At 47.8% G+C, this 104,590-nt stretch overlaps 2 protein-coding genes, 1 non-coding gene and 2 pseudogenes across 10 annotated transcripts; 3 read left to right on the top strand and 2 right to left on the bottom strand.

Moving 5' to 3' along the window:
- Window positions 1–5,054: 5,054 nt before the first annotated feature.
- On the top strand, window positions 5,055–5,131 carry LOC139020277 (U4 spliceosomal RNA; annotated as a pseudogene).
- Window positions 5,132–8,807: 3,676 nt separating this feature from the next.
- On the top strand, window positions 8,808–34,421 carry LMAN2L (lectin, mannose binding 2 like). 8 transcript variants are annotated; one of them, XM_070429918.1, is made up of 9 exons: window positions 8,841–9,036; window positions 10,253–10,371; window positions 13,908–14,025; window positions 14,824–14,906; window positions 27,719–27,751; window positions 28,755–28,916; window positions 29,009–29,123; window positions 32,864–32,983; window positions 33,310–34,421. In XM_070429918.1, the coding sequence occupies exons 1-9, from the start codon at window positions 8,841–8,843 to the stop codon at window positions 33,450–33,452; spliced, it is 1,089 nt and encodes a 362-aa protein (XP_070286019.1). In that variant the 3' UTR covers window positions 33,453–34,421. The 8 variants fall into 8 exon arrangements, with proteins under 8 accessions (XP_070286026.1, XP_070286019.1, XP_070286024.1 ...); XM_070429919.1 differs by lacking the exon at window positions 8,841–9,036 and adding an exon at window positions 9,048–10,104; XM_070429925.1 differs by lacking the exon at window positions 27,719–27,751 and having other exon boundaries at window positions 8,808–9,036.
- On the bottom strand, window positions 30,789–32,493 carry LOC139019592 (THAP domain-containing protein 2 pseudogene; annotated as a pseudogene).
- A 1,362-nt stretch (window positions 34,422–35,783) lies between the features above and the next one.
- FER1L5 (fer-1 like family member 5) lies at window positions 35,784–94,337 on the bottom strand. The gene is made up of 52 exons (XM_070428361.1): window positions 94,253–94,337; window positions 88,217–88,269; window positions 87,568–87,659; window positions 86,707–86,815; window positions 85,534–85,588; window positions 84,980–85,089; window positions 82,528–82,656; window positions 81,818–81,880; window positions 80,841–80,891; window positions 75,780–75,810; window positions 74,836–74,951; window positions 74,529–74,652; window positions 73,811–73,863; window positions 72,609–72,677; window positions 68,290–68,333; window positions 68,114–68,196; window positions 67,949–68,043; window positions 66,304–66,432; window positions 64,757–64,934; window positions 52,772–52,896; window positions 51,840–51,940; window positions 50,990–51,167; window positions 50,763–50,918; window positions 49,715–49,846; window positions 48,736–48,899; window positions 48,340–48,454; window positions 47,502–47,604; window positions 46,786–46,949; window positions 46,153–46,672; window positions 45,950–46,027; window positions 44,925–45,106; window positions 44,559–44,750; window positions 44,151–44,237; window positions 43,121–43,267; window positions 42,883–43,045; window positions 42,757–42,779; window positions 42,100–42,150; window positions 41,893–41,994; window positions 41,464–41,583; window positions 40,808–40,969; window positions 40,484–40,575; window positions 39,899–40,069; window positions 39,586–39,734; window positions 39,231–39,370; window positions 38,017–38,105; window positions 37,694–37,789; window positions 37,357–37,498; window positions 37,062–37,161; window positions 36,793–36,986; window positions 36,525–36,634; window positions 36,121–36,268; window positions 35,784–36,011 (listed from the first exon to the last, which is right to left on the bottom strand). The coding sequence occupies exons 1-52, from the start codon at window positions 94,335–94,337 to the stop codon at window positions 35,784–35,786; spliced, it is 6,393 nt and encodes a 2,130-aa protein (XP_070284462.1).
- On the top strand, window positions 60,929–61,037 carry LOC139020233 (small nucleolar RNA SNORA15). Its single transcript, XR_011473245.1, has one exon. It is a non-coding gene; the product is annotated as a small nucleolar RNA SNORA15 (small nucleolar RNA).
- Window positions 94,338–104,590: the final 10,253 nt, after the last annotated feature.

Below are 104,590 nucleotides of genomic sequence, written 5' to 3' on the forward strand. Positions count from 1 at the left end.
CTAGTCTACTTCCATCACATTATTATCTGACCCTCCTTCCTTCGTCATCCTTCCCCCACCCCTGTTCTCCTCTGGTAACTACCATTCTGTTTGTATCTATGAGTTTGTTTATTTTGCCTGTTTTTTGTTGTTGTTGCTTTTTGTTTTACATTAGCATTTAGTTTTAATCTAATTAAAGAGGAACAGAAGGTTCTTAATTAAAAATAAGATGACAGATATTTCTATCTCTCTCTCCCTCTCCCTATGATGGAAACTAAAAATTTGGAAGGTTAATTGTTGGCAGTATGTTGGGTAGATGGGATGGGGGACAGTCTAGTTAAGAAGCTGCCATTGCGCCGAAACCGGTTTGGCTCAGTGGACAGAGCGTCGGCCTGCGGTCTGAAGGGTCCCACGTTCGATTCCGGTCAAGGGCATATACCTTGGTTGCAGGCACATCCCCAGTGGAAGGTGTGCAGGAGGCAGCTGATCAATGTTTCTCTCTCATCGATGTTTCTAACTCTCTATCTCTCTCCCTTCCTCTCTGTGAAAAATCAATAAAATATATTAAAAAAAAAAAAGAAGCTGCCATTGTAATCCAGAAGTGAAGGCCCAAGTAACAATAAAAATAGCTACAATTTTCCCAGCAGTGTGGCTCAGTGGTTGAGAGTCAACCCATAAACCAAGAGGTCACTGGTACAACTTCTACTCAGGCCACATGCCTGGGTTGCCGCCTCGATCGCCAGTAGGGGGCTTGCAGGAGGCAGCCCATCAATGATGCTCCTCTCTCATCAATGTTTCTATCTCTCTATCCCTCTCCCTTCCGCTCTCTCTAAAATAAGTAAAAACATACTTTAAAAAAATAACTACAGCCCTGACCAGTTTGGCTCAGTGGATAGAGCGTCGGCCTGCGGACTGAAGGGTCCCAGGTTTGATTCCAGTCAAGGGCATGTACCTGGGTTGCGGGCACATCCCCAGTGGAAGGTGTGCAGGAGGCAGCTGATCAATGTTTCTCTCTCATGGCTGTTTCTAATTCTCTATCCCTCTCCCTTCCTCTCTGTAAAAATTCAATAAAATATATTAAAAAAAAAAATAACTCCAATTTATTGAGTGCTATGTACCAGGCACTATGCCTTCCACATCTTTCTTCCTTTAAATATTCATAGCATTCTGTGAGGTAGGTGTTATTATAACTCTCCTTTTTACAGGTAGAAAAACTGGATCCCAAAGAGGTTAAATAACTTTTTCAAGGTCATGCAACTAGGCAAGTTCAACAAAGCCAAGAATTGAAACCCAAACCTGTCTCTGTGCAGTGAATTCCAAGTTGTTATTTTTCACTGAGAAATGTTGAAACCAAGAGACATTGTACAAGTTTTCATGATAGAAAATAGAAATCTTCCCCTGGCCAGTGTGGGTCAGTGGTTAGAGTGTTGGCACGCTCAATGAAGGGTCATGGGTTCCAGTCCCTGTCAAGGGCACGTACCTGAATTGCCAGTTTGCTCCCTGCCCCAGGTTGGGTCGGAGAGCATGCTGGAGGCAACAGTTTATGTGAGATCTCACATTGATGTTTCTCTCTCTTTCCCTCCCTCCCTTCCTTCCTCTCTCTCTGAAAAGCAATGGAAACACATACCCTTGGTGAGGATAAATAAAATAAAATAAAAATAAATAAATAAAATAAAATAGAAATCTTTACTACAAAGCAGCTATGCATGAGTCAGTTGTTTAAAGAAATACCATATGGAATTCAATTTAAAGAAATACAACCACCTTTTTTGCAATTAGGCTCCTTACACATTAATCTCCAGTTTTTACCAATTAATGCTTAGTCTAACCTTGACCTCCTGGCTTGCCTCCAGAGCCAACAACCCTCAATCTGCGATTTGGAAGTAGCCGCCATCAGGTTGGCTCAGGACTTTGGGCCAGGTAGACATGAGAGCCCCCAGGTGTCCTCCCTACGACCCCAAGGCTTCCACTCATCCTAAAGGGCTTGCCATTCCTCGAGGTGATGGGCTCTTCCTGCTGCCAGAATGGAAATTTCCAACCTCATGCACACTGTCCCTTGGCTTCTGCCATAGCTGCAGGTCAGCTCACCCATGCACTCCCCCACCCACCCAGCTCCTGGAGAGCTCAGGGCTTCTCCACCGGCTCATCTTCCACAGGCAGAAGGCGAATGAGGAAGATTATTCCCACCAAAGCCGTCTCTTTGCTGTTTGATCTTCAAAGCAATAGCGTATCATATTTCTTTTTAATCCTTACCCAAAGATATTTTTAAAAAATTAATTTTAGAGAGAGAGGGAAGGAAAGAGAGAAACGTAAGCACCCCAACTGGGGATCGAACTCCTGACCTAGGTATATGCCCTGACCAGGAATCAAACCCGAAAACTTTTGGTGTACGAGACGACACTCCAACCAACTGAGCCACCTGGCCAGGGCTATCATATTTCTAATTATAAACCCCAGTGACAGGATTTGCACACTACACATGTCTACTCTGTACCCCAGATCCCCAAGTGATATCCTCAAGTGAGCCAGTGATTTCCACTTTATTTAATGAACCTCTTCTCACATGTGTACTTTCTTCCAAAGGGACCGAACCCACTTTCCCAAACACATTGCAGAACACAAGCAGGCAAGCCTTCACAAAGCTGTACAAACAGTAGTAATTTGGATACGGATAGAACTCTCTAGAGTCCACAGTGTGCCTGTGCATTGCGTATACAATCTTACACGGAATGGCTCGCAACAATCCAGTGTGGTAGGTGTCATCACTTCCAATTTGCAGAGAGGAGATTTGAGGCTCAGAGAGATTACATAATGTGCCTAAGGTCATACAAAAGAGCCAGGTCTCAAAAGGTCAGATGTTTGCATTCCAACTCAAATGTGCCGGAATTCCTCTCCCTCCTCCCCACCCACTCTGCAATGCTTGGTGAACCTTATGCTCCAGCTCTGTGACAAGCCGGCACCTGGATGCCTGGAGGCAGTCCCTAATTGGTGGGACTTCTGCCACTTCATCAGTCACCGCAGATCTGAGATCTGGGCCTCAGGAATTGATTTTTATCAATTCACTGAAGGGCAAACAGATTGGGGAGGGTAACTCACACTGACTAAACAAGTAACTGAGTGATAAACCCAAATGCAAATTTCTTAATTAATATACTAATGTGGACGAAAGGGGCCACAGGCTGACCTGATAAGCTCAGGGAAGGCCTGCGTGGCAGCCTAGCAGACTCAGAGACCTAAAATAACCACAAAGGATGGTCTGAAATTAAACTTTAACTAAAAGCAGTTATGGTGGGCAGTTATGTCCTAGGCCATTATCTTCACTGACAAGATCAACTTTGATCCTTACTGAGCCCATTTGCCTTTTTGCCTCTAAGATAACATACCCTTGAAATGTCTGGGTAACTTGTAACTTCCCTTTTTCTGGAGCCCCTGGGGCACAACCAAATGTTCTAGGCGCCAGGACAGATACTACAAATTCCTTCATTATCATGTTAATTGATCCTGCACCCACCTAAGTATGTGTCCATCATTTTACTTTTTATCCTATCACAGAGGTCCCCCCGACCCCCTTCGCTTAATCCCACCTCCTTAAATCTGTCACCAATGAATTCCATGTATAAATACGGATGTAACCCTGCCATTCTCCGGAGCACTATCTCAATTCGTTGAGGTTCTGCTTCCCGGCATATGTCGACAGTTTGGCTCAAATAAACTCACAAAAATTCTTTACAGGTTTCAATGGTTTTTTTAGGTTAACACTAATATCAGCAATAAAATAATATACTGATACTAATTCCTTGATATATTGGGAAATTAAACTGCTAAGAGAGCTAGGATGTTAAGTGGGAAGTCTTTACTAATGCGTTGGGCAGTAGGCTTGATTTGAAGAACCAGCCCAGGACACTTAGAAATACTCTGTCCCCTGCACAGAAATGACATGCTCTGGCATATTCTCATCCCCTGCCTGTTCCTCTAGATTGCAGACTCTTTCTTTTTAGTTATGAAAACACTGTATTGAATGGGCCACAATGAACTTTACTAGATTATAGTTAATTACAGTTTTCATTCCTTGGAGAAAACTTAGAAAACAACATAAATGCATACCCAGCGTATTTCCTAATCATCTCCAAGGGAGATTTTTAAAAGCTTTTTATTACAGAGCTGGAGGGACTCCGCACATACCCATAATCCTGCTTCAACATCCATCAACATCCTGCTTTTTTCATCTATCCCACCCTCCCCCCAACACGCACACAATTTCCCCCAGACTATTTTATTTTATTTTTATTTTTTTCTTTTAATATTTTATTGATTTTTTACAAAGAGGAAGGGAGAGGGATAGAGAGTTAGAAACATCGATCAGCTGCCTCCTGCACACTCCCCACTGGGGATGTGCCCGCAACCAAGGTACATGCCCTTGACTGGAATCGAACCCGGGACCCTTGAGTCCGCAGGCCGACGCTCCATCCACTGAGCCAAACCGGTTAGGGCCCCCCAGACTATTTTAAAGCAAATCTCTAAATGTTATCTCTCAATTCAGATGCTGTATCCTGTTTGAAATTCACTCTCTGAACTGAGTACAAATGCCCACCACACCAAGACATCGTGACGTCGCAATGAGATCCTAGATGTGAGAGGGCCCTGGTTCTGGAAATTGGCCGCGTATCAAACTCTCTGGGGAGATATTTTCAAAACCAAACCCCTGGGTCCTACCCCAGACCGATGAATTAGGTGTCTGGGAGTGGGAACCAGGAATCTGGGGATGCCAAAAGCACTCCTGGCTATTTAATTGAGGCTTGTTAGGAGGCCAGATTTGTAAGTCACCATTGGAAAGTAACTAGTCAGTGTCCCATTCTATGCTCCAGGGTCTGCTCAGAGAACTGAAGGGAGGGGGCAGGCCAACCTCGACCTGGGCTGAACATGGGCCCAACCTCAGAGCCCAAACTGGGTCCCTGAGGAGGGAGGAATGATGGACCTGGCGGTGGGAGGGCTACTGGCAGGCTCTGCTTTGGGTCCGAGGTTTGGGGTAAAGGTAGGTTTAAATGGAACGACATGGTTTAAAAGTGAAGGGTGCTAGCTTTGCGCAGTGGCAGTATCGTAGCCAATGAGGTTTATCCGAGGCATGATTATTGCTAATTGAAAAAAATAAGAAGTGAAAAGTGGGAGGGAGAGGGAAGGATGGGGCCACGAGGCTGCCGTGGAGTCTCTGTCGTGGAGGGTAGCGTGGGCATCAGGCTTCAAGGTGCTCCTAAGTAAAGGTACCTGTTTGGCTTTGAAGACAGGAAAGTAGGGGAATCACCCAGAAATGGTGGAGCCCACAAATCGCATTGTGTATGAATGCCCCACGCCCTGAAGGTGTGCAACCCTAGGGCATGGGAGATGATTCCACCGAGACAGAGAGGAATATTAAGCAGCTGGAAGGATGGTAGGTCAAGACCTCACTGGGCTTTCAGAAGGTTCTAGGCACGTGTAGAGCAGTGTTGGAGGAGCATGGCTCCTTTTTCTCTTTCCCTTCACTGCCCCTCAACACCTTGACAATGTAGAGCTTTATCTGAACCCCATACTTCAGGAGAGCAGCTACAGTCAAGAAATCCCCCCCCCCACCCTCTGTGACTCCCCAACACCCCATTTTGAATTCTGAGAAATGGCTGACTTTAAAAAAATTTTCCAAGGTAAGATCCACGTACACCTTGTTTCGATGACTCAGATAAGACCTTGTTGGTCACCTCCTTACCAGGCCACCTTCCTTTTCTTTTTTTTTTATTTTTAATATATATATATATTGATTCTTTACAGAGAGGAAGGGAGAGGGATAGAGAGTTAGAAACATCAATGAGAGAGAAACATCGATCAGCTGCCTCCTGCACACTCCCCACTGGGTATGTACATGCCCTTGACCGGAATCGAACCTGGGACCCCTGAGTCCGCAGGCCGACGCTCTATCCACTGAGCCAAACCGGTTAGGGCCCACCTTCCTTTTCTTTAATACGTTCCTCATTAGTGATCACTCTCCCTATTGCAAGAATCTGAACAAAATCATTGAATTTATTGTCCTGCGCATTTTGTCTTTCACCCGCTCTCCTTTATTCCCCTTTTCTTCATCATAATGAATTTTACAATGAGAGATCTGCTGAGATAATCTATCAAAAATCCAGCTGGCAGTATAAATGCACTAAAGCCTCTGAAATGTATATTTAAAAATGGTTAAATGGGCCCTGGCTGGGTGGCTCAGTTGGGTGGAATGTTGTCCCATACACCAAATGCAGGTTGATTCCTGATCAGGGCACATACCTAAGTTTTGGGTGTGGCAACTGATCTATGTCTCTCTCTGTCTCTGCCTTCTCTCTCTAGAAAGCAGTGAAAATGTATCCACGGGTGAAGATTCGGGGTGGGGGGGGGGGGGGAGAGTTAAAATGGAAATTTCAAATAATGTATATTTTACCACAATAAAAATTCCAGCTGACATAGAAATACAATGGAAATAATTTTATCCAAAACAATTAGAACCCCTTCCATGTGTTGGGTAATGGGTTAGGCAGTGTTTCTCAACCTTCTGGCCCTTTAAATACAGTTCCTCATGTTGTGACCCCCAACCATAAAATTATTTTCGTTGCTACTTCATAACTGTAATGTTGCTACTGTTATGAATCGTAATATAAATATCTGATATGCAAGATGGTCTTAGGTGACCCCTGTGAAAGGGTCGTTCGACCGCCAAAGGGGTCACGACCCACAGGTTGAGAACCGCTGGGTTAGAGCGAGGGGGAAGTGGGCAGGGCCTGGAATGAGTAAGATCATTCTGTAGTCCAGAAGCTCCCCGCCTTGCCTGGAGACAAACATAATCTGCTAATTGAGCTACATTATTCAGGGTGACACATTGTAATAGACACGTGTACAACCTGATTTGAGCCAGGTTGTGAAGGGCCTTGAATTCTACACTAAGGAGTTTAGATTTTATTCTCTGGTAATTGGGAGCCCATGAATGGTTTTAAAGTGAAGGTGTGACATGGAATAGATTCTTTGCAATTCCTCATGTTTTATCACTAGACATCTGCTCTGTGTGGAGTGTGTAAAAGATCAAGGGCTGTGACAGCTTTAATTTTTAAAAGTTGACCCCCTGTAAAACAGGCTTGCATTCAAAGTTTCTCTTATTAAATATATTTATGCTTAGGGGAAAATAAAGAGTTAACTTTGGTTAAGTCTATTGTAAAGATAGAAACATAGATTGGCAAAGTGCTTGGGCACACTCACTGCTCAGAATGGAGCACCTGCTCCTACTGGAGGGAGTCAAGGAAGGCCTCCAGGAGGAATAGGCTGCGGAAATGGAGAGGGAAGAGGGGAAGCTGGAGCATATAGATGAAGGGAGGGAGCTGAGGGCAATAAGGCCAGAGGAGGGCCAGAGCCAATGGCAGAGGGCTTTGTGTGCCAAGTTAAGGGGCCTGAATCTTTTCCCTACAGTGATGGTTACCCAAAAAGGGCTCTGTTAATAATGATGATGATAATGATATAGTGCTTACTACGCACCAGGCACTACTCTAAGAGCTTTACCAGTTTCGACTTATTTAACATTGACACTGAGGAAATGGCATGGTGGATTGCTTAGATCAGTTGGGTGGCTACGTGGATGATGGTGGCTAGAACAATACTAGAAAAACATTTTGTGGTTCCAGATAAATTGGAGGATGGACAGGATGTGATGGCTTTGCAGAATAGGAATAAAGTCATCAAGGCTTAATTAATTATTGGTTGCATGGTGGAATTAGTGAGTAAAGTAGAAACTGGGATGACTGTCACTTTTTTGGATTTGGGAACTGAGTGTATTATTGTACTTACCCAGGTAAAGGGTTGGTTACTCTGTCCCATTTCTTAGAGTATTTGCTTAAGTCCTCTAGTACCTCCTATTTCCTCCTGGGTTATATAAAAACTAGAGGCCCAATGCACAAAATTCATGCAAGAGTAGGCCTTCCTTTCCCTGGCTGCCAGCACCAGCTTCCCTCTGGCACCCAGGACCTGGGCTTCCCTCACAGCCCTGGCTTCATCTGGAAGGTCGTCAGGAAGGATGTCCAGTCTAACTAGCATATTATGCTTTTATTATTATAGAATTATAGATTAGTTGTTCAATTTCCAAATATTTAGGGATTTCTCCGAAATATTCTGTTATTGATTTCTAGTCAGATTCTGTCATGTGCTTTATGTGATTTCAATTCTTTAAAATTTGTGAAGGTTTTTGTGGAGTTTTGTTGTTTTGACCCACAACATCTTAGCAAATGTTTCTTTTGCACTTTAAAAGTATGTATCTTTTGCTGTTGTTGGGTGTAGTTTCTATTAATGTCATCAGGTCAAGTTGTTCTATAGTGCTGTTCAAGTCTTTTATAAATTTTCTAATTTTCCTGACAATTTTCCAGCTACTTCAGTTGTGTATTTGTCTATTTCTCCTTTCAGTTCCATATCATCCTGATTGATGGATAGTTCTGCACAGAGGAGAGGGTACTTTGGCACAGAAGAATGTTTGCGTGCAACAGAAAGAAACATCTTATATCTTTAAATTTACTATAGATCACAAAAGAAACATTTTATCTTTTTAAATTTTCTTTGGCTTGCAGAGAAAAATGGAAATCCCTACGTATCCCAGCAGGCCTAGCGGAACTCAGGACAAATGCTAATAAGGGAGTCCAGGCACTTGACCACGCCCCCTTCCTGGGTTGGCAAGGCAACTTATACCAAGCCAGCCAATCAGTGAGATGCTCACCTGCGAGGGCGGAGAATCGATGAGAGCCAATGGGACGCGGGGCAGGTAGTTCTAAGGGCCAATGGCTTGTGAGGTGGGGCGGGCTTTTGGGGAAGGGACAGTGGTGAGAAAGATGGCGGCGACTCTGGGCCCCTCTGGGTGGTGGTGGCGGCGGTGGCGGTGGCGGCGCCGTCTGTCTGCTTGGGATGGGTCCAGGATGTTGCTCCTTCTCCTTTTGTTGGGGTCTGGGCAGGGGCCCCGAAAAGTCGGGGCGGGTCAGACGTTCGAGTACTTGAAGCGGGAACACTCGCTGTCGAAGCCCTACCAGGGTGAGGCGCCCGGGACGAGGTGATCGTGCATGGGGCGGGCTTCGCGACCTGAGATCCTCGGTAGAGGCGGGCGGCGACGGGCTTCGTGGCCCGGCCACTGCCGGCGATGGGTAGGGGCTCGCGGGGACTCCCGCGAAGTTTGGGAGCTACGGGTCCGAAGGGCAGAGGTCCGCCTCCCTCCCACTCCCGGCGCCGCACCAGCGCTGGAGGCTCCCAGCAGGTCGTCGCTGGGCCCTCGGATGCCGCCAGGGCTGGGTCTGAACGCGGGGGAGCTCGGCGGCGGACCGGAGAGCGTGGGAAGGAGAGAGAGCTGCGAAGCGGGGCGAGTGATGGAGGGCCACTAGCAACGAGCCGGTCTCCGGCTGGAGTTACAGAGGGGCCAGAAATAAAGCAGGAGGCGGGGCTGGGGCCGCGCTTGGCCCGACGGAGAAAGAAGACAAAATCCTGTTGCGCGTTAAAACACCTGTTCTTCTCCAGTTCCGGAGTCCTGTTGGTGACGGGGCTGGCAGCTTTGCTCTGTTAGGGGACATAGACTTCTAGGCACAGCCTGTCAACTAGAACATGTACGGAGGCGTCAACGGGGACCAAAGCAGTGCAGCTGGCTTAACTCACACAAGCCTGTTTCCCGCTGGAGTGTAGGCAGGGGGACAGCAAACAGGCAAACAGACCCCAGCGGAAGAGCCCATTCCCTACGGCCGCGGGTGATGGTGGGTTCACTTAGCAGGTGCACGGGCTGTCGCCATGGTGTGGGTCCCTGCCAATGCAGTGGGTTGTAGACACAGCTCTCGCTCTCAGTTACAGTCTGGCCTATCTGCTAAAGTCATGCTGGGATTGTTTAAAGAATGTGATTCAGCCCCAGAAGCCTAAGGATCAAGCTCTTTTTGGTTTAACCGGGGATTTTTTTTTTTTCCTTTCGTGGAGCTACAATTTACTCACATATAAAAAGGGAAGAATAGATCTGAGCTATGGTTACTCTGGCAGAGATAAAGGGTTGGATAAAGTGATAGCTCTGATGTGCTGTGGGGTCTTCGCCTAAGAAGGGCTTTGTGAAAAGAAGCCGAAAAGATGGTAAGGATTTAAGATTGATGCGTGATAGGTGGGAAATTGACATGAAAGGGGAAAGAAGAGATGACTGCAGCTTTTGGAGGGCCTTGTGGTGGCTTTCTGAATGGGTTGGTGTTGGAAGAGTACGAACAGATCTACTTCCTCCCTGTAGGTGTGGGCACTAGCAGTTCCGCATTGTGGAACCTGATGGGCAACGCCATGGTGATGACGCAATATATCCGCCTTACTCCAGATATGCAAAGTAAACAGGGTGCCCTCTGGAACCGGGTGGTAAGAATCTTCCTCCCTCCTGTGTTGGTGACCCAAAAAGTTCGCCAGAGGCATATTGGCTTAGTTTTGCTGTCTATTCTCAGTAATTTGTCTTCTGTGGTTATTAAAGGTTTTCATTTCAGAGGTTATGCCCTTCATCATGAAATCAGATATTTAGAGAAATGCTCTCTATTGCCCTAATTATAGCAAACAGTTCATTTTTATTCTGTTTTCTGAAATGTATTTAATTCAGACTTGGTAGTATGACTTCTTGGAGGTTAATAACTCGTGTTCAGTTACTGTGCTTTGTAAAGTAGAAGACTGGTCTTTTAAATTTAGCCCAGACTTCATCCTAGTTTCTCCCCCTCCCATGTTAATTCACTTTAAGGAGTCTAATTTTAAGTTTTATTGTCATATGAAAGCCACTTTGAGCCCTTGGTCATTTTATCTGTCCTTCTCTGGACCTTTTCTAGCTACATTGTCTTCCTTGAGGTATGGCGGCAAGAAGTGAATGCAGTATTCCTGGTGTGGCTGCACTCTGATTTTGTACAAGTGTAAGATGATGCTTTCTTTTTGGTTTCCAGGGCTTTTTCAAAACCTTTTATGACCGCTTTACTTTTGGGAATGGCCTTGGCATCCTTGAATACTTTTGGGTTCACATAAGCTAAGACCTCGCTTTTTCATGTTTTTTTTAAATCATTAGTTTTAGATAAGTGAACCCCAGAAAAGAGCACTATTTCTTCTCCCTGCTCATTTTATGTGCAGAGAATTCTAAAGGAGCAGAGGGAGAAGAGAAATTTCTCCATGAGCCATTTGCACAAGCTGGCCCCTTACCCCAGGTTGTAGCGCTGAGCGTGTTCTTGGACAGCGTATGGTAATGTGTTCTGGTAGAAGAGGTGAAGGGCTGCCAGTTGAAAGACTCGGGTTCCAGATGTAGCTGTATCACACACCCACTGTGAGCCCTAGGCGGTTAGTTTACTTCTCCGTTTTTAGTTTTTCCATCTGTCAGATGCACTTCATAATACCTATTCTACACGCCCACCAGAATTGTTGTGAGGGTAGACATGAAAAGCTTTGGAAAGTTAAAGTAGTTACAGAAATGTACGTTGTTATACCTTACATCTGTTATAAGGTGCATTGATGGAGGTCTCTGGGTTACTAAATTATTCTAACCAGCGTTTGAAACTTCGCTGCTGTCTTGCTAGCTGTCTCTACATAACTCTTAGCAGCAATTCTACTCTCTGGTTTTCCTGCCCTTTTTCAGATTCTCTGTTACCTGTATTTTTAAAAAAATATTTTTATTGATTTCAGAGAAGAAGAGAAAGGGAGAGAGAGAGATTGAAACATCAATGATGAGAATCATTAATTGGCTGCTTCCTGCATGCCCCCTACTGGGGATCAAGCCCGCAAGCTGGGCATGTGCCCTGATGGAATCTTGGTTCATAGGTCTACACTCAACCTCTGAGCCACATGGGCCGGGCTACCTGTATTTTTTTATAACTGGCTATCAGAAAGAGCCTTGGAGTTGTTTCTGAGTTACGTATTTGGATAGGAAGCATTGGTTTGAGCAATGGGTTCTCAAGTTTGGCTGTCCATTGGAGCCAGTGCCTGGATTCCACCCCCAGAGATTCTGGTTTAATTGGAATTGGATATGCCTGGGCATTGGGATTTTCCCTTAAAGCCCTCTAGGTGAATCTAATGTGCAGCAAAGTTTCAGAACATAGTCCTGATCAAAACTGTATAAGCATTGTGCTACAGCAGGCCAAAGATAAGTGGCAGACACCTCTTGGCTCAGTATGAACCTCTGGGGCCTTGCCCTCTTCTCAGGGACATAATTCCCACCCACTGGCTATGGGGCAGCTTCCTGCTACTGAATTTCACTCTTGCCCTGAAATCTAAATGTAACAGCAGAAAGATGATAACCCAGAGATTGGGTTCATCAGAGTAGGGTTAGCTGTTGGAGAATTCAGAAGGATCTGCACCCCTTTCATTTGGAATATCTACTAATACTAACACTTTTGGAAGATTTCCCAGAAATTAAACTGAAAATGATCTAGCAATATGTTGTTTGAGAGCTAGAACAGTCTATTTAGAGAGCCTTTGGCTGAACCTCATTGGTCTATCTGCTCCTCTTTCTCTTCTTTCTTTTTTTTTTTTTTAAATATATTTTATTGATTTTTTACAGAGAGGAAGGGAGAGGGATAGAGAGTTAGAAACATCGATGAGAGAGAAACATCGACCAGCTGCCTTGTGCACATCTCCTACTGGGGATGTGCCCGCAACCAATGTACATGCCCTTGACCGGAATTGAACCCGGGACCTTTCATTCCGCAGGCTGACGCTCTATCCACTGAGCCAAACCGGTTTTGGCTCTCTTCTTTCTTCATGGTGAACTTTAACCAGGAGCCTCTCTAAGTCAAATACCCACTCTGGTTTCTACTTGAAAGTGTTCAACTATTTTTTTAAAAATATGTTTTTTATTGACTTTAGAGAGAGAGGAAGGGAGAGGGTGAGAGAGGCAGAAACATTAATGAGAGAAACATCAACATCAGTCGGCTACCTTATACATGCCCCCTACCGGGGATCCAGCCTGAAACCCTGGCATGTGTCCCTACTGGGAATCGAACTGGCAACCTCCTGGTGCATGGGTCGATGCTCAACCTCTGAGCTACACTGGCCGGGCATGTTCAACTATTTAGAGCACTTACCTCCTCCATTTTCCCAAGGTTTGCTACACAATTCAGAAAAAGCAATAGTCTGATTCATACCTACCTCCTTAAAATTTTCCCACCAGAGGCTTTCCCTGTGGTGAGGTTGGGAGTGGTCTCCTTTGGTGCATTTATGCTTCCTGGCCATGGGCATGAGGTTTGGGGGGATTGTAACTTACCCCTTCTCAAGGGAACTACAGCTTATTCCTTCCTCAGCTTGGCATAGGGCCAAGTCTAATTAGCGTTGTGTATAGCATCTGCTAATTATTCCTGGAAACCTTTTCCTAATGGCTTCATTTTTCTTACTCTTTCACAATGAACGAGGCTTTGACCTTCCTTTAAAATCTAAGCTATTTATTTATTTTTTTAATTCTTTATTGTTGAAAGTATTACATATGTCTCCTTTCCCCCATTGTAAAGCTAAGCTTTTTAGAGTCTTTCTATCAGAGGGGTGATCTTAAGCTGTAGGTGAGTTAATTCAGCCACCTGTACTCTACAGGTTGAGACGCTTTGCTGGATGGGTGTATGACGATAGCAATCTTACATGGTGTTTTAGTGTCTTTCCTAACTTTGGAGTACTATCCTATTTCTATTGGGAGATGTTGAAGAAAATTAGGAGGTTTATTAACTTTTTATATTAAATCTCATATACAGTTGAATGGCTCTATTTATTTAATTTTATGACACAAACACTTAACAGGTCTTAGATTTCAGTTTTAACCTGTAGCCTCATGTTACCTGCATTTATGTTTTCCTAGTCTGTAGACTGCTGCTGAGGACTTCAGGGGCTTTGCATTCCATACTCCTCATTAATCCCAATGTGTGTTTTGTTTTTGTTTGTCACTTCAGCCATGTTTCCTGAGAGACTGGGAGTTGCAGGTGCACTTCAAAATCCATGGACAAGGGAAGAAGAATCTACATGGGGATGGCTTGGCAATCTGGTACACAAAGGATCGGATGCAGCCAGGTATTGGGACCCTGGGGTTGCTCTTGTGTAGGGTGTGACTGACCTGCTTTTTCATGTGCCCTCTTTTTGAGAAGGGTATGTCCCTACATATCAGCAGTTTCCCCTCTCCCTTGATGTCTGTGGATGAAGACGGGCCTGTCTAGTCTCTAGAATGGGGTCTGAGTCCTCGTAAGGAGCTGAACTTGACTCATCCTGGGCTGATTTCTTGCTTATTAGATCCTTCTTATTTCCCTGTGAACCCACCTGGCCTGTTGACTAGGTGGAAGCACTGGCTCTCCTGAACACTGATTACTGGGTGAGCAGATTCCTTCTGGCCTTCACAGAGACCCTCTCAGCACTCCTGAGTATGGAGAAGAGTGTCTATTTTCCCCGCTGTGTGGGAGCCATTGCCCAAAGCAAATGGCAAACTCCACCTCATTCAACCTGATCTCCTTGGCAATAAGAAGTCCAACTTGGGAATTCAGATCTCTCTTAGGGGCATGGTCATCACCAAGTGTTTGTGAGGCAGAATTCTTTAGGGGCGCCTTAGTAACTAGTCGGGATCTGGGAGCAGCTGTAGTGCTAAACAAGGTTGCAGTGGCCTTCTGTCTTTCCCCTGCCTTCATAACAACTACAGCTGGTTACTGGGTGCTTGCTACAGGCCATGCACTTTCCTGGGTGCTTTTACATATGTTTTCTTGTCTTAATCGAGGCCTGAGAGTCATTTGAATTTTACCTTTTCCTCCATCATAGTGAATATTATTCCTTTATCAACTCTTAGCTTTATTTCATTGTTCATCATCTGTTCTCTCTCTCTAGGGCCTGTGTTTGGAAACATGGACAAATTTGTGGGGCTGGGAGTATTTGTAGACACCTACCCCAATGAGGAGAAGCAGCAAGAGGTAATGGCAAGTGTCAGAGCTTAGGACAGCCACATGGACGTTCCCGTCCTCTGCCTCAGGAATGCTGTTCAGGAGGGAACAGAGGGGCTAGAAAGTGAGGGGTTCACTGCTACTTTCTTCTTCTGTTGAACTTCAGCAGTTAATGGGTTTCTCAGGGTTTTTTGTAGAGAGAGCTGTTTATGGTGCACAGTCCTTTGGGAATGGCCATCTGAATGGGGCTTTCTCTTCAGCGTTAACAGTGTTTTCTGTCTTGTGCACATTAGGTGGTGGCTGGAGGTGAGCATGCTTGGCTGGTTGGTAATCTGGCTACTAGGCCAGCACCAGAGCAAGCTGATGTCCCTCACCTGGTGACTTAATATATCACTGCCATGTCCTCCTGCAGCTTGCTCACCCTTTCCAGTATCCTTTTCTTCTTCCTCTTCTCAGACCCGAACAGCCATTCTCTTCTCTAGGAAAGACTATCAAAGGAAATGGTTGGAATCTCAGGATTTTGTGGGAACCCAGGATCTGGCTTATGGCAGAAGCTTCTTGCTTTTTTGTTAGCAGACCCTAAGGTTTCTGTAGTATTTTCTTAGGCTACCAGCAGGTTGGTACTCTCTACCTGATGGCCCCACCATCAGGTGGTGGGAACATGGTTATGACAGGTTGTTGCTAGGCATCCTGTAGCTAAATAATATTTAGCAGGAAAGGAAGGATTAGGAATGGAAGTAGAATTCACTATATTTTTACCCCAAAAGTTTATGAAAATTTTCAAATTTATAAAAAATTGGAAGAACAGATCATTGTATATTCAACAACCAGATTCAACAGTTTTTAACATTTCCCACAGAGTTCACCTTAGAGGATGTGGAAAGTGAGACCTGAGTTAGGAGAATAACCTTTTGTTGTGAGTCCATTACCGAGTTGTTTGTGGGCCCCTCTTAACTCCACCATCATCAAACCCTGTTTAGGCGCCACACCCTGGGAATCGAGCAAGACCAACATGGTCCTTGCATTCAGTAGCGCTGATGTGTGAGAGTCCTGGGATGTAAAAGTGAAGCTATAGCAGCAGCATCTAACCTGGGGCGGGGGACTTCGTGTTGGTGGTGGTGGTGGTGGAGGTGGTGGTTGGGGAAGACTTTTTCCAGGAAATGACATTTACATTAAAGTCTGCAAAATGAGGAACCAATGTTTCATGCTGAGGGAAAAGCGTGTGTTAAGGTGATGAAGTGAGAGAAGGGACAGTGAGTGTGAGGGCACAAAGGGGATCAGAGAGAGGTGAGGCTAGAAAGAGAAACGGGGCCGGCAGCCTTGCCACGTTGCACAGTTCATATTGCATTCTTTGCATTAACACTTGTCTCTTGGGCTTGTTAACTGGACACTGAGATTGAGCACTGTCTCCTTGGGTGGTTGGTGGTTTGGCTGTTTAGACCAGCACCAGAGCATGGGTGTGTGTGACTCATCCTCACCGTGCACACTGTGGGGCCAGGTTCTGAAGGGTGGTGTTCCCATTAAGGAGTCTGGACTGTGTTCTAAGGCGGTAAGTGCATTAAAGGATTTTAATGAGGGCATGTCGTGACTAGGTTTGCTGTTGTGCTGAGGAAATAGTGGTCGGTAGAAATGCATTCGAATAAGAGGTCTGGGCTGCAGGGCCTGACTAGAGTTTTAAACCTGCCTCTCTGTGAATTGTTCAAATTGTCTTAGCTTCTATTTCACCATCAGGTACTATTCTGATTTGAGAAGGTATATATGGGTTTATTTTGTAAGGAGAGTAGCCGTTAATCAGAAAAATTAGTTGCAGATGGTAAAAAGTAGGACTTCTTTTCTGGCTAGCTATATGGTTCTCACTCCCAACTGCACATTGGAATTACCCAGAGAGCATTTAAAATGCTGATGTCCAGGCCCAGCCTCAGAGAGTCTAATGCCATTAGTCTTAAGTGAAGTTTAGCCAACCTTACTTTTCAAAGCTCTCCAGGTGAGTTACATGTATAGTCAGGATTGCGAAGCCCTGGACCACCATTGAGCCCTTGTTTTCTTATTTATTTCTTTATGAAATTTTTAAGTTAAAATTTTAAAAAACTAATAAAAGCAGTTTTGTTTACTAAGTGGCTATTTTATGCTTGCCATTTTACAAATAGTCTTAATCTTCATCAAATCTCCTTAGAGTCAGTATTATTTTCCCCATTTTACCAATGAACAGCTCAGAGAAGGTAAGTGTCTTGCTCAAGGTAACAGCCAATATAAGGTGGAGTCAGATTTTGAGCACAGGTCCACCTGATTCCCAAGGCTGTGATTTTAATTATGGTTGTTACCTCCCACCACTGTGGTGTTCTGCCGGGTGATTTCCTTGAGAATGGAGAAACTCATTGTTCTCATGATCGGTGCAGTTGCAGTACGTAGATCTTCTACCCCGTGCAGAGAGTATAGGAAGTGCACTCCTACCTCCCAACAACCTGGAACTACCTTGGAGGCTAAGATCAAATGTGTTTTGTTAGCAGCATGGTTTACTGTATGATATGATAGGTAAAGGTGTCAGCCATTGTTCCATGCATTTTATATGTATTATTTACTTAACAAAACAGTACTTTGGGGTATATGTAATTTTTGTCCATTATGGGTAAGAAACTAAAGTCCAGAAAAGCCAAAAAAAACCCAAAACAAAACAAAAACCACAAAACTTGTTAGTGACACACAGGTAATGGGTTTGTGAGTGTTTTTTTAAAAATATATTTTATTGATATTTTACAGAGAGGAAGGGAGAGAGATAGAGAGCCAGAATCATCGATGAGAGCGAAACATCAATCAGCTGCCTCCTGCACATCTCCCACTGGGGATGTGCCCGCAACCCAGGTACATGCCCTTGACCGGAATCGAACCTGGGACCTTTCAGTCCGCAGGCTGACGCTCTATCCACTGAGCCAAACCAGTTTCGGCTGTGGTTTTTTTTTAAAATATATATTTTTTATTTCAGAGAGGAAGGGAGAGGGAGAGAGAGATAGAAACAGCAATGATGAGAGAGAATTATTGATTGGCTGTCTCCTGCATGCCCCATACTGGGGATCAAGCCTGTAACCTGGGCATGTGCCCTCACTGGGAATCGAACCTTGACCTCCTGGTTCATAAGTCAGTGCTCAACCACTGAGCCACGCCAGCCAGGTCAGGTAGTGGGTTTGAAATCAGAGACCACAGTCTCATTATTTTGATTTATTATTTTGAGCACATAAGGATAGAGTGACAAATATGGTGCCTTTAAAAACTAGCTAATGTCATGTGTAAAGATGTGCTGGATGAGGGGGACAAGGAGACTGCAGGAGTGATTTTGAACAGTTCATCAAATTCCTCAAGTTGCTGCAGTGAAAACGTTTCTCTAGTTTCTTGTTATCTTGTCACCAGAGTACACATGGCCTGTTGCTCCACTCACTTCCCACCACATTTGTCCACCAGGAAATACTGGGAAAATGCTAGCAACCATTAATGCACCTGAGAAGGGGTTTAGGCTTGGCTATCTGCATCAGAACAGATTGTCCAAAGTCACATAATTTCCCCACCTGTGATATAGGGATTGCAGTGTAGGTAAGTAGGTCAAGAGCTTGTGTATTTGGGAGTGCCGGATACTTACTACCTGTGCCATATGAGGTTGCCAGGTCATAAATCATTGTTGAAATAACAGCTGAAGAAATAGAAAATCTGGGTAGATAAGTAAAGAGATTGAATTAGTAATGAACAGTAACTCAGTCCTAGCCGGTTCGGCTCAGTGGATAGAGCGTCGGTCTGCTGACTGAAGTGTTCTGAGTTCGATTCCAGTCAAGGGCACAGGTTGCAGGCTCGATCCCCGGTAGGGGGTGTTCAGGAGGCAGCCGATCAATTATTCTCTCTCATCATTGATATTTCTATCTCTCCCTTTCCCTTCCTCTCTGAAATCAATAAAAATATATTTTTTAAAAAAACCTCACAAAGAAAAGCCCAGGACTAGATGGTTTCACTGATAAAATTCTACCAAATATGTAAAGTAGAATTAATATGGAATTCTTCTCAAACCCTTACAAAATATAAAAGGGACACTACCAACTCATGCTTTGAGTTGGTATTACCCTGATATTAACACTATGTTAGGTCATCACAAGAAAACTGCAGACCAATATCTTTTATGAATACAGATGTAAACATTATCAATAAAATACTAGCAAACCAAATCCATTAACATATGAAATGGATTATGCATCATGATTGAGTGTATCCTAGGAATTAATGTTTGGTTTAATATCTGAAAATTAATATGATAGACCATATTAATAGAATAAAGGACAAAAAAACATTTGATCATAGCAACAGATGTAGAAAAAAGTATTTGACATGATATAATACCTCTTTGTGATATAAAAGCACTCAACAAATCAGGCCTAGAATGGACTTCCTCAACCTGATAGAGGGCATCTGTGAAGAACCCTCAGATAACGTACTTAATTGTAAAAGACTGAAATCTTTCCCCCTAAGGTCAGGAACAGGACAAGGATTCTGCGTTTGCCACTTGTATTTAACACAATTCTGGAAGTTCTAGTCAGGACAGTTAGGTAAGAAAATAAAAACATCAAGATTGGAAAGGTAGAAGTAAAACTATTTCTATTAGCAGATGACATTATCTTATATATAGAAAATAAAAAATTCACAAACAGAACTAATGAATTCAGCAAGGTTGTAGGATACAAGATCAACATACAAAAATCAGTTGTATTTCTATATATTTGCATTGAACAATCAGAACATGAAAGTAAGAAATTCCATTTACACTATCATCAAAAAGGAATAAAATACTTAGACATAATTTAACTAGAAACAAAACGCTTAGAAATAAATTTAAGAAAACTTATACTCTATGGAAGACAGTATGGAGTTTCCTCAAAAAACTGGAAATGGAACTCCCATTTGACCCTGTGATCCCACTTCTAGGAATTTATCCCAAGAAACCAGAAACACCAATCAGAAAGGATATATGCACCTATATGTTCATAGCAGCACAATTCACCATAGCTAAGATCTGGAATCAGCCTAAATGCCCATCAGTAGATGAATGGATTAGAAAGCTGTGGTACATCTACACGATGGAATACTATGCTGCTGTAAGAAAGAAGGTACTCTTACCATTTGCAACGGCATGGATGGAGCTGGAGAGCATTATGCTAAGTGAAATAAGCCAGTCAATGAAGGAAAAATACCACATGATCTCACTCATTCATGGATAATAGAGACCATTATAAACTTTTGAACAATAATAGATACAGAGGCAGAGCTGCCTCACACAGATTGTCAAACTGCAGCGGGAAGGCCGGGGAGGGTTGGGGGGCAGGAGGGAGGGGGTTAAGAGATCAACTGAAGGGCTTGTATGCATGCATATGAGCATAACCAATGGACATAAGACACTGGGGGGTAGGGGAAGCCGGGGTATTGTCAAGGGCGGGGGGAAAAAAAAGGACACATATGTAATACCCTTTGTAATGCTTTAAGCAATAAAAAAAAAATAAATAAATAAATTATGAGAGAAATATAAAAAAAAAAAAGAAAACTTATACTCTGAAAGCTATGATATATTGTTGAAAAAAATTTAAAGATCATCTAAATAAATGTAAAGACATTCTGTGTCATGAATTGGAAAACAGTATTGTTAAGATGGTGATACTCCCCACACTGATCTATAGATTTGATGCAATCCCTGTCTATCAAAAATCTAGCTGACTATGCAGAAATTGACAAACTAATCCTAAAATAAAAAATTCAAGAGAATCAGAATAAGCAAAATAATCTTGGTAAAGAAGAGCAAACTTTGGAGGACCCACAATTATTGACAGTATTACAGATGTCCCCCATTACCTCCCTTTTTGCCTTCTTCATCCATGAGTAATTGATTTTTGATAAGGTTGCCAAGACAGTTCAATGGGGAAAGAATTGTCTTTTCAACAAATGGTACTGGGACAACTGGATTTCCACAGGGAGAATAATGAAGTTTTTCTAATCTCACCATACACAAATTTTAACTCAAAATAGATCAAAGAACTAAAGTTAAAAGCTAAAACTATAAAACTCATAGAAGAAAACAGGATTAATTCTTCATGACCTTGGATTAGGCAATCGTTTCTTAGATATGATACCAAAAACAAAAGCCACAAAAGAAAAAAATAGATAAATTAGAAACTTGTACTTCAAAGGATACCATCAAGGAAGTGATAAGACAACCCACAGACTGGAAGAAAATAAATGTAAATTATATATCTAATAAGGGACTTGTAATAATTCTTTATATATTCTAGATACAACTCAATAATGAAAAAGAACACAATTAAAAAATGGCAAAGCATCTGAATAGATATTGCCCCCAAGAAGATAAACAGATTGCCAATAAACACATTTAAAGATGTTCAACATCTGTAGCCATTAGGGACATACAGATGAAAACCACAGCCCTGATTGGTGTGGCTCTGTTGAGCATCGTTACATGTACCAAAAAGTTGCGGGTTTGATTCCTGGTCAAGGCATATACCCAGGTTGTGGGTTCAATCCCCAGTCAGGGTGGATATCGGAGGCAACCGATTGATATTTCTCTCACATCAATGTTTCTCTCTCCCACACTCCCTCTCAAAAAATCAATACAAGCATTAAAACTCACAGTGAGATGTCACCTCACACCCACTTGTATGGCTAAAATGGAAAAAACATGATAACAAGTGTTGTTAATGCTGTGGAGTAATTGGAACATTGGAGCCCTCATGCACTGCTGGTGGGAATGTAAATGGAGCAGTTGTTTTGGAAAACAGTTGGGCAGGTCTTCAAATGGTTAAACATAGAGTTCACCTAATCCAGCAATTCCATTCCTAGGTGTATATACTCAAGAGAAATGAAAACATATCTACATAAAAACTTTTACATAAATGTCCATAGGAGCATTATGATCATAGCCAAAAAATGAATACAACTCAAATAATGAGTGGATAAACAAATATGATGTATCCTCACAATGGAATATCATTCAGCATTAAAAAGTGAAGCATTGATATGTGCTCCAATGTGGATGGCCCTTGAAGACATGCTAAGTGAAAGAAGCCAGTCACAAAAGACATATTTTATGATCCCATATGTACCAACTGTCCAGACAGGTTGATCTATAGCGACAGAAAGTAGATGAGTAGTTTTCTGAAGCTGGGCTAGGGTGGGAGTGGGGAGAGTGACTGCTAGTGGGCAAAGGGTTTCTTTTTGGGGCAGTGAAATGTTCTAAAATTTATTGTGGTAATCACAATCTTAACTCTGAATATACTAAAAGCCATTGAATTACAGACTTTAAATAGGTGAATGGTGATATTGCATGAACTGTATCTTAGTATTGCTATTTTGTTAAAATTGATTCAAGCATGACTTGATCACCTTTTCTTACCATTATGAAGTCATCAGCTGACAGCCATGGTTCCTCATGACAGCCCACATGTTGGTGAGAAGTTGCAGGGAACTCTGGGAATGGGAGTGTCCTTTTTCAGTTGAAATCAGTATGATGACAAGAGGCCTTCTGGAAGGAGAGCACAGAAGGGCAGCCCTTTGCATCCTTGGCCTCATTCTTCCCGGGAGACTTGGGCCTCCCTCCGTGAGGTGAGACAGCGGGTGGGAGAGGGGGAAGAAAGCTCATGGTCCCAGGTCCAGCCAGCTTGGAAGCGAGTTTGAGGCACTCCCCATGTTTTATAATGTGATCATTGTTTTTCCTCCTTTGAAACTGGAAGAAAATTAACAATACTGTGCCATCCAGGTTAAAAACACATTCCTTTGCCCTAACTGGTTTGGCTCAGTGGATAGAGTATCAGACTGCGGACTAAAGGGTCCCAGGTTCGATTCTGGTCACGGGCACATGCCCAGGTTGTGGGCTTGATCCCCAGTTGGGGGCATGCAGGAGGCAGCCAATCAATGATTCTCTCTCATCATTGATATTTCTATCTCTCCCTCTCCCTTCCTCTGAAATCCATGAAAATATATATATATATTTTTAAATATTTTTATTGATTTTTTTACAGAGAGGAAGGGAGAGGGATAGAGAGTTAGAAACATTGATGAGAGAGAAACATCGACCAGCTGCCTCCTGCACACCCCCCACTGGGGATGTGCCCGCAACCAAGGTACATGCCCTTGACCGGAATCAAACCCGGGACTCTTCAGTCCGAAGGCCGACACTCTATCCACTGAGCCAAACCGGTTTTGGCCATGAAAATATATTTTAAAAAAATACTCCTCTAACAACACATTGCCTTGATGAAGACACCAGTCCCTCTTGGTCTCTTCGTTGTCGGCAGAAAGAATCTTTACGTTATTAAGGAAACTTCATCCGTCTTTAATTCTCTTGTTACCATCCAACATGGATGTGACTTAGGGGTTTTGTTTTGGTCCCAGGTGAGGTAGTGTTTTTCAAGGTACTCCTTTGGAGAGTAGGTGTGTGGAGTATTGGCAGGTTCTGATGTGAGTAGGCAGTGAGGCTGTTTCATTGCTGAGAGCTAATTTTTGAGGGAAATAGAAATGTATGGCTTTCTGCTGGAATTGAGTGAAGGTGAGGAGAAGATGTTTTGTTTTTGAGACAGTGAAAGAGGGAGAGAAGACGGAGAAAAAAGGCAAGAGCCTGCGCTTAGCTTTGGGTTAGTTCTTTACTTTATTTGGGTTTTGACCCTTTTGAGAATATGATGAAAGATGCAGTTACACGGGATTTTGCATTCAATTTTAGGAAGTTCATGAACTCCTCAAAGTAGAACTGTAGACAAGATCTTCTCATTAACGAGACATATCCACATACTATCAGAATGATGGGCAGCAGTGAACTGGAGACATGCGCATTAGGCAGTGTTCTGAATCTTGGCAATTGTAATCAGGGTAGACGAGTCATGAACTTCAGTGTTTGGTGTTTGGGCATACATCAAGTTTAATGCTTTCTGATTTTAGAGCACTATTGAAGTCCTCAAGTTACATTATTTTGGTTCTAGTGGGGTCACAACTAACATAAATGGGCTTAAAATCATCCCATGAGTTTAAAAGATCATGGTAATGTTCACAAATGTGAAAGTCTTTCAGGCAGTTAACTGGCTGGAGTGTCCTCAGTTGAGCTTTAAGACTTGGGGACAGTCCCTGGTATAGCTTGGTAGTAGTTTGGGAGCTTAGGGAGCCGGGGCCTTCTCAAGCTGCCCAATGATGTGAGAACTCATTGATGTCACTCTATGTAAGATGGATGTTGCTGAGTTACCCTGTCACCTTTGTACCAGATTCCTGCATAAAGGGCTAGTTAGATGAAGATTACTGTAGGACCAGTGACTTACAAAGTTTTTAAGCCTGAAAAATGGCTTCTGTGTGTTCCACCAGTGTCCAAAGGGAGGGACAGACAGAGGTGTGAAGGGAGATGCTGCAGAAGGGGCATTTGTTTGTTGTTCTTTTTATATTAAAGTTCATTATAGAAAAATCAGAAAAGGCTAAAACAAAATGTACAAACAACTTTTTAAAAACAAAACATTACATCACATGAACATGCCGTTGTTTTTTTAATTTTAAGTTTTTTAGATATATAGAAAAATGAGAAGATGGCAAATACTAGATTCAGACTAACCTTTTAAAAATTTTGACATCGTTTTAGACTTACAGCTAAATTATAATATAAAGAATTCAGGGTGCTCTTTACGCAGATTCCCCAAAATGTTAATGTCTTATTACATTTGCTTTGCCTTTTTTGTTGTTGTTAATCCTCACGGGAGGATATTTTTTTCCATTGAGAGAGGATGGAAGGGAGGGAGAGAGAGAGAAATATCGATTGGTGGCCTCCTGCATGCGCCCTGACTGGGGCTGGGAGAGCAAACCTGCAACCCAGCTACGTGACCTTGACCGGGAATCAAACCCAAGACCCTTCCATTCACAGGCTGATGCTCTAACCACTGACTCGTGCTGGCAGAGCGCTTTGCCTTTTCTTCACCTCTGTGTGTGTATCTGTGTCTCTGTCTGTCTGTGTATATTTTCCTGAACTAAGGAGCAAGTTGCCTTTCTTTAAGATGCTCCCTTTATTCTAAATACTTCACTTGTTTTTCCTAAACACAAGGAATTCTCTTACATAACCACAGCACAGTGATCAAAACCAGGCACTTAATATTGATATCAATACTATCGCCTAATTTACTAACCTTATTCAGATTTCATCAGTTGTCAAATCTGTCCTTTATGGCAAAAGAAAAGCCAAGATGCCATGTTGCATTCAGTTGTCATGTCCTTCCTTCGATCTGGAACCATTCCCCAGTATTCCTTTGTGTTTCAGGGTAGAGACCTAGTTTCTTGTTTTTGTATCTCACAGTATATACTAAGCATTTTTCCGTATTGGTAGATATTGAGAGCAGTGTAGCTCTCGCTGAGTGACTGAGCCAGGACTCTGGGCTCTGGCTGCCTGTTTCAAATCCTGCTTTCACTACTCAATTCCTGTGTTCTCGCTCTCTCTTTTCTTTTAATCCTCACCTGAGGATATGCTTCTTGATTTGAGAGAGAGAGAGATATGAGAGAGAACATTGGTTGGTTGCTTCTTGTATGCAACCCGACCAGGATCGAACCCACAATCTAGGTATGTGCCCTGACTAGGAATCAGATTCGAAACCTTTTGGAGTATGGGATGATGCTCCAACCAACTGAGCCACACCAGCCAAGGCAAAACCTATTAAATAAGTTTTGTCCTCTTAAACAAGTTTTCTTACCTGTGAAATGGGAATACCAATACCATAACCGTATGGGGTTCCCATTGAACTTAAAGGAATGCATATGTGCTCATTACTGGTACAGTGCCTGGCACAGAGTAAGCTCTCAGAAAGTGCTAGCTGTTCTCACCACTAAGTGACACTCACAAGGGCCACTGCAGGTGTCTTCGCAGTAGCCGTCGTGGCTCTGTTCTCTCCTACCGTTTTTCTTCATATCTGTCTAGGTTCAGAGAGCAAACTCGGCCGGCTTACTCAGCTGCAGGATGGTTTAGTTGGAAAAACTGCCCTAAAGAGTGGCTCCCAAGTGCTCCCAAGTTCATGAGCTCCTGTTGGTGACAGTTTCACTGGTCTGAGAGTAAGAACAGTGAGGAGACTTCTGATAGATGCCAAATGTTTTATTATGACATTACATATTTCTATCTTTGGTATTAAAATGTTCTTTTAAAAATTATATTTATAAAAAAAGTGATGTTTATAAAGATGGTTGTCTTGTCATTATTGTATTTTAATGTATTTAGTAGATCAGAAAACCAACAAGGTAAACCTGTTAACTTCCAAAATATTTTTGGAGATTTTACTGGTCTATGACAAGCCAGTGATCTGGGAATTACTGCTCTAAACTATGTGTTTAGCGTTGTGGTTATATATGAGCACTTGTACACAATATTTCTATCTGGAATTCATTCATTTAGTCATGGATTGAATGAACATTTATAATTTATTGACTCCCTCCTGAATGCCGGACACTGTACCAGATGCTTTACACGTCTCATTTCATCTTCGGAATTAGCCCTGTGTGCCGTGTGTTCTCCCTGCTTCCGGCAAGCAGAGGGGATCTCAGCTGGTGGAGCTCACCCCAAGTTGTGAAGCTGGGAGTGGCGTGGCCGCAGTTAGAACAGCTCTCCCTACTGACAGAGGCCATGTGTGCTCTTTTCTGTTCAGTGGTTCACAGCTGTGTGCTTCGGGTCTGGGGAATTTTAGCACAGGGTTCGTAGATCCACAAGTTCACGAGTCTCCTTTCAATCAAGATATGTTGAAGGTACAATTATATGTAGGTGCCTTTTTAACAAAAGTGGCCTTGCAGTACAAAAATGTGAAAGCACGTCTCCACCCTCCAGACAGCGATTTGCACAATAGGCAGGAGTTCCTCATTTTGGTGACTCTTCAGTTAGGAATGGAACTGCCGCCTTTGCCCGAGTCATTGTGATTCTTCAGCCTCCGGTTCCAGCTCCATTAAGCCTGTCTATGTTGTTTCCCATTGAAATTAAAGCATCTGGAACAGTGTCTGGCTGGTAACAGGTCTCAGGAAGCATCAGAGGAAGGAACGCTTTGTGCTCTACACCCTTACACACCCTTCTCTAGGGTAGGGCTGAACTGAGCCAGTGTAGGTCTCTTGTTGCTAGTACTGTAGCAGTTTTCTGGAGCAAAACTATCCTTGAACCATTTGCCATGTTTCAACACTCCCATGGAGCTTTGCCTTGTCCACATGTTATAGGTTATATATTTGAAAATATATGTCCACAGGCTCAACTAGAGGGTAAATGATCCCTTTGGATTCATGTTCATTTCACAGCCTCTCACGTGCTGGGCTTTTTGTCTTCTGGGCACTAGCTATATTCTGAGATCCTGGCCAGTAAACAGCATCTTGAATTTGGAAGAACTTAGCCCTGTCTCTCCTGTCTCTCCCCTTGCTATGGAAATGCTGCAATCTGGGTACAAACTTGTGGCCTGACCTCCTGACTCTCAGAGACATAAGGGGGGCCTGCTTGGATGGTGTAATGCTGTCTGTTTTATAAAGCTTCTGTAAGCTTCAGGACCTTAGAGAGGTCTTCCCAGAGGATTTCTTTGCAGATCTGGTGATAGTTACACCTCCTCTCCTCATAATGTACAAGCACCTGTGAATATAGTTTTGCCTATAATTTTGAGAGGCACAAGGACTTGAGTGTCCTCCACGCACCCTAAGTTTCTGTTTGGGGATTGAGACTGGTTTGCTCACCCACCACCACTGGGTCTTAGCTCTTCCATGGCCGTTTCTTTCTGACTTGGTCTCCTGTCTTCTGTGCCCTCTCTTGTTTTCAAACCTGTGGACCCTCTCAGGCCCAGAAGAGGAGATATTCTCCAGGAGTCCAGGTATTCAATTCTTGACCCACCATGGCCATCCTTTATTCCCTGTGTGCTCATCCAACATTTGCTACTGTTTAGAATCCATGTGGCTCTTGTCTCAAGAGTCACCAGTCTCTGATTGTGAGTGCATCTTCATTTGCATGTTGATATTGGGGACAGTGTGGAACTCACCAAGTGGCATGTGTCATGTGACCTCTCCTTCCATCTGCACTGCCTAGCACTGGGCTTGCTCTTAAATGGTAGCTCATCATTTCTAAGGAAGATGTGCTCCTAAAATTTTATTGAAGAGAGAGGGCCTCTGAAGTAGGGTAGGAAAGTGGGTGGGATCTGGGGAAACTTGCAGTGGGAGAACCTTGCTCTGTGTGTTATTGGGAGAAGTTGTGGCTGAAGCTTAACTGGGCTAGAAGGTTTTTTGGCTAAAACAGTCATGTTGGCTAGAGAACACCATCCAGCAACCTGGTTCTTTTTGAGTCCTGGTCCATTTTGCATCATGTGCTTATAGGATTTTAGAATTTGAAAGGAATTATCCTGAATGGAAAGATATCACTGATCAAAAGGTATTTTCAGAATACCTGTTGTGTTCAAAACACTCGGGCCGGGGGGAGGGAGGGGATGGGCTAATGTGGAGACATGCAAAAAAGCATAACAAGTTATTTTTTCTTAAAGGAGTTTACATGGCAGTTGGGTAGATAGGTACATAAACACAAAAAGCCACTAGTGTGGAGCAGAGGAACAGTGCAAATGGTGTTCTCAGGGAGGAGATTAGAGCCTTAGAGGGACCATGTCAGACCCACCCAGACGTGTAGCAAGGAGGATCCTTGAAGACAAGGACAGAGTTAGTCGCTTCCTGGGCCATATCACTTGAGTGTGGGTTCTAGCGTGTTGTTAATGAGGCTGGGCTATTGTCTGGTCTCTGTAAGGTGCTCAGCTTGTATGTGCATAGTTCTTGTTGCTCTTTGCTCTTTGCACTTCCTCATTGTCCTCTGCTTTTCCTTCCCTGCCTTCCTAGCGGGTGTTCCCCTACGTCTCAGCCATGGTGAACAATGGCTCCCTCAGCTATGATCATGAGCGGGACGGGCGGCCAACAGAGCTGGGGGGCTGTACGGCCATTGTCCGCAATCTCCATTATGACACCTTCCTTGTGATTCGCTATGTCAAGAGGCATTTGACGGTGAGTCCCTGTTCTGGACCAGTTGGCAGTATGGGCTGTCTGGCTCCTGCTCCTGGGGCCTGGCCCTGATTTCTCTCTTCTTTTTATTCTAGGTAATGATAGACATCGACGGCAAGCATGAGTGGAGGGACTGCATTGAGGTGCCCGGGGTCCGCCTGCCCCGGGGCTACTACTTTGGCACCTCCTCCATCACCGGGGATCTCTCAGGTACTACCACTGCACTTCTCATTTTCCCTGACTGAGGCCGTGTCTCAGTGGCCAGGCCTTGGTGAAGCTTCTCAGAGGGGAGAGCCAGACAAGCAGGACTTTGGGAAGCAGGTGCCCTGGGAGTGCTTATCTTCCTGCATTCTCATACCCAGATTCCTTAAGACCCCAGGCTTAGGCTGGCCTCAGACAGCGGTCCTGGGAGATAGTTGGAGCTACAGGAAAGTAGTGTTTGCCTCTTCAAGGAGCCAGCTCTCCAGCTTGTGTTTTGAGCTCTGCACTTTTCTGACTCTGCTGCCACCTTTCTAGTCTGCTTCCTCCCTCCCACTCCCAACGTGTTTAGTTCTCCTTCTCTGAACAAGGCTTCTTCGTGACTCTGCTGTCCCCCTTGACTGGCTCCCAGGCCCTGCTTTGTGTTCAGACTTCTGGGTTTCATGTATAGAGATGCTCCCGTTTCCAGCCATTCCATTCTGAACATACTGCCCTGGACCCATGTCTCGACTGTGCATTAGCACTCTCCCTGCCTGCGTGACACTGTTCTCAGTCCTCGCTCTATGTCCTCTCATCAGCTCTTTTGACCATGTGCCCTGAAGGTCTGTGCCACTGACAGTACCTGCTGCTTTTCTTTCCTGTCCCCTCGACTTTCTTTCTCCTTGTCCCCATTTGTTCTCCCCTTGGCTCCAGTCCCAATCATAACGTCATTTGAGAAGAGGTAAAGAACCAAACTTTTGGAATTTTTGGACATAATTTATTATGAATAAAGCCAATAGGAATAGAATTTTCTTCTGGCAAAAGGGAAAGGCAAACACCCATCTGAGATGGGCAACAGCTGCTTGGTTCCAGCGTGTGGCCAAGAGCAAATGCGGGCTCGGTAAGGCCATGCTGTCAGTTTTTCAAGAGAAGCTGGGAATCTGGATTTTTAAAATGAAATCTGATTTTTAAAATCATGGCTTAAAAAAAAAAAATCAACTTTATTGAGATGTGCTTTCCATACAACAGAAGTACATAGTTGGAAGAGTTTTGACAAATATTTACACCTGTGTCATGACCTCCATCGTCAAGACACAGAGCGTTTCCATCACTTCGAGAAGTCCCGGTGCCCCTTTTCAGCTCCGCCCTCACCTGCTCTGCCCTGGCAACCAGGGGCTGAGTACTGTGCAGAAGGCTGAGGCGTGGGCAGAGCTCCCCTGGGCCCAGGCACAGGAGGCACAAGCTTTAGATCTTTGCTAGGTAATCTTATTATGTGTTTCAAGTTGAAATGTCTTCTTTGCATTTTCCTTTAAGCTTACATGTTTCTAGGACCTGTCAGTTAACTTCCAGGTGCACTTTTCAATGGGAAATTGTTCCCAACTGTTAGAAATGACCAAAGAGAATACAGTCATTTTTTGTTTGTCCTAAGGAGTCCTTTGCTCTAGGTTTTTGGTGGTAATGCCTAGGTTAGTGAGTCTGTGTTCTCTACCCATAGAATGTCCCTAAATAGAAATTGTCTTTCTCTTTTTTTTTTAAGTAAAACTTTATTAAATACCCAGTTTTGGCATTATTTCCTTAAATATCTTTACCTTTGAATAGAATAAATGATGGGCATCAAGATCGATGCAAGCTAATCTTTTTTTTTCTTTTTGTGTGCAGGCTAATCTTAAATAAAAGCACTCTTGAACTGGTTTATATTTAGAGAATTGGTAATGTTTGATCTTCTTGGTCTTGTTCAAGAATCTTGAAATCCTCCAAAGAAAGACTGCTTAAGGCAGTTGGTAAAATGTGTTCAGATGTGCCTTTAGGTAATATGTTATTTGCTTCTAGATTCTTCACCAAGCAAGTGGCTTTGATCCATCTTCGAGTTGCTCTGCATTCTTTTTGTAGGCAAGTTTTCATTTTCCTTCTTAAACTTGCTATTTCTTTTTCCAGTTTAATTATCCTCTTTTTTGCCTCCATAGGATTCCTAAAGGCATAACTGTGTTCAAGTAGCACTTGTTGACTATTAATGTTTGATTTTAAATTAGAAGGTCCGGTTGGAGTACAACTGTTACTTTTCTTCAGAAGATTCCGTGACTTGAGTTTCATAGACTTTATATGGGTACAGAAATCAAAAATGGTTGGAACAGCATCCATTTTAAGTACTCGAGTTTGTCCTGTTAGATCAAAACAGGAGGCTTCAAAGTGCTTTGAACAAAGAAAAGTATGTTTTCCTGGCACAAAATTTTTGCGCTAACTAGGCGAACCCATTCTTTTCTTCTTTTAGGATCCAAAGGAAACCTGTGGAAGCTGAGGTTAATGTACTTGTTGTAGGTAGTGGCACAGCTCGCCGCGGCGCAATTGGTCCCGCCGAGCAGAGTCGCGGCGTGGGGTGGGCAGCAGGGGTGCGGATGTGTGTGTGTCGGGGGATAGGGATCCACCTTCCCTCTTTATGAATTTGGCCGACTTGAGCCCGTAGAGCCGTCAGTCCCGCAGCACCAGTCGCCTTCCTTTGCCTTCACCAACATGGCGGACACAACCCGGTCCCCTCCCTGGCCCCCAACGGGGAGAGGGACTACTGCCGAAATTGTCTTTCTCTTAAGGTCTTTCTTGTTGATACCTTCTTACTGTTAGGCAGTGGGTATTTAAATGGCTGAGAAAGTGGGGTACACTCCAGCCGTTTCAGTCATTGGTGCCCCACATTGTGAGGAGCAGTGCCCTCCTTTTTATTCTGTCCATGGCTCCCACTCAGTCCTGACAGCAAAAAAACCTCATTGAAGGCAAATCCAGTTTTTCAGGGTTTGCTAAGGGTCTGCTAACATTCTAAGTCTAAGCAGGTATAGATGCCATCCTAGTAATAGAAATGGCAAAAAATCCAACCAAGTAGCCATAATCTCCCTGGCATTCAGATTTGTGGTCTCTTAATACCAGTCTCCACTGAGAGGAACAGGAGCTTCTTGGAGAAATGGCAGATCTATGGCAAGAAGTGTATAAGTGGGAACTTTCCAGAAAAGCAAGGAAGATACCAAGAATTACTGGGCCTTGGCCAGTGTGGCTCAATTGGTTGAATGTCATCCTGTGCACTATAAGGTTGCTGGTTTGATTCCCAGTCAAGGCACATGCCTGGGTTGTAGACTCGATCCTCCGTAGAGGGTATGCTTTCACATCCTTTTCTCTCCCTGCCTCTCCTTTCCTCTCTCTCTAAAAGAAAAAAAAGTTAATAAAATAAAAAAAATCTTAAAAAACTACTGGGTTTATGAAAAAAGACTCAGAAACCAACTTGCATAGGCTCCCACTGGAACAAAATGGGTGGAGTTGAGCATCAGTAAGATGTACATCCTCAGTGTATTGAAACACGTCAAATGTGTTTGAATTGATGAGTTTATAATGATGCTTTAAAAAGAGAGAGCTCACCCAGCATGGCTCAATGGTTGAGCATTGACCTATGAACCAGGAGGTCAGGGTTCAATTCCCGGTCAGGGCACATGTCTGGGTTGTGGGCTCGATCCCCAGTGTGGGGTGTACAGGAGGAGCCAATCAATGATTCTCATCATTGATGTTTATATCTTTCTCTGAAATCAATCTATCTATCTATCTATCTATCTATCTATCTATAATATTGTAGAATAATGAAGAATATTCATGTTCCTTATCCTTGTTTTTAGATGAGAAAACAGGTTGCAATTATATTTTTAAGGTCACTGCTAGTTAGCTGTGGAATCGAAAGCTTGAGCCAAGATACTCCAAGATACCTCTTTTTGAGGGGGCTTGAGCAGTACTTTTTCCTTTAGACAACCATGACATCATTTCCCTGAAGTTATTTGAGCTGACGGTGGAGAGAACCCCAGAAGAGGAGAAGCTGCATCGAGATGTGTTCTTGCCCTCGGTGGACAACATGAAGCTGCCTGAGCGTGAGCAATAGGACCCCGGGAAACGGCCCACAGTGGGAGGTTGCAGTGCTGGGGCGGGCCAGGGGACCTCACCCACAGCTCGCAGGGCTGTCTCCTTTGTCCTTTCCCAGAGGGATATGGAGCACTGGCACCTCTTGTCACTTGTCTTCAGGTTACAGATGAGCAGGAGGAGGCGGCTTCGTTTTTGGATTAAAGCATCTGGAAAGGGAGAGTCTGAGTTCTGTCTCCCAGAATGGGTACTGGAACCTGGGGGCTTTAGCTTGTTGGTGGTCTTTCCTAATGGGTAGGCTCCCAGGGGCTGACTTGCTTCTCTCTTGCTTCCTCAGTGACAGCCCCGCTGCCGCCCCTAAGTGGCCTGGCTCTCTTCCTCATTGTCTTCTTCTCTCTGGTGTTTTCCGTGTTTGCCATTGTCATTGGGATCATACTGTACAACAAGTGGCAGGAACAGAGCCGGAAGCGTTTCTACTGAGCCCTCCTGCCGCCACCTCCGCTGTGGCTGTCCCCATGAGGTGTGGGAGGAACAGGCGCTGGCCTGACCACACAGCCCAGTGGTCTTCTCCATTCTTCAGCAGCCGGTCAGGGACTGTGTTCTGTCACTGGAGCTTTGAGTTCAGGGACACTGTATTCCCATGGTCATCTGTGAGGACCTCTGACTCTGGTTCAGGAAGCCCACCCACCCCAGGGCAATGCTGCTGTGAAGTGCCTTTCCCTGCAGTCCGTCCACTGGGAGCTCAGAGGGTGGAGATAGGATCTCCTGGTATGATGCCAAGATCACAGAAAAGAACTTTGTAACCCAGGATGCCTTGGTGTTGGACTCAGGACCCCCGTGCTTCTTACTTAAATCTGCAAAGAATGGAAAACTCCTCATACCTTCCCGCCATCCATTCATTGGTTTTTGCTTTTGTCTAAGCCTCTGTCCACCTGAGCAGCTCTCCTTGGAAATCTGGGTGGAAACTTCTCCCTCCTTTTACTGTCCTCTTCACATGCAGCCTGAGATCGAGAAGACCTTCCAGGCCTGTCTGTCGGAGCCAGGGCTGCAGAACAAACATGTTGCACTGACCCTCATTAGGTGTCCGCAGGGAAGGCTTTCTGCTTTGGCCCGCTGCTCTAGCCTTTGCTTGTCTGTGTGGATCCTGGATCTGTTGGCGTGTTTGTGATCTTCCCAATGAGGCCCTTCCATTCAGCCCTCAGTCTTGTTTGGCTGGAAGTTGGTGTGCAAGTTAAGAGAAGCTTGGAAGATCCCGTGGATGAGTGGGCTGAACTGTGACACTGACCTGCTCCAGGTTTTGACACCAGAAGCAACATTTGCTGAGTGACCCGACCACATGAAGATGTTTCTGGACCAACTGGAGCCTGCTTAGCTGCATGTTTTGTGTCTGTCATGGTCTTTGGAATCCTACTTTGATTTTTCAAAATGTAAGAAAACTTTTTTCTTATAGTCTCGGCCTGGATACTCCCCAGGAGGAAATCGGGCTTTTTCTTAATGGATAAGTAAGTTGCTGTTCTCGTGTTGCAAATCTGGGTCAATAGGCCCTTGTCATCTGTGCCTGGAAGAGTTCATTGTCATTGAGCAATAGAGCCTGAGTGTCATCCTCCAGGGATTAGCCCTTATTTACTGCCTATTGGACAAGGGGTCACACACCGCGCTACTCACCCATCTGCCTATGATGAGATTGGTTGATAGAGAGCCCAGAGCTGAGCTCTCCTAGCCTGTACTTCTGTAGCCTAAGGGAGATTCGTAAAATGGCTGATGGAAACCCAACAGGAGCTTCTGACTCGTGTTCTTCCTTCTGGGCGTGGGTTTAGGAAGGCTCTAGGCCTTTTTGCTGAGCCCGTCAGTCCTTGCTCTGCCTTCCCTCCATTGTGAAATCCTCAGCTCAACCCAGAAGGAAAGGAGGGTCACCTTAGCTGGGTACAGTCTCTGTCCTCTCGGGCTGGCTTATAGCCTTCCAGGTGCTTAATTAGGCATCACAGGCAGTAACACTCCCCTGCAGGTGGGATTAAGATGGGATCTGCCTAACGCCTTCCCCACCACAGTAGAGCAGCTCCAAATTGCCAGGGGACCAACTGATCGAGAGCTTGGCCCTGGGACCAGGTAGAAAAAGTAAATGGTTCTTTTGTCTTCTTTGAGGTCAAGGGGAGATTGGATAGGCCCCTGTGGTGGAGGACCTAGGTGGGCTCCTGAGGGGAAGCACGTGAGTGTGAATGCAGATTTGTGGGTTTTGTGTGATTTTAGCTCAGGTGCAGGGCCGCCTTCTGACTAGACATGGGGTGTTCTGTCCTAGCTCTTGTATTTTGTCCTGGAAACAAATGTTTGCCCCCGTAAATGGGGCTGGATATTGTTCTGGCCACTGCATCGCAGGTGTGTTCTGGAGGAGGGTTCGTGGTGTGGCTCCAGTAGCTCACCCCACGGGGCCATTCTCTCCTCACTGCCACCCTTTCCCTCTGTTTCCCTCTGACTTCAGAGCCTCTTCATGTGGAAGAGACAGAAGATGGAGGTAGTGCCAAAGGCTACTCTGCTTCCTGTCCCTGGGAGTCTTGTCCGAAAGGCTGGCCTTTCATATGGTCTTCAACACCTCCCCCCCACCCCCCCCAAATTACAAAGTGGCTTTGTTACAAAGCTTGTTTATTTCAGTGGAAAATTACAGCTTTGCCTTTCTTGATGGAAGTGGTTTCTCAGCAGAATGGCCAGAATATCCCTAGCCCCTTGCTGTCCTAGAAGATAGAAATAAGAAATTAGCAAGAAGCTCTAGGTTAGGGCTGACAGTGGGCAAAGAAAAGCCAGGCAAACCTGGCCAAATTAGCCTTGTGGGGCTGGGAGTTCTGGAAAAATATGTCGCAGGTGATTCATGTGTTCCTGCAGGAGTTTCAGCTGACGGCCTGTTGTAGACTTTAGGGTAGGACGTGGGGTAGTGAGGTTGGAAGAGCTGGCCTTTCTGGTGTTCAGTGAATTGATGATATTGGTGAACATATCCTTAGGTGAAGTCAGCCGAAGCTCAGGTTTGATCCAGCTCATGGCCAAATAGCCCTAGAGGGAATAGGCAACAGTCAGCTGAAGGTAGCAACCAGAGGCTCTCTCCAGAGGCAGCCCAAGAGCAACCAGTTCTTCTGTCCCTGTCCCCAGGGGCATCACTCACCGGAGCTGAGTACATGAAGCTGAACAGCATAAGCCCGATAATCAATATGATTGACATGATTATGATTTTAAAGCGGTAGCGTTTCCAGAAAACATAGCAGAAGTTTCTAATAGGTGACTGAAACCATGAGAGCAAGGTGTTGGTGCGCCTGTCCATGAGCGTTGAGTCCGAGAATGGAGGACAAAGGGGACCTTCAGATCAAGTTTTCCAAGGCAAAGACCTTTCTTTTTTAAAAAGCAACTTCTGCCCCATCTCCCCCTCTCCCCTTGGCTGTTCTCTCCCGACTGTGACAGCATTGAGCTGAGGTGGTGGGAAGTAACTACCCCTCCACTTGTGGCTACTGGCCACCACCCTGGGTATACGGCCAGGCTCAGCAGCTCGGCTTTCTGAATAAGGAGCCTTACGGGGGAGGGTGGAGTGTAGGGTATTGGTTGGGCTCTGACTGGCCACGTCCTGCTGCCCTGATTAAGGCGTCCTCCTTGGACAGAATCTCCAGTGTCATCTTCACTTTACCCTAGAAACACCGCAAGGGGTGGGAGGCTGAGTTATGGTCGCAGGAACATCTTCCCAGGACCCACAAAGGGAGAGGGATTTAGGTACGGCCCCCAAGGATTTAGAGCCAGTGATGGGACACAGCAGTCCTGTGCAGTAGACACCTTCCCCAGTTCCTACCGACAAGCGCCACTTGCCGTCCTCGAGGACCTGGCAAGGCCACCAGCCGGTTGCAGTCCTCTTCTTAAAGAGGGAGAAGCGCTTGTGCTGGAGGAGGTGGGGCCACTTGGGGTCAGCATCCATCATCCTGATGGAGCACAGGCTTGGGTGCTGGGCCGGGAAGGGCATGTCAGACAGATCCAGCTCTAGGACCCCTGAGCCAAGAGAGATGCAGTTGGCACAAAGGAGCTCCCTGTCCTGAGGTAATAGGCCCCAGGCCAGTAGCTCACCTAGGAAGTCATCAGTGGTGAAGATGTCATTGTCCCAGATCTGGATGATGAGCCGGGCCGGAAACTTCATCACCAGGGGGTCTAGGCTCCATATGTAGTTCTGAAGGATGGCAAAGGAGTGTGTCACCGCAACTCTCCTAGGAGAGTCCCCTTGGCCCTCTGAGGAGCCCACACCTAGCATGATGGACTGTCCAGGAAGAGGGCTTCTGCCGAGGCTTCATTCCAAGTGTTCTGGTGCAACTGCAAGTCTCTGAAGGGAGGGGCAGGAAGAGAAGCCCACCTCCACGTTCATTACCTTCTCACTCAGGACGCACATTTGCTCAGCCACCAGGTAGTCCAAGGTGAAGATGAACCGCCAGTTGAAGATGCCCTCGCCAGTCAGGGATTGGTAGTGGATGTCTGTCTTCTGCATGTCCTTCTCTAGCCCGAATAGCCACCTGGGGTCAGAGTCCTCTCACCTGGGCTCATGTGCACTGTCCCCAGTCCTGAGCTGGAGCCTTTTGGGAAGGGCCGCCCAGTGGACACCAGGTGCAGTGGAAGTGGGGAGATGTCATCCCAGGACGAGGAGGACCCACAGAAAAGCTAGAACAGGACTTGGGGAGCTGTGCTGGAGCCCTGCACCTCTGCCTCACCCTTTGACGTAGATGTCACTCATCTTCTCGTTACTCAAATTGACACTCTTCAGGTCCACGTGAGCAGTTTTCCAGATAATGCAGCGCAGCTCATACCTGCGGCCATGGCACCCTGAGGCTTTGCCAAGGACTCACTGCCCAGCAGCAGCCTCGGTGAGGGAGACTGGCCTGGGTGGCCACCCTCCATGCCCACACTCATGCTGCACTGGCGGCAAGGGAGTCCCAGGATTCCCAGCAGAGGAAAGATGCCAGCTGCTCAGTACTGGGAACCCTGGTGCCTGCCCCCAGGAAGTGCGGAGATAGGGAAGTGCGCCCACACTCACCTTGTAGGCTGCCTGGGCCTGATGTTGACTGGGGGGCCAGGAGGCCCCAGTTTCTTGGGGAAGATGTCCACCCACATTTGTATCTTTCCCTGGAGCAGAGATGGGTTAGCTGGCAGGGGTTCCTAGCCTGTCTTCTGTGCTGGTCTGGGGATCCCTGTTCCAGGTTCTTAGGTCTGTGGAGGCCATGTTCCCAGCACTGAGAGGTGGGGTACAGTATCTGAGATGGAAAGACTTTAGACAGGAAGTCAGGCAACTGCCCACCAGCTTCCTCCTTTTCCTTTTTTTTTGGCCTGGAGAAGATGCAGTCAGGTTGGTAGGTATGATGACTTTTAAGGCTGATGGTCATGGGGCTGGGACGTCTCTTGTAACGAGTCTGGAGGGTTAATGCCATTTAGCAGGTGATGCTAGAAGCTTCTAGAAAGCTCCAGAATGGTGTTGGGCTTTTATTTATTAGCCAGCTTAGTGACCCTGAGTCAGAGTAATCTAGATTGCCAGGCCAGATTTCCAGATTGTTTTAGGATGTGCAACCACAGCCCGAGGGTATGAAGCTATCACAAAGCACAGAGGTCTAAGAGGGATGACACTTGGGGGGAAAAGGAAGAGGTGGAACTGCCAACACTGGAAGAAAGATAAACATATTCTTTCAAGCTGTCTGACCTCATTTTTATTTTTTTGAAGTTGACCTAATTTTTTCTTTTGTTTTGAAAACAGGTTTAGTGAGAATGCTTTTTAAAAAAATGCTAAGTAGAGAACTTTGTCTAGAATGTGGTATCAGCTTGAGAAATGTAGAGTGAAGGGAGCCATTCTGGTGGCAAGAGGGTGGATGGTAATAAGGCCCTTGAGATTTTTATTCCTTCTGCTCTGGCTTCCTGCAACTAGTAGCCAAACCAGATGTGTGATGTTTGCACATCAAACCTGGTGCTGCTGCCCTGCCCTCCCTCAGGAGAGACTGAGGCAGGGTTGGTCTTGGCTGCCAGGGCGCCTCAGCACGTCCTACTGTGGACGCACAGCCTCCGTGTCCTGTATATGACTCTTCCAGCTCTAACCCTCTCCGTTCTAAGTGGCATCACTGGAACTTCTTGCTTACTAACGTGCAGGCGTGCATGTCTTCTGCCCCTGCGCATCTTTGAAAGCCCAGCTTCTCCTTTCCCTCCTGGGCTGTGTCCTAGATGGGTGTGCCCCTGTCTCCCACTCCAGACCCTCTGGCCTCATACCTGGTCAATGCCTGGCTGGCTGCTGCTGTACAGCATGCGGGTCTCTAGGTGCTCGGGTACCAGCCCCTGGGCGTGCAGGAGGTACAGTGCAAGGCGCTCCTTTTTGGGGCCCAAGTAACGAGCAGTAGGGGGCTGGGGCTCTAGATTGAAAGGGACAGGAGGGGATCCTGAGGTCAGTAGTCTTCCCTTCTCTCAGGTAGGCCCCCACCTTCCTCATGCCCAGCCTGAATGGTAGCCATAGTTGCCCTCTGCAGGAGGAAGGAGAAAGATGTGCCCTCTGGCAGCTCTTCCATCCTGGAGCCTCCCTGGTTTCTGAGGCCTGGGCCTGTGCTTTCTGGCCACATGCAGTGCTCACCAAAGCTCTGCAGCTTGAATTTTTTCCCATTGTAAAAAACAGAGTCACCATCAGGGTTGAACAGAGGTGGAAGCAATCCTTTGCGCTTGGCATGGTGTTCCAGGAGGAAGCTTGGGGGCACCTGATCCCGCCACCTAAAGGGTCCTGACCTGTGGGGATGTGTGGGAGGAAAAGGTGTGGGGCCTGGACAGCTTTCGGCTGCAGGATGACAGTAGTGGAGGCAGGGAGAGACAGGTTCAGGCCCTGGTTCCCAGCTATGGGCTCCCTCCTCCACCTTCTCTATGCCTTGGCCTTTGGTCAGGCCCGCTCTTACAGGCAGTATGATTGGGAGAGCCCACAGCGAGCTCCAAAGCCAGACAGAAGTCGGTTTTCGAGGTCGATGACTGTGGTGCCAATCTTATCATCAGGTGAAAACAGGTCAAAGTCATACAGCTCAATCTCTAGGTCCTTCTCCAGGGGGATGGTGCAGCTCAGTTCAAACATCCTGGTGGGATGGCGTTGGAGACCACAGAGACCGAGACCATGTTACCTACTGCTTCCCCTCTAGCATCTCTGCCCCTCGGGCCATGCTCCAGCCCCTGGTTTGGTCCTGTGACCATGGAGAACAGAGCCCGGATGGCTGTTGTCTGCTAATAACCATCACCATGTATGGCAGGAAACAAGTGTTGATAGGCCTGTGGGTGGGACCTGGCTCCTCCCTTCCCAAAGGGCATGTGAGGATAGAACTGGGCCACCCACCCGTTCATCTCCCATCTGGTGAGCACCTTTAGTGTGTAAGGCTCCATGATAGGAATTGGGCGGCTAGAGGGGAATGCAAGTTCTTTACTTCTGGGCTTTCTCCTGGCGCTGCATGGGTGGGAGCGGAGGAGTGGGGTTTGGGCAAGTTGGGGCAGCTCACGTGCCAAAGATGGGATTCAGGGTGTTAGGCTGGTACATGTCTCGGTTGCCAAGTATTGTCTTTCCCAGTTTCAGGATCACATAAGGGTCACACTGGGGGTTAGGCACAAGTGAGGGAAGGACAGGAAATGGAGAGTCAGGCCAGGGGGGCAGGAGCGGGGCAGAAATGAGCCCCTTGCACCAGACAGAGCTTGTGGGGAGGGGGCAGTCAGGGTGGTAGCAGCCTGAGGGAGCTCTAGGACATGGGCTTTAGGCAGGTGTGGACGGTGTCAGGGCTGGGTGGGGCCCTGGAAGATGGGCACTGCAGGTTTGGGCTGCTCATTACCAGGCCATTGTAGTCTTGGGGCTGCAGGTTGATTGCTCGTACCACGTACACCCGCACCAGGCATTGCTGAGGGAAGTCCTCTTTATGAGGCCAAACCAAGAACTGGCGGGGGGGCTGGGGGGCTCCTGGGTTCTCAGGAAAGGGGTAGACACGGAAAAGGCCCTGTATGTGTTTTGGGGAGATTAGTGTTGGCAGCCGGCTCTGTAGAACCCTCTAAGAGGTGCCCTGGCTGAGCTTAGAAGAGTGAGCATGTAAGGGTAGTAGGGACAAAAGTCATGTGGTTGGGGAGAGGCAGGCACAGCAGAGATGCTGTACAGGGACCACTTGTGTTTAGGAGGCACTGGGCAAAGGAATTGTGCTTGCCAGTCTCTGCTGATGTGAACTCCCAGTTCCCATCTCAGCCCCATCCCTTCAGGTCTGAACTTCTCTAAAGCTCCTGGGCCTTGGGAAAGTGCATAGGCCAGAGCTGGGATGAGACAGACCTTACCCTTCTGAACCCTGCATAGGTCAGTCTGCTTCCCCACTTCTGAAATGGTTTTTCAAGCCCTCCCTGCCCCATCCTACAAAGAGCATATAGAGCCAGGGCTTTTATTAGAGTCTTCTGTGGACAGATGGGCATGAGGAGAAGGGGCAGCTAAGCCGGACTAGACACCCACCTTGAACTCTCCGACCACAGGGCTGTCTGACTTGGGCTGTTCCTGGTAGAGTTTGAAGGTCTGGCAGAAGTCCTGCAGGCCTTGGAAGGCTGGCACAGCCTCCAGCTCACAGTCATACACCTGCAGGAGGGTGCGTGGGACCCAGGCTGCTGGGGAGCAGGCCCGGGCTTGACCAGAGGGCCTTTCCTGGGATCGGGGGTTGAGGGACCACCAGCTGCCAGGTCTTGTTCCCAAGTGTCTGCCCACTCAGCCGTCCCAGGGCAGCCTTGGTCCCTGAACGGGTGAGGCTGGTAGCGGTGTGGCCTGGAGTGGGGTGGCAATGAGGAAACCCCCCCACACCGTGGTTCCCAGAGGAATCAGGGCTAGGTCTGCTGGCTGCCCAACAGGTTTTATTCCACCTCGGCAGTCTCCCTCCTGGGGCTTCCAGACCTCCAGGGTGTGGTAGTCTTTGTCCTTGTACTTCAGGGACTTGCCGTCCCCTGTGGCCCAGAACAGCTTGCTCCACCAGTCCACCTCATACTCGTCTTCATCCTGAGGAAGAGGGGCAGCTGGCCTTCCTCTGCCCAGGCTCGTGCTCCCCTGCCTCCCAAGCTACCTGGGATTGCTCCTGGTTCCCCTGGGCTGAGCCCACATCACCTCAGTTTTGCTGGACTTGAAGCAGAACCTTTCAACGAGGTCATCTAGGAACTGGGAAAGGAGAGGGGGTGAGTCGGGCAGAGCCGGGCACCCCACAGCCCACCCACCACCTGCCTCCTGAGAGGAGTGGGTGGAGGTCAGGGCTGACCGCACACAGGTCTTTCATTCTGAGGAGGGTGCGCCCAGTTCCTATTCTCATTGCCCACAGCTTCAGATTGAACCTGAAGGGCTCAGAACAGCAGGACCTCAAGGCCCACCCCAGATCGACTGCCTCAGAGTCTGCTTTTGCACCAGAGGTCCCAAGGATTCCTGTGCGTTCAGGTGACAAGCGCTGCTCTAGAGCAGTGGTTCTGAACCCCGAGAGCATCGTAATCACGGGGGGCGGGGGGGGGGGGGGCGGGGGGGGCGGATCTTGACAAAAATGCTGACCCTGCGCCCTGCCCCCAGCAATTCTGATGGAGTTGGTCAGTGGCCTGGCTCAGAATTTTTTAAAACTCACGGGCAATTCAAATATGCAGTCCAGGTGAGACTCACTGTTTTAGAATTGTCGTGTACTGTTAGCCTCCCCGGGGGCGCAGGTAGCAGAGCCCCTCAGGGACAAGGGCTGGGTCCTGGAAATGGTGTGGGAGAAGGTAGGGCCTCAAGCCCATCACTTACCTGGTGCTTGTTCACTGACAACTCTGTGGAGAAAGCAATCGTGCATCTCAGGAGGCGGGAGGTCCCTGTCCCTCCCTGTGCCTGCTTATTGGTGAGGCCTGGGAAGGGCTAGGAGTAAGGACGTACTTGGAAGCCGTGGGGGCACGTAGTCCGAGGCCCAGGGGTCACAGAAGTAGGGCTGCAGGGAGTCAATGTTGGCCTGGCCCACCAGGGTCTGCTGGCCGAAGTCCTTATTGTCCACCACCTTCAATACGAGGGGCAGCGCGTAGGCCTCCTCCGTGGGCATGTACTGCAGCCCAGAGAGCGGCACCGTGAGACCTCGCTTGAGGAGTGGGCTGCCCAGCCCTTGCCCGGGCCTTCTTACCAGTGTGAGGAAGAGGACCGACTGGGCAAAGTTGGGGTTGGTCTGGAAGTCCCTGATGGGCTCTGTCTGCCGGGCCTCTTCCCAGCACTCCACCAGCAGCTGGGGGGAACGCACCTGATTCATGTTCCGGAGCCCCCAGACCAGGACCTGCCAGAGAGGGAGGGGCGACAGCACCTCTGGGGGGGGGGTCTGTACTGGCAGTGATGGTGCATCAGGGAGTACGCAGGGCCAGGGGTCAGTGCTTGTCCTCAGCCTGGATACTCCTCCCTCCTGAGGGAGGGGCCCTCTGGCCACTGTGACTGTCCTTCACTGCCCTCTACTGCCCTTAGGCATTGTCCTTCCCTGTCTGGCCTCCCATCAGTTCTCTGAGGAGGAAGCTCCTGAGGCCCCCACAAGCAGGGGGTACCCAGATTTCTCAGGTTTCCTAATGTCAGCTACTCATTGCTGACTTGTCTTCCATAGAGCGCCATGCCATTCAGTGGCCCACACCCTGTGATTGCCCTCAACTGGCAGACACTGAGCACCCAGGAGATGCCCATGCCCCTCCTGGTCAGGCCCTTCTCAGGACCAGCCTGGGCCTCACCTGGGGGGAGAATCCAGTGCCCGCAGGCCTGACCATCTTTTGCTCGTTGCCAGGTTTGTGGCAGTTGCATAGGTTCCCACGTGGGGATTTCCATGCTACTCTCAAAGAAAGGAGACTCGTCTGGCCTTGGAGTCAGGGCCTGGCCCAATTCTGGTCTCCACTGGGCGCATGTCACTGTCTCTCAAAGCCCCATTTCCTTCTCTGAGAGCAGCCCTGCCACGGGGCAGCACGCGGCTCAGATGCCACCACCGGTAGGAGTCCCCTGTCTACTCCCTGCAGCAAGTGTGCAATAAAATAATTAAACATGTCCTCTCAGAGCTGCTGTTCATTCTCTCATCTCCCTCCATCTCAGCTTTGGGTCTGGGGGTCAGGACCACCCCAGGAGGGTCAGCAGAGCTCCACGTTTCCTGCCCACCCCCCCAACCTCCCCACCCCAAACATCATCACCTCCACCGCCATTTTCCTTAGCGTGGGCTGCATGCTCTTGGGGAGTGTGAAGACCCCGTTCTTCCAGGGAACACTTAAGATTGGCAGCTTCCTTCTGAGACTCTGAAGGGATGAGGTGAGAGAGCAGGGAGCACGAGGCCCCATTGGGCTGTTCCTACTGTTCTCCATCCACAACTCGAGCAGGTCCCTGAGAGAGCTCAACTGAGGTGGCCCCCGAGCCCATGGGCAGATGGTGGCTGGAGAGCTAGGTTAGGGGAGCAGGCTGGCTGGGTTCCACAGGCCCTGAGTTCTGGTTCCAGGCCCCAGGCCTTTCTGAGTGGGTTGGGCGGGGGGTAGGTGGAGTCAGGGACCACTGGCTGTGGGAACATGTAGCAGGGGCATGAGGCAAGGTGGGGCACTGAGTACTACACCTCCCAGCAGGGCCCTCTGTCCCAGTACCTCAGTCTCAAGGATCAGCTCGCAGGAAGCCAAGATCTCGCCCTCTTCCTCCCCCAACTCTTTTGCAAAGGGATGCCACCTCATGGGGGGCAAGACCCGATGTTGGACATCCAGCCAGACCACTGGGGGCCACATGCTCCGTCCCCGGAAGCTCTCCTTGCCCTAGAGGGAGAAAATTTGCAGAACAAGGTTCCAAGCTAGCGGATTCTGGCTCCTGGCTCCTCCCCTGGGATCCCCATGAGTCTAGGGAAAGGGCTAACAGGTATGTGTACACGATGCCCTGCGAGCCAGGCCCATTGGAGCACGTTCTCCTCTGCCCGGCCCAGTCCGCTGTACCCGCGAGTCCCGCTGCCACAGTTCCAGCACCACGAGCGGCGGGCTCTCCCTGGTGTCGTGAGGGCTCTCGTACAGGAGGAGGTGCTGGAAGATGAGCGTCTGGGCCCACGTGGGGGCTGCAGAGCTCCTCAGGGTTTGGGTGCACTGGCTATGGTTCAAGAAGACCAACCGGACGAAGGGCTCTGGAGGGTGGGGGACAGGGGCGAGTCTCATGTTGAGCTGAGTGAAGCTCTCCTCTCCGGCCGCCACTGGACCACTTGTCAGGGCCCCAACCCTAGGGCGTCTCCCAGGGAGGCCCAGGCGGGGCAGTCCCACCACTGACCGCTGTGCTGAAGCCACCTCAGTGTAAGCCGCAGAGCAAAGGGACGGATAGGCAGAGGCCAAGGGTCACTGGTCCCACCCACATCTGTTTCACACTGCTATGGTTGAGGCTGGGTGGCACAGAGGAGGAGGGCCAATGGCTCCTCCGGAGGAGCTCTGAGGACCAAGCTACACGTGGCTGCCTTTTCACAGCACTGGCGAGCGGCCTTGGCATCGGGCAGGATCAAATAGCCTCTCAACACAGGTGCCGGTGCCCAGTGGACACTGCCCGGCTCAGCCCTCCTCCAGCAACCTGGCTCCCTACACAGCCACCAGCAGGACAGGGCAGAGCACTGACCCACCTGGAACCTTCCAGAAATCGCCACCCCTCCTCCCTACCCCTCATCTGTCCAGCTCCAGGGACACATGAGTTTTCCAAATGGTCACTTCTCTTTTGCTTTCATGAACTCCTCCCTGTTCAAGGCCAGCTAAGTGGTCCCCCGAGGTGATGCCTCCCCAACTCCCCTCTTAGTTCCACAGCACTGGGGACACACCCCAACAACAGCCTTGCCTTGTATTCCTTGTTTTTGTGTCTTTTCCCCAAACCAGGGCCATGAGCTGCTGGGAGTTGGGGGGTGGTCTGCATATTGGTCACCCTCTTCCTTTGCCATATTTTTTATCCTGGGCCCCTGGGGAGCTGGGGGAGAAGAGGTGCTGCCACCTACCCTGGAATGTCTGGATCTGGTTGCCCATCAGGTTCCGGGCCTGGTAGATGTAGCAGAAAAGCTGGTAGTAGTGGGGCTCTGGGTAGGAGAGGAGTGGACTCTGTCACCTGCCCTTGGGACTCCACCCCAGCCCTCCCCTCTCCCTGCCGTCAGATGCGGGGCCTCAGAGACCACCCAGGCACGGCTCTCAGAGAAGTGCTCACTGTTGAAGACGCAGTAGATGAAAGGCAGGTGGGGCGGCGGCGGGGTGTCCTCCGGGGCAGGCTTCCAGGAGCCCCTGAGCGTTCTGCTGAGACCCCGTGACGGCGGCCTGTTCTCTTCCTGCTTTTTCTGATCCTTCCCCTGCCCACCACAGTCTCCCTGAGGCTCCTGGGTGCCCATGCCCAGGTCCCCCTTTTGCCCTTCTGGGCTCCACCCTCCAAAGCCTGACAATGTGGCTCCAGGACGCAGACTCCCCACCCTTGAGCTGTCAGTGCCCCAGCCTAGGGCATCTGCTGCTGCCATGCCTCCCTGGGCCCAGGCTCCAGGGGGTGGATGCTGGGAGGAGGCGCCCGGCCCTCTGAGCTTTACCAAGGATCCCTCCAGGAGGAATATGGGTGCGATGCCCTTGTCCTTGTTGGGGGCCAGCCTGCGGTGCCAGCAGCGGCGGCGGAACCGGCTCTGGGGCTGAGGGTTCAGGTGGAACTTGGAGCCCATGGTGCCGTATTCCCAGCCCTCCTCCTCCTGGGTTGGGCCGGGGTGGTCCTGCAGGGAGGACAGCCGGGACAGCCTCCTGCATGGCCCGGGGTGGGCCCTGCCAGCGGTCCTGCCATGTTCCCGCCCAGGTGGCCCCTCACCAGCTGCAGGAAGGACAGCGTCTCCTGCTCCAGGTTCAGCTTCCCGTGGTTCCGGCAGCGCACACGTGCCCAGCGCCGCCGGCGGCAGGAGTAGTAGGTCTTTTCCACTGAGTTCCAGACCGGAGGTAGGCCAGAGGGCTGGATCCCCACGCCGTACTCCCAGCCTGCAGGAGCAGGGCCGTGGCGTGGGTGCCTAGGTCCCACAGGCTGGGAGGCTGGGAGGAGCCTGAGAGCTGGGCCCCAGAAGGCAGGCTACAGGGGCAGCACTGCCCTCATGTCCAGGTCTCTCTGGCCCTCGAAGGTGTGGTCACATTGTCACTTCGGTGGCCTGGGCCCAGCTGCCCATCTCACAGATGAGGAAGGTGAGGCTCAGATGTCATGTGACCCATACAAGGTCCCACGGCTCATGAGTGGCAGGGTTTGGGTCTTGAGCCCAGGTCTTCAGACTTCCTGCTGAGGGCACCTCCCTGCAGCCCCCGGGGGGAATCCCGGCTCCAGAGCCAGATCCCTGCTCAGGCACTGAGAGGTGCGTCCCACCTGCCCTGTCTCAGAACTGGGCCCAGGTCTGTGGGGAGGGTCAAGCCCTGCTCTCCGGAGGCTGGGGACCCCCAGGAATTCAGGCCCATCCCACCCGGGAGCTTGGCTGTTTTCAGGCTGTGGGCAGTGTCGGACCCTGGCAGCTCCAGGCCCTCCTGCCCTGTGAGCAGAGGACTGACCCTCATTGTCCACCGCGTGGTTCAGCTCCACAGTCCAGTTCTTCTTCACGTGCCAGCCTTGGGGGCACTTCACATTCTCCCGCGCCTCCACAGGCTGTCCGTTCTGCGGGTGGAGAGGCGGCGGGCTGAGGGGTGTCTGAGCCAGGGGCCGCCTTCACTCACCAGCCCGCACATTTGCTCGACCGGGAGCAGACGGCACTTGCTACGTCTAAAGCCACTCACAGTCACTGAATATGCCTTTACCGACTCGCCTTTTCAAACTATAAATAAACGTATTTTTAAAAGGAAACTTTATATGTCCACTCTCAGTGGAAAATCAGCATCACTCCCCAGAAATAGGAAATAACCACGGAAATGACTGGAAGCAAACTTGAGCGCGGCTGCCACCTGGATGCTGCCGCCGGCCCCAGCCCAGCGGCCGCCTGCCCAGGGGAGCCCAGCGTGAGGGGTAGACCGCCCTGTCCTGTGCAGCAGTCGCCGGCCTCCCGGGGCCGCTTACATTGAAATCAATGAAGTGAAACAAAACTCAGTGCAGTTCGTCCCCCTCACAACGCCATGTTGCAAGTCCTCGATAGCCACACGTGGACAACGCAGACATAGACCGTTCCCATCGTCACAGCGGGTTCTGCCGAGACCAGCCCCAGCCCCCGCCTCTCCTCCCCCTGAGGAGGCCGTCTCATTGGAGCCATCATCAGTGCTGGCCCAGGGTCCACACAGAGGGGGACGGGCTCAGATAGCCACCCCGGTCTAGCGCTCTTCCCACTTGGACAACCCGGCTCCCGAGGTGGCCATCTGGTTGCACTGCCCCCGCACCCCGAGGTGGTTTCGCCCTGCTCACCACGTCGGTGTTGGGGGTGGCTGCCGGCACCCAGGCCCCCGCGAGGTCCCGCTGCTGGTTCTCATACACCTCCTCCAGCACCTGGCTCTTGTTGATGTCTGTGTCCAGGAGGAGTCTGGGGGCAGCGACACCTCGAGTTCCCAACACATCTCCCCAAACTTCCAGACCCCTGGGGCCCTCCTCTGCTGGCCGAGTGCTCCCTCCTGTGAACCCCACCTGCTCGGCAAGGCTGGGCAGTGGGCGGGCTTGCAGGGCAGGGTGGTGGGCAGCTTCTGCCTGGGCACCCCAACCCTAGGGCAGGGCTCCAGTGGCTGTGTGCCTGCCTGTCTAGGCTGCTGCTGACTGGCCTCCCGGAAGAAAGAAGTGTTGGCTCCAGGCCCTGTACCCAAGACTTACCTCCTCTGAGGCTCCACCGTCCACTTCCCCTCCCAGTGCCATCCCGAGGGCTCCTTGAAGTCCTCCTTGGGGAGAGCCTTGTGCCCCAGGACGTCAGAGAAGTTGGGGCACTGGTACAGCCCCTGCTGCCCCCACTGGTCTTTGTACTTGGCCTGGTTCTCATACTGGGGATGGGAGTGGAGGGAAGGCTGTCAGTATCTGCTGCCTCCCCAGCACACAGTGGGACCGCAGAGACCCTGGCGGTGCCTGCGATGGGGCCTGTCTGCCTTGTCACTGCTGACCCCAGGGGCCCTCCTGCTCCACTATTTGCCTCCTCTTTGCAACCTCGGGGCCTTTCTTGTAGGTTCGCCTGCTGGGTGTGTGGGATCCCCATCTCAGCATCTCCAAGCCCTACAAAGGAGCTGGTTACGCATATTATATGCCCAACTGCTACACACAACTTAGGAACCATGAAATGTGTTTAATTCAGTAAATTACAAAGCCTGAAACTCTAAATCCACTTCCCTTCTGCTTTCACAGCTTAGCCTAAGCCCTGTTCACCCACCCCCTGGGTTCATTGCCCTGTGGGAAAGCGCCCCGTTTCTTGTCCCTCTAACAGTGCCAGGCCTCCCTCTCCCTGAGACCACCAGCCTGGCCTGAAGGACCCAGCTGGGGGTGCGGGGCCCCAGGCTGCCCGGCTGGTGATGGACAGGCCCCTGCAAGCCGGGGCCTCACTCACTCACATGCTCTGAACTAACAGGGATAAACTCCCCATAAATCTCCACTAGGGAGAGAGTGACCGGCCCCAGGGGACCACTCAGCGACCACATGCCTGTGGCTTGTGAACCAGGGACCCCAGTGGGCAGTGTCTGCGGTCGCTCTGCTGCCTTTCTCCATCAGACCCCCTTCAGAATCCGATTCTCTGGGAACGTTTTCTCAGTGCCGGGCCATTGCAGTTCCCCTGCTTCTGTCCCCCTCGCCCCCCACCCCGGCCGCTCACCGTCTCCGCGTACACGACCACCTGGCCCTCTCGGAGCAGCTGCAGGTCCCAGCTGTCTGTGACGTTGCCCAGCCACATGCAGACCCGGAGATGGGCCGGGAGCGAGTCCTTCCGCCCTTCACCCTCTGGGTGCTGAGTCAGCGGCAGGTCAAGCCCACAGGGGTGTGGGCCCCCCGGGGGCAGGGGTGCAGGTGAGGGAGGGGCACACACCTGCTCCTTCACCCTGAGCCCCGGGAGCAGGGGCCCCACACTGAGCCAAGCTAGCCGATGGTTGTACATATGACCCCACGCTAGTTGGGGCTGAGGGGAGAGGGGTAGTGCTGCCAGGAAGAAGCAGGGATGCTGGTGACATTGACAGTGGTCCTAGCGATCCAGCGAGCAGTACAGCCAGGGATCAAGTGTCAGTGCTTCTTGCAGGATGAGAAGGACTCAGAGGGCACAAGAGGGGCCTCGAGATGGCAGGAGGGCAGAGGGCAGGCAGGTGTGGGGGAGCCCAGTGTGGCCTGACTGTTGAGAGGATGGGGCCTGAGAGGACGGAGGAGGAGGGGTGACTGGGGTCAGGCCAGGGAGGTTGGACCTTCTCTGGGACGCAGTGGGAAGCCAGGTACGTGTCCCCACCTGCCTCCGGGGCTGGGGGCGGGCTGGAAGCAGGGGCTGTGGTCAGAGTGGTGGTAGTCTTATTTATGGCTTATATCTGATACGATGGGCTGGTGCCCAAACCTTATAGTCATTGCATATTTTGGGCTGCGCCCAACTGTGGTCCAGGGGAAAGAGAACAAGGAGGAACTAAGTGTGGTGTGAAGATGACAGAGGAGGCAATCAGGGGACATTGTTGGGTCATGGACTGGACGTCGGCCTCATGCTGATGGGCTTTCCTTCCTCTGGAAACTTCCACCCCATTCACCTGATAAAAGGCCCGGGAGCAGGCAGGGGCAGGCCGGAGGGGAGGCTCATGGGACCCCCCCCCAGAGCTCAGGGAGTCTCCCTGGGGTGCTCCTGGCCTCCCCGCACCAGGACCGGAGCTGCCCAAGGACTCCCACTTGCGCACCTGCAGGAGCAGCGTCTGTGTCTTCCCGCAGAACTTGCCGCAGTGCAGAGCCCCCGTCGGGGAGAACAGGACGCTGTGGGCGGGCACCTGTGCGTAGGCCACTCTCTGCTCCTTGGCCATCAGCCAGATCACCACGTCCGGGATGCTCACCTGGGGCTGCCGCGGCAGGAGAGTCAGACCCGTGCACCGGCTCCGCGCCTGCTCCCGGCCAGGGGCCCAGCGCCCACCTCGGGGAGCACGGCGTTGAGGCGGTATAGCCAGCCCTCCACGGTGGCCACCATGTCCCTAGGCTGGACTTCCTTGGCCTTTTGGGCCAGTTCCTTGAGGAGGAGGTTACGGAGCTGCCACCTCTTCCCGTCCAGTTCCGTGGCTTTCGGCTGATGGGTCATGCAGGGCAGAGGGCGCCTGTGGCCAGGACCAGGAAGGAGAGGGCTGGGCCATGCGTGGCCTCTGGCCCTGTTTGGGGCCAACGTGCCCTTCCTGGACTCGAGATCCTGCCCAGCCCCTGCTGGCCTGACGCAGGGAGCGCTTCCCACCCCTCCTGAGAAGCCTGCTCAGTGCAGGCCTGGTCCCCAGTTTCTCACCCCCCACCCCCACCCGCCCTCCCAGTCCCTGCAGGAGCCAGGCCTATGCTCACACCTCTTGGAGAGGGGTGTGAGGCAACCAAACCCTGAGGTGCAGCAGTGAGGGTCCAAGTGGGGTGAGGGGCAGGCAGAGGCCTTACAAGGAATCTTCTGGAACAGTCAGAGCCCTGAAGACGGCATGTGGAGAGGAGCAGCAGGGGGAAGGAAGGTGTGGGGCTGGGCCGGGCAGGGCTTGTCTGGAAACACTGAGAGGCTTGGTTTGGTGGGAGCACGAGGTGTGGAGTGGGAACAGCAGGGACAATGCTCAGGGCGGGGGCGGGGGAGGTGGGGAAGGTGAGGGCCATTTTCTGCAAGGCCTGATGGGAGAGGAGAAGCTGCTCTGTTGTTTGGGTCTAAGCCAGGGAGAAATCTGGGGAGGTGGGGTCAGGGTGGGGAAGGGCGCCATTGCCATGGGGGGCGGGGGGGCCGCTCCGATGTGGCGCCCTGCTCCTACTTGCAGTCCTCCACCAGGTCCCTCAGCAGTTTCCTCCACTGGGGGAGCAGGGCAGGGTCCCTCGGGTTCCGCATAGATTTCAGGGTGTCCAGATTGGCTTTCTGCCCAGTAGGAGGAAAAGAGCAGGTGAGCATGGGGCACCCAGGCAGCTGCAGGGCTGATTCGCCCGACATTTTCAGTCATGACTTGGGAACCTGTGAGGGGCAACCTGGGGATGCCAGTCCAAAGCTGTCACAGGCCCTTGTGGGGTTAGGGCCCCATGCACCCTTCCCACTCCCCTACAGAAGAAGGGGGAGCAGGAAGGAGCCAGGGTAGGCGGGCCGAGGCGGGGCACCGGTCCCGTTGCTGGGCTTCCCTTCCCATGTGCGAGAAAGTCCTATCTGAGGAGGAGGCACCACCTGGCTCTCCTGTCTAAAACTGCAGTGGCTTCTTTCTTAACAGACACCTAAGACCTTTGGTGATCTGACCTCTCCCAGCTTTCCTGGCCTTATTCGCACTCACCTCCATGCCCCACCCCCCTCGACCTCACATCCCCATGCTGTGCACATTGTTCCCTTCTCTAACCCCCCTCCCCGCCCCCGCCCATGCCCCCTGCAAACTCCTCATTCTGGAGGGCTCTGCTCAAATGTCACCTCCTTTTCGAACACGTCCTCCACTATCGGCTCTTCACCTCCCCTCCCCCGCCCAGTCTCTGCCCCGTGGCCGGTGCCTGCACATCCTCTGAAGCCCTGGCTGCACCTCCCCGAGGCCGGGCAGTGGCTGTGTTGACTCATCTTGGTGTCTTCAGAGCCCAGCCCCCTGTCAGGCACTTCCACCTCACTCGGCGAGGAGGGCATGCGTGAGCCAAGGGACTGGTTTCCTCCGACTGTGACTCACTGTCCCAAATCTCCCCTCGGTGACAGGTCCTCCCTGCACCCAGCCAGCACACTCACCAGGCGGTCCCGAGTGAAGTGCAGAAGGTTGAGGCAGTCCGTGCGGAAGCTGATGTCCTCCCAGTAGGAGGTCAGGGCCACCACCGGCTTGGTGTTGTACCAGGGCACGTAATTGTAGATGTTCCCTGAGACACAGAGATGGGGGGGGTGGTGGTGTCTGAGTGCCTCTGGGGGTCTCCTCTCAGTGTATCCCTCAGAGGACCTTCACTGAGCGACTTCATCCCTCCAGGATGCCATCTGCTAAGAATTCTAACTGGAGCCCTCCCACCAGAGGGTGGGCCGCCTGATCGAGTACTCATCATGCTGGTGTGTCACGCAGCCTTCAAAGCCCCCAGTGAGCAGGCGGGAAAACCCAGGCTATGGCTGGGAAGTAGTGTGCCTAAAGTGGCACCACCAGGCGGGCATAATGCAGGTGTCTAGCTGCACAGCCCCATGCCCTTAACTTCAAGCGAGATACTGAGGCCAGAGGCATGACTGGAGGCAGGTCTACCTCTGGGTGGCCTGAAAAGCAGGGGGGAGTGGGCCCTGGGCTCAGGAGGAGACCCAGGGTTTGGCTGGGATGGGCAGACATCTTGCCAGTGTGGAGGAGGGGGTCGGGGCAAGCATGGATTAAACCCACGATGATTGGGTTCCTGGCGATGTTTCTTATTGAACGGAGGGAGGAACCTAGATGAAACGTTAGGGATCTTTTTCTGAGGTGTGTTGTTGACGCAAAAGGAAGAAAACCACAGAAGCCAAAAATAAAGCAGAATGTCTGAGGCAAGTAGAAGCAGGCTGGCTCCTGCCCTCTGAGTTTCTGGCAAATCTTGGAGAACTTGCACTTCTTTTTGGCAACTGCCCGAGCCCAGGGGTCAGGAGAGAAAGCCTAGTGCTGCCACGGTGGGCAGTCCAGCGGGAGACTCCACGTGGTGTGGGTTGAATTGTGTCCCCTGCAAAGGTATGTCGAAGTCCTAACCTCCAGCACCTCAGAATGTGACCTTATTTGGAAAGAGGGTCATTCATTGCTGCTGTAATTAGTTAAGATGAGGTCATACTGCAGCGGGCTGGGTCCTTAACCCAATATGACTGGTGTCTTTATAAGAGGAGGAGAGACCGAAAGAGATGGTGGCCTTTGAAAGACACAGAGACAGAGGGAGACAGAGGCAGACAGAGGCAGAGAGGGAGTGCTGTGTCTCCAAACCACGGCACACCGAACACGCGAGCAGCCACCAGAAGCTGGGAGAGGGCCTGGCACCTGCCCCTCGGGCCCATCAGAAGGAACCGCTCCTGCCTACACCTTGGTTTCAGATGTCTAGCTTCCAGGACTGTGGTGCTTGGTCATGGCAGCCCTAGCAAAGTAATATGCCACGCAAAGCTGGCGCTTCAAAACCTAATCCCTCAGTCAATGAAAAATAACCCCCACACAGAAGAACACGGTGAGGAAACATACCTGTCTCCAGCCTGGCTCTGGGGCGAGTCGACAGGGAAATTTTCCCCAAATTTGTTACCACAAACGGGCCCTCCTGCAGGCTGCATTCTGCATTCAGGTCACCTGCAGGGTCTGCACAAAATTTAAAGTGGTCTCCGGTTGGCAGGGCCCCCAAGTAACCGGAGGGAAAAAAGACAAACCTCCTCAGGGGCATGAAACTTTAGCCAAGTCCCAAAGGATTCCACAAGTAAAGTTCCAAGAAAATGAGCAGCTGAGAACCGGCACATGCTCTCTGACCCAGCAGCTCGGCTCCTTGGTGCACACCCAACCACAAGGCACACGCGGCATTATCAAAAGACAGAAATATGTTCATCACAGCGCCATTCGTCATAGCTCTGAATTGGAAACCACTGAACTCTCCCTCAGAAGTAGAAGGACAAATAAATGATGGTATATTTGCACAAAGGAACACCACACAGCAATGAGGATGAGCTGTGACTACTCCCAGCAACATCTGGGTCTGTGAATGAATTTCACAAACAAAATAATGGGCAAAAGGTGCCAGACACATAAGAATACATCCTATATGATTTCTTTGATATAAAGTTAAAAACCAGACAAAACGAACTGGAGGCTTGGCGAGTGATTGCCCTTGGCGGGTGGGGAGTCCAGGGGCCTCTGGGATGTCAGGACTCTTTCACGGTCTGGATGTCGTGACAGGGGCACGTCTGCCTTGGCAACCACCTGAGCCCAGGGGTCAGGAGAGAAAGCCTAGCGCTGCCAGTGTCCTAGCACTGGACACCTCGGTTGGTGTACTTTTCCACAGACATGTTATACTCACATACAAAGTTTACTTAAGAATTTAAAAAATAGTGGGGGGCAAAGAAGACAAAATAAATATGTAACATGCAGTGTGTCAAACTCTGTGGAAGAAGAGTGGAGAGGAGGACAGGAGCTGCCAAAAAGTGGTCAATCAAATGGCCGCCTAAAGCCTTTTCTAGAAGCCCTAGAAGAAATGTAGAATGCAGCCCAGAGATATGACAAATATGGAAGAGAGATTAAAAATATGAAGAATAAAATGGGAACTTCCACAGATGGTAGAGTGAATTCGAGAAGGAGATTACAAGGGACAAGGGGAGGGGGTCATTTTCAAAGGAAAGTATCATATAATTTTTCAAAATTGTTGGAAGGAATCAGCTTTAGACCCTGGCACTGAGGGGATGATCAGGATGATAAACAAGCAGAGATCCCAGGCTGGGGTTGTCAGATAGGAGCATGAAGACACAAACGGCAATTTTCTTCTTCTACTCTTGGATGGCGTACAAAAGCAACAAGGAGAAGGAAAATAACTCCATTTTCAGCAAAACAAGGAGACAGATATAATCTTCAGACTCAAAATACACCCGAGGACTGCCAAAAGCAACTGTGATTGCCCCAGGAGCCCCAAGGGGTGAGGCCCAGCAGAAGTCACCTGTGGAGACCTGAGGACCAAGACAGACAGCAGGGAGCCCAGCCTGACAGAGCAGAGAGCAGAGAGTGCCAGCAAAAACACACTCCCAGAAGGAACTGGGGAGTCAGATGAGGAAATGGGAGCCAGCAAAACTCAGAAAACAAGTACAAGGAAAACAAAAGCATCACAGAAAGGAAGCCGAGTAGAAAAAGCAGCCCCGGGGAGAGCAGACCTTGCAGATAATGTGGTCAGAAACATAGAAACCAGAAAAGTGGCCAAAGGAAACGGAAAGCGTCAAGAAGGACTGGGGAGAAAAGGACAGACAGACACAGAAGAAAACCAAGAGCTGCGGAACCCAAACGGGGCCCCTGAGTAGGAAACCTAAACAATAGAACATTGGGGGAAGGAGAGTCTTTTTAACAGATGGTGCTGGGGAAAATGCAAAGGAATTCAAAATGGATCACAGTGCTAAATGTAAGACTAAAACTGTAAAACTTTTAGAAGAAAAAAGAGGAGGAAACCTACATGACCTTGGGTTAGGCAAACAATTCTTGGATTGGATATGACACCAGAAAAGAAAAAAAAAACGGACTTCTTCCAAATTAAATGTTTGCACATCAAAAGCCACCATTAAGAAAATGAAAAGTGCCCTGGCCAGGTAGCTAGCTCAGTTGGTTAGAGCATCGTCCGGATGTGTGAAGGTTGCGGGTTCGTTCCGTGGTCAGGGCACATACAAGAATCAACCAACGAATGTATAAAAATCTGCAAACAGTTCATGTGGATGAGAATTAACTGCTGACTGCCTAATGAAGTTATAAACCTGAAAAAAAAAGTCACAGACTGTTTGCAAGTAATGTATATGATAAAAGCCCTGTATCCAGAATATATAAAGAACTCTTACAACTTAACAATAAGAAGACAAACAGCCCAATTCAAAAATGGGCAAAAGATGCCCTCACCTATTTGGCTCAAGTGGATAGAGCATCGGCCTGCAGACTGAAGGGTGGTGGGTCTATTCTGGTCAAGGGCACATACCTCGGTTGCAGGGTCAATCCCTGGAATATGGGAGGCAACCAATTGATGTCGCTCTCTCTCTCACATCAATGTTTCGCTCTCTAGCTCTCCTCCTCCCTTCCACTCTCTCTGCAAATCAATGAAGAAAATATCCTCAAGTGAGGATTAACAATAAATAAGTAAATAAGTAAATAAATAAATAAATAAAGGCAAAAGATTTGTGTAGGCATATCACCAAAGAAGATATATGAATGGTTAAAGAGTACACAAAAAGATGCTTAGCATCGTTAGTTATTAGAAAAATGCAAATTAAAAGCACAAGATACATGCCCACCACGCCGGCGGGGCACGTGGCCCCGCAGGCATCCGGCAGGGAGGATGACGGGCAGCCATGGCCGAGGCAGCGCCTGACCAGATAGGTGCAGGCCCGCGGACGCCCAGAAGGACCCGGGCCACCCTCCTCGGCCTCCAAGTCACTTTCGGGCCGAGCAGCGGGAGACCCAAGGGCCAGGCGGGGTGGTGGGCGGCCCGCCTCCCGGTGACGCCCACGGTGGCAGGCCTTGCATGGGAGCCGAGTGGCCGGCTTCCCATCCATTAAGGGACCTCCATTTTGTATGGAACCATGTGCTCAGCGAAGGCTCCTTCCCCCTCGGAAGGAGCCTCTGCTAGCCACACCCACCATTTCTCTGGACTAACCAATGGTAATCAAGGGAAGTGCACGCCATCGATATGACCACATCCTGTGTAATGGGTCACCAGCTCGCACCTGGCCAATCGGCGGGGGGCACAGCCCCCTCTCCCGCCCCTACTCCAACCCTCTATGAAACCCCTGGTTCGAACAGACTGCTCTCTCTTTGCCACCTGCTGCTGCGTCAGTAAGGAAGGTAGAGGAGCTAAGCCCGGGCTTAAAATAAAAGACTCTTTGCTTTTGCATGGAAAAAAAAAAAAAAAAAAAAAAAATACATGCCCACTATAATAAATATTATAAAAATAAATAATAACAAACTGGTGAGGATGTAGAGAGACTGGGACCATTATACGCTGCTGGGGGAATGGAAAATGGTGCAGGCCCTCAGAAAATTTTGTCAGTTTTTTAAAAAACCATTCCATTTCTAAGTATCCATCCAAGAGAAATGAAAGCCTGTGTCCACACAAAGACTTTACGCAAATGTTCATAGCAGCTTCATTCATAATAGACAAGAATAGAGAAGTAGAAACGATATTCATCAAGTGATAAGTGGCCTAACAAGTGATGAGTGGTACATATGTGCAATGGAACACTATTTGGCAATATAAAGGAATGGAGTGCTGATAGATGCTACACCAGCGATAAACCTCAAGGCATTATGTCAAGTGACAGAAGTGAAAGACCACATATTGTGTGATTCCTTTCTACGAAATGCCCAGGGAAAGTAAACACACAGACAGAAGTAGAGTCTTAATTGTATGGGCCTAGGGATGGGAAGGGGAAAATGACTACACAAGAAATCTTTGGGTGATAGAAATGTTCTAAAACTCGGCATGGTAATGGCTGGTAAATTTACTAAAAATCATTGTAAATTTACTAAAATCATTGAATTGTACAAAACAAGTGAATTTTAGTAATTTAAATTTTACACTAAATGCATTACTAACAGCAACAAAAGGAAGACTTGACTCTGCATATTGAAAGAATACACCATGTACCAGGGAAAACTGACCCAGAAGGATCAACACCCAGACATATCCTAGTGATGTTATTGAACTTACAAGATAGAGAATCTTTGGGATGAAAAGATAAAGAGATTCTAGAAAAAATATATCAGAAAGAGAAAAAGTATGAGTTATGAAACTTTAAGAAACCACAAATCTAGAAGAAAACGTAAGAGAGTTCCTTAATAAATCTGGAGTGGAAAAGACCTTTCTAATTATGACTCAAATGCCAGAGCCATAAAAGAAATAAATTTAGTACATGTGAGGGGAGAGGAAGGCAGGGAAAAGTAGGGGAAGGTAGGGGAGAGGAGGAGAAGGAGAGGACAATACTATCTGCCCTTCTACTATCTGGCAAGGGAGTCTGGGGGGGGGGGTGTGGCCATCCTGAAAATGGCCCTCAGCCCCCACCCAGGCTGGTCATACCCTCATGGGGTGAGGGTCCCCACTGGGGGCCTTGGCCAGCCTGCAAACAGCCATCAGCCCCTCACCCAGGCTGGCCAGGCACCCCAGTGGGGACCCCCACCCTGAAGAGGGTGTGGCCAGCCTGAAAACAGCCCTCAGCCCCTCACCCGGGCTGGCCAGGCACCCCAGCAAGACCCCCTCAGTGATCCGGGACACCCTTCAGGGCAAACCAGCCGGCCCCCACCCATGCACCAGGCCTCTATCCTATATAATAAAAAGGTAATATGCAAATTGACCCTAACAGCAGAATGACTGGGGATGACTGGTCACTATGACACACACTGACCACCAGGGGGCAGATGCTCAATGCAGGAGCTGCCCCCTGGTGGTCAGTGCGCTCCCACAGGGGGAGCTCTGCTCAGCCACAAGCCAGGCTGACGGCTGCCAACGCAGAGGTGGTGGCAGGAGACTCTCCCGCCTCCTCAGCAGCGCTAAGGATGTCTGACTGCAGCTTAGGCCTGCTCCCCACTGGCAAGTGGACATCCCCCGAGGGCTCCCGGGGTGCCAGGGGAGTGGGCCTAAGCCAGCAGGTGGACATCCCCCGAGGGGTCCCAGACTGTGAGAGGGCACAGGCTGGGCTGAGGGACCCCTACCCCCCCCCCTCTCCGAGTGCACACATTTTTGTGCACCAAGTCTCTAGTGAATCTATATTGATAGCCATCACAGCACTGATTGCCCCCCAGGGTAGGGAGACTGACTGAGAAGGGGAATATGACAGCTTTCTGGGGTGATTTATTTTTCTACCCATAGTGGTTATACAGGTGTATGTGTGTGAAATTCCACTTAACTATACACTTAAAATCTTATTGTTTGTAAATAATACCTCAATAAAGAAATAGTCACCATTAAGAGAATGAAAAGCCCAAACTTAGAGAATTATATTTATGGCACACACATCTGACAAAAGTTTGTTCCCAGAAAAAATAATATACAAGTCAATAAGAAAAATACAGCCAAATAGAATAATGGATAAAAGGTATATAAGCTTTTACAGATGAGGAAGAACAAATGTTTGTAAATATGTGAAAAGATGCTCAGCCTTCATTTGTAATCAGGAAAATGAAAATCAAGATCTTATAAGATACCATTTTACATCCACCAGATTACTTGGAGTGGTGAACACACGATACAATATACAGATGATGTATTATACCATTGTATATCTGAAACCTATATAATTTTATTAACCAATGTCACCCCAATAAATTCAATTATAACATACATTCACTAGATTGGCAAAAAATTTAAACTAGGCAACATCAAGTACTGGTGAGAATGCAGAGTAGCAGGAATTCTCATACCACACTGATGAAAGCGTAATTTGTTATAATTACTTTTGCTTTAAATTTCTCTTCCACTCCTGGGTTTGTAATTTAGAGGAAGTCTCGGTCTTGTGACCAGGAGACATGTATAAGAATGTTTATAACAAAATTATTATAGTAGAAAAAAAGATACAACCTAAATGTGTACATATACCACATAATTAGAGATGACTTCTATCAAACTTATAGGGAAGGTTATAATCATACAGCAGGGTATATACAGAAATAAACATTAACTTCAGCTATGAATACCAATATAAAATATCAATATTGAGCAGAAGGTGCAAAAACAGATGAATTCAGATTGAAAAGTTGCACTGATATAAACTGAAACAATAGTATGCTCTTTAGGGCTGCACACATAAGTGATTAAACATTTTTTTAAAGCAGGGGTGTGGCCCTGGCTGGTGTGGCTCAGTTGGTTGGGCATTGTCCAGTGCACTGAAAGGGTGCAGACTTGATCCTTGGGGGCACGCAGGAGGCAGCTAACCGATGTTTCTCTCTCACATCAACTTTTGTTGTTGTTGTTCTTCTCTCCCTTTCCCTTCCTCTCCCTCTAAAAATCAATAATTAATAAAAAATATTTTTTAAAAAGCAGGGGTGTCACTATCACAAGAGTCAGGATCGTGGTTATTTCTTGGGTAAATGAATCTTGGAAGAATACATGGGAGGCCTTCTAAGAGGCTAACAATTTTCTCTCTTTTAATCTCAGTGCGAGCTGGTGGGTACTACTTTTGTTCTTCTTTACACTATATATGCACTTATATACTTTTTGTATATTTATTTTATAATTTAGAAACAAGTAGAAGGCACGGTTGAATACTGTGTTCTTTTTACCAGTAGCTTACACAGCCAGACACCATACAAAAGTAAAATCTTTCTTTTAAAATGGCAATGATGGGACAAGCAAAATTACAACTAAACCATAGAACCACCATCATTCAGAACTGCCTGAAATCTGGCTGAATGAAAATCCTATGACTAGAGAATTAAAGAAGCCACTCTGAGACTGGTAGGAGAGGTGGAGGCACAGAACAGGTTGGTCCGACACGCACGGGTGGTGGTTTTTTAATCGGGAGGGATTCCTTGGCTGTGGTGGTCCCCTGTGAGGAGCAAGAGGTCCCAGCTCCACACCAGACCCCTCAGCCCAAAGTTCCATAAAGAAATACCTATAACTTTAGGCTGTAAAAGCCAGCGGGGATTGTGGCTGAGTGACATGGAGGGTTGCTGGAGTCCCAGGCAGTTCCTCTTAAAGGGTCCACACACGGACTTACTCAGACCCACTCCCTATGAGCTCTAGTGCTGGGGCAGCAGCTTGAAAGGATCCAGGGACATACAGCGAGGAACTAAATTGTCTGGCATGAGGGCAAGAACTGAGGGGCAGCTTTCTCCCAGACAAAAGTGCTGGCAAGGCCTTTGTTCCTTTGCTGAGAACTTCCCCTTCTCTCCACCTCCCCCTGTCCCTCTCTCCCCTGCCATAGGCTGTCACCATATCTGAATCAACCTGGCTCACACTGTCTGCCCCACCTAATTTGCAGCCCCACCCAAGCTATTTGCAGCAGCTTTTCCATATGAATGGCCTGTCCTAGCTCAGGTTTCAAACTCTCCTAAAAATTATCAAATAAGCAGCAGCTAACCTCAGCATGCCCCATACCTCTCAATAAGGAGCCCCAGGCCTGGCACTAGCAGCAGCCTCCCTTGGTTCACAGCTTGGACTCTCCTGGCACCTCCAAACCCAAAACACGTAGCAGCCATTTGCAGATTGCTCTGTAGCTTGTGTTAGGTGGCCCTAGGCAGGGCACAGGAAGTGGCTGACTTTGCACCTTCTGGGAGACTCCAGAGCCAGTGCATCTGGTGGTCAGCTTCAGACCATGCCAGATTACAACCCTAACCACATCTATTTGAGACACAATGTAAGAGGCAGACTTTGAAAGCTTCAAAGTCCCACTGAGGCAAGTCCTACTCCATAGGCATCTCCTGCACAGCAGTTCTTCTGCTGTAGTCACAGCTGGTCTGCACAGCCAATTGGCCTGAAGCTTAATCCCTCCCAGTAATGCCAACAGCAATTAAGGCTCAACTACCACAGGACAATGCACACAGCCCACACAGGGATCCATCTAAAGTGCCCAGCTCAGGTGGCAGGGGAGATTGAGCCACTGAGCCCTAAGGAACACCGATTGCATAAGGCCACTCTACCAATTCAAAGAGACATAGCAGGTCTACCTAATACATAGAAACAAACACAGAGAAGCAGCCAAAATGCAGAGACAAAGAAACATGTTGTAAATGAAAGAACAGAAGAAATCTCCAGAAAAAGAACTAAAGTAAATGGAAGCAAGTAAACTACTAGATTCAGAGTTCAAAACAATGGTTATAAGGATGCTCAAGAAACTTAATAAGAACTTCAAGGAACTTAGTGAGAAACTCAGGAAACTAGCGAGAATTTTAAAGAACTTAAGTGAGAACATCAACAACATGAAAAAGGACCAGTCAGAAATGAAGGCTATACTAACTGAAATGAAGAATAATTTACAGGGAATTAACAGTAGAATAGAGGGCTCTGAGAATAAAATTAGAGACTTAGAAAAAACACCCAATCAGAAGAGCAAAAAGAATTCAAAAATATGAAGATAGTGTAAGGACTCTCTGGGACAATTTCAAGTATACTAACATTTGCATCATGGGGTACCAGAAGGAGAAGAGAGGGAGCAATAAATTGATAACCTATTTGAAAAAATAATGACAGAAAACTTCCCTTACCTGGTGAAAGAAATAGACATACAAGTCCAAGAAGCACAGAGTGTCCCAAACAAGATGAACCCAAAGAGGCCTTCACCAAGACACATCATAATTAAAATGCAAAAGGTTAAAGACAAAGAGAGAATCTTAAAAGCAGCAAGAGAAAAGCAGGTAGTTACCTACTAGGAAGTACCCATATGACTGTCAACTGATTTCTCAACAGAAACTTTGCAGGCCAGAGGGAGTGACAAGAAACATTCAAAGTGATGAAAAGCAAATACCTACAACAAAGATTACTCTACCCAGCAAAGCTATCATTTAGAACTAAAGGTCAGATAAGAGCTTCACAGACAAGAAAAAGTGAAAGGGGTTCATCATCACCAAACCAGTATTACATGAAATGTTAAAGGGCTTCTTTAAGAAGAAGAAAATAGATTAAAAATAAGAGCAATAAAATGGCAATAAATATATATCTATCAACAATTGAACTTAAAAATCAAAATAACCAAACATGGAATCTAATGAACAAAATAAACTGATGAATATAGTAGAACCAGAGGCATGGAAACATGGAACAGACAGATAAAACTCAGAGGTAAGGGTAGGGGAAGAGATTAACCAAAGAACTTATATGCATACATGCATTACCCATGGACACAGACAATAGGGTGGTGAAGGTCTGGGATGGGGCAGGAACCAGTTGGGGGGGGGAGTTTGGGGGGGGGGAATGGGGAGGACATCTTTAATACTCTCAACAATAAAGATTATTTTAAAATTCAATTAAAAAATAAAATGATTATGATGGTATGACAAGTTTTTTCATAGCATATCATTACTAAAAGTGGATACAAATAAAAAATTAATAAAAAGTAGAATATTATGCCATATTAAAGAAGCCAGTCTTTCTTCATATTGTATGATTCTATGTATATAAAAGGTCCGGGTTGGGGGTGGCGAGGTGGGGAAATGGTCCAGAATAGGAAACTCTATAGAGACAGAAAATAGATTAGTGGTTGCCTAAGGTTGGGGAGATAGGAGAATAGAAAGTGACTGCTAGTGGGTACAGGATTTCTTTTTGGGATGATGAATGCTCTAAAATTGACCACGGTGATGGTGCACAGTTCTGTGAACATACGAAAAACCACTGAATGGTCTACTTTACATGGGTAAATTGTATGATATTCTGAATTATATTTTAATAAAGCTGTTCTTAAAAGAACAGGCAGTGAAGAGGAATACAATGACTGCCAGCTGAGAGGAAAGCCTCTCAATGGGTGACGAGATGGTGAAGCTGATGAAGGTGAAAGGGAGACCATATTCCTCCAGAGCAGCGATTCTCAAACTTTAGCATGCATCTGAATCGTCTGGAGGGCTTGCTAAATCAGATTGTGGGGCCGCATCCCCAGATATTCTGATTCTTTAGGACTGGGGTGGGGCCAAGAATCTGCATTTCTCACAGTTCCCAGGCAATACTGAGGCTGCTGCCTAGACACCGCATTTTGAGGACCGTTTCTCTCTAGTGCCCAATATGGGTGTCCAATAGGTAGGTATTGGATGAGGAGAGATGGATGGATAGCAGGTAGGGAGATGAACAGTGGGTGGAAGTTGCATGGATGGACGGGGCTGGTTCAGTGTAGTGGGGGAGAAGGTGGGATTGGGAAGTTGTAGTGTGGAGGAGGACTTGAAGCCATGACCTGGTTTCAACTCTTGTGGGCTCAGGACTCAGTAGTTGTGCAATGTTTGGCAGGTGACTTCACCTCCTTGAAGCTCACTTTCCTAATGTGTGGAACATGGGTTAACAATGCCTGTGAATGTTCCATGAGCTAATACCCTTCCAAGGGTTCAGAGCCTGGCATGCAGTGGATGCTCTCCACCTCTTGGCTGGATTTGACTATTACCATCATATATCACTGGGCTATACTGTGTGGTTGAGACGAGAGGCTTGTAATTCCGGTCCATCTTGTTTCCATAGTGGCCGATGCTGACCTCGAATTGGATCAGGTCCTTAAAGTTGGGCATCATGGTACAGGAAAGGAAGATGATGCACAGCCCATACTTTAGGCGGTTCTTGTGCTTCTAAAACAATAACCCCCACACCCCCAGCACATAAGCCAAGATGAACAAGGCTATAAAGACAGGAAAGGGGCAAGGATGAGGTGAGCTAGACCATCACTGAAACCCACCCCCCACTCAAAGCCTTGCCTTGACTCCTACTCACCTGGCTGATCAAGGAGGCAGTTCCTTCCAGGACCTCCATCACCTGCCCGCTCCCCGACCCAGCCAACCCTGATCCCTTCCCTTTCTGCAACTGGGCAGAAAGCGAAAGGTCTTCTTGCTGGTCAGGTGAGGCTGTGGTTGGGCCACCTACCTACACCCATGTTGGGCCACACCACTCTTCTCCTTTTGGCCTAAATGCTCTTCTCAGATGAAACTGAGTGTGGGCAGGGGTGCAAGGTAGACGTTGCACACATACATCCTTTCTTGCTCCTCCTCAAGCCCCCTCCTCCCACCATGCCTCCCTTCTGCTCAGGCGGGGGGGGGGGGGGGGGGGCGGGCTCTTTCTATAGCTCCTCTCTTGTTTCTGTTGCAACCTCTGCCCTACTCTTGCATATTCCTAGCCTGTTCCTTAGCTCAGGTCTCCCCTGCCTTAAACATAGCCTCCTTCTCCCCTCAGCTACCACCTGATCTTGTCTCCCTCCTCTTTCCAGCCAAGTTGCTATGCACTTGTCTCCATGCACCATCTGCAACTTCTCTCTCCTGCCTGAAGCAGAAAATAGGTATCAGCTTAGGCCCGCAGTGGTCCGCAAACTGCGGCTCATGAGCCATATGTGGCTCTTTGGCCCCTTGAGTGTGGCTCTTCCTAAGCCTTAGGAGTATCCTAATTAAGTTAATAACAAGGTACCTACCTATATAGTTTAAGTTTAAAAAATTTGGCTCTCAAAAGAAATTTCAATCGTCGTACTGTTGATATTTGGCTCTGTTGACTAATGAGTTTGCCAACCACTGGCTTAGGGGAATGGGTTTCACTTCTTCTGTCCTGTTAGTTGGTGGCTCTGATCACTCAGAGTCCCTTTGGAACCAGCTCTCTCCTGTAAAGCTCTCTTCCCTGTAACTGTACCATTTCTCTTGAGCAAGTGAGTGACTCACCTTACTCCCTCCTGACTATTCTCAACACTTTGCTGCCTCAATGGCCTTCCCCTGCCTTTAGGAAGAAACCCAAACTTCTTAGAATCTTCCTGCTTAACTAGATGACACTTTCCTTAAGCCAAAGCCTTATCTTGTCTTTACTAGGTCCCCTGGCCACCTGGGATTTGGCACGGCAGGATGCTCTAGCGGCTCAGGAAAGACTCAGGTGGGTTGAGCACCATCCTCACGCACCCATTACCACATTCAGCTTGTGGCCCCTGATTGGGGTCGGCAGAGGGCCCCTTTCTTCCTGGGTTACCTCTACATTGGTCACTTCCTGGGAGAGGTCCTTTATCCTACTGTCTGGGTGGGACTTGATGTTGGTGACTAACTCCAGGAAGACCCGGCCTCGATACTCCAAACCGTCCTTAACAGAGCTGGGGATACCCTAAGAAAAGAGAGAGGAAAGTGGGGAGGAAGGGGATGAGAGAAACAGAGCAGGCCAATCTCCCAACACCTCTGCAGTAAAGACAGAATTGTCCGGTAAGTTCAACCCCAGGGAGGAATTCCAGACCCCAGACACAGTGTTCCTGGAAACCTCTAGGCCAAACAAGTCAAACTCAAAGGCTAACATAGGCCAAATAAACAAGGTTGAAGTTTATGTTGGCCACAAAAAAGCAAAAGCTTCAATTTTCACAGAAACATAGGTTTATTTCTATAGAGACATGCTGAATACAAAGGGCTGAAATAAATGAGTAATCACTAACATAAAATAATAGAAGATTTTAATAAAATTAATATTTTTTTCTTGAACATTAACGTACCAGACACTGAATAACTGCACAAATTAATAAGCGTAACGCAAATAAACCCATTTTTCTTTTTCTCCGAAAGTAGAATATTTCCTGTTGCGCACACCAAACAGATCAGTCCAAGACTAATGACATGGCAATCAGCTGCTAAAATATTTGCTGCTAGTTTTAGTGGAGAGAAATGGTGCGCCTGTGCATAAGATGCATAAGGAAAATGAATGCAACACGATTATAATAATCAGTCATTAGTGAACGTTGTAGCTCGTTATTAATAATTATGTATAACAGGATATTGTAAAAATTAAGTTACGAAATTTTTATTAAAACATTTCTTATATACCGTTATATTGGCTGGGCCGCAAAAATATTCCTTGTGGGCCGCATGTGGCCGGCCTGCCTCGAGTTTGACATGCTTGCTCTAGGCCCTGACCCTTCCTCTGCACCCTTCAGCTTGCTCCTTCCCTCCATGTATTTGGCCTGTAGATCCCATAAATGCTTCCTGCTGGGAGGGCACTGTGATAACTAGTGGCCAATCAGACCATGTCCTGTGCTTTGGCCACAGTGACTGGCCCAAGGGAAGCCCATGTGACCTAAGGACACCAATGAGAATGCTTCCCTGGCCCTGTTAGAGAGTCCTGGGAACACAGTGCCAGCACGGAAACCTGACTGCAGTGGGAAAGAACGAGGCCAGGGCTAGACAGCAGCAGAGATGAGAGATGGAGAGAGTGTGAGAGTCTTCTGATGGCACTGAGGTTGTGGTGCCTGCCTCTTCCTCACTCAGAGGCCTTCCCAGCCCCATTCCCTCTTGTAAGTCCATTGGACTTGGTTTTCTGGCGTTTGTCACCAGGCCTAAATAACCCTAGTGCTTTTCTACATTTACCTTTGCTGCTGCTTTCGTCTCATAGGTCCTTTCCACCTGTTGAAAATCTTACCCAGGATCCCATCTCCATGACCTCCATCTGCTCCTTTCTTGTGCCATGGCCCGCATCCCACACATTCACGGCCATTTACGGACAGGCTTCACGTTCTCTACCAGCATGTGGTGGACAGAAACCAGGCCCGGATCCTCCCCAGGCATCTCCCAGGCCCCAGTGCCTCACACATGGTCGGTTTTACCTCCTCTGTTCCCTAGAGTTGACATGAGAGGCTTACAGTGCCTTCTTCTTGGATCTGGAAAGGGGCCTTTTTACCCCCATGGAGAGTCAGAAAGCTGGGGCCAAAGCAGGGTAGGAAACCAGAGTACATTCCTGCAAGAAGAGAGGGTGAGAGGGCGGCCAGGTGCGAGAGGCACCGGCGGGGGACTGGGGGCTTGCTTGCCTTCTATTTCTGCTCCGGTGGACGAGATCTGGTTGAGTACCAGGCTGACAGTCCCGATTTCACTCCAGAGTTTGCCCTTGGGGCTGGAGAGAAGTGCATACTGCTGGCTGAGCCCCTGACTCAGCTCCGATTTTCCTCTCCCCGGCATGTTTTCCAGCCTCCACCTGGTTGCTCACCAGTCCCAGACTCTGAACTTGATGTAGCTGGAGAGGCAGGGCAGCTGCAGGGGGAGGCGAGAGACACAGTGGGTGTGTGTTCCTGCTTGGAGGGTCCAGTCCTCACGGAGACCACAAGCACTTGGAAGTCCTGGGTCCAGGTCCAAGGCCTGGCTTAGTTATCAATGAGCCATTAACTACAGCCAAGGTAGATTTACCATGGGAGCTTCTGGACCCTAAGCTTTAGGACCCCTACTTGCATGGATCCTTGCAAGGCCCTGGGAGAGGCTAGGGCTGTGTCCCATGATCATTTGTATTATTGGTCTTCAAACGGCCCGCTAATTGCATAAGCTCAGGACCTGTGAGACCTGGACTGTGATTTCACGACTACAGTCCTCACACAGCCCAGCATAGTGTAATTACCACACCCTCTCATGGGGGGAGTCTTGAGCCTAGAATGTCTTGATCATATCCGCACTTAACTTCAACCAGTGGGTCATCTATCTCCATAAAGAGTAAACAACAATGGTTATCCATTGATTGAGGGAGGGGGGTGTCCCATGTCCCCCGACCTGTACTGAATGATCTCCTGTACCAATTGAGTCCCAACAACCTCATTAGCTAAGTGCTATTCTTAGTCCCATTTTCAGACAGGAAAACTGAGGCACAGAGAAGTTGAATTCCTGAAGTTCTCATGTTAGGTGCAAGGGCTGATGCAGCCTCAAGCTCCTGACAACACTGCCTAAGCCCAGGGAGGGCTGGGACTGTCCCTATTTGCAGACAGGAAATGAGGCCCAGAGAAGCAGAGGAACTTGTTCAAGGTCACACAGTAAGGGGTGGAGTCAGGATTAGAACCCATGCTTCTGAGTCATATCTCTACTCTGCTATAGGGTTCCTTTAATTAAGAGAACAATAAAGTCGAGTCGGCCTGGTGGTCAAATCCCTCCAGTGTTAACTACAACAATTAAGGCTTGGCTAGAACAAGACTGCGCACAGAGACCACAAGGGGGTGCACCAAGAAAGCATAAAAGATGCGGAGACAAAAACCATGACAGAAATGGAGGATATGGAGCTAAGAATCGCAATTTTGAGGGCTTGCCATAAATTTGTGCAGAGCCTCACGAAAACTAATGAGACCCTCGATGCTACGATAAAGAAATTAGAAAGTAAGCATACACGAACTGAAATAAAGAATATTATACCCAATAGCAGACCAGAGGAGCACAAGAATCAAACCAAAGATTCGACAAAAAACACCCAATTGGAAAAGCAAAATGAAAAAAGAATCCGAAAGTGTGAAGATAGTGTAAGGAGCCTCTGGGACAGCTTTAAGCGGACTAATATCAGAGTCATTGGAGTGCCAGAAGATGAGAGACAGCAAGATATTGAAAACCTATTTCAAGAAATAATGGCAGAAAACTTCCCCCACCTGGAGAAAGAAATGGACTTACAGGTCCAAAAAGCGAAGAGAACCCCAAACAAAAGGAATCCAAAGAGGACCACACCAAGACACATCATCATTAAAATGCCAAGAGCAAAAGACAAAGAGAAAATCTTAAAAGCAGCAAGAGAAAGAGGCTCAATTACCTACAAGGGAATACCCATACGACTGTCAGCTGATTTCTCAACAGAAACTTTGCAGGCCAGAAGGGAATGGCAAGAAATATTCAAAGTGCTGAATACCAAGAACCTACAACCAAGATTACTTTACCCAGCAAAGCTATCATTCAGAATTGAAGGTCAGATAAAGAGCTTCACAGATAAGGAAAAACTAAAGGAGTTCATCACCGCCAAACCAGTATTATATGAAATGCTGAAAGGTATCCTTTAAGAAGAGGAAGAAGAAGAAAAAGGTAAAGATACAAATTATGAACAACAAATATGCATCTATCAACAAATGAATCTAAGAATCAAGTGAATAAATAACCTGATGTACAGAATGAACTGGTGACTATAATGAATCAGGGACATAGAAAGGGAATGGACTGACTATTCTTGGGGGAAAAGGGGTGTGGGAGATGCGGGAAGTGACTGGACAAAAATCATGCACCTATGGATGAACTCAGTGGGTGGGGAGTGAGGGTGGAGGGTGGGGTGGGAGCTGGAAGGAGGGGAGTTATGGGGGGAAAAAAGAGGAACAAATGTAATAATCTGAACAATAAAGATTTAAAAAAACAAAACAAAAAAAAAACAAGTGAATCTAAGAATCAAGTGAATAAATAATCTGATGTACAGAATGAACTGGTGATTATAATAGAATCAGGGACATAGAAAGGGAATGGACTGACTATTCTTGGGGGGGAAAGGGGTGTGGGAGATTCAGGAAGAGACTGGACAAAAATCGTGCACCTATGGATGAGGACAGTGGGTGGGGAGTGAGGGCGGAGGGTGGGGCAGGAACTGGGAGGAGGGGAGTTATGGGAGGAAAAAAGAGGAACAAATGTAATAATCTGAACAATAAAGATTTAATAAAAAATAAATAAATAAAAATAATAATTAAAAAAAAAAAGAGAACAATAAAGTCCATGTTTAAAACAGCTGCCGGGTTGAGGTCTGAGTTGGTCCCCCATCTTCTCTGCCAGGGCCTCTTCTTCCCTCATAGCAGTTCCTGGGGCCCTGCTGGGATCCCTCCAGTTCTCCATTCTCCTCGTTCATGCCCGCCTCGCTGTGCAGGTTGGGGGCCAAGGGGAGGTAGGGAAAGGCTTTCTGGTTGAACAGCTGGGTATTAAGAAATGAGGAATTACCCAGGTTAAGGAAGGGCGTTGGAAGTGGAGACATGAGCACCAGCAGGCACCCAGGTCTTCCAAAGTTATGAATCCACCAAATTCAAATTCATGGGTAAACTACCTTTCCATCTTCCCTATTGGAAATTCTCCTCCCACTTCCTTGCCTTGACTCCCCTCCTGTCCTGGGGCCCTGACCAGCTGGCCTCAGATGCTACCGTTTGTGGAGGATGACTACATCCGGCCACATCGACGTGAGGCGCACATCTTTCTGCTGCATTTCCAAAGGACCAGTAATCCTCAGGCCTGCATCCAACTGGTCCCCGTCCTGGACATTGTGTCCTGTCAGAAATGGGTGAGGGCCCAGGGGATGCATGGGTGCCTTTAACTGTTGGAAGGCCCCTTCAGGGATGGAGGAGGCCTGACCTGGGCCACTGGTTCTGAGCCTAATGGCAGCTGAGCATCTGAGGGTCCTGCCTCATCACAGGTGGGGGTGAGCTTGGCAAGGGTCGGGGATGAACTTGGCCCTCTAAACTCTCATCCTACTTTATGAGTCTATAAAATCACCTAAGGAGGTAGGGGTTAGGTGGAATGGTTAAAAATGATGACTCACCAGGAGGAGACTGGGGAAGCTTCTAAAAGAGCGAGGAGGAGGTCCCAAAGGAGGGAAGAGGGGAGCTCCTTAGCTAATTTCATGTCACACAAATGTAAGATAAGGAACCCAAACACCCTCTGGGTGGCCTAATGGGTGGCACTCAGCGTTCTGTGCCTTGCGCTCATGAGAGTGCTCAAGTTCTCTCAGACTTGGCTCCCCTCGGTTTGCACACGGCTCTTGGAAGCCTGGCTGCCAGGGCTTGAAGAGAACCGGCATCCACACCATTGACAAGTGACCTAGAAGGACTGCAAGGCTATAAAAATCAGGCCTCAGAACCCCACACCAAAGAGCCTCTTGGGCATTTAGGGTAGAAACAAATAGTCCAACCACATGTCGCCCAGAATATGGGCCCATGGTAGCTCTAGGCCAGTGATGAAGAACCTTTTGAGCTCGGCGTGTCAGCATTTTGAAAAACCCCAACTTAACTCTGGTGCCATGTCACATATAGAAATTTTTTGATATTTGCAACCATAGTAAAACAAAGACTTATATTTTTGGTATTTATTTTATATACTTAAATGCCATTTAACAAAGAAAAATCAACCAAAAAAATGAGTTTGCGTGTCACCTCTGACACGCGTGTCATAGGTTCGCCATCACTGCTCTAGGCCATCAACAAAGAGCTGACATTCTGTCCTGGGCATTTGGCCTAGGAGATAATTCATACTACAGTTTAGAATGAGTCTTTAAAGTGGTTGCTTTGTTATTTAATGTAAGTGAAAGGACACGTTTAAGTTTTCTGGAATGGTCCGTTGTATGGCCCACTTATTTATTAATCCTGGATGTAGTGAGGTTTCCCCTTATAGTCCTGGGCTTCCTCGTGCTCCCTGTCAGGCAGAGCCCTCCCCCCTCACGTGCTTCTTGGCCCCTCCTTCCACCTCACTTCTACACACACCAACACCCAAACATCCTTTCCGTTTGCGGGGCAGGGGAGGAGGGCAGGCATGATGGGACGGTAATACCTGAATCTGTAAGGTCAGGATCTCGTTCCAGATCGGGTTCTCGGTTTGGGTCTTCACCAGTGTCTTCAGCTGGGAATATCCCAAAGCAGCGTCAGTGCCAGCCTGTCCCCTGCTCCCTCCACAGGCCTCTCCTTCCAGCCCTTCTGGTCTGCCCACAGAAGGACGCTGTCTGTAGCCCAGGGATAATCAATTGACTCCCTGGCCTAAAGACACTTGGACAACTTCTCACCAGCTACAACCTTAGTCCTTTGTGCACCTACCCAGGTTCAGATTCCTTAACACATTAGATTATGTTAGATGAACTCTAAGATCCCAACAGAAAAGTGATCAAAAGAGCTCCAACAGCAGCAGCACACATGGTACCTCTTATCGAAGCATCATTTTAAAATCTAGCCTTAATCTAAGCAATCATGTCAGAGAACTCAAAGGGTAGTGCACTGGTTAAACTTTTTAATACACACTCAGAAAAACACTGACATATTAAACATTTTGAAAAACATATTTCACCTATTGCTCAGGATCATCTTATCTAGATCCTGAATCTAAACCGTGCTCGGAGTGGTGGTTCTAAGGTATGTCCACCAGTCCTTTGGCACTACTTCCTTCAAAAGGTGAACACTAACTAACCCCTCCCCTTATACTAGTATATGGGCTGGGCTTAATGACTTCTAATAGGTAGAACATGGTGGAAATGATGGTTTTTAAATTCTGAGACAAAACTATTTAACTTTAGCCCAGCATTCACCGAATTTGAACATAGGATCCTTTTTGCACAAAGCATCCGTCAGCACACTTTGGAAAATGCTACTCTGTTCATAGAGGTTCATGGAATGTCAGCAACTATCTTGCTAGAGCCCTCAGTTTATAAATGAAGGAACAGAGGCTCAGAGGGATGGCGCCGGGTTCAGCGAGGTTCATTTGCAGCATGTTGCTTCATTCAGTCACTCACTCATCAGGCATTTGTATCTTTGGTTTTCAGGGGGCATCTTCTCCTTGCTGGGCACTGGGCACAGCTCTGCGAGACAGTGGCTAAGCCATGGCTCCACCTTCACAGAGTTCCTGGTCCAGTGGGATCATATGGCCCTTTAATGGAAGAACTGGGAGATGATTCCTGGGGTCCTGCCTACCAAGCGAGTCTTACCCCCACACTATTTTTTTCTAGGTGGGCATTTCTCTAAGCCACACACCCTTTCTACACTTACCTTTTCCCCAATTAGTTCCACTTCCAACATTGGACTCACTAAATGGTGTTTCTCTGTGAACAAGAAGTTAAAAGATTTCTGAGACAACAGCATTTTTTTTTTTTTTTTTTTTTGGACAAGGAAATGGAGAGGTGATAGAACAACTTAAAACCCTCCCCCATGCCGAAACCGGTTTGGCTCAGTGGATAGAGCGTTGGCCTGCGGACTGAAGGGTCCCAGGTTCGATTCCGGTCAAGGGCATGTACCTGGGTTGCGGGCACATCCCCAGTGGGAGATGTGCAGGAGGCAGCTGGTCGATGTTTCTCTCTCATCGATGTTTCTGGCTCTCTATCTCTCTCCCTTCCTCTCTGTAAAAAATCAATAAAATATATTAAAAAAAAAAAACAACCCTCCCCCATAATGTGGTTCGGCGCTCCCATTTTCATTGTCTCTGTGTGTGCTGTTCTGTGTCTGACTCATAAAGGCAGAGGGAGGGGGCTTTGCTCCTGAGTGAACCTCTGCTCCTGAGCATCAAAACCAGGTCAGGAATATACAGCCCAATTTAATGGGTGTGATGGGGTCTCCATAAAACAACTCTTGGTGGATTTTAGCTTCACCCTCTCCCTCACCCCAGATCTTAGATTAGCATCGTATGGAACAGCCAAACCCGATGGGGACCTAGGGTGCCACCATGTAGGGCACCTCAGAGTTGCTTCCTCCCTGCCACCCTGACTCTCACTGAGGTGAAGGTCCTCTGCGCAGTAGATGAAGAATTGTAAGTAGGCCAAGTTCACTGGGACCATTGCTGACTTGAAGATCTGAATTCTGGTGTCATCGGCATCATAGGGCAGCTTTTGATCTACCTGGAGAGACCAGAGAGCTGACAGGGTCAAAGTTGCAGGGAGGTCACGGCCAAGGCCACTGTGGGGACTAAGTGGACAACTCTGAAGTGACACCGGGGACAAATGAAAGCATGTGAAGGCCCAGGGTGCCCCACAGAAGCAGTCAGGGTAGGAAATGTGACTTGGGTATGGGGGCAGCCTCACCAGGGCCTGGTCTCCCACACCGAGCGCACAGATGGTGACCTTCAGGTAGCCTCTCACACCACTGTTGGGTTCATTTGGCTGGCAGAGGCCTAACCATCTCCTCTGGAGTGCGTGACCTGGAGAGGCAGAGGGTCCATGGGAGACCAGCTTCCAGTCTCCATCATTCTCCCCTGAAACCAGGCTTTGTTTGTGTGGGAGAGGGGTGTGGAAACATGTCTCATATATTGGTTGCTATCCCCTAGTAGGACAATGAGAGCCACTCCTACCATTAAGCCAAGATAGTGCATTCACCAGGCTGCCAGCTAATGCCATTAGAAAATAGGGACCCCCTCTTTCTCATTCTGGGAACATACAGTTGTTACTGTCCTGGTATGAGAAAGACAAGAATTCTCCCCAACTTTAAGTCCCAACCTTAACCTGGTATATTATGGCCAGGTCACAGAGGAAATCTCTGCTCAAACTTCAATTCCCTAATGAACTCAAAAATAGAAAGTCAGTCCAAGGCTGGCCCTGGCCAGGTAGCTCAGTTGGTTGGAGCATCATCCCAATACTTCACGGTTACAAGTTCAATTCCTGGTCAGGGCACATATAAGAATCAACCAATGAATACATAAGTAAGTGGAACAACAAATCAATGTTTCTCTCTCTCTTTCTTTCTCTTTCATCAATAAATAAAAATAAAATAAAATAAGAAAGTCAGCCCAAGGCTGCATTAAAATATTAGCATTTGACCCAAAGGGATTTCTTCAGTTTTAAAGAGAAATATGTTCTTATAAAACAAGATAAAATGCCACGAAGTACCATAAAATATCAAGTGTGGAAGATCATTCACACCCTTAAATACTCTTCCCCATATGTTGAACATACAGAGATTTTGTGATGTTTTGACACATGGCCTGGTCTTTCTGGGAAGGCACACATATTTGCAACAACTATTTACCTACCTTGAGAATGGTAGATAAAACCAATATCTGTCTGAAAAGACAAGAGTGGAATAAAGATGAGTTAGAACCTCCAGCCAAGATTTGTAATTCCAGCTACGCTGATGACAATATTAGCCCCTTGACCTGCCCTAACTTTTTAAATCTTTGCAACAAGCTAGAAATTGGTCCATGTCTCCTCCATTCTACAGAGGAAGATAGTGAGTTTGAGGGAAGGGCTCAAAGTCTTCCAGTTAGTAAACGAGGAGGCCTGGATTGGAAGGACACTTAACCACCAAGCAGCCCTGCCTGGCAACACAGCATTGGCCCTGGGTGTGGGAAGGGCTCCTCTTGTCTGGGGAAGAGAACGGCCAAGAGAGTTGTTGGCAGAGAGACTAGGAGTTTTCCCTTTTCCTGTGAGAAGGTTTCTGACTGAGGCTGGAGGGACGTGGTACAGCGTTGATGTGCTATGGAGCAAGGCCACCCCTGTAGCTCACATCTGAAAGGTCCACAGAGCAGTCCCCAGATCCTGCATGTTAGGCCTTCTTTAAAACCAGCTACCCCCTTGGATCGAGTAGGCAAAGATTTCTTAGATGCAACAACAAAAGCACAATTCATAAAAGAAATCTGATAAATTGGGCTTCATTGAAATTTAAAAACCTTCTGCTCTCTGAAAGACACTATCAAACAAATGAAAGGACAAGTCATATACTGGCAGGTAATATTTCCAAATCATACATCTGATAATGGACTTAAGAATATATAAGACAACTTCAAGACTCAATAGTAAGACAACAACCCAATGAAAACAAGCAAAAGATTTGAACAGACATTTTGAACAGATAAAGAAGATATATTCATGACAAATAAGCACATGAAAAGATGTTCATTAGTTATCAGGGAAGTGTATCACCATGAGATACAACTACACATAATTAGAATGATAAAATAAAATAAGATGGACTATATCAAGTGTTGATGAGAATGTGGAGCAACTGGAACTCTAATATACCTCTGGTGGGAATATAAAATGATAAAGCTTGTTTGGAATTTTAGAAAAACACCATTAAGAATTTTCTTTAGGCCGAAACCAGTTTGGCTCAGTGGATAGAGCGTCGGCCTGTGGACTCAAGGGTCCCAGGTTCGATTCCGGTCAAGGGCATGTACCTGGGTTGCCGGCACATCCCCAGTGGGAGATGTGCAGGAGGCAGTTGATGGATGTTTCTCTCTCATCGATGTTTCTAACTCTCTCTCTCTCTCCCTTCCTCTCTGTAAAAATTCAATAAAATATATTTAAAAAAAAAAAAAAGAATTTTCTTTAGCTCTACCCAGTTTGGCTCAGTGAATAGAGCGTCGGCCTGTGGACTGAAGGGTCCCGGTCCAGTGTACATATCTCAGTTGCAGCCCTGGTTGGGGCATGTGCAAGAGGCAACCAATCCATGTGTCCTCTCACAATGATGTTTCTCTCTCTGTTTCTCCCCCTCCCTTCTACTCTCTCTAAAAATCAATGGAAAAATATCCTTGGATGAGGATTAACAAAAACAACAACAAAGTTAACCATACACCTACCATTAGAGCTAGTCATTCTACTTCTACATATCTACTCCAGAGAAATTAAAGCATATGTCCACTCTAAGATTTATACATCAACTAGAGGCCCGGTGCATGAATTTGTGCACAGGTGGGGTCTCTCAGCCTGAACGGAGATCATGGCTGATTGGGCCAGCCAGCCAGGGGGAGGGAACATGGGAGGTTGGCTGTGGGAGCACACTGACCACCAGGGGGCAGCTCCTGTGTTGTTCAGTCAACTGGTTATAATGGTCACTTAGGCTTTTATATATATAGATATTGTAATAGCGAAAAGCTGAAAATAATCTAAATGTTCATCAACAGATGAATGGATAAACAAACTGTGGTATATCCATATAATGGAATACTACTCAGTAATAAAAAGAAATGAACTATTGATATATGCAACATGGATGAATCTCAAAATAATTATGCTGAGTGAAAGCAGCCAAACTAACCAAAAAAAGTGCATACTGTATGATTTAATTTATATGAAGTTCTAGAAAGTACAAAGCAATCTATAGTTACAGAAAGCAGACCATTGGTTGCTTGGGGATGGGAGGGGGTGAGTTGGGGGTTAGAGGCAAAAACTACAAAGGGACACAAGGAAACTTTTGGGGGTGATTGATGTGACAGATATGTTCATTGTCTTGATTATGACAGTGGTTTCCCGGTGTATACGTATTTTTTAAGGTATCAAATTATATATTTTAAATATGTATAATTCATTGTATGTCAATTATACCTCAATAAAGCTGGAAGGAAACGAAACAAAGCTCAGTCACCCCTAAAAAAAACACCCAAAACTCCAGTCATCCCTAATGAAGCAGTAAATCTAGGCAGTGGTCATCGATAGCTACTACCCACATAAAAGGAGAGACCAACAGACATTCTGTGCCTCCTGCTGAAGCCATCTTGCCAAATAATTGACCTAAGTCTGATGAAGCCTCCTCGAGATGAAAAACCTGGGCAGAGGGACCTGAAAGTGATCCTCTGGAGATACAATCAGCAAAATCCAGATGGGGCAGGGGGAAGGGGACGCTATAGGACAAATTTGTTTCTTTAATAAATAAATTGGAAGGAAAAAGTGGGATGGGGCCAACAGAATAAAAGAGTCCTGATAATACATTTTAAGCAACTGCAATGTATGCACCTGGTTTGAGCAAACTGTAAAAGGAATTCACAAGACAATTAGGGGAATTTGAACACCAAATTAGAGAGGTTTTTAATTAGATGTGATAGTCATATTTGTTTGCTTAATAAGATATGTTTTAGAACTACACACTGAAATATTTCAATTAAACTATCATGTCCGAGATTTGATTCAAAGTAATTCAGTGGTGCTGGGGAAATGGGCTGGGTGTGGATAAAAACCCAGTTGGCAATGAATTGGTGAAGCTGAGTGATGAGGAGGTGGGAATTTATACTATTCTCTCTACTTCTGTGTATGTTGAAAATTTCCAAAAAAGTAACATATGTTTTTAAAAGCTCAAGTTTTTTCTGCCCTCTGTATTTTACTCAGTAATTCATATGATTGGTTATTCTCTGAAAATTTCACAGTGGCCTGGCACAACGTTTTTGATCTCCTGCTAGTTACTCTCTAGAATCTTAATTTCTAAGCCTGCACTGTGGCTTGGAGAGTAAGACAGGGGAGGGGGGGTGGGGGGTGGGGAGACAGTTCATGACTGTTCATGTGCTTATTACAAGTAGTGAGAAAGTAACCTGACTTTAATTTGTCTTAAATTTGCCTTTTTCCAAGGGTGATGTTGGGCATATTCTCTACCTTTCCCCTGTACTCAGTACTTTAAGAATGCTGTTTTTACACCAACCAGTCTGGCATAGTAAGAAGAGATGGAGCCAAGAAGCTAGTTGATAGGAACTCAAAAGTCCGACAACAACTTTCGAAATCCTGGGCACCCGGCTATAGAATCTCAACTGGACCTCCTGGCTTCTCCCTCTAGTTCAGTGGTTCTCAACCTTCTGGCCCTTTAAATACAGTTCCTCATGTTATGACCCAACCACAAAATTATTTTCGTTGCTACTTCATAACTGTAATGTTGCTACTGTTATGAATCGTAATGTAAATATCTGATATGCAGGATGGTCTTAGGCGACCCCTGTGAAAGGGTCGTTCGACCGCCAAAGGGGTCGCGACCCACAGGTTGAGAACCGTTGCTCTAGTTGGACCCCTCTTAATGTGCTTCCTGGCACTCATCTTTGGCCCATGCACCCTAAGAGCCTTTTCCTCCTTCTTCCAAAACCACATTCAGGCAATTGCCAATAGATCTATAGGGGAAATGATGCTACTCCAGACCTACACCAGATATCCCCTTCCTCAATCACCGATTAATTAGGGACATTTCTACATCCCACCTAAGCATGAAGAAGTTACAGAAGAACGAGATTGGCCTCCTTCATCAACCTCAGCTTATAGGAACCCCAGCTTACAGGAAAAAACAAGACTGGCTGGAATGTTAGGCACATTCTTTATTCTGTGCTCCATTATACCCAGCTTGGGGCTCTCGTCCCTCCCGGCTGTTTTCCTCTTATTCTCATTACAGATTTGATTTCGAAAGACATGATCAAGGGCTTTCAGTTTCCAGTAAAGAGCCTTACCCAGTTTCCAATGGACCACCTACATGCCCTCCCACCCGCACCTGGTCTGGCCTTTACGGTAGACATAAATACCCCACTCCCCTTACTCCGGCCTGCTGAAGGCATTTTGTTCTCCCCCCTTCTGTTGCAAATGTAACAATAAATTTATAATCTTTATCAGTTTCGGCCTCATGTGTTCCTCCTTCAGCCATCCTAACAGGTGAAGTGCTTTTTTGTGGGTTGCCAGATGTAATACAGACGCCTGCTTAAATTTGAATAAAAATACAGATGCCTGCTTAGATTTGAATTGCACGTACACCATGACTACTTTTCAGTATACGTTTGTCCCCTGCAATATTTTGTGAGGAGACATGCAGTATTTGGCACACATTTCTGTTTACAAGTACCTGTTGTTTAAGACTCAGATTTAACGGGGCATCCTGTATTTAACCTGACAACCCTACCTTTTCTGATCTTCCTGGATTTGGGGAATCTTTGCTTAGCCCTTTGGGGATGTGTAAACTTTCCTCATCTCAGCCTGTGTCTTTCCAAAGCAAACCTTCCACTCTGTCCTCACAGGTAGCAGCCTTTCCGATTTCTTTGATAATTAGGTTGGCCTTTTGGATCCTCTGCTTCCATTTCCTGGAGACAGAGGCTTGAACTGTATCTCATTGTTAAGTGTGGGGACTTCAACATGGCACCCAGCGTTCTCCTGAATGTTACGTGCTTTAATCCTCACAACCACTCTGTGGCTGAGTAAGTGATCACCCTCATTTACAGACGAGGAAGCAGGGGCTCAGAATGCCTGGTCTAAGTCACCCAGTAGGTAGATGAATTCTTTTCCTGGCCTTGTGGGTGGAGCCCAGGGTGGGTGGGTCTCTATGACCCTTCCCCCAACCTCCCCCTTCCTCCAATGCTCACTTGGAATCTCCCGATCTCCGAATGGGCTCTTACAACTGAGGAATTCAGCACCTGCAGGGGAAGAGCCAGAAAGAGTTCAGTTTACACAGCCGTTTCCTCCTCGCCCAGGGCGGGAACTGCAAGGGCACATCCCCACAGCCGATTCTGTACATCCACATAGGGTCTCTTCTCATTCTCAGAGCAACCCTGTGGGGTTCCGGTTTTTAGTTCCATTTTCCTGGTGAGAAAATTGATTAAAGAGGTCGATTCACTTGCTCAACCCAAGGATCAACACAAAGCCCAGTGTCGCACTCGACTCTCTCACCACCTGCTGTCCCGGTTGGTTCCTATGTGCCTGTGTTCCCACAAATGTGGAAACTCTTTGAGGGGTGGCCTCCTCTTTCTCCTCAGCCCTGTGCTGGGACATACAAGGCATCTGATAAACACATGCTCACCACTGTTACCCGGCTCCCTCTGGTAGAAGAGTGGAATGTGCCCCCTCGAGAGGATATTAGAGGGGTCCTCTGGTGGCATGAGAGTCCTGGCACATGGGAAGACACTGCTTTGCTCACCTCCGTGTCCAGGTCAGGGCCTAGCAGTTGGCATTTCATATTTGCTGAATGAATGAATGAATGTGGGTGTGGGCTGCAGGAGAGCGAAGAAGGTGGTGGAGATGCTGCCTTGCGGTCAGTAAGACCATCTGAGGCAGGGGTCCTCAAACTACGGCCCGCGGGCCACATGCGGCCCGCCGAAAACATTTGTTTTTTTTACTTCAAAATAAGATATGTGCAGTGTGCATAGGAATTTGTTCATAGTTTTTTTTTAAACTATAGTCTGGCCCTCCAACGGTCTGAGGGACAGTGAACTGGCCTCCTGTTTAAAAACTTTGAGGACCCTTGATCTGAGGTGATCTGGCTCTAAGGGTGAGGCTGGGGAATGAAGTGCTTCCCCGGATTGAGGTGGGACAAGAGAATGGACCCTCTTTTCTGGTTCTTTACCTGGATTAAGATGGTGTAATCGAAGAACTTTGCAGGAATCTCATGGAAATTCTGGAAGAAGATCTGAAGGACAGGATGGGGATGGAGTTAGCTCTCAGTGAGCCCAAAGGCTCAGAGTGGTGGGCTTCTTCCTGTCATGTGCCCATTTCATACTCTCAGCGCATACTGCCCTCACGCTCCCCATCAGGAGGCAGAGGCCAGCCGGCTCCTGGAGGGTTTTCTGCCTGGATAAAGGGCAGGGGTGGGGGATTCCCTCAGAACCTGTTGTGAGCAGCTGGAGGCCCAGCTAGCCGCCCTGGGTGGAGAGTGGAGCCTCTGTCTCCTTCCAGATTGCCCTGTGAGTCCCCTCCACCACCACTCCCTGCTGCAGTGAGAACTTCCTTTCCAAATGCAAACCTGGCTCTGTCACTTTCCTGCTTCAGTCCCTCCGTGGCTCCCAAGTGCCATTCATGACAGACCCCAGGGCATTGTGCAGGCTTCCCTCCCCTCATCTACAGTTCTATCAATCATTCCTGCAACTTATCCATCTGTGGCCCCAGTGCCAAGCACAGTGCTCCACCCTCTGTAGGTGCTCAGTAAATGTGTGTGGAACACATGAACACACTCCAGTCAAGGAGCAAGCTGGCTGCCTGCCTGCAGGAACTGCTCAGCTCGACTGGCTCAATTGGCCAAAGTGCCCCATTCAGCCCTGAAGGGCACGTGCAGCCCACCTCGTTGAAGAAAGGGTTGTTTCCCATCTTGGTACGTGTGTGGTATTGATGGCCTCCAATGACCACCTTCACCAACGGCTTGAGGTTGTTGCCCATGAGCTGGCGGGCTTCAAACACCTTCACTTGGACCTACCGGGGACACAATGAGACCCTGATGTTGGGCTCCCCTTCTCCCACAGGGATTCTCTCTAAAAGACCCAAGTGTTGTGATGAGAAACCTCTGCTGTGGCGAGAAGGACAGCCCACAGGGAGAGGGCTGGCAGGAGCTGGGCCCGCCGGCTTGGAGCCACGCCTGGGGATGACCGTGACTCTGTGTCCTTCTGGGAACTGTCACCTCCCTGCTTTGTCCTTGTCCTCCTGTGTGGATTTCATTTTTCTTCTCCACTCGTGTGGGCTTGTTACAGAATAAAAAAAGTCTAATGTTTCTGTTTGTTGTTGTTGTTGTTTTTCTTAATCCTCACCTGAGGATATTTTTCCATTGATTTTTAGGGAGAGAGGAAGAGAAAGGGGAAAGACAGAGAGAAACATTGATGTGAGAGAAACACATTGATTAGTTGCCTCCTGCACGTGTCCCAATCATGGCCTGGGCCGGGAAGAAGCCTGCAACCAAGGTACATGCCCTTGACTGGAATCGAACCCGGGACGCTTTGGTCTGCAGGCTGATGCTCTATCCACTGAGCCAAACCAGCTAGGGTTCTGTTTGTTGATTTTTACTTATTTATTTTTCTTTTTTATAAATTTTTATTGATTTTAGAGAGAGAGAAAGGATGGAGAGGGAGGGAAGGAGGAAGGAAAAGAGAGAGAGAGAGAGAGAGAGAGATCAATGCAAAAGAGAAACATTGATTGGTTGTCTCCCATCCATGCCCAGGCCAGGGATCTAACCCACAATCTGGGTTATGTGCCCTGCCTGGGAATCGTACTGGTGACTCCAGTGCATGGGACAATGCTCAACCAGCTGAGCCACACTGGCCAGGGCTGGTTTTTATTTATCTATGATCTTTTTAAGGAATTTAAAATTTTTAAGTTTCATGCAGTTGAATCTACAATCTGTGGTGTAATCTCTGCTTTTATGTACTTTACCAAGACTCAGTAAAGAGACTGTGACATCTGAGCCTAGAATGAGAAGCAGGGGGGATAGGAGCAACTTGGAGCCACATTAGATCCAGGCTGGCTGAGCCGGGGAGAGAGGCAATAGCGATGGCAGTGGAGAGCTGGGCACAGTCTCGGGAGCTTGCCATCTGACTATAGGTAGCAAATAGCATACAGGGCTCCCAGGCCAGGCTGTGGGTCCAATCATTCTCCATGAGGTCTCCTGTGTCTCCATCAACTCCGGAGACTAACACATCTGCAGCTACCTGAGCATCAGAGACAAGAGTGGGCCAAACCAGGCTAACAGTCCTCATGCCAGCATCTTGTCTGTATCACTATGCCATAGGAAGGGGCGTGACAGGCACACTGATATTCTTCTCTCCTGTGGTGAACTAGCCTGGTGAAAAGGATGGGGCCCACAGGCAGAGGGAAGGTATTCCAAAGGCAGCACATGCAAAGGCCTGGAGGCTAGAGGGAGGCTTGAGATGGGGACTGTGAGCTGTCCAGGATGCTAGAACAGGGTGGCAGGGCCAGGGGACAGGGTAGCTTGGAGGGGCAGGCTGGTGTATCTAGGACCTGGGAACCAGTGTAAGGAGTTTGGCTTTTGTCCTGGGGACATTGGGATATACTTATTCTTAAGGACATTTTTAACCAGGTGGGTGGCGGATGAGAATGACATCTTTGAAAGACCACTTTGACTGAAGGACAGGAGAGAGCTGGAAGCCTGGTGTTTGGCTCAGGGAAGCGATGGCTCAAGCCAAGGAATGGAAGTGGCGACAGAGAAGTAGGAGCAGTCGGGTTGGCCTTGGTCAGTGGCTGGACGCAGGGAGTGGGGTGAGGAAGAAGAGTAATCAAGGTTGACTCCCAGCCTCCTGAGCAAGTGGCAGGCTGAGGCAGGCAATACTATGGCAGAAATGTTAAGTCACAGGCTTGAGACAGAAGGGAAGTTGGGGGTTGCAGAATTCACAGTAGAACCCATGGACCTTCCCACGGATCCACTCAAACTCCCTTCAATCTCTCCCAGTCAGCTCATTTGACCTTGGATGTGGCTAGCCTTATGTTGTCAAGAATCCCATGGGCTCCTGCAGGGCAGGGCCAAGGCTTTCTGCTCTGTCTTCCTGGCACCTGCCAGGACCTGCTGGTGCACAGCCATCAGTAGCTCCTATTGCCCCACTGGGACTGTCTCCAGCTCCAGCTCTGTGCAGAAGTTCTCCAAAGTGGTCCCTGGATGAGCAGGGATGCAATGAGAATCTGAGGACCTGCAGCCCTGTCTGAAGCTCCAACCCTCTGCCACAACCTTGTGGAGAATGGGGATAACTTGGGAACACCATGAGGTGTCATGCAAATTACATGGGCTTTCAACCTGAAAGTGCTGAGGCTTTGCGAACAGCTCCTTGTGCACAGCGTAGCTGGGAACCATCAGCTTCTGCCTGGCTGCTTCTAGTGCAGTTACATCCAGGAGGTCTTCATTCCCTGGGGAAACACAGTCCAGGGTGAGCTCTCAGGGCTGGCTCAGGACATGAGGTATTTCCCCCATTTTATTACTCTATCCCCAAAGACTAGTTCCTGACTGAAATTATGGCCAAGACCCGATAGGGACACACATCTGCCCCAGAACATTCCATGGGCCCCCACCTATCCTTAGTAACCCCAGGCCCCACTCTCCACACATGGGGGCTCTTGGAAATGGTCATCCTTAGCTCTCTCTGCAGCCCATTGAGGATGCATGTCTAGAGATGACAAATGGACATATTGAGGTGACAGATAGCCTCAGCTGAGTCTGGAGATCTAGCCTCTAGACCCTAACCTGGTCACAATCCTTTTGTAGGCCTCAAGGGTTGGGTCTTTAAGGTCCCCAAATGCCCATCCAGGCATAGCTTGGGGAAAGGCAGGGGGAAGCTCCAAGACAAGCCATACCTGTCTTCTCAATGTCCCGGTTGGTCATATGGGCCACATGTAGGGTGATAGTGCACTACAAGGCAAAGACGAGGGAGCTGTACGCCAAACCATGCAATCCTTGCCAAGTCCCAGCCCTGAAACCCAGCCCAGCCTGGTGGTTCATGCCCCGTTCTCCAGGGTGGAGTGGTGCTGACCACATTGCAATGCCACATCATGCGGCCTTGCGCAGTCTGGGGTGCAGGGAGGTTATAAACTGAGAAACGGAATAGGCACATGGACAGTGGCCAGAGCATATAGGAAAACAGAACTCTGCCCCACAGTCTGCAGCACTCAGCCCAGGAAACCAAACCAGTATCTACGGTAGCCAGCCCAGAAAGCCAGTGTGCTATAAATCACACTTACAGGAAGCCAGACCACTAGCTCTAGCAACAATCCAGGAAGCAAACAATAGTGATCAGCCCCAATGGCCAGGATTAATTAATAACTGCAACTGCCCTAATTTTTGTCCCCACTCCCCTCTTAGGACTAATAGGAGAAAGCCAAATGTGCACCCTAACCAATCACATAGGATGCCCAGCTTCCAGTGACGTCACTTACAGCGTTCCCAGGCCAACAACCTCCCATCCACACACACCAGGAGTCTCCCCTTTCTCTGCTATAGAGTTTCCCCTCTCCTCTGCCTGCCTTTGAGTCTCTGCCAAACCCACGTGTGTTGGCTGACTCCCATGCTATAGCCAGTTCTGAATACATAGCGTTTGCTGGTTCTCATCTGGTTGGTCTTCGTCTGTTTCCACATGGCTTAACCACCTCCTTTGTAAAACCTTCCATGACCTCCAAGCAGAATCGTTCATCCCCTCTTGACCTCAGTGACCTAGCTCTCTTCACTCTTGTACACTGCGCTGGAGCACTTGTGATTGTGAGTGGTGCCTACTCCACTAGACTGTGGGTTTCATTCACTATAGTATCCCAGGCCTAGCACAGTCGCAGACACCCAGCGGATGATCACCTAAATAGTCTAAATGGGTGGGCGGGCGAGTAGGGAAGTCAGGGAGAAGATGGCAGTGTGATGGGACCCCTGAGGGCAGGAAGCAGTCTCTAGATGAGGTCTCCGGGCCCCCTGCTGGAGCAGAGTAGCCCAGTTTCTCGGGTTGTCCCCAATCCTCCAACCACCCGTCCTGGGACCCAACTCACATCTGTGGGCTTCATGGAATGGTTGAGGAGGGTCAGGTCCTTCACAAAAAGAACTTTTCTTGGTTTTATCACCAAGGGCTTGAGCAGGATTGTGACCAAGCCAATGAACCTGGGGAGATAAGAGCAGGTACGGGAGCCTGAGCCAGGGGAAGGGGGTCCTCCTCTGTCCCAAGCAGGACGTTATCTAGAGATGGGTTTCTCTCCTAGAGGCTGTGTTTTCCATAGAGGGGCTGAAGGAAGAACACAGTGCTGGGGAGCATCCATCAGAGGACACAGGATCTCGAGTCTCTGGGAATTGGCTTTGGGGCTCCCTGGGCATTGGGCACCCTAGTTACTGGCTCTGCCTGCCAAGCCCCTTCCCAGAAGCTCTGCTCCCACACTCGTCCTGAATGGGAACTATGCCAAATAACAGCTGATTGGACAACTGATTGGACTGGGGGTGGACACCGGACTGAAACTAGGCCAATTAGATTCTTTCTTGTAGAAAGATTGATCTAGGATACCATAGCTTCCATCTCAGTGGATGTCAGTCTCAGCTGAATGGGGCCTTGATGGGATAGACAGAGAGAAGCAGAGACTTGGGAGTCCCATGGCTTCAGAAGCGACAGACTGCTCCTGAGCTCCTAGGTTCCTAGTTCTAGTTGATCTTCACTCCTCGCCTCACTATCCTTCCACAAGTTCCCTCCCCGGCACCCCCCCGCCGTCCTCCCCCCCCCCCCCCCCCCCCCCACCACACACACACTTTTTGAAGTAGCTGGCTGGGGTGGGTTCTGGTCCCTGTGACTGGATTATGGATTAGGGACAGGAGACTTCTGTAGCTTTGTTAGGGAGTCAGGCTCCTTGTGCCTCTCTCTATCTTACCTCTCCTTCTTTTCTGAGCACAAGTCCTGAAGGATGACTTGCAGGAAAGAGTCATTCTGTATGGGTTGGTTCCAGAGGTGCCAAATTAGGGTCTGTGGGAGGCACAGAGAAGTCAGCATCCCTTCTCTACCCTCCCCTTCCCATCCTTCTAGGACAACAGGCTGGCACTGTTTCCCTCAACCTGAGGACCCTCCCTCGAGTCTAATTGCTGCAAAGGATGGCATTTGCTGCCTTTCACCAAGGTGCTGGGCATCCTCCCCGGGTCTCCATAGCTTGAACGGCAGTGTCGTGGGCATGTTAGTTAAGAGGTTTGGGGACCAAGGGGTAGTGGGAACGTGGATGGATGGAAAGTGAGCCGAGATCCTGCACAGGGAGCCTTGTCTCTGCTTCAGGTGTCTGGGGACATCAGGATGGCCAGGTTGGACAGGAAGGACTACACCACGGTCCATCCCCAGAGTGGGGAAGAAGGGCCAGAGCAGCGGTGGGCAGATGTGGCTGCTGCAGCCCTCAGGCCTTCACAGCCTTGTCAGCTGAGGGGCTACTCCCAGGCCAAGATGCCCAGCCGTGGGAAACGCTGGCGAGGCTCCGTGTCCTCTCCCTCACTACTGGGTGTCACTGCCTCCTCGGGGCTTGCCCTGGTATGTCTTACTTCGTTCCAGGTGGGGTTATTTCCTTCCCCCTCCGAAGTTTTCTTCTTGACATCTGCAAAGACACGAAGGGGTTGGTATTGGTGACAGGAAATATTTCAAAGTCTAGGTTCAAGTGGGGTAAAGAGAGGTGGGAAGCTCTAAAAAACTTCAAGTCACCTGGGCAGTGTGGCTTAGTTGGTTGGAGGGTTGTCCTGTACACCAAAAAGTCACGGGTTTGATTCCCGGTCAGGGCACATATCTGGTTGCTGGTTGGATCCCTAGTCCAGCACACGTGGGAAGCAACCAATTGATGTTTCACTCTCACATCAATGTTTCTCTCTCTCCCCCTCTCCCTTCCTTTCTCTATAAAATTAATAAAAGCATGTCCTCAGGTGAGGGTTAAAAAAACACACAAAAGATAAATCTTCAAGTCTGCAATGGCAGGTGTGAAATGGCACTGATTCCTTCTTCCTCAGGGGGTTTCAGAATTTCTCGCTTTTTATAAGAGTGACATCGGCCCTGGTGACAGATAATGTTTTGTGTTTGTTTCTGTTTCTTCCTGAGTACATAGTTCCCAGCCATCTTGCAGCCAGGTGGGGCCATGTTCTGGCCAAAGGGGCATGGGAGGGACATTCACCACTGCCAGGCCTGGCTCCTAAAATCTCCCATGAGGCTCTCCATTCTCCTTCTCCCCACTGCCCAAATCCACACTCAGGACCTGCTGGCAGGGTGCTGCCAGGGGGACTTTGCAGCCACAGAGGCGAGCAGCTGGTCTCTAAACCACTCAGCAGAGCTGCCTGACAGCGCCATCCACACAGGGCTTACAGCAAGAAATCAGCTTTTACTGTGTTCTGGCACTGAGATGTAAGGGTTTATTTATTCTCAGAGCAAGGCCTAGGGTAGCCAAAGAGATATCCCAAAACATTGATAATGGGTTAGAAGCTCTTTATCTGCTAACCCCGCCCCCCCTCCAGAAATATCTTTAACAAAGAGCAGTCTGTAGCCCTGCAAAGAACCTCTAAATTGTTACATTACTTTGAGATTCTTCTCAAGGTGGAGGCGGCAGGGGGCCAGGGAGGAGAGACAGAAAGAGAGAGAGAGAAAGAGAAAGAGAGATAAATGGAAGGAATTGCATGCTTGACTCATGTCTCTCATAGAAAGTACTGTCCTTTGTACTTGGCCCCAGTCTTCTCACTCCCCACATACCCTGGAAAACCTCGTTTGCCTGTAGCTACCTTTCCATACTCTTCACCAATAGATGGTTCATTTTTCTTTTTCTTCTTCTTCCCCTTTTAACCCCAGCTCTTTGCTATGAAGATACTAGTGGCCCAGTGCACGGATTTGTGCACATGGAAAGGAAATTAATTAGAAGGTGGCTGGCAGGGCAGGACTGGGCGAGATGGGTGGGACACACCCTGGAGCTAACATCCCGTGGTCCCTCCCTAGCCAGCAGCACCTGGGGTGGCACTGCAGCTTGAAGGGCATCTGTGGAGTGAGTGGAGGTCCCTCTAGTAGGTGGGGTCCCTGGGCTGGCCTGCAGGGATTGGGCTGAAACCAGCTCTCTGACATCCCCCAAGGAGTCCTGGATGGTAAGAGGGCAGTTCTCCGGTGATGCACCCCAGAATCTGGCTTCCTCCTCTCTGGCTCTGGAGTGTGTCACCCGAGAACCACCACTGCCAAGTCACTGCAGCTCAACAGCTCCTGTGTTGAGCGTCTGCCCCCTGGTGGTCAGTGTTCATCATACCTATGAGCCGGTCGAACGGTTGCTTAGCCTTTTATATATATAGATACTTAAACTCTTTCATTCTCTCTCATAAACCCATTAACCCCCTCCTTCCCACCTTTCTTGGACTTTTTTCCCTGACCTATTAAAAATGGAGACAATAAAACTTCCCTTATTTGTCTCATGCATTTGTTGTGAGGAGCAAAAATCATTATATTTATGAAAATATAAATTTTTGTTGATTATAAAAGTAATTAATATTCTTGAGCAATTTTCCGAAGTTGTAGAAAGAATTGTTCATATATTATCTATTAAAGTCCTTACATTGGGACTTCCAGTACACACAATCTCGCCTTGTCCCACAACCACATAAAAATTACAACTAAACTACAGAACAACCATCATTCAGAACTGCCTGAAATTGAGCTGAATGGAAGTCCTACAGATAAGGATATAAGGAAGCCACACCGAGACTGATCTTAAGGGCCAGAGACATGGAACAGGCTGGTCCCACACCCAAATGTAGCAGATAAAAACATGGAGGAATATCTTGGCTGTGGAGTTCCCCCCTGAGGAGTGAGAGGTCCCAGCCCCACACCAGGCCCCTCAGCTCAGGGTTCCAGTGCTGAGAAGAGAAATCCCCATAACTTCTGACTGTAAAAACCAGTGGGGATTGAAGCTGAGTGAGACAGAGGCTGCTGGAATCCATAGCATTCTTTTTTTTTTCTCCAGAGAGGAAGGGAAAGCCAGAAACATCGATGAGAGAGAAACATCGATCAGCTGCCTCCTGCACACTCCCCACTGGGGATGTGCCCGCAACCAAGGTACATGCCCTTGACTGGAATTGAACCCGGGACCCTTGAGTCCGAAGGCTGACGCTCCATCCATTGAGCTAAACCGGTCAGGGCCCATAGCGTTCCTCTTAAAGGGCCCATACACTGCCTTACTCTGACTCACTTCCTCTGAACTGGGGGCAGGGAGAAGTGGTAGGGTGGGAGTAGCAGGCAGCAGCTTGAAAGGCATCAGAGACTTGTGGGGTGGAACTTAATTGTCGGGTATCAGGGGGCGAGCTGGAGGGGTAACTTTCTCCCACACAGAAGTGCTGGCAGAGGCCTTTTTGATTGATGAGCCCTCCCCCCACAGAGCAGGCAGATGCCCTATCTGAGACTTCATCAACCCTGTTAACTGTCTCCCTACACTGTCTCCCTACACACACACACACTGGTGATTCCCTGAGGCCCTACCCCACCCAACTTTCAGGCCCACTCATGCTATTTCCAGTGGCTTTTCCATACAAATGGCCTTTCTTGGCTCATGCTTCAGATTTTCCTAAATTCTCTAAAACAAGCAGCATCTGGTCTCAGAGAGCCCTGTACTGCTAGCTAAGTGGCCCCAGGCCCGGCACTAGCAGCAGCCAGTCTTGGTTCCCAGCTTGGTCTCCCCTGGGTACCTCCAAGCCCAGCACAAGTGGCAGCCATTTGCAGATTGCTTTGTAGCTCATGCCAAGTGGCTCCATGCAGGACACAGGCAGTGGCTGACCTTGGCCTGCACATCCTGGGGGCCCAGAGCCAGCTCACCCAGTGGACAGCTTCAGATCACAATGAAGCACCATCACCAACCACTTCCACAAGCAAGACACTCAAGGGGTGGACTCAGTGGGCACCAGAGTCCTGCTGAAATAAGTCTTGCTCTGTAGGGTGGACCCTGCACAGCTAATTCTGCAAGGTCGGTGGAAGTCGGTGGTCAGTAGTCACAGCCAGTCCTTGCAGCTGATCGGCCTGGATAAATACCTTCCATTGACATGCCAATAGCAATCAGAGCTCAGCTACAAGAGGAGGGTGTACAACCCACACGGGGGCAGGGTGACCTCAAGTACTCAGCTTTGAGGAGGCTGTGCCACTGGACCCTAACAGACACCTACCCCATTAGGCCACTCTACCAAGCCTGGGCGATGTAGCAGCTCTACCTAATACATAAAAACAAACACAGGCGGCTGCCAAAATGAGGAGGCAAAGAAACATGGCCCAAATGAAAGAACAGGAACAAAACTCCAGAAAAACAATTAGCTAAAATGGAGGCAAGCAATCTACTAGATGAAGAGTTCAAAACACTGGCCATAAGAATGCTCAATGAGAGGGAAGTAGGACTTCAACCTGGTGGCTGTGGTATTGGCTTCTGCTAAGGTGACGGCCTGGCCGGGGGGCGGGAAGTGGGAGGGCAGAGTTGAAGGTGGTGGTGTTTGCTCTCCCTAAGAGCCGTCAGCCAGGACCGAGGTAGGTGGCGCCAGCATCTTTTGGCTTCTGGGATGGCGGCAGCAGCAGCATTCAGGGTCTAAATGGCTTCTAAGAAGTTGGGTGTGGATCTTCATGGGACTTTCAGTTACCTTGATGATGTCCCATTTCAAATAGAAGTCAAATTCAAAACAGCAGCTAAGGTGGGTCTACCTATTGGCTTCTCCCTGCCTGATGGTTTGCAGGTTGTCAGAGAAGTATAGTATGACTTCTCCTTGGACAAGAAAACCATTGAGTGGGCTGAAGATATTAAGAAAATTCAAGAAACCCAGCGGGAAGCAGGGTGTAAGGCTGAGGAAGCAGAAGCTAAAGTGAATTCTAAGAGTGGCCCCAGAGGGCGATAACAAAATGAGTTTCTCCAACACTCACAGTACAGCCACAATGCCACCCCCCATTAACCCCATCCTTGCCACCTCACAGCACAATAGCTTCCTCCCCCGACTTGGGTCAGCAGCAGTGCCACGAAACAAAGTTCTCAACCCACCCCACACAAAGGCAGATGTCAAGCCTGCTCACTTTGAGTGTGAAGAAGATCCATTTGATAATCTCGAGTTAAAAACTAATGATGAGAAGGAAGAGCTGAGAAACATTCTGGTAGGAACCACTGGACCCATTCTGGCTCAGTTATTGGACAGTAACTTGCCTAGAGATGGCGCTGGGTCTGTGTTATAGGATGAAGAAGATAAAAAAAAAATACAAACAATAAAATGGCAATAAATACATACCTACCAACAATTGAATCTAAAAAACAAGATAAACTAACAAGCAGAACAGAAACAGAATCATAGATACAGAGAATGTTTTGACAATTGCCAGATGGGAGGTGTGTTGGGGGGGATGGGATTAAGAAATACAAATTAGTTGTTACAGAATAGTCATGGGAATTAAAGCATAGGGAATACAGCCAATAATCTCTCTATATAAAACCCTAATATGCAAATAGACCAAACAGTGGAACAACCGAACAACTGGTTGCTATGACGTGCGCTGGCCACCAGAGGGCGCACATGGAACATGGCAGGCAAATGAGTGGGGGCACCAGACCAAGGCAGGGCACCAGTTGCTGTCATTGGGATGAGCCTCTGTTGCTTACTGAAAATTCTTTGCTCCTGCGCAGCAGTCCCATCCTGCCGGGAGCGGGGCTGCAGGGGACCAGGGCCCGGGGGTGGGGGGGTGGGGAGGAAAGGGGCTGGATGGGGCACGGAGGATGGGCCAAGACCCGCCCCTGTGCCCACCGCAGCCTCGTGGCCCACAGTTCCTTTCAAGGTGCATGGATTCGTTCACTGGGCCCCTAGCAGTGTAACAACTATGTATGTTGTCAGACGGATGTGAGATTTATCAGGATGATCATTTATTAAGTATGTAATGTCTAATCACTGGGGTGTACACCTGAAACAAATACAATAATGTATGTCAACTGTAAATGAAAATAAAAAATGATTTAAAAAACAATAAGATAAAATCCTCATGTTGATCCTATGAAGCAGGTACTTTTTTTTCTTTAAACTTGAGTTTGTGGCATAACCCTATTTCATAGAAGCTTGGGATCAATAATTTGAGAAAAGTATTAATCTTCTCTTTTTCCCATAACCATGCCCTAGTAAAAATGTCAGAATAAAAGAAATAATGGTAATAAAGATGATAAGTTATGAAAGAACTGGAGGGTGTCCACCTTAGCTTTCTTTTTTTGTTTTGTTTTGTTTTTTAAAAAAATATATTTTATTGATTTTTTTACAGAGAAGAAGGGAGAGGGATAGAGAGTTAGAAACATCGATGAGAGAGATCGATCAGCTGCCTCCTGCACGCCCCCCACTGGGGATGTGCCCGCAACCAAGGTACATGCCCTTGACCGGAATCGAACCCGGGACCCTTCAGTCCTCAGGCCGACGCTCTATCCACTGAGCCAAACAGGTTCGGCCACCTTAGCTTTCTGTCAGACAGAGCATCTTTCACATAATAGGGCACCAATAATCCTTTTTTTTTCATTGAATACGTGTTGCCTCTTGGGTTACCTCTCTTCCATCCAGAATCCCGGTGCTTACCTCTGAAGTAGACAGACACACAGGGTCTGGGTGGGGGGGTTAGGGGCGGGTTAATCTTGGCCGACTCCACTACAACACGCAACATGTTGGCGACTTCTTTCCTCTGAAGCTTCCTTCTTCGAGCACCTTTGTCCAAAGCTTCTCCCAGGGCTTATGGGGCTAGTGGACCCCTGAGTCTGTTGCTTAGCAATAGAGGTGATGTCACAAAGGTGGATAGTTCCTGGTTCTGGGGAAGAATCAGGGGAATGAGAGGAGGAAGAAATCAGGGGATGAAGTCAGGGCTTGAGGTGACTAGGCCCCTAGCAACAAAACAATATGACTTTTCATCCTCTTTCTTTTCTTTATTCTTTTATTCTATCCTTCTGATTTCAAGATCAGAAATAAGGACACTGTTTTCTCTTTATACAAGCAAGTTACCTGCAGTGAACCGTTGCCAAGGTCTTACAATTTAGATGAGAAAATAAGAGAAGCAAGGCAATCTGAGCAAAGGGATAGGAAAGTAAAAGACTATTTCAATCATGTTTTAGGAGAAGTCCTGCCTAATGTGTAAGCAAACATTTAGGCCTTCTTTCATCTGAAGGAAACCTAAGTTCAGATATGAGTCTCTCTTTAACAAAGGAAATTAGCTCTTACGCCCTCTGGGTTTGTAACGTTAAGGAAAAGTCTCAATGCCATTGCAATTTTGACTGCTCTCAAGGCCTCTTGGCTGAGGACGGAGTTGTGTCATTTGCTCTTGTCTTCCACGTGAAGGCTTTTTCTGCTTGAACGTTATATAAGTTACATCTTATCCAGTCGGTGATTAGTGTGAAAATTAATGCGTATTTAAAAATGCACATTAGTTGATGAAACCATTTGAGACTTTGCAGGTCTGAACGTGTCTTTATTCTGCCCTTGCATTTGATTGATAATCTGGCTGGGTGTATCAGTCAGGATGGACTCTGTAATGCTGAGGTAACAAACAAACAAACTGGCTCAAAACAATAAAGCTTTTTTTTTTCTTTTAGAGCAGCATTACTAAGGTATAATTCACATACCATAAATTCTTTTATTTATTGTTTTCTTTTGTAAATTCTGTCTTTTAAATTATATAATTCAGGCTTTTAGTATATTCACAAGGCTGTGCAATTATCACCACTATTTAAATCTAGAAAATTTCATCGCCCTGAAAAGAAACCTCATATCCATTAGCAGTCACTGCTCATTTCTCTCTGGAAACCATGAATCCACTTTTTGTCTCTATTGATGTGTTGAATCTGGACACTTCATATACATGGAATCATACAATATATAGTCATTTAAAATATTTTTAATTGGTTTCAGGGGGAGAGAGAGAGAGAGAGAGAGAGAGAGAGAGAGAGAGAGAGAGAGAGAATTTGTTGTTCCACTTCTTTATGCATTCATTGGTTGCTTCTTGTATGTGCCCTGATTGGAGAGCGACCATAACCTTGCATATCCAGACAACGCTCTAACCAGCTGAGCTACCTGGCCAGGGCTACAATTATTTTGAGCACATACCTAGGAGTGGAATTGCTGGGTCATATGGTAACTCTATGTTTAACTTTTTGAGGCATTGTCTGAAAGGGCGAGGGCTATGCCCTCCATCTTGCCCCAGGGTAAGGGCTACACCCTCCATCTTACCCTGGATCCTCCATTTTTGGGCAGCCATGTGCTCGGCAAGGCTTCTTCCTGGAAGCCCAAGCCTCTGCTAGCCACACCCAGGACTTCTTTAAACTAACCAATGACAATCAAGGGAAGTGTGCACCATAGATACGACCACATCCTGTGTAACAAGACACCGACTTGTGCCTGGCCAATCGGCAGGGTCCACAGCCCTTTCTCCTCCCCTTACTCCAACCCCCTATAAAACCCCTCTTCCCACAGGGCTAGCTCTCTCTCTGCCACTTGCTGCTGCGTCAGTAAGGAGGGTAGGGGAGCCAAGCCCGGGCTTGAATAAAGACTCTTATGCTTTTGCATTGGACACAGCTGGCTCCCTGGTGTGGTTTCTTGGGGATCCTGAAATCTGGGCATAACATTGCCAAACTGTTTTCCAAAGTGGCTGTACATTCTACAACCCAACCAAAAACATTTGAGGATTTTTTTAAAAATATATTTTATTGATTTTTTTACAGAGAGGAAGGGAGAGGGATAGAGGGTTAGAAACATTGATGAGAGAGAAACATCTATCAGCTGCCTCCTGCACACTCCCTGCTGGGGATGTGCCTGCAACCCAGGTACATGCCCTTGACCGGAATCGAACCTGGGACCCTTGAGTCCGCAGACCGACACTCTACCCACTGAGTCAAACCAGTTAGGGCCGTATGAGGATTTTTAAAAAATGTATGGGCATTCTCCGCCCCCCTCCCCCCCAATTTTTTTTTAAAAATTGCTTTTATTCAGAGGAAGGGGGAGAAAGAGAGAGAGAGAAACACTGGTCGGCTGCCTCCCACTCGCACCCCAACTGGGAACCAAACCTGCCATCCTTCGGTGCATGGGATAATGCTCCAACCAACTGAGCCACACTGGCCAGGGCCATATGCGGATTTTAATTTCTCCACATATTTGCCAATACTTTCTATCATTTTTTTGTTGTTTTTGAAGATGATTTTTTAGCTATCTTAGTGTATGTGAAGCAGTAAAGATTTATTTTTCATCTTGAACTATGTTTCACGTTGGTGTCAACCAATTCATCAATCATTAATCAGCCAACACAGGAAACATCCACTATATCCTGAGCTATGTTCTATGAAGGACACAAAGAATCCCTGACCTTGAGGATTTATGCTCTCCTTACAAAACGAAGAGGAAAGTTAACACACAGTGTACAGTCATACCAAAATTCTTTTTTCTTAAATTATTGATTTGCATGAGAGAGAAACATTGATTTGTTGTTCCACCTATTTATGCATTCATTGGCTGATTCTTGTATAGGCCCTGAGCAGGGATGGGACCTGCAACCTTGTCATATTGGGACGGCACTCTAACTAACTGAGCTACCCAGCCGGGGCCGGTGCCACCGTTCTTACTGGAACATCTAGGGCCCTGCAGGCTCTGGTCTAAGTCTGTCTCTCCAACTTCGTCTCTCGCCACTCCTCCACTCGCTGACCCCTGCTTCCAAGCTACACTGTCCTCACCTTTTTTGTTGTTGTTGTTATCAAGCTCCTTTGTTCCTCAGAGCCTTTGTCTTTGCTGTTCTGCTCCTGGAGAGCTTTTCTCACAGCTTCTACCCTGTTACTCATTCTCCTCTTTTGGTTTCAGCTTCAATGTCACCTTCACAGGGACATCTTCCCCATCACCCAAGCCAAGACTGCATTACTTTCTCACTCTCTTTCATTACCTTGTACTTTTCCTTATTGCCATAGGAGCTGTGAGGGATTAAATGCCTAGGTTCTGGAGCCATGCTGTCTGGTACCAGTTCTGCCTTTGATACTAACTAGCTGTGTGACCTTGGGAAAGATACTTTACCTCTCTGGACATGACTAATAGAACCTCTGCACTGCCTAACCCCACTCCCACCCCCACCTTTCCTCTAGACCAGTGATGGCGAACCTATGACACGCGTGTCAGAGGTGACGCGCGAACTCATTTTTTTGGTTGATTTTTCTTTGTTAAATGGCATTTAAATATATAAAATAAATATCAAAAATATAAATCTTTGTTTTACTATGGTTGCAAATATCAAAAAATTTCTGTATGTGACACGGCACTAGAGTTAAGTTAGGGCTTTGCAAGATACTGACACGCCGAGCTCAAAAGGTTCGCCATCACTGCTCTAGACACTCAGGATTCCTTGTGCATTGCACAGGCATCTGTCTGGAGCACTGTGTCTCTTCCTTTGGGCTACGCTATTCCATCAGCACTACAAGTCATTAGTCTCATTCCTGCCCTGGTAGGGGACCAAAATTAACCAATCCACTAATCACCCCAGAATGACTGGACTTGACCCCTGATTGTGTTTTCCATCCCAGGGACATCTGCGTTTGACTCTAGCCCAGGGTTGGTATGTGAGTGTGTGAATGTAGCGGTGGGTGATGAGTCAAAGCCCCCAGGGGCCAGTGAGGCTGCCCAGAGGGCGGGCATATGCTGACCCCATGCCTGCCACACCAGGTGGCCCAGTGCTGCCACAGACTCCAATTTTTTTCAAGAGAATCCAGAAATCTTGATTTTTACATGAAATCTCCCAAATTTAAAATGTTTGCAATTAAATGAAAATTTAAGATAGTAAGGTGAAGGCCAAAGGAAATGGTGCTGGGTTGCACTTGGCGCATTTGCTATCTCTGTATGGGCCCTTACCAACCTTTCCAGCCCTTCTGCAATGGCCTGGTCCTTCAGAGCCCAGCCTCAGGTGGCTTCCCTTCATGATCACCCCAACCCCCTCATCAGGAAATCTTTCTTCTTTTGGAACATTCTAGGGTCCCTCACAGTAACTATTTGTGTTCTTGCCAAGTGCCGTTATTATCCCGTTTCAACATCACTCTGGATAAATGTTTCTTTTATTTTTCTTTTCTTTATTCTTTTTTTCCAGTTTTTTTAAGAAAAACTATTTTAAATATAATAATGTTACATGCAATAAACCTTATTATTTCAAGAAAAACGATCTTAAATATAATAATGTTACATGCAATAAACATTAATATCTCAAGAAAAATGATTTTATTTTTTTTATTTTTTATTTTTATTTTTTTAAAGTAAATCTTTATTGTTCTGATTACATTTGTTCCTCTTTTTTTTCCCATAACTCCCCTTCTCCCAGTTCCCGCCCCACCCTCCGCCCTCACTCCCCACCCACTGTCCTCATCCATAGGTGTACGATTTTTGTCCATTCTCTTCCCGCATCTCCCATTCCCCTTCCCCCCCCCCCCCCCAAGAATAGTCAGTCCATTCCCCTTCTATGTCCCTGATTCATTGTAATCACCAGTTCATTCTGTACATCAGATTATTTATTCACTTGATTCTTAGATTCACTTGTTGATAGATGCATGTTTGTTGTTCACAATTTGTATCTTTACCTTTTTCTTCTTCCTCTTCTTAAAGGAAACCTTTCAGCATTTCGTATAGTACTGGTTTAGTGGTGATGAAGTCCTTTAGCTTTTCCTTATCTGTGAAGCTCTTTATCTGACCTTCAATTCTGAATGATAGCTTTGCTGGATAAAGTAATCTTGGTTGTAGGTTCTTGGTATTCAGTACTTTGAATATTTCTTGCCATTCCCTTCTGGCCTGCAAAGTGTCTGTTGAGAAATCAGCTGACAGTCATATGGGTATTCCCTTGTAGGTAATTGAGTCTCTTTCTCTTGCTGCTTTTAAGATTCTCTCTTTGTCTTTTGCTCTTGGCATTTTAATTATGATGTGTCTTGGTGTGGTCCTCTTTGGATTCCTTTTGTTTGGGGTTCTCTTCGCTTCTTGGACCTGTAAGTCCATTTCTTTCACCAGGTGGGGGAAGTTTTCTGCCATTATTTCTTCAAATAGGTTTTCAATATCTTGCTGTCTCTCATCTTCTGGCACCCCTATTATTCTGATATTAGTGCGCTTGAAGCTGTCCCAGAGGCTCCTTACACTATCTTCACACTTTCGGATTCTTTTTTCATTTTGCTTTTCCAGTTGGGTGTTTTTTGCTTCTTCGGTTTGATTCTTGTGCTCCTCTGGTCTGCTATTGGGTATAATATTCTTTATTTCAGTCCGTGTATGCTTACTTTCTAATTTCTTTATCGTAGCATCGAGGGTCTCATTAGTTTTCGTGAGGCTCTGCACAAGTTTATAGCAAGCCCTCAAAATTGCGATTCTTAGCTCCATATCCTCCATTTCTGTCATGTTTTTTTTGTCTCCGCATCTTTTATGCTTTCTTGGGGCACCCCCTTGTGGTCTCTGTGCGCAGTCTTGTTCTAGCCAAGCCTTAATTGTTGTAGTTAACACTAGAGGGATTTGACCACCAGGCCGACTGGCTGTAGGAATCAGCTGTATGGAAAACGTCTGCCTTCTGGGGAGGCGCTAATCCAGCCTTTGCCTGAGGCGATCGGCAAATGGCTGTGCGCAGGGTTTGGGCGGGGCGGGATCAACAGGGCGGGTGGAGGGAGCAGTTATGGCCGCTCTCAGTCCCGTTCCCAGAGGCTCTGCTTCTCAGAACCCCGGCAGCCGCTGCAAACCTCGGAGAGAAAGCTGCCCTCAGGTTCCAACTGATGCCGGATAATCCCGCTTCTCCCGTTTGAGTCTGGGTCCCTAGAGACTCACCCGGATCTGGAGCCCAGAGTCTGAGACTCACTCCCGACAGAAAACGACAACCGCGCCCTCAGCCACCAGCCCGCTTTCACGCGCACCTCAGTACCTTTGTATTTTCCACACTGCGCCGCCTCTGAGCCTCGGTTTGCTGTTCTCTTTCCTTCTAGTTGTAGAGTCTCTCTTCAGCCAGCCTTCCTGTGGTTCTGGGTGATGTCCGTTCCGTCTTTTAGTTGTATTTTTGAAATGGTTGTTTGCGGCAGCAGTCTTCGGTGTTTACCTACGCCGCCATCTTGGTCTCCTCAAGAAAAATGATTTTAAATGTTACATGCAATAAACACCAATTATTCAAGAAAAATTATCTTACATATAATAATATTACATGCAATAAACATTAATATTTCAAAAACAAACACGACATTCGTGCACTGGCGGGGGAGGGGTGGGGGGGGCGGGGTCCCTCAGCCCAGCCTCGGCCCTCTCTCAGTCTGGGATCCTTCAGGGGATGTCCACCTGCTGGCTTAGGTCCAGTCCCCACAGCCGGCAGTCAGACATCCCCAGGGGGTCCTTAGCGCTGCCATGGAGGCTGGAGAGGCATCCACCACCGCTGCTGCACTCGCCAGCTTCTGGCTGAGCGGCGCTCGTCCTGTGGGAGCACACTGACCACCAGGGGCAGCTCCTGCATTGAGTGTCTGCCTCCTGGTGTCAGTGTGTGTCATAGCGACCGGTAGTTCCGCCATTTGGTTGATTTGCATATTAGGGTTTTATTATACAGGATTACCAAAACTGTACTAACATAGTATGATATCACAAAAGTTGTAGGAAATATTAAAAATCTGCAAATAACAGGATTACTTCTATTATGTTCTAGAATATCCCCCCCCCCACTCTATTTGTGTTCATCAGTTTATGTTATTCATTATATTCCACAAATGAGTGAGATCATATGATATTTATCTCTCTCTGACTGGCTTATTTTGCTTAGCATGATGCTTTTAAAGTCTATTTTGTCGAATATGAGTATTGCTACTCCAGCTTTTTTTTCTTTTCTATTTGCATGAAAAAATTTTTCCCATCCCTTCACTTTCATCCTGTATGCGTCTTTTGTTTTGAGGTGGGTCTCTTGTAGACAGCATATAGTTGGTTCATGTTTTTATATCCATTCAGCTACTCTGCACCTTTTGATTGGAGCATTTAATCTATTTACATTTAGGGTTATTATTAAGAGGTACTTATTTATAGCCATTTTAATTCTGTATGGCTAGGTTTCTCTCTCTGTTTCTTCTTCTCAGCAATCCCTTACAGCAATCCCTTTAGCATTTCTTGTAATGCTGGCTTGGTGGTGATGAACTTCTTTAGCCTTTTTTTGTCTGGGAAGTCCTTTATTTGACCGTCTATTTTGAATGATAGCCTTGCTGGATATAGTAATCTTGGTCTCAGATACTTGCTTTTCATTACCTTGAGTACTTCATGCCATCCCCTCTGGCCTGCAGAATTTCTGATGAGAAATCAGGTGTCAGCCTTATGGGAACTCCTTTGTAGGTAACAGTTTTTTTCTCTTGCTGCCTTTAAGATTCTCTCTTTGTCTTTAACTTTTGGCATTTTAATTATGATGTGTCTGGGCATGGGTCTGTTTGGGTTCTTCTTGTTTGGGGTTCTCTGTGCCTCCAGAACTTGTGTGACTTTTTCCTTTACCAAGTTAGGGAAGTTTTCTACCATTATTTCTTCAAACACCTTCTCTATTCCTTTCTCCCTTTCTGCCTCTTCTGGCACACCTGCTATTCTAATATTGTTGCGTTTCACATTGTCCCACAGCTCCCTTAAGCTGTCCTTCTATTTTTTAATTGTTTTTTCTTTTTCATTCTCTAATTGAGTGATATTTTCAACTCTGTCTTCTAATTCACTGATTTGATCCTCAGCTTCCCCTAATCTGCTGTGTATTCCTTCTAATGTGTTCTTTATTTGTGTTATGTCATTCTTTATCTCAGACTGTTCTTTTTTCATAGTTACTATATCTTTTTTCATAATGTTGAGCATTTTTAACATCATTACTCTGAACTCTGTTTCAGATAAATCTATTATCTCTGGTTCATTTATCTCTTCTTCAGGAGAATTCACTAGTTCTTTCATTTGGGGGTTGTTTGTCTCCTCATTTTGGGTGTCTGTTTGGGTTTGTGACTGTGTATTAGGTAGATCCTCTACACTTCTCAATCTCTAGTGCAGGACAGTGTTAAAAGCTGTTTTTGACTAATTGGATCAGGCAAAGCCCAAAGCCTCCAGAGATGAGGCCCAGAAATCAGGATTTTAAAAAGATTCCCAGTTGATTCTAATGTGCAGCCAAGGTTGAGAACCACTGCTCCAGAGACTGCCTCTGCCTACAGACTAATAGGATTCCGACTTGAATTACCCTCAGGCAATCGTTCTCAGGTGTGGCAAGAGTTTTTTCAATAGGGTGGGGCAGTTGCTTCTGCCTGGAGGCTACTTGTTATTTTTAATCTCTTAAGCGGCCTCAGGGCAAGGTGTTTTCCAATAGGGTGGTCAACTGTCTTGCCCCAAGGCAAGGCAGATGTCTATGTAGGAAAGATGTCCTCCGCTATGTGAGGGAATGACTGAGCTGAGGAAACTTGGGGTGTCTGTCTTCAGAGCTCTATCCCCCGAGTCCCCAGTGCTGGGTTCTGCTCTCACAGCTCCAGTCCACTTCACCCTCCCTCTGCCAGAGCACAAGGTGGGTGGCTCCACAGGGAATGTTTGTGCCTTGGCCCTCGAATGGGGTGCCTGAACTTTCAGCTGCCACTCCCTGGCAGACAGCACCCCACTGCTTTTCACAGCTTGACGTTATGTGGGTACCCTCCTCAGTTTGGTGCTCTCTGCTGGTGAGCCCAGCTCCGGGATTAGATCCCAGAGTTCTCAGTGGCACCCCCACACACACACCCCGAGCTGAGATATCTCTCTGGGACTTTAGTTGCCGTCTTTGGGTCACGCCTCTGCCCCTCCTACCAGCTCCACCTTTGGTCCTTGGATATCAGGGTTCTCTCCTGTGAGTTTTCCGTTGATTATTCAGGAAGCCTTCTCATATTTCAGTTGTAATTCCAGCTTGTTCCTGGGAGCATGTCCGTGCAGCATCCTCCCACTCTGCCGCCATTTTTAATCTTGCCACAAGCAGTACTCTTTTTCTTTATTCTTAATAGACTCTATTTTTGTTGTTAATCCTTATTGTTTCCATTACTTTTTCAGAGAGAATGGAAGACAGGAGGGGGAGAGAAGGAGAGTAAGAGAGAGAGGGAGAGGAATAATGTGAAAGAGACACATAGATGGATTGTCTCTCACTTGGCCAGGCAACCAACCGCAACCCAAGTATTTGCCCTTGATGGGGAATCAAACTCCTGACCCTTCCGTGCCTGGGCTGACGCTCCAACCACTGAGCCACACTGGCCAGGGTTTAATGGACGAGGCCAGTGGTTGGCAAACCGCAGCTCGAGAGCCACATGCAGCTCTTTGGCCCCTTGAGTGTGGCTCTTCCACAAAATACCACATGCTGGCGCGCACGTACAGTGCGATTGAAACTTTGTGGCCCATGCGCAGAAGTCATTTTTCGGAAAGGAGATAGACGAAACAAGTATACAAGACGAAAGTGGATGGGAGAGTTGGAAGGGGTCGACCTCAGCGACTGTACCTCAATCAGATTGAGGACGTTTTTAGCAAAGGCCAGCTTAGGAGTACCCTAATTAAGTTAATAACAATGTACCTACCTATATAGTTTAAGTTTAAAAAATTTGGCTCTCAAAAGAAATTTCAATCGTTGTACTGTTGATATTTGGCTCTGTTGACTAATGAGTTTGCCGACCACTGGACTAGGCTCACAGCAACTTTTTACCTTTCTATTTGTTTTTCTTGTGATTGTTTCTTTCTTCTTTTTAAAAACATATTTTTAAATTGATTTCAGAGAGGAAGGGAGAGGAAGAGAGAGATAAAAACCTCAGTGATGAGAAAGCATCTTTGATCGGCTGCCTCCTGCACGCCCCACTGGGGATCGAGCCCACAACCCAGGCATGTGCCCTGACGGTGAAGGGAACCGTGACCGCCTGAGCCGCTCCGGCCAGGCATGGTTGTTTCTTAAGAGTACAATTCCTG

This window comes from Myotis yumanensis, unplaced genomic scaffold, assembly GCF_028538775.1.
Source record: "Myotis yumanensis isolate MYYU_CA2020_CCGP unplaced genomic scaffold, mMyoYum1.0.hap1 SCAF_11, whole genome shotgun sequence".
Classification (NCBI taxonomy): Eukaryota; Metazoa; Chordata; class Mammalia; order Chiroptera; family Vespertilionidae; genus Myotis; species Myotis yumanensis.

Coding starts and splice junctions, on each gene's coding strand:
- FER1L5 (XM_070428361.1), bottom strand. CDS start 94,337: ATGTTGCGTGTTGTAGTGGAGTCGGCCAAGATTAACCCGCCCCTAACC. Junction 75,811..80,840: donor CGGAGATCGGGAGATTCCAA/GTGAGCATTGGA, acceptor TTGTCTTTTCAG/ACAGATATTGGTTTTATCTA. Junction 36,987..37,061: donor CACCACTGATGACTTCCTAG/GTGAGCTACTGG, acceptor CTCTTGGCTCAG/GGGTCCTAGAGCTGGATCTG.
- LMAN2L (XM_070429918.1), top strand. CDS start 8,841: ATGGCGGCGACTCTGGGCCCCTCTGGGTGGTGGTGGCGGCGGTGGCGG. Junction 29,124..32,863: donor CATCACCGGGGATCTCTCAG/GTACTACCACTG, acceptor TTTTTCCTTTAG/ACAACCATGACATCATTTCC. Junction 32,984..33,309: donor CAACATGAAGCTGCCTGAGC/GTGAGCAATAGG, acceptor TTGCTTCCTCAG/TGACAGCCCCGCTGCCGCCC.